Source organism: Artibeus jamaicensis, unplaced genomic scaffold, assembly GCF_021234435.1.
Source record: "Artibeus jamaicensis isolate MK-2021 breed Jamaican fruit bat unplaced genomic scaffold, CSHL_Jam_final contig_3174, whole genome shotgun sequence".
Lineage (NCBI taxonomy): Eukaryota > Metazoa > Chordata > Mammalia > Chiroptera > Phyllostomidae > Artibeus > Artibeus jamaicensis.
Window position 1 is genome coordinate 5,350,927 of NW_026521738.1, and position 144,179 is coordinate 5,495,105.

Here is a 144,179-nt window from a genome sequence, read left to right on the forward strand (position 1 = left end):
TTGGCTCAATCCTTTTATTTAAAGTTTCTGTTTAACTTTTAACTTAAATTCCTGTTCACCATTTTCTTTTTAAATGTTTTTTTTTGTCCATAGTAATTTTAAAAATTCTTTCTTTTTTCAGCGCGCAAGCTGTAATGGCGGGCAGGCAGGAGCTAAGGGTGTAGAAGTCACACAGCTGTGGGGAGGGCCCCACCACAAACGGGGACGTGAGACACTTTTTCTCTAATTATCTCTGTGCTCACCACTGTGGCTCTGCTTCGCAGATCATTTGTCAGTGTTTTCCACTAAAAACAAATTAACTGGGTTATACCAGAGACTCAGAGGTGACAACTCCTTTGCATGGCTCTCAGCTTCCTATTTGTGTAGGTTACATATTTGAAACTCTGGAGAGAATGCCTTTTGTGAGGAGTTACACAAATCCACACAGCTATAATCTCTGGCATGTGTCACTAGTCTACGGGAGGGTTGGAGAGTTAGGCAGAAAGTACCTCTTCTTCCTCCATTCACTAGACCATGTATCCATCTGCTCAAACTAAAACCCCATGAAACATCCATCAGAGAGAGTTCTGTGTTTTTTGCCTCCCTACATACCACATTAGACCCCTTCTCTCCAACTTCTTTGCCCACCTGGGCTACTGCCATATCACCCTAATCTTCTCATCTTCACCCCCTCTATACTTTTTCTGCAAAGCAGAAATGACTTTTAAAAATATCAAATTGTATCACTTCCTACAAAAAAACCTGTCGATATCTTTTTAGTGCGCCTCAAATAAATCTGAACTCTTCAGCAGAGCCCCCACTTCATAACCTGCTCCCTGCACAGCTCTTCCTCCTCCTCCTCGCCTGTTTCCGGAGCTCCCTCCCTGCACTGACCCTTACCTGACCTTGCCAAGCTCCCTCCCACCTCGAAGCCTTTTCCCCTGCAGTCTGCTCTTCCTTGGGTGCTTGCTCATTCCTCTGCTCTTTGCAAAGCTGGTTCTTTCTCATCCTTCAACTAGGGCTCTAACCATGCTGGTTTGCCCAGGACTGAAGGGATTCCAAGGCTGCACGCAGAACTTTCAGTTTTAAAACAGGAAAGTCCTGAGCAAAGTGGGTCAAACTGAACACCTACTTTTAAGTCTTGACTGAAGTTTCTGTCCTCAGTAAAGCTTTCCTTGCCTGCAATATCCACAGCAGGCTCCCCGCTGAACTGTCCGTTATTCTTCATTTCGACATCTGTTTCCTTCATAGGCAGTACTTACTGCACTATGCAATTATTTTATTTTATCTATTTCTCTACTTGGTTTTTTTTTGTCTCTTGGTCTCCTTCCCTAATGCCTATGCATCGTGGAAGCTGTCATGCCTGTCTTATTCCCTGTTCCATCCCCAGTGCCTAGCCCTGAGACTGGCACAGAGACTGAGAGATGGAGCAGAGGGGAAGCTGGAAAGTACGTGAGACACTTTAAGGAGGCAGAAGAGATCAGTAGCATCAAGTGCCATTAGTAGATTAAAGGATAGGACTAAGGAGACCACTGATTTTAACAATGTGGAGGCTATTTATGCATCTAATAAATTGACAGGTGCAACTTATTGCATTTATAACTCAAACTGGAAATACTGTTGCTCAGGAGTTGAGAAAATGCTGAGAACTTTTAGGATACATTGCATGGAAATGTTGACTTATTTATGGCATCTCCTTAAATAATCCTACATGACCGGGACTCCACTCCTGGCTTGGTCTTAGCTTCAGGTCCCTTCTCTCCCCTGCGTCCCACTCACCCTTAGCTTTTATCATACTGGCATCCACAGTGCTGCTCAGGCACACCCCCACCCAGGCTTCTGCACTTGCCGCTTTCTCTCTCCGGGTGCTTTCCCCCCAGATGTCAACATGGCTCACTCTCTTCCTTGAGGTGTTGCTTCGCGGCCACCTCATTGGAGATGACTTCCCTGACCGCCTTCGCTGAGGGTCAACGAAGAGTCATTTATCTGACTTGAAAATAAGGGTGCATATATTCTTCTCAGTTAGTGTCTCAGGGTTTTTTTCAGGTAAATTCCCAAAAGTGGAATCACTGGGTCATAAGACAGTTCCATTTTTTAATTCTTTGAATAAACTATATACTGTGTTCCACAGTGGCTGCACCAATCCACATTCCCACCGAGAGTGCCTAAGTTAACTCGTTAATAAGCTATATTTACCACATTGTGACACTTCACTTTTTAATTGACCCTTTTATTGATTTTAGAAATTTCAGCTTTAAAAAAAAACACAGGCTCTGTAAGAGTAAGTATACAAAGCATCCAACCAATTAGCATTTGTAGCTAACATCCGGGTGTCCAGATGGAGCAGGAGAGATGAAGAGACGCCTTCCCATGTGGGCACCATATGTGCACAGACACCATGGGCTTTGGAACAGCATCCCTGGCCACTTTGTTTCAGTGTGACATTGAAACACATGAGACAAGTCAAATAAGGGAACAGTTACATTTTTTGCTTACTCATTTGACAAAGATAAGAAATGTACAGGCAAATGAAAACAGTGAGAATGTGGGGGGAATTGACTGTGAAGGCTTTTCCGGTTTCTGATGCCCTGAGGAGGCAGCCATAAGGAGAGAGAACACGTAGAAGAGATGCGTGCTTGCATGTGGCAGCCACACGAATGTGTGTGAGATGCATAGTGCTCACTATTCGAATGTGCCTTTTCTTTTGCTTTCCTGAGAGTAAGCACCTGACCTTGTCAACTGTCTGCACAGGAATGGGGTAGAATTGGAATTGCCGAATGGTTGTAATGGAGGCCATTAGGGGCTTACTTTTTTATTTTCTCAGCCTGCCTGCAAGTAGTCAATCAATAAATAGCTGTTGGAAGAGTGAATGAGTGAAACAAGGGGAAATACTTTTCACTTTAAGGGAGCAGGGGAAAGGCCTTTCTAGAGGTAATTGCAGATTCCCCCAAAACAACAAGAAGAAAGAGAAACTGCAACACAGGCAGCATCTCCAATATGACTGGGAGGTGAGTGATTGAAACACAGCGTGAAAACAGAAAGGGGATGCAGGTGTGAGAAAGGATTTAGCAGAGGAAGAGGAAGGTTGATTACAATGTACGCAGGGAGAGATGCCCAAAAGAATCAAAGTGAAGTGCATTGCGGCCACCCCAAATGGCCAGGAATTGGAGGAGCAGTACCTTAAAGAAGACAAATACAGAATTCCAGGTAAAAACCAATTTTTTCCCAGAGTTTTGAAGGTATTGCTCTATTCTCATTTCAACACTGCTATCGAGGAGTCCGGTTCCTTTCCCATTTCCAGTTCCTTGTGTGTGCCCCGCTTTTGTTTCTCTTTTTTCTCTGATATTCTTAAGTTTCATTATGGCATGGCTGGAAAAATCAATATTACATTCTCTGCTTAAAAGCTTCCATTTTTTTCAGAAGCTCTTTCACTTTTAATTTTTTAATTTAAATGTTTAAAATTTATTGATGAGAGAGTGAAAGAGAGAGAATGGTTTGCTGTTCCACTTATGCATTCATTGGTTGATTCTCTGCGCCCTGACCAGGGATCAAGCACTCAATCCTGGCACATCGGGACGACTCTCTAGCCAACTGAGCTACCCAGCGAGGGCAAGCTCTTTTTCTTTTTAAAGTGAAGTTTAAGTCAAATGCAAGCTTGGCATTTTTCCCACTACCCGATTTGTGATAAATTCCATGTTGCTGTTCTAGCTATGCGTTGCACAGGATTACAAATCTACCAGGTAGTTCAGTACTCCATCAACTCCAGTGTCGTCATGGTTTCACCAATGCAACGTGAGACAGCCTACAGAGCAATTAAGAGAAGGAGGACTTACCAGTTAACCTCGTTTCAAATTAAAAGCAGTCTGAACCACCCTAATCGTGTGCCTTGTCCTACCCAGAAAACATTCACAAGTAAAGTCTAAAAGTTTGGCATATTCCCTATGTACACTGGATCATTAACAGTTTATCATACGTGCTGACTGTCTCACCAGGGGAACAGCATGCAGGCCAAGCAAACAACTGCCAGCGGTCCACAGAGCCAGCCTTCTGGGTGGGTAAAGTAGGCCACCACAGAGGTGGCAAATCTTTGTTGCTTCTGGAGAGGTCCTTCTGCAACAAAGGAAAAAATTTTTTTACAGTGAGGGGTGAGTTGCCCTTGGTGTTTCTTGGTGCCCTTGGTGTAACTTCCATCAAAGTTACAACCAAGCTATTTTTTCTCTCTTGATATGCATTTTGCATCCCTCCCCCAGACACTTTTTATAGTTGAATGTTCTATTATATTTCAGGGAATGGTCAGGAGGTTGAGACATCATGGGGCATGCCATAAACACATAAGCACTAGAGTAAGCAGATCCAGGAATAATCAGTACTAGGAAAAAGCCCATTGTGGTAGATACCACTTGAAAAGTGCATCATTTAGAATGGAAGGGCAGGTAAAGTGCTTCTCAGATAAGGTCAGGTTAAAGGAGTTCATCATCACCAAGTCCTTATTATATGAAATGTTAAAAGGATTTATCTAAGAAAAAAGGTCAAAAGTATGAACAGTAAAATGACAACAAACTCACAGTTATTAACAACCACACTTAAAACAAAAACAAAAGCAAACTATAAGCAAACAACTAGAACAGGAACAGAACCAAAGAATGGAGGTCACATGGAGGGTCAGCAACAGGGGAGTGGGAGGAGGAGAGGGGGGGAGAAGGTACAGAGAATAAGTAGCATAGATGGTAGGTAGAAAATAGATAGAGGGAGGTTAAGAATAGTATAGGAAAGGTAGAAGCCAAAGACTTTATATGTATGACCCATGGACATGAACTAAATAAAGGGGGGGAATGGGGGTGGGAAGAGGCGTGCAGGGTGGAGGGGAATAAAGGGAAGAAAATGAGATGACCATAATAGCATAATCAATAAAATATATTAAAAACATAAAAGTCAACTAGACACTAGGGAAATGTAAAGGTAGGATCTGTAAGAATGTTTTCTGAAATACAGGAAAGGCTGTGTTAACAAAATCTGTACAAAACAAATACCTCTCCCCAGCTGATATGATGTTACATAAATACCACACTTTCCTCCCACAATCAGATATCACCTTAGGGAGAAGGCAGAGCAGCCCTACATTTGAACCTCAAATACTCAGAACAGATGAAAAGAGAAGCCAGAGTTGATTCCTTTGGAATTCTTGCAATTTTTTTCATTCTATCACCAGATGTTTTTACCAGCCAGCATTGTGGCTCACCAACAACCCACTCATGTGATGTGAGACCATAGACACTGGCATTAAGTTGGAGGAATGTTTCAGAGGGGCATGATTTCATAAACAGTCTACTCATTAGTAAAATGTTGGTGTTATTTATATTAGTTTCATTTCCTATACAACCTTCTGGATTTAGGGTTTGAAATAACCAGGGTTTGACTAATGGGGACATCCTATAGTTCACTAGTGTTCATCACAGTGTAAGCAAGGGAATAATTAGAGATGAGGTTGAGATTCAGGAGATAGGCAGGATTATATCTTTAAGAGTCTTTCACCTCATGTGGACGAACTTGGAGTTAAAGTAACTGACTTTGTAGATGCAGAAAATAGGTCGAAGGGGACCAATAATGAGGCAGAAAAAAAAAACAGTTAGGAGGCCCTGAAAGATTGTTATGAAGCAAACCAAGGACAGAATTCTGAAGGTAGAGAAAGGAAAATGGCTTCAACATACGTGAAAAGGCTTGGCAGCGAATTGGACTAGGGATAGGCTCAAGAAAGAGAAAAGGGATTGGAGGATGTGTCGGTTACCAATTTGTTCCCTCCCAGATCCAGACTCACTCTTCATTGACTGCTCTGTAGAAATGGAGTGGTCCCTTTAAATAATTTCCTTTGCCAGCTGGTGTGATGTTAAACTTTGGCAGTAGGAGGCCCTGGAGATTTATGGTCCCACAGTGTGTGTGTGTGTGTGTGTGTGTGTGTGCGCGCACACGCATGCACATGATCTCTCTCTCTCTCTCTCTCTCTGCAGGTTCCTGCAGCATGTTCCTTGTATCTGGCCCCAGGCTCCTGAAGGACAAGTCAACCAGCAGTTCCACGCAGCCAGCATCGTCCTCTAAGACCACGCTCCAGCCTTTTCCTAGCAGAATGCTCTCTCTGAGACACGCCCCAGCCCTTCCAGGAGCCATCCCCAGCACCCTGGAGGGTGGATTCCAGCAAGTTCCACGAGTGGGGCACCTGAGTGACTCCTGTCATCCAGTGAAGCACAGCTGTGGCTCCCCAAACAAGGCCTGGATCTTAGCCCTGAGGGAGTCTCTCCCGTGGCCTCTAGCTCAGCCTTAGGTGTCATGGCTGTTCCTCGTATGTGCTATATCTGTATACCTGTTCGCCGTGCTCCCCACTAGCCAGTATTGTACTACTCCAATCCCCTGTTATAGTTCATAGTTTTTTATATTAAACTGTCATTGTTCAAGTTAGTGTACAGTTGCTTTCTCATGATTAGACCCTGACCGGTGCAGGCAATTTGAGAGAAAAAGCTGGACTAGGAACAGATTCGGGAGCGAACCAAATAACTGCAACTTTCTCTACCTGCTAGTGCGACAGACCAGATTTAGTCTCAGAGGCAACAGTACTTTTCTTCTAGAAACCTCAGTCCCTTGTTTTCGAGAAGGAAAGCTTCTGACTAACCTAGATGAGACCGTTTGAAACCTGGCAGGGCAGCAGCAACGTGGAAGTTGTTCCTTGTGACTAGAGAAGTTGGGTTGAAACTGGGAATCAGAGGAGCTGAGAGGAGTTGAGTTACGCGTAGCCGGCCCGAGCAGACTGCTAGCAACCTGGGCACAAGGAGAACCTTATCTGGGGTGGGGGTTGGGGGCCAAACACATCCTCTCATCAGAAAGAGCCAAGAGATTTTTTCAATGTTTTAAATATCGAATTAACTTATCTTTTTACTTATGCTGTGGTGTAGGTCCCCTCCATTAACCATCAAACTTTGGTAGAAGTCCATCACATAGGACAATGTGTCTGCAAAGGGGGTGTGCATTCAGGTCTCCCTTCAAGAGGAAACTTCCCATTCATAGGCTGAAGTTAGCTAACAGCCTAGAATGGTTAATTAGCACTTTCATATCCACCTCAGCTTTTGAGCCAAAGGCACCCTGTTCTTAAGTAATAAATCGTGGTGGGGTACTAGGGCTTGGCCATTTCTCCTCAGTGTAGGACTCCATTAACAGGCGTCTTTGCTCTGGAGCGTCCCATTCTGTGCACAGAGCTATTGTTCTGTCTGCACCGTAATGGTAGGTGCTCCCTGCCCAATCCTCCCACTTTTTTCTTTCATAGGAATTGCCTCCAATAAGTCCCTTGCCTGCCTAATTCTGTTTCAAGTTACTGACTCCACTTCTTGACTGCTGGTCCCAAGACACAAGAAATTCAAATGCCCAGGTGACAGCCGCAATGTATAGTTTAATGGGAACTTTGCTATGTCCTCTTGCAAGAATGTGCTCCCTGAGGACAAAGACCTCTAACTTAGCAGACTCCAGAAATGCAAGGACCGGTAGCCCAAAGTCATCCAATGGGCCGTTGGGCAGGGTGCTAAGGGAGGCTACCCCCGATTTGACCCCTGGTTCTCAGACACAGTGCCATGTAGAGATCTGACTCAGCTGATATGCTGCGTCCCGGATGATAGTCTCTGTCTTTGCAGAGTATTGCCTCTGAACTGTCACTTCAGCTACTCTTCCAGCAGGTCCAACACTTGACCACTGCAGCAGCTTCCAGGAATGACAGTATGTCATATGAATAATGGATCCCACAGTCACGGGCTCATTTCCTTACAACCGCTGTTGCGAAGTGGGTCTGCTGGTTGAATGCTATTTGAGGGCCCTATGCCTCAAATCAGGCACCGTGTGAACTTGTGGATAATGATGCTGGCTGTGGGCTCTGTGGACAGGAAAGGGAAATCCAGACTCCAAATTGATGTCTATTTTTATGAGACTAAATCATTGGTCCTTTCAAGACGAAAGATGTCCATTGCAGTCAACTTGACCCGTGCCTGGTTGGTCCCCTGAAGAATAGCGCCATACTGCAGGCTCACCACTGATCTCCGTCTCTCACAGGTTTGCCCATTCAGAGGTGGCAGGAGCTACAGCAGGTCTTGGAAAGCGGAAGCGAATGCTGTTGGTGCTATGCATAACCTCTATCCCTGCCACTGCGACCTGTCGTTCTGTGGTGCCTATGGTTCTTCAGAGCCTGTAGACAGGACTGGATAACTAATTTGAGGGTGGATGCCTTTGGAGAATATGAACATATGATACATCTTTACACTTCAGATCCACTTCTGTATGTTCATATGCCACTGTCTCAGACCTTGTCTTCGATCTTTCAGTCTTTTTCCTTACAGGACCCTGACTGTCTGCACATTGGCCACTGTTCTTGAGTCCAAATATATTATCACCTTGAGTCACTTATTCTTCCACACGAACCTCAAAGCTGTGCCCATTGGGAAGATAACCCTTTGCTACTGCCTTTCTGGGCCACCCCTCGATTGGCGCTGCAGTCTGAAAGCTTTTCTGTATTCAACTTGACTTCCTTCTGTCTTTCATGGACTTACCCCTACTCTTCCAATAAACCTCTTTCATTTCTAACTCTGTCTCAGTACCTGCTTTCCAGATAACCTAGTGGGCACGTTCTACCTTCAGAGGGGTGGTGTAGGGCAGGGGAAAGGGGGAGCTGTGTGAGTGTGTAGGAGGAGGCTGCGTATGGAGAGCGAGCTGCAACTGTTTTACGTTTAGGGGAACAGGTGACAAGAGGTAAGAGAGGAGGAAGAAGTCAGAATGAGAAGGGATGAAAGAAAGTCTTGCCCTCTGCGCTTTAGAAGTTGTGGGAAAATCAGTGAGGTTTCTAGATTTCTCACAGAAAAGTATACAGCGCTGAAATCATTTTTAATAGATCCTGAAAAAAAGGCCAACCCTTGAAAGCTGGAGAATTTCCACTACAATAGATGCTAAGTATAGCAATGGATTTAAATGACACACCCAGGAAGCATATCAGGAGCAAAAAGCAAAACCATAGCATTGATTAAACGTACAAAACCTAGGTTTCTGTCTCATCTCTGCTATTTTAGTCATATACTCTTGGCCAATTTACTTCGGCCTTCTGAGCCTCAGTGTCCTCATCTGTAAAATGGCGATAAAAAGGAGCTACCTCAGAAACAGGTCAGGTGAGGTTGAAATAAACAATGCTCACTGGTCCAAGCCACATATTCTGCAATTGGCTGTTATTTTGTTAAATCCTAGGAAAGTCTAATATCACATGTGTTACTCCTCAAGCAATAAATGATAATGTGTACTTTCCCCACAGGAATTGCAAGTATGTGGTTAAAACTGTGCCCACCTAAATTGTTCCATCTTTGCACTTGCAAACCAATCTACCAGTCCACGAAAATAACTGCTGTCCCCCACTCATCCCCCCAGGGAAGACAAAGGCTGTGAAAGAAGCCAGACCAGGGGTCTTCATTATTCTCTCATGCATAGATAGAGTATTGCTACGGCTCAAGCAGAACCTTTAGTTTACAGGCATTTTCTAAATACTTACTAAGCCTATTAGAAGGTACGTGCTCTTTCTAGTGTACATGTGCCACATGGCACATTAGACATTGCCTCTAACCTTACACATCATTCTGCTGAACACTTATCATCAGGTTTCATCAGCGCTCATTTAGATCTGCAGACAAGCAGCAAGGAGAAAAGGGGGATTTCTGTATTGCCTGACCTCCGGTCAGGGCCACTGGAGGGCAGCTCACACATGTATTTCCTGGTTTCCATGGTTTCAGTTTGCCGCTCTTACTGCCATTGCAGTTGCATTGCTACTGTGGACTTTTGTGATGAAGGGAAGAGGTACAACACCAAAAGCGGGAGAAGAGAATCTTCTTCTCCTCCCCAGGACCTGGACTTGGGCTGTGTGTCTTCTAACTCCCCACACTAAATTCTCCACACCTTAGTCCCCTTTTCCTGGACCTTGGCTTCCATTCCCTGACCAGCTCCTTCAGATCAAGGGTGTATCTTGCTTCCTCAGTTCTCCAGGGTTCTCCCTCTGAAATTTCCTGGCTGGTGAGTACCTTCTAGACAATAGTCTATACCGGAAGTAGTTCAGAGACCTCCAAGCAGGAGCTGCCATGCATTCTGTTAAAGTTTGCTTTGCTTAATGACTTTTCTCCCTGGTAGAGTCCTAATATATAATAAAAACATTTTTGAGCTTTTATCATGTGCTGGCAGCTGTCTTAAAGCATTCACATGAATTTTTAATGTAATCCTTAGCCCTATGTACTATTATTCGCATACCCACAGGGGCTAGGCCAAAGAACGGGCCTAGAAGGGCACCTAACCAGAAGTGCCACATTTTGCCCTGTATCATGAGCACTTTTCCACCCAAAATTTTGAGGGGAAAATAAGGATATGCATTCTACACAGGTAGTACTAATTCTATATCTATATAACTGCTTTTAATTCTCTTATTTATGCTTATGTATTACGAGTATAACTCTAGGAAGCAATAATGTTATCCATAAGCCAAATAATACCCTGGAATATGATGTGGTTTTGTTTCTAAATATAAATAAACAAACAAACAAATAAATAAAGGAATTAAAAATTAAAATGAAAGACTTTTTCCTGAAAGTTTGGGCCTAAAACATGGGTGCACATTAAACACTGCAAAACAGGGCCGCTGCCTCCCTGCATACCTCCCCGTGAGAAACTGAACTTCTGGGAGACACTCAGTCCCTCTGCCCCTTCTAGTGTGAGAAGACCCAAAAATGTGGTCGAACACCGTTTTTTTTCTCATACATGCCTGTATTTTCCTCTTCCAAGACAAGTGGACATTCTTTTTTTAAATCATAAAAACATAAAGACATACTGAAAATTAAAATAAATGAATTTATAAGAAATATCCTCAGGTCTTCAGCAGAAACACATGGTTTTTATTTTTTTTAAGTTTTAACCTTTGAAAGCCTCATTTCCCAGAGTAGCTCTTTACAAATTTTAATATGCAAAACTCTTTGACACCTACGGCCACAGGATGGTGATTACCAGAGGGAAGTGGGCTGGGCAGGAGAAGGTAGAAAAAGGTATGGAGGGATAAACGGTGATCGAATGAGACTTGGGGGGTGAACAGTATGCAGATGACGTATTATAGAATTATACACCTAAAGTCTGTATGATTTTATTAACCAATGTCACCCCAATAAATTCAATAAAAAATTTTAATATGTATGGGACATCACCCAGGGGTTTAATTAAAATGCAAGCTCCTACTCAGAGATTTGGCCTAAAACTCCAGCTTCTGTATTTTAACAGACTCCTGGGGACACTGCAGCTGCTGGGCTGTCAACCACATTTTAGCAGCACATCTCTGTTCTGCAGCAAACACACTCAGCATTTTGCCTACACCAGGACCCCGGCCCGTCCTCCCCACTCAAAACACAGGCCCATCCACGTACAACACATGCCCTTAACCTAGTCTAACGACACACGCCCAACCTACTGCCAGAGTCTCCACTCAACCTGTGTGCCCAACTCATCCCCACTGGGTTTCTCATTCTTGCCCTAGGATCAGTAAGGACTTCTGAGGACAAGGACTTTTCTTACTCCTTGCATCACAGGGAGATTAGTGTTCACTTCTCGTAACCAACTCTCTAAACTGTCTATCCCTGACCTCTCTCTTCCAGCTCCTAACAATTCCTCTCCCTCAAACCGCCCTCAGCAGGTGACTTCATCTCTCATTTAGACAGATGACAGAGGTCATTCAGCATAACCTCTACCCTCTTTCTTCCTCTCAGCCTCTTAAGAATTCTATTTCTACATCTGTCTTTATTTCCGTTTTTGCATCAGCGGTGTCCCTTCTGCTTTTCATGGCAACCCTCTGTCTAGGCCAGGGGTCCAGCCCTTCTTCACTTCCTTCAAACCCTCCTTCCTCATTTTCCTTCTTTCTTCTCCTCAACAGCACATTTCAACCCTCAGTCTATAACTTACAAATACTCTGTTGTCCGTTAAGAGAAAAATCTTCAACTTGGTTCTGACCAGTCCTCTGAACCCCACTTCTACTTGGATGACTCAAAACATGTCACACATGAGCAAAACAAACCCCCTCCACCCTACATCCTTCCACACCCCCCATCGGTACCTCCCCTGGTCTTTCTGCAGCAGCAAATGGTTCTGCTGTTTATCCAGTCACTCAGATCAAAAACCCAAGAGTCATCCTTTACATTTCTTTCCCCCTTTTCCCAATATTTAGCAGATCCTAACTGATTATTCCACCACCAAAACATATCCCAAATCTGGCTCCTGCTCTCTGTTTTCAGTGCTACCAGGTTGGTCTAAGCCACCCTTCTCCCTTGCCTCAATTATTCATGGGTCTAAACTTCACCTCTTGCCCTCCACAGTCCATTCCTCATGAAGCAGCCAAAGGGAACTCAAAACTTCAAACTCATATCCCAAACCCACTCTCGCTCTATGGCTTTCTTTTTTCTGTTAAAGAACTATTCTTCTCAGAAGATCAAGATACCATAGTCCTCTCTGAGTACCACTTACTTGTCACCATCTTATTCAGTCACTACCATCTGTGGATTCTTCCTTTGACATAGTTGTGTTCATTCTTATTTCTACTACCTACACTCCATTACCTCCCGTGCAGATAAACTACAATAGTCCACTAACTGATTTCTCCATCCTTTAAGTCACTTCCTTTCAAGCTACCCAAACACAGGCCCCCTCTAACAAATGACTTTCCATTGCCTACTAGAAGAAGGGGAAACTCAAATCATTTAGTTATTGCAGCACAAACAGAGCTCAAGCCAGTTCTAGATTTTCCTCAATATTTTCACTTTCTTACTTTGGGGGGTATTTTCAAGAATAGAAGTGTAATTTCATCACAGTGATGATCTATACAGCTCGCTGGCATTAATCTTTATAAACAGATGCTATGCCCCAGAGGGTGTGATTAGGTCTTGACTTTTCTGCACCTGCATAACACCTAGCTCAGGAGGTGGCCAGTTAAGGTTTGTCTAAACAATTTATTTTGAAGCATAAAGTCTCCTAAGTCCATTATTTGCAGAGAAGAAGAGTCAGATAATGATAAGGAGAAGCATTAGCAGATATGATTGAAACCTCTGAAAATTTTTACAATAGTAATAGCTATGCCAACAACCAACTAAAGTTTTTAAGTTATATTTCTCTCATTGACAAAAGATTTCTTTCAAGTGTAGGTGCAATTCAACTAAATTTTCAACTCCAGAAAGCCTATTCCATCCTTATAAAGTGTATTCTTGGTCTTCTATCCCATCTAGTTGTCAGCTATTTATCTCTTGACTTGCACAGTCAAGTTTCTTGAAGGAGGAGTCTACACACCCATTTGCCTTTGGAGTATACACTGATCCGTGTTGATCTCGCTTTTCTTCAATTAATGCATCAGGAGCTCTCAGTAAATACTGAGTGCCTGAGTAAATGATGCATGGACTTTTATTCTCTTTGGGCATTCTCATCTGTTATGACAGCTCCCAGTACTCACAGACCAGCACATGACTCCAAAATATAAAACTCCACTTGGACCTTTCTTCTTTGCTTCAGCCCTAGATCCTTGTCTGCCTCTGGACTGTCCCTTCTAGATTCCCAACTAGAACCCTATATTTAGTATTTTTCTGTCTGAATGCATCATCTTTCCCACTAATGAGGCTGTTCTTTTTCTATTTCTTACAGTCGCCAATGAAACAGCCATTTATTTCCAAGGTCACTAAGTGCTAAACTGGAAATCATTCCTATCCCATTTTCCCTATTGTTGATTTTCCTCCTAAGCACCTTTCATATGTGTCTCCTACCCTCTTTTCACAGTAAGTCTTATCTATCCTTCAAGGCTTTACTCAGTTATCACCACCTCTAGGAAGCCTTCACTGAACAGCCCAGTTCTCTTTCTTTATCTGCTCATCACAGCACTCAGCAGTCACATGGTGCTGAAATAGCAGTGAAGGGGCTCCTTGAGGGCAAAGAATAAAGCTTAGCAACTTCTCATTCTGGCACAGTTCCTGACATATGATGGACCTTCTATAAATATTTGTTCAACTCTTGACTCAAATGTACTTTCACCTACTTCACCTTCGCTGCTGTGACCCTGTCATCTGTCACCTCAATCAAGACAACCCACTGTTGTCTCTCTCCAAATGCTCTCCATCTATGGTCAAAGTTTGCTTGGAAAACACTGATGTGAACATTTCATAGAGAGGCCCCGAGAGCAAGGGAAACAGGAAGGGAGGTGTAGCAGAAAGGATGCGCTGCTATTCTAACTGAGTCACTCACTATAACAGCAAAAAAAAAAAAACCAATCAACAAACTAGGACAGTGAGACTTCCAGCCTTATGTTGACATCATTTACTAACCCACAGATAAGACAGCGTAAAAGTTATCTTCCTTTCGCATCAAGACACGGACAGAAAATGAAAAGTCCTCACAGCGATACTGGATTGCCATCCATCTCCTGAATTACTACTAGACCCGAGTCCACTCACAAAGACAAATTGTTCAAGATTCTGACGTGTCTGGCTGTAGCTCATGGGGATGAAAAATCTAAAGAAGGAAAGTTGACACTGATGGAGATTCAGAGGGCAGGATAGTAGGAAGTCACCTCTGCTGCCTTTCCTCTTCCGTGTCGACCCCGTCAGGATAGCGAGGGTATCCATGCCACAATAACAAACAACCCCAAACCCCAAGGGCTTAAAACAGCAAACATTTATTTCTTGCTCACATTGCATACTGTAGGTTTGATGTAGGATCTGCTCCATATTTTTGACATCCTCACCTTAGACACCATCCAGACAGAGAGGTGAAATTACTTTTAATAATATCTTTTATTCAATCCACTACATTCACAATCGTGCCTTTTAATGTGCTTATTTGCCATCTATATATCTTTTTCAGTAACATGCCTCTCTGTTATGATGTTGTTGCTTACTTATTATTGACAAATCATAACTATTGAGCACACAGCAATTTTATTCCTGTTCCATGCATACAGTGAAATCAATAGAGTTAGGAGATACACACACACACGCGCACACACACACACACACACACACACACTAATCAGGTCAGGAAAATGCTTTGGAACATACAATGTTAGACAATAAAATCCTCAAAAGCCTCAAAACCAATATCAGCAGGGCAGAGCTATTTGCATAACTGTATCTGACCCTAGAGGTTTCCCTTTAAACAAAGAAAAACCTAGAGCCTTGCGTTGTAGCTGGCTGTGGCCTCACAGGAAGTGTTGCTGCCACTGATAGTGCATGAATAGTGTGTGCAGTAAGCAGGGCATTCTCTTGGCAACAAGATACGTAGCCCAGTGGTGGTAAGAGCCACACGCATTCAGGACAGAGCTGAGCACTTGAACACACAGATTTAGAAGCCAGACAGACCTGGATTTGAATTTCCTTAGGCTACCAGCTCAGGGCTCTTGAGTAATCTTATTAACTTCATTTTCTTCATTTGCAAAATGGGGATGAAGCTACCTCACATGATTGTTGCAAACATTAAGCAAAAGTCTGTGTGGTATATAACAAAGTTCCTGGCATCTACAGTCAGCATATTAAACTACTCTTATTATGAAGGGGAAGTTTAAAGTGGATGTGAAGAGCATGTACTCTGGGACTCTGGGGCCAGCCAGACTGGGTTAGAACCCCAACACTGGCAATTCCTAGCTGTGTGACCTTGGACAAATCACTCCACCTCTCTGTCCACAATTTCCTCATCCAAAAAAATGGGAATAACATGATATACATGTCCTTATATGGTGTTAAGTCCTTAGAATGGTGTCCACCATTCTAGACAGGAAGGTTGTTACGACAGCTGCCATGTTCTCCCCAAGCTCGAGTCAGTGTATGAGGAGCCGCCTGCTTATGACTAGTAATTCCTTCGTTCACATTCCTCAACCTACAGCTATTTATAGAGCACCTGCAGGCACCGGTACTGAACTAGGTGTTAGGAGGGATTTGGAAAACATTCTAAAACACAGACACTTTTCTGACCCTAACAAACACAAACCCTAAAACAGGAAGCATGGTTAATAACTTCAAAAAACAGAGTAGGTGACCATTGCTAAATTCCCAGTACAAATAGATGATACAGAAATTCAGAGGCATTAAGTCTGCCATGGAAATAGAGAGAATTACAGGGGGTGAGGGAGCTAAGGCATTAGGCTGGACCTTGAAGGAGGAATAAGACTGAGAGAGGCAGAGACAGGAAGCAGACAGTGTTCTAGGCCCTGGGGGTGCATGACCACCCAAGAGGAGGTTGCAGAAGCGTGATGGTCCTCCCAGTGACAGGTGAGGTGGGTGGGAGATGGGTGAGATGGGTCTGGAGTGGATGGTGGAAAAACACTTTTCCCTGGAAACGTAACTGAGTAGCAAATATTGTGTCATAATCTCCTCCCATTCTTGTTCCCCGCCCCCAGTGAAATCTAAATTCTACCTCCCTTCTGCCCTGAAACTGAGCCAAAATCACTGAGAACTATCATTTCAAGTTTCTGTAAGCAAGCTACTCCTTTCTTTCTTTTTCTCCCTCTCTTTCTTCTCTGACATCTAATCCACGCTACTCAGTTTTGAAACTCCTTGTTAAGAAAAGACAAAATGGAGCCTCAAATATTCATTCCTTTTGCAATTTTCTTTTGACCTGAGGGCTGATGTGGGGTGGCAGCACAAAGGGTTTTGTTTATAGTAGGCTTACCCCAAACCCAAAGGAAATGATGTAGGTGCTCCGTTTAGGGAAATGGTTTGTTATTTTAACCTGGACAGGTTCCTCATTCTGCTTTTGAAAGTCATCCTCTGCTGGTAGAATTTTAGTTACTATACGAGGTCTGTCTGGGAAAAGCCAAACCATTTTTAATACAATGAGAACAGTTTGCATGGCATCGATGTAACCTGGCAGCCAAGGAGAGTGGACTGGAGTGCACACGCATGAACAATGATGACTTCACTGTGCTAGTCAGTGGGGGTGATAGACACACTTGAGTGAGCATGTGCACTGTGTGGCCATCGTATTCAAAATGACTGAGCAAGTAGAGCAACAAATCTGCATCAAATTTTGCAGTAAGCTTAGATATTTCTCCATGGAAACTATTTGGATGATTCAGAAGGCTGCAGTTATGGGCAACTGGTGATTGGCAGCTTCATTATGACCACGTGCCTGCTCATGCATCACATCTCACGCAGAGATTTATGGTGAAACATCAGATCACCCAGGTGACTCAGCCAACCCCCCCTACAGCCCAGATTTGGTGCCCTGCGACTTCTGGCTTTTTCCAAAACTAAAATTACTTTTGAAAGGGAAGAGATTTCAGACCATTGATTCAGGAAAATATAATGGGGCAGCTGATGGTGATTGGGAGAACAGTGTGAGGTCCCAAGTGCCTACTTTGAAGGGGACTGAGACATCATTGTCCTATGTGTAATGTTTCTTGTATTTCGTATTTTCTTAAGTAAATATCTCTATTTTTCATAGTACATGGCTGGATACTTTCTGGACAGACCTAACGTATTTGTGTGTGTGAGTGCGCACGCGTGTGCTCGAGGGACACATACCACCCTTCCTTAAATCACTACTGCGTTTTCTATCCGTCTGTAAGACTCTCACCTTACAATGCCTCTGTCTATTCCTTTTCCCAAAAACGTGGTAGATTTTTCAGATCGAATGCTTTATTTTCCCAGTTTGCTGTTAACTGCATGATGTAAAAACATGTTTTTCTTTTTTATAGATACATTCTTAATTCTTCCACAAGTAATTATATGACTATTTATTTTTCCTCCTATCTAAATTGGAGGCCCCAGTAAAATGCCAAGCAGCCTTTCTTTTTGGTTTGGGATGATCTTCAAGTGAAACGGACTGTTTGCGTACCCCTTCATCCACGTTGCGGAAGGAAGTGCCTGTCCCTCCGGGGCTCAGACCCCTGTGGGTTTACCTGTTTCTAGGCCTGAGAGGGCCTGAGCCAGATAGAACATCTGCACGTGCACTCCGAACACCCACTTTGAGAAGCGATCCCTTCATTCCACCAGGAGTCATGAGTCGCTTGTGTTAGGAAGTTATAACAGCACTGTGAATTCTCTGCACACCGCTGTGTACAAATATGCAGAGTGTGCAATGAAAATCCTAAGGAGTGACAGTCGCCCAGACTACAATGCGAACAGCGCCTCCTGGAGTTGAGCAGTGTGCATCCCACTCAACCATACAGAGCGGCCCCCCAGTAGGAAGCTTATTTGTCCCTAACCTGAATAGTTTTCTGTCACCTTAATAGTTAGTGGTCATTTATGGACTCTTTCGCTTGCCTGAACATTAGAATCAAGGTCTCATAAATTTAAAATTAGTGATACAGGCTTATGGTTTATCTGTATTTTCCCCATGTTTTTGTTATTCTCTGGAACAGACTGACTTTGTTGAAAGCATCATAGAATCATTGGGACGACCTGAGAGACTAGAAATGGCATTATCTGCAGTCAATGCAAGTGGGTCGCAGTAAAGGATCATTGTTAATGAGATACAAAACATTCGAGTCGCCACACCAAAAAGACACTGAACATAGTCATGTTTATTTCAAAACATAAAGTGGACTCCATATTAATAAATACATTTAACACCGAGTAGAAAAACTACTGTGAATGCTCTAAGAAAACATTTTACTACAGAATCAGGAAAAGGCAGTCTTTTCCCAGTAGGCCATTGATAAAACAATCGGGAAGTAGGAAGAACCTTGTGAATATCGTGTGAAATTGAGGGAGGAAAGAGAGCCGATAAAACCAGGAAGAATTTTCCACTCTCCTTTCCTCACTGGGGCCGTAAAATTAAAAATTTGAAATTGGGAAACACACCTTCTCACAAGTGTCCGGTTTATTTCTCAGTTTTGGCTAAGAATCACTAGTTCGTAGACAGGAACAAAAACTGGACACCGGTACCCAACTTGAATCTAGGTCAGATTACTTTGGTTGAAAATGGGTTCATGAGGCCCCTCGTGGCCAAGCAGGAGCTGCGACAGCTTAAAGCTCAGGTGCAACCACAGCATCCTTAACTGAGAACTGAAAGCACTGGTCAGCGTTGACGGCCACCTCCACTAGCTCGGTCTGGACTTAGGACCGTCCCTTCAGTGCTGTCTTTGTATAAACCCATCAGCCCAACTGCCTGTCGGTGGTCCGGCCCTTGCAGCCTCTGGAGCTGGGGTTGCGGGCACACTAGCCAGGCAGCTGCCCAGGCCCCTTACCCATGGAACGAACCCATTAAAGGAACTCATATGGCCACTTTTTTTTTTCTGCAAACACTCAAATGGAACAGTCTCAAAGATTTGGAGTTTCCTATCCTAATTACGATAAATGATAGAGAAATGCTCCTGAAAGGGACAAAGATGGACCCTTCTCAAAAAGCCAGAAGTGGGAGGTGAATCCTGCTCTGAGTGGCTTACAGGCATGGACAAGAGCTCGGCTACTCCTGGCTTCCTCGGGTCCCTTTCTCAGAAGACACCATAAGGACATAATAACTTTCCAGGCTGTATGTAGTAAGTGAAAGAAGGCTCCAACCTAAAAGCCACCATTGCACTGCTGGCTCTCAGGAAGTTTCTGGGTAGAGGGAGGAAGGAAGACAAGAGGTCTCCTTCGTTTTGATACATAATCTTGTGGCCAAGAGCAAGGGGATGAGGTGGAAAAGAGTAAAAGGAATTTATGTCTCTTTTTGGGGGGAACAATTTTAAAGGAAGGTGTTGTCTCCGGTTCTGAAGGCCAAGATTTAGCCAAGAAGGGACACCAGCTGGATGACCATGGGTATCAGAATCACAGGGCTGTTGGGTTGTAAGCTAGGAGGAACTTCTCCTTCATTTCCCGGAAGAGGAACCTGGGGTCTGGAGAGATTAAGCAGTGTACCCACGCCACATAGCCTGCTATCTTGCTATATCTGCTTGGGGGATACGGAGAGTGGCAGAGAGACTTCGGTGAGCCATGTGGGGGGTGCAGGTGAACATTGCGGGGCATGTGGTTAGTTACATTTAGAACCCCCGCGGATGAAAAGTTCCCATCCCTGGGCCCTCTCTTGTTGAGGTGTCATCGGAAGTGAACATATCCTGGACTGAGCTTATCCGTGGGGTTTCTGCAGGAGGTTGACGAGGAGCTGAAGGTGCATCCTCACTTCCCAGTCCGGGAGGCCACCTGGATGGCTTTGATCCACTCGGTGCGCTCCTTGGGGGTGGCCGCTTGCAAGAAATAATGAACTTCGCCAGCCGTGATGATCTCGAAGAGGTTCTCTTCTTCGCTCTTCTTGCCTGGTGAGAGAGAATGTGAATGGCAGTGCACGTGGCACCGGAAAGGCTGCCTAGTTCACTCCTTCTGCAAGGAATGGAATCCCAGTGTTTTGAGTGTTCTAAGAAAATCAATGATGTAATATTCAAACTTATCATCATTTAATGATCATATATATTTGTTGTATAATATAATTGTAGTACAATTTATATAGACAGGTACATAGTATGATTGTGTGTATGTGTTTAAGTAATAAGTGAAACACTCAAGGAGAAACATTTTCTTAGAGTTTACAAACAAACTAAATGTCTCACTTTTGCATACCAATAGTTTCCAATGAGTAGCCTCTGATAGTGTCTAATGAGTAATTCCTTTACTCATAATACAAATGAAAGGCTGACCCTAACATAGTTTTTTAAATTTATAAGTAAATAAATAGCCAGGCGCACCACCAGTACCAGCAGTAGAGCCTGAACTTGTCTTATCAAAGGCTAAATTACAGTCTCTGCTAAAACGGTGAAGGCAGTAACCTGGCCAATACTATGACAAGACTTAAAATATCCACCTCGAATCAAAAAGCAAGATGCTCCCTACCCCCACACTAAAACGGGGCTTAATGGGGAGAGGGGAGTGAGCAGATTCACGGGCAGTAAAAAAAAAATCTAGGCTTTTGCAGCTGCAGTGGTTTCGCATGAGTGTCTACAACATCATAAACCCAAGATACCAAGGCAAAACCAGGGTTTGGACATCTAAACCACATCTGCGCAGTGATACCACCATGCCCGCACCTGAGGAGTAGATCTACACCACCGGGCTTATCGCACACACCCAGTGATAGGCTTGTGGTCGGGGACCCAGAGGTCATCTGGGTCCCTCATTCTCAGAGGAGGAACTAAGACCCAGGTCACTTAGGTGATTCACCCAAGGTGGTGCCACTAACTGACCAGCACAGACCTGACTATAACCCAGGTACACCCTCCACTCACTGCACAATTGTTTCTTTTTTTTGTGAGAAATTTTCCAGTCGTAAAAGCCTCCCATTAAGGAATGTCATGGGCCAGTTACAGGCAACGGGAGATAACAAATTTCTCCGTTTGAGCCAGTTCTGATGTGAAAGATTTTTCTCAGCATTGCTCAAGATTTACTCAAGGCAGGCACAAAACTCCCCAACTCCTCAAGACCCAAAGAGCTAGCACAGCAGTAGGGGAACAGTAGGTTTTCAGACAGCAATTCATTCGGGTTTATGCCTGATCGATGGAATGATTGACAGCTGTTGGCTCAGGATGCCCATGTGTGGGAAGGGAGCCTAAGTAGACACACCTGTCTCAGAGAAAACTTCATTCTTACCATCTGGGTTGCTCTCCACTGAGGTCACCACACAGCCTCGCAAATGAATTGCTCCCAGGGGATCTTCCCCCTAAAGGAGAGAGGAGAGAGGAGAGAGGAGTCCTTCCTTATGTTTCCAAGGAACAATGTATGATACACCTTATCTTGTTGGTACAAAAGCCACACAGACTTGCTCTGGTATGGATCAGGGCCCCCCAAATAGATAAAAGCAGAAGGAGCTTAAAAGAAACCCCAACCAGATTCTCCACCCCGTCACCCAAGGAGGCAGAATGAAGAAACACAAGTCAAGCTGAGCTTCATATCTAGAGGAAAGTGGGAGGGAAGGTGGAAGGGCTGACTCATCACATCCCATGGGAGACGAGGTGCATGTTTCCACAGCTCTTCGGCCCCATGCAACTATTCATCACGGGAGGGAATCAAAGAGCCCTTCACTGCAAGCAGAGGCTGAGGACCCAGCCCAGACGGTGTTGTCTTTATGCTTTAGAGGTGCCTCAGTTTACTGAAGAAAAGCCCCCTTCTGAATACTCAACAGTCTAAATGCCTACATTTAAACACTGCTTTCATGCAAGTGGCTCCCACTTTTTTGCATATTAAACCAGGAGCAAAATGTTGAACTAATTGGGTCCCTCTGAAAATGTTACATAGGGGCAAACAAAAACAATTTATGTTGAGTTGACTAATAAGTGACAATTTAATGATATTTACTTCCACCCCTGAGCTTATGCTGACCTCAAGCCTAGAATTTCAAATCTTTGCAATAAGAGGAGGCAGGAAAAGGTAGGGGAGGGAGAAATAAAAGTGGGAGGGAGAAATAAAAGTGGGAGGGAGAAGAAAAAAGGGTACATCCACAGGGCAGAAAGGGGGATGGAAAGCCCTATGAATAGATGCAGTGGAGGCTTCTAGAAGAATGGATTTGTTGACCAGAGGCTCTCACCCCAGCAGGGTCATAGTAGTGCAGATAGGCAGGGTCTTCTCTCAGAACAAACTTCCTCACTTTCCAGTTTTTCCTCCGATGCCCCTATATCCAAGAGCAATGTAAGAAAAGAATGAAGAGTTCTTAGCATCATTCCGTACACATAGTACCAACAAATAAATCTGAATTGGAAAAAAAAAAAGGAAAATAGTTGAAATACTAAATTCAGGAAAACCAGGCCCAAGCCCAGATCCTTGTCAGAGAAATAGCACCGTGTCCCATGAACAATTTAGATATTATTAAACTACAGATTAAATTATTTCTAAGAGGTCGTCCAACTTGGTATTACACAAGAAAGTACTATGTATATACAATGTACTTTGTTAGGTAATGTGCTGACTATAACAAGATTTAAGACATGGCCTTATTCTTCATAGAGCTTATAGCCTAGATGTAAAACTTCAAGAGCAAATATCCAAATCAAATAACTGGTATAGAAGACAATGGATTTCAAAAAAACTAAAAGAGAGATATGTGATTCTGGGTTTGGACGTCAAAGCAAGTCTCATAAAGACCTACCCTTATCCATGCGAGTGAGACAGGCACATTCAGATGTTGCCTAGTAAGAGCAATCTGACTCGGAGGCAGGGGTCATAAGGAGTAGTCGAGTCAAGGTTGGAGAAGCAGAAAGAGACTCCGTAAAAACAAAAGGTGGGGCTGTCGCTGAGTTGGAAGTGAAGTGATTAATGTGGTGATAACAAACAGAATGCACCTTCTTGCTAGATTGAAGATAAACCGAGGGCAAGATAACAAGGTAAAAAGAGGTCATTAGGAAATGCTTCAGGCACCACGTTATCAGGGACTAACGTCAGGCAGCGTCCGAGGCAGCGTGGAAGGAAATGAGAAGGGGTGCTTGTTGTGCCAGACATGATGGGGAAGAAAGGGCTCAGCCTTTTCTAATGGCATTGAACACTGACACTGTTTAGACTGTGGGTTCTGAGGGCAGAATTTGTCCTCTAACGCCCAGCACTGTGCTTGGCACATGGAAGCTGCTTCGTATCTCTTTGTAATTGCCTTGAATTCACCCAGTCCTTCCAACTAGCTTTTAGCAGTTTTTTAAAATGTCACAGTCAACCTGAGTGTATGACTTCCGACAGAAATCCAAGTGACTTATAACTCAGAAGCCAAACAAATTATTAGATGAAAAGATATATAATTTCTATCTTGCCAATACAAAGAATTTTGTTCTTTAACATGCCACATATGGGCAGGCTCATAAATAAATTTTCCAACATTTTTCATTGTGCTTGTGTAGAAAGCAATAAAACACTTATAATTCTAGCAAACAGCCTCTCCTTTATGATTCCGGTCAGAGGAGTTTGAAGGGAGTCCTCCGGAATGGGTCTGAGTTACTTGGCCAGTGGTTTTATCAAGGAGCTCATCTCAAGTCTTTCACTTGCCTGAAGGTTGAATCTAGGAACCCTGTGGAGTCCCAAGGGGGAACCCAGAATATTTCTACCTGCTATCTTGTGTCCAGAATGGTTTCTGCAAAGCACTCGCTTCTGAAATTGTCCTTAAGAATGTCTGCTCTTTGCCTTGGTCAGTGCTGCCTATGAAATGTGGACCCTCAAGTTTCTGCCCATATGGTTGCATCCTGACCTGCAGACACAGGTAGCATGTCCTCCTGTGGGACTACTGGGTGAGTACCGAGTTGTCATGAGTCCAAGGAAGAGCGAGGTAATGCAAGATGTGAGATCTGCCAACCCCGGCCAACCACCACATTCCCTTACAGCCCTCACTAGCATGACAGCGTGACATGCTGAAGAGTCTGATGTTAGTAAGTGGGCATCTGGCTGGCCGTCTCTCATCCAATGAGTATTTTCTGAGGGATTTTAGGGACTGCATGTATGCCTGCAGGTGCCAAGGATTGTCGCTGGTCTGTCAAAGTCCTCTGCTTATATTTGATTGAATTCATTCTACAAATGTTTACTGCCTATTATAGACCAAGAAGGATGCTGAACTTTGTAACAGATATGAGGGGGAAAAAAAGTATAACACGTTGTCCTTCCTCATCAAAGAATTTATATTGGTTGAGAAACCAAATATTTTATGTATTGTGACAACAGAATAAACTATATTGAAAAGAATTATATTGAATATAATCCAATGGCATTCATCCTCAGATTGGTTACATTCCTCAAATAGAATCATTTCCCCTGGGATGGGAGAAGTGGGGAGGCCAGGTGGGACGGGGAGGGGCCTGACCTCCAGCTGGGCACAGCCACTCCCCCATCTAAGGTGTGGCACACAGGTGCCGTTTTCATTATAAGCATTCCGTGCACGTTAACTTTGGCTAACGCCCAGCAGTAGACCCAGGGTGGCTTAGTTTTTAGGGCACTTAAAAAGTGTATTTTTAAAACTTCCTTTAGATGACTCTGATATAAACCAGGGTTATAAACCACTGGACTAAGTGATTGGAAACATTAAAGAGGGCTGTCAATTCAAATAAAAGAGCTTTTTGTTCCTTCCCAAGCCCCCCCTAAAAAAGAGGGGAAAATATTGTAAAAGAACAAAATTCCTGAATGCACATAGATTGCTGTTTTCTTCATGTTTAAAGGAAGTTTATATGGAAGACTATTTGTACAGTAGCATTTGATAATAGGATAAATTAGCTGTTAAGAAAAAAAGCCAGCTCTGTGGTTCTCAGCCCTGGCCGCACACCCGTGGGGAGCTTATAAAATCCAGAGACTCAATTGTATCAGCCTGGTGTGCTGACAGGTCCCCAGAGGATTACGATGTGTGCCAGCTGGGCTAGCTAAGGCTAAACTGTAGCTGTCCAAGGCCAAGTGAAGGGAGGTGAGGGAAGACACAGAAGCAGGCCTACTTCTGGTCCCCACTGTCCTTAACACCCACGCAGGCGCCCTCTATCCTCAGCCAGTTTTTGACCACCCAGGGTCTCCACTGGGGTGCTCTGCACCAACGACACCCATCCAGCTCAGTCTTTGTTCACCCCTTTTCAACTTTCGTGTTCAGTTTTCTCAGCGCTCCTCTTTAGACTAGGGCTTGTCAGATCAACTACTTCAAGAACAGGTATTAATAGAATTACAGGAGGAATAATCAACATAAGAAAATAATGAGCCCTGGCTGGCATAGCTCAGTAGATTGAGCGTGGGCTGTGAACCAAAGGATCACCCATTCAATTCTTAGTCAGGACACATGCCAGGGCTGTGGGCCAGGTCCCCAGTATGTGGCGCTTGAGAGGGAACCACACAGTGATGTTTCTCTCCCTCTCTTTTTCCTTCTCTTACCCTCTAAAAATGAATAGATAAAATCCTTAAAAAAAAGAAAATAATGAAATTCCCTCCCAAGTGACATGTGTCTTAATGGCCACCTCTGAGCACCTGTAATCAGAGAGCCAGGGAGGCAGGAGTGTCTGGCAGAACCAGAGAGGAAGCGGCAGTGGGCAAACTCCGTCCGTCTTCCCAGCGTAAGGCTGGCCTCGCTCCTGTGACTCTCCTTTAATCTAGCCACTGGTCACCCTGTCGTGTAAGTTATGAGAATTGTCTGTGAATTCTTCCCAAACCCTCGCCCTACTGTTTCTTAGGACCCTGATATGCGGTAAGTTTACCACGCTAATTCCCCACTTGCTCTGATGAAACTCAAAATCAATATCTGTACCTAATCTCAATTAGCTCAAGTTCCCTTTTTTAATGTAAATATATGTCCAACACTGGTTCTCCTCTCTTTGCCCTGAAGGTTCAGGGCCCCTTTATGAGATCAGTCAAATCTCAGTCCCATGGGGTCTATAGACAGTGCACAAAAATCTCTTTACAGCAACAAGATTCTCCCTGTTCTATACTGAGCAGTGCCTTTAAGACAGCTCACAGCACAACCAGAAAGGCAAAGCCTTGCTTCATACCGCAGCAGATGTGCCAGTATCAGATTTTCATCCTGAATACTCCCCTGCCTTCCTGTTGCGTCTGCCTCTACTAGGTGCTGGCCCTGGCTCCCTCCCTCAGCCCCAGCCCTCGCACCCTCTGTCTTACCCCTTGGTATCTCATGCCTCGGCACCTGGTAACTAACTATAGCTCTTCCACTCACCCAACCCTTGCCTCCCAGACTAACAGTAACCTATACCTGTGGACACTTGGTAACCGCACACGACTTCCCCCCAGGACTCATTCCGTGCTCCCCAACAAGATTTGACCTTTGTCTGCTGCTGCTCTTGCGGAATTGACCTCAGGCATGCCCTAGATTTGGTCTCATTATGTCCTACCCACAGGCTGGACTGGTCCTTTTCTTGTTCTCACAATATATGATGTTCCTCTTCCGGGCATGGCTTATAACTGTTTCCCAGTTACTTCGTAGGGAAGAGGATAAGCAAATGAAAGCACTTTTATTATGAAACATGTCTGTCTTTTGGATGGCATCTCTTAGCCAATTGATTTCCTCCAGCTAATTAAAAAGTCAATATTTTTCTTGAAACATCTCTTTTTCCTACGATATTGATAAAAGAAGAGTTTCCTTTTTTCAAAGTGCATCTTCTGCCCTGCCTCACTCCTCCTGGCCAACGCCACTTTGATTATCTCCGTAGCTATTTGTCTACCTTTCACTCTGTGGGTTTCAGGTACTAGTTGACTATGGGCCCAATAAATACAACTTGGTGGTTTAGAAAGAAAAACAACCGGGTGAAGAGGGAAAGGCTAGAATAGGATAGTGATGGTCTCTCACCTGCTTCAGTAAACATCCCTGCTTGATAATGACCCCTCTGAATTCTTCTTTCAGGATTACGTCGTCATCACTGGAATTCTCTTCACAGAAGAACCCACTGTCTGGCTATTGGGAAACAAAATAGCAAGTTTAGTAGACCGGTCTTAGGTATATTGCTACTTGTACCCTCTTCACCAGCGCAACCCCTCCTCCTCCCTGACTGCCTGGCACTGGGGTAGGCTCCTTCTCCTCCTCCTGTGGTTTATGTCCCAATTTGAACGTTAAAGGCTGTCCTTGGTTATCTCATTTTTCCTCCCACCTTGTTTTGCTTCTAGATGGCTTGTCCTTTCTAGTTTGCATGCCTGTGATGTTGTTGATGTTGTTTCATTTTCTTGGGTTGCCCAAGCCACACAAGGTGGAGTGCACGAAACAGTTTGTTCTTATTTTAATTGAATTCATTCAGGTGACCTTGGTTAGTAAAAGTATATAGATTTCAAGTGTACAATTTGTAATACATCATCTCTATATTATATTGTGTGTTCACCAGAGTTTTTTCTTATATTATCATTATTTATTGGTTATTGTATTATTTTCCACAGGAACGACTGTAAACCTACTTTTGCCCCACCCTGTATTTTAAGACTAGCTCAGCACATTTCTTTCTTCAAAGCCTTCCTTCTTTTGGGACCCCATGGCTGCATCCTTGAAAGGAGAGTTGGCTAACTTATAAATCACTGAGTAACAATACTTCCAGTATGATCTCTGCCACTCAGCCCCTTCACTGTGAGGAGGCCAAGAGCTGGCGCTCAGCTTCACCCTCCGAGGTCAGCAGGGAGCTAAGCCTTGCTCAGCTATAAGCAAGCAGTGAATCCCACAGAGGAAGAGGAGCCACTATGATGGGTATTTTTAGAATCCCACATTTAAGTGGCTATAAACAACCAAATTAAAGGTCTGAAAAATATGCATACTGACAGTGGAAGTTCCCCCAAAGTGAAATGAAACTCTCTCTGGGACATTCACATAATTTTTATAAAGGGCTCTTAAGTAACTTCCAGAAATAAACTACCAAAATCCCCCTAGAAATCCACTGTTGCGGGATTTGCCACGTGGCCCAAGGTTAGGTCCTTACTGTGTAATACAGTGTTTCCCAATCTGTGGTAAGCCTCCCACGAGTAGTGACAAGATGATGGGGGGAGGGAACGCAGGCACACGCATTTTGTATTAAGTCGCGTATTTCAATGCACATTAGGAAAAATGCAGTTAGCATATTGTGATTGTATGGATCTCCCTCAGGGAAGGAAGCTCTGTGAAGACTGCGATTTTTGTTTTTTTAAACTGCTGTTATCTCCTTTGTCTCGGAGAGTGCTCAGCATGCACTGGGGCCTAGTCAGTTTTTATAAAGGAATTATTGCTTAGAATAAGAGTAGATGTAGTAAAGTTTTAAAAGTCCTTTTAAAGAAAACTATTCAAATAAACAATATTTTCCTTTAAACTGAACTACTTGGATGTGGCACGCATTGAGTTTGGAGGCAGCTCTCAAGTTGAGAACATCTAATAACTCTCAGTGGAGGGCTGGGCCTCTCCTTCACGGATGTGGGTATAAATTGAAATCAACCCAGAATCCGCCCAGAGCAATCTCCGTTGCAGGGAGCGTAGCTAGGTAGCTGCCTCGCTTACAAAGTAGTAGAAGGCATCAGGGTTGTCCAGGAAAGGCTGTTCCGCAGTCCCATCCACCGCGCTCTTGGACAGGTCTCCAGCAGGCTGCAGGTACCCTTCATTGAGCAGGGAGGAGGCGACCATGAGGCCTTCCTGGCGGTTCCGCATAGACTGATTGGAAAGCAGCCAGTCGATGACACAGTTACCTGGATGGGACCGTCAGAGGGAAGGTCAACTCTCCTAACCAAAGAATGAACACTGGCGGTCACCTCTGGAAAGCGCCAGAGCATATCCGTGTGTGTGATTTGTCTGATTCCAAGAAGGAAAAAACAAAATCAGTGTGATGGACACCTGGAAACTAAGGAACCAAATAAAGGGGTTTTTTTCTCTTTAAATCTACATGTTCTTTAAGAAGCAATGCATCATCAAAGAAATAGTTTTATGAACCCACTCATTTATTCTATTAACACACAAACATTTACTGTGCATCTCGTAGGTGCTAAGTACTGTGATGGGTTTGGGGGAGACACACCTGAGGAATCCAGAGTGGAGAGCTGGGTGATAAGCAATTGTAACAGCTGCTGTGCTGTGGGTCAATTCAGTGGAGCTACTGGGCCAAATCTGCAGGAAGGTTCAGACTGGGTGGGTGGGGGAGAGCGGTTGTGCATGCACTGTTGGCGAAAACTTAATAGAGGAAGTGACATTGGGCCCAGGCTGTGAAAATAATAGATGTTGGCCAAGCTTAAAAGGCAGGGGCGGAGAGGAGCCAGCACAGGCTGAGGGAGCAGCAGGGTGAACAGACTCACGCAGGCACGAAGCAGCCTTGCTGGGGATATAAGAGAAGGAGTGGATGGGGAAAAGGCAACAGGAGACAATGGAAAGAGGAAGGCACAGCATCAGGGGAGAGCTTTGATGGCACATCAAATAATTGGGCAATGAGGAGCCACTGCAAGTTTTGAAGCAGGAAATAACTTGGTCAGATGCGTATGTCCTAAATTAAAACCTGACCATGACACTTGCACTGAATGTCACACCAGTTTTGCAGGGTAGCAAGGACCTTGAAGAGTCCTTTCATCAACCTTCTACTTCGGAGAGCATTGCAAAGAGAATAAAATGAAATTAATCCATGAATTGGGTTGCTTATTAGCAGACTACAGTGAAGCTTTGCATTAAAAATGACATGTTCTTTACAAATGTAGCCAACCAGAGAGCCCACAGCACAGGCGGCGAGTCCCGGTTATCTGACAGGGTGGTAGAGTACGCCATCCCCGGAACAGGCCTGAGAGCAGTCGGTTGTGAGCCTTCCATGGATTTTGTATATGAAAGGCTTTTGTCTCCTTTTCTTTCTCTAGAGGGATAAACTAGTGAACACTGAATTTCTGTTTTTAGTCCTCACAGAGACCCTTTAAAGAGGTAAGGTGATCATTGCAGACCACATTTTACGGATGAGAATATTAAGGCTGAGAAAGTTTGAGTGACCTTAGCCCTGAGTTACACGTGTAACAGGCCTTCACGTAAGTGTCCTAACCCCCGGATCCCACCCTTGTTCAGCTGGGTATGCAGAGGCCTGGAAGACAGGTTCAGTCTACCCGCTCCCGTCACCTGACATTCAAAGTCTTCCATCACATGTCCGAAGTGCCTGGGTCCCAGTCTCTGCCACAGACTTGGGTCGCTGCTGAGAACACCTGAGTCCTACATAAAGGCTTGACTCCCCCAGCCCTTGAATTTCTAGAATCCACCCTGATATTCAATGGGGGAGACTTAGGAAGTTCTAGCCCCGCACTATGGGACGCAGAAACATGTCACACAAGAGAGAAGTCTGGCCCAGACCTTGCACCTCCTAGATCTATATCCATAACCCCTCCCCTGCTTTCCACCTTGCTCCCTTTGTCCAAGGCTTTGTCTTAGTGACTTCAGTCCTGCCAGAGTCAGGGCCCCGCTCCTGTCAGTTCCCTCACCACAACCCAGGCTTGGTACCTGGACCCAAATCTTACCTGGCTTTTCTGATGTTAATGTTAATCTGATGTTAATTTTGGCCAGCTTTTCAGCCTTCACCCCAGGAGGCTGAATTCCCACGGGATACTACCCTGTCACATCATCTAACTCTCCAACTTCCTGATCTTGACTTGGGCCATTTGCATGAATTATCTGTCCGCTGGATTCTACAGCTGTTGTCTCTTCTCAGAGTTTTCTTCCCTTGATGGCTCCATCTTAGGCAAGCCATGCCTGCCATCAAACCTAAGCCCAACTAACTGTACATCCTATTTTGTCCCATAATGAACCATCGGCACTACCAAGATGGTCATTTTCTTTTACAAATGCATGTTCTTCATATTTTTTTCTTCACAACTTTGAACTCACCATCCTCTGCTTAACCATCTCATCAGAATTTCCCCCCGCAAATACTTATTGAAATTTTATCCACCTTTTAAGGTCAAACTTAGGCACCATCTTCTATTCATCTCAACAACCCTCTGAACTATTTCCTTTTCCTGAACTCGCAGAATTGATTGCCTTTGCAGACTTGTGAGCTCTTTTGTCTAAACCACATTGAGAGCTGGCCCAGAGTGGTGCTTAGTGTGTGTCAGCCACTGTCTTAAGCACATTACAGCAAATCAGTAAAGCAGATGTTTATTCCCATTTTATAAACAAGGAAAGCGAAGCACAAAGAGGCTAAATTATTGATTGGCCTGTGGTTTTGCAGCAAGCTGCAGAGCCAGGATTTGAGCAAAGGCAGTCTAGCTCCAAGGAACACGTTTGTAACCACTGCAGCGTCTACCTGAACACATAACATGTAACGCCTGACTCCATGCAACCTCAGACATCCCTCATATTGTCACTTAAATCTTATCTTATATCGCTTATCTCCTGTTTATAATTTTATTCAACTCTGTGTCTATTTTAACATAACACTATTTATTGGGAGTAAAAAATGACCCTTTGATTGATAGAGCTGGACTTTCCAAAACAATATCTTGGACAGCAAAGTTCTTTTGTACCCTTCTTTGTGCGTCCACACTGGGTAAGTTCAATTCTCAGGCTCACCAGTCTTTGTCCCATGACCCCATCCCCCCAGCATGCTGCACACACCCCACCCCACGTGCAAGGCAGAGCAGGAACTCCATACTGCCTTCCCCAGCTGCCCCTTTCAGACGTGCAAGGCCTTTTACCTGTGAAGCAGTGGTTAAAAATCTTCTTGTCCTTCTCCAGGTTCAGTTCTTTTATTCCCTTTTCTGGGTCTTTCATGGACAAATACATAGCACTGCACAAAGATGAGAACAGACAGATGAGTAGGAGCGTTTCAGAACGGCAGGTCCTCTCGGGGCGTCCACCTTGGAGGGGCTGGCCCTGAACACAAGCTTCTCCCCTCCCCTGGGGCCCCTGCTCTAATCTCCCCACTGGATCACAAGTAGTTCGAGGGCAGAGCTGGTACTTACATAACGCTGTGGCCTGCCCAGCATTCAACAAAACGTACTAGGAACGTAATAATTATTTCTTAAATTCATTAAGCTCTTTGTTGATTTAACACCTAATGCCTGAGATAGAGAGTTGCCCCCAAACAGGTGGCAAAGATGAAAAGTTCTCAGGTCCAATTTTCCATACACACTCAGGTTTTTAACGTCCCCCAATTCCCATGTTCCAGTTCTTTAAGTGTCCTTCAAAAGACCATCTAGAGTACACATTCGCCTCCAGGAAAGTGAATGTTTTAATTAAGCCTATCTCTTATTCTAACAATTATGAGACAAGGCACAATAGTGAGAAGTTCCCATTTTTGTCCTTGAAGTAGTAAACTGAAGATAGCCTGATCAGAGAAACTGCAACTACACAGAAGGGCACTTCCATGTATCATGTGGTTCCACGTAGCATGAACACCATTCCCACTCAGCTCTGATAGCCATGGCCAGAAGTGTGGTCACTGGACGACCCCAGCCAGTGGCTGCAGCTAGACCAGGCACCTCCTCCTGGGTCTTTACCAAAAAGCTTTCCTGGTGGGAGAAGGTGCTCAGTCTCACCAAGCTCAGTGTGCAAACTTTGTCACACTCCTGTGACGTGCAATTCTTGTGTTAGGTTGTAGAAAGGATTTATCTTCAGTCCCTCTCAGGGTCTCATTGTGTAAACAGAACACTTATTGAAAACTTTTAGCAGCCAGTGGAATTCTTTCCACCTGGGCTCCTATTTCAAGTTATACTCGACATAAATGAAAAAGTATCAGGAAACAACAAGAATCCCAGAAAAAAAAGGGGGGAACTCATGTGATTGAAGATATGAAATGTGCAGCAAGAAAGGAAGGAACCCTGTTCCCAACCCCTGGCAGGGGCTGAGTTTACCTGTGAACCTCTAATAACCTTTAGACAACAACCATCACCTTCAGTTCCAAGCCAGTCACTGTCAGAGGTCATTAAACCAGGTCATGGCACAAATGGCTTCTGTCTAAGATGGGTGTTCAGCTTGGCTGGTCCTTGCTGACAGTGTGAATGTGTGCACTTGAACTTGAAACCTCTCACACTTGGATGCGTAGCCCCTGTCTTTTCCTCTCTTCCTAGAGATCTTGAAGCTTTCTATCAACACTAGCTTATTATGGCTACTTCATAAATGCAATAAATTTTCTCTCTCTCTCTCTCTCTCTCTCTTCTCTCTCTCTCTCTGGCTCTTTCTCTTTCTCTGCCAACATTATCCAAAATGAGGAATGTACACTCCACCAGCTTTCTCTCCTCAGTTGCTAGGCCTTGGAGAAGCCATAATCACTCCTTCAGTCCACCTGGAAGAGTGAATACAGCCTTCAGAGGTGACCAAAGCAAGCCTTAGAACAGTACCTGTCGTGAGAGTTCCTCAAAGGGGAAAAAGGAAGGGATGGAAGGAACCAAACACAGAAAATCACCCTAAGTCGATGGTTTCTGGCAGTCGAATAGATCTCCTGGTGGATTTCCTTGCAAACTTCTGGCCTCCTTCAAGGCACTTAATGACCTTTTTGATGTCCCGAACCCAGCCATCTCTCTCTTCCAGGAAGGCTGCCTGGAAGAAGTGGTCCTGCTGCTTGGTCGTAGTGATCTTAAACACAAACTAAAAATCAAAACATACCCATTAGGAATAATTATTTTCAAGGGCCTGAGGCCCCTATGAAACACAGCAGGGTGCAATGTGGGTGGTGGGAGGGGGACTAGCCACCACCATACTGTAGGCTATGTACAGGCCCAAGGTCAGTGTCTGACAAAACATTGACTGTGGCGAGTAATGACGGCTCACCATCCTTTTGCCGAAGTCCTGACAAGGGCTGGTCAGAGTGCTTCCTTTCAGGGGAATCATTCCTTTGGGGCTGCTGTCACTTTTCTTCTTATAGAATTCGATTCCATCTTCTAACAGTATAACCCACATGGGTTTCCAGGTGTTGAACACACTCCCCTGTAATGAGGGGGAAAAAAAGCCATGAAACAATATTTTCTAAAACTATCCTATAGATGGCGCAGGACTCTGTAAATAGCTTTGTTGTTGACCAGTGTGGACACAGGTGACCCACATTTGTGTGACCAGGGTGCTGGGAAAGCAGCCTTTAAGGGAGGAGGGGACTGCCATTCTTCACTGTATGCATCTCTATAATCAGCCCATAAGCCCCTCATGGGTCATTACTAAGGGAATAAGGTATGGACCTCTGCTCTTCCTGGCCTTCTGGGCCTATTTTCTGCTCCCAACCCTGCCCATCATGTGCAGTGCCAACTCCACTGAACATTAGCGATGCCTGACAGGACTCACTGGAAAAGTGGCGCATCCCAGTGGCTGTGTTTACCACAGGTGTGGAGGCCAGAAATGGGGGCGTGCTCGCTGCAGTCACGTCCATCCTCTGGTCTCATCAGCTTTTATCTGAATGTGAATGTCAAGAAGAAACTCAGACAGCAGCTTGCATGTGGGGTGGCTGATCTGTATGAAAATCCCTTGCAAAACAGTCTGTAAAGCCAGAGAGCACTAGTGTTCATGTCTGTAGCTCTTAGGAAAATCCTGACTGAAAAGTGGTCAATTTGGGTTAATGTCCACTGCTGCTGTAGCAATAAAGAGCCGTTCTGGCTGGCCCAAGGAAGTCGCTCTTTCTTGTCTACATTTTGTGAGAGTTTTGGAAAAGGAAGAAAATAGGGCACTTTGCCTCTTGGGACCCACGAGCTCACCCTGTCATGACGGCTGCAAAAACAGAATTATCATCCAGTTCGCAGCAGGTCCAGCTGCTTATCTGAACATACAAAGAGCTCTATATAAAGGTCCAGTTGCCCAAAAAGGAAGTCTAGTTATGCAAAAAGGGTAAATACTCGTGGGGCTATCATTTCACTTGTCCAAGTGTTTCCTTTATTTTAGTTACTGAAAAAAATTAAAAATAAAACACTATCTCTTTTCTGCACAGGCAGAATGACTCTCCATACTAACACTAGACTGTATTCCTTTCTTTAAAATAGGCGAGGTTGGACACTGTCCAAACACATGAAATAAGTTCAGTTAAATGCCTTTCTGTTTTACACTTATCTGGGAGAAACTCAGATCCAGAATATAAAGAGTTCCCACAAACCAATGAGAAAAATGCAATCAATCTACTTTTCAAATGGGCAAAGACCAAAAGAGGCGTTTCACTAAAGAGGTTATCCAAAATGCCTTTTCAATTACTTGAAAAGGTGTTCAAATAATTGTTCATCAGGCAAACGCAAGTTAAAAGCACAGGAAGGTACTTCTGCACACCCACTGAAGTATCTAACATTTTAAGGGACTGAGAAGAGCAAGCAAGAGTTGGCAAGGGTGGTAACTGGAACTCTCAAACGTGGCAGGCAGAGTGCAAAACAGCACGTCAAACCGGAAAGTTGTGGGGAATGTCCTAATTTGTAGAATATATATGCTGGTTGAAGTATTTAAGGGTGAGGTAGTCAGATGTCTGCAACTTATTATCATAAAATCTGTGTGTGTTTATATAGAATGTGGAGACATGGAGAGAGAAAGCGAACTTGGCCAGGTGTGAACGGTTGGTAAACCCAGGTGAAGAGTATACAGGTAGCTGCACCATTTTTCTGATTTCTCTGTGGGTTTGAAATTTTTCAAATATAATTGGGGAATATTAATACATGGACAACACACGACACTACAATATATTAAAATTAGGGATACACTTTAAAGGTAAACAAACACAAGTCTATTTAATAAGATAATTAAAATAACTGATAATAATAAGAACTATTTTCACAGACCTAGGAGCAAAAAGCTGGAATAAGTGACTGCTAAATGCCTTTCAAGTCTAAAATGTTATATTCTACCTCAGGCCTATCAAAAATTAATAACTGCCACAGTCTCTCAGGGCTCTTGACCTTGGAATTGGGATAAATTGGGAGAGGTTAGCCAGCACTGTATTACTTCTGTAGACAAAGTAAATCTCCTAATTCAAACATAGCCTTAGGGGTCTGTCGAAGGAGGATGTGCCACTTGGGACTCAGCGTCATTAGGAACATTGAGAAGCCGGATCCTCTGTAAAAGGAGAGAACCGAGAGCTTCTCCATAAAATGCAAACTCTCTTCCAGACTTGGTCGGGGTTAGTTAGGCTAGGATGATGGGCTACGGGTGATCTTTCTCCTCCCAGGCTTGAGACAGCAGCCAGATTCTCACCGCAGCAACCTGACAGCACCTCCTCTCTGCTCCCTTGTATTTGACCTTCCTGTCACCAGCCCTTGTGGAGCTCACCCCAAACCAAAGCTGGAAGTGTGACCCTGCAATGTCTGGGGCTCACCACACCTGTGAATGTGTGGTGACCTGTAAATGTGGAACTGAAACTAGGGTCCAGGTTTTTTGAGTCCCAATTGTATGCTCTTTCCACTTCCCCTCAGGTGCCATCTTTATTTTGGTTCTCATGTAGCTCTGAGTAACTAGAATCTAAATCATTTTTTTCAGGCCACCTAACTAGCTATACATATAACCTCATAAAATCATGTGACTATAATTTTACATAATCATAAAATGTTTTAATAATATATGTAGCACACATCTGTTTTTTCCCATTGTAGATAAAACCTTGTACAATTACTTGTCGCAGTGGGTGGGTTTAAATGCTGAGTCAGATTTATTGAAATTTCCCAGTAAATAACTGTTAGTCATCATGGGACTAGTATAGTTTAGTGCATAAGAGTCCAACACTGGAAGAAGAAATCTTAAAGGACAACATATTTGACCATAAAAAGTTGAACTTCTGTACAATAATAAAACCCTGTGAAATAAAATATGGATATTTGTAATACATTATCATATAATTAAGTTAATATCTTTAATATGTTTTAAAAAACTCTTTAGAATCAGTAAAAAATATACAAACAGTCCCAACTTTTTAAATGGGCAAACAATCTAAGCAAGCCATTTTCAAAAGAAAAATATTCAGGCTCAATAGACATAAAAATGTACTCTCAATAGTCTTCAGAGAAACAAAATTTAAATAAGATATAACTCTTTGATAAAATTTTTTAAAGATTTATAAAGCATATTGGTGAAATTTGGAAAAATAGGCATGAAAAAAGGAGCTTTATGACTCAGCAGTTTGGTGTGGGCTGTCCAAAAACCCCCAAAGTCATTGTAGGCTACATAGGAGCATAAGATCTACAGTGAGAGAAGTAATACTCTGAACTGAAACAGAGTATAATCAGTAGGTGACTGCAGGCTGTGGGGCTGCATGGCCCAGGCTCAAACCCCAGCTCTGCCGCATTCCAGCAATGTGCCCCTGAACAAGTTCTTGTACCTCATTCTCTACATCTGGCAAATGGGAACAATGCTACACTATCTACTTTTCAGAGTTATTGGGAGATTAAGTAAAATAATCCATGTAAATTACTTATGACAGTATTTAGAACATAGTGAGCACTTAATAAGCACTACCTAGTTCCTGTAATTCTGTGCCTCTTAGGTGCGCCTAGAAAATGACCTTGAGCTCAGGAAACCTCAAAGCCACAGATAAACCAGAGCCTGTTCAAAAGAGAGTGACACGATGGCATCTCTTTTGGGAAATTGTTGAAGAAATGGCTGGGTTTTAGCCCCAAAAAGAACAGGCAAAGCAGGTGAGGACTGTCTTCACAGTGTCAAACATTGTCACAGATTGTGAAGGTTTCAGAAAAAAACAGTTTGCTGTACGACTTAAGAGAGAAAGTTAAATTAGTGAGTTCCCTGACACAAGAGGCATTCAAGTATGCTTGTTGTGAAATAGCAAAAGAAATTCAGGCCTTGGGTGGAAAATTTAATTACAAGTCATTTCAATACTTAATATTCCTTTACCCCTCAGGTTCTAACGTCTATTCCAAAGATGCTATTGTCCCATTGATCCCGATGATTCCCTATGACATATCCCTGCCAACCTTTGGGTCTCACCTACAAGCCAAAGGTAAATAAATTTTTAAAATATATTTAACATGATCATCTAAAAATGAATACCCATTGGAAAATTTTTTATCCTCAACCAAGAACATGCTTATTGATTTTAGAAAGAGGGGAAGGGAAGGAGAAAGAGAGGGGGAGAAACATAGAGGTGAGAAAGAAACATCAGTTGGTTGCCCTTCTTATGCACCCCGATCCAAACTGAACCAGCAACCTCTGCTTGCACCCTGGCTGGGAATGAAAACCGCAAATTTCAGGTTTGGTTTGTGGCATGGTGCCTAACCAACTGAGCCATACCCACCAGGGCCTCATTAGGAATTTTTAACACATTAAAATTAACTACAGTATGGACCCCTGATTGCTTGGTTTCTATGATTTAGACAAGTTCCTTCCTGGAGACAGGTTCATTCAACAAATAATGATAGAGAAACTCCTGTGCTTCAGACACCAGCCCGGTGTTGGGGCAAGACTCCAGTTCAACTGGAGGAAAGCACAAACTGGGGCATGCCCTCCTCCGTGTGAGCAGCTTCACTGTGAGAAGCCCCCACCCACTGCTGAGCGTTGGAACAACTTTATTCCGGCGTTTAGAACTCCTCCCAAGTCACTTCCCACAGAGCAAGGACACCTCCTTCAACTTCTCCTTTCCCTTAAACTTCTCGTTTCAGGTATAGACTGAGAGCTGGGACTCAGTGGAAAATTACGTTATGGTCTAAACCTACGTATTTAACTAAAGCAGAACTGTGAGTTAGTATAATCATTTATCCCACACGCATGGGACATGTTATTTTAAGTTGGTGTGGCATTAAATTATATCTTTATCTCTGCCGCATTGTAAATTTTACCTTCTGGTTTTCCAGCCTGATCCATGAAATCACTTGTATAACATCCCAGAGAAGTGGTTATTATGGGCCTATTCCAATTCTTTGAAGGCAAGGAAACTAATCTATTCGGTAATATGTTTTTCTACATTAATAAAATCCTTCAGGTTGCACAATTTCTCAGTAAAGTCATACTAGGTAAGCATAAAGAAATGGTGCTGAGTACTTACCAGCATGGCTCCTGCTGCCTTAGGAATTTGGGTTCAAATCTTGACTTTGCCACTTTCAAGCTATCTGGCTATGGGCAAGTTACTTAATTGTTCTAAACATTAGTCTCCTCACTTGTACAGCAAAAATAATATTGTACTACTTTCCACTGTCGAAAGGATTAAATGAAATAATACTCTATGGCTGGCTTGTAGTAGGTCCTCTAAAGTGATTGCCATATAGACAGATAATAGTACATAGTTTTTTAGGAAATTCTGGGAAATCATTCTGGCATACAGTTTACCTGGGTATCACCCATCACAACCACAATGCTTTGTAAAAGAGAAATCAGCCCAATAAAAGCCCAAGAGGGCCGCATGAACCAGGACTAGGCACAGCTCTGGGTGACCTTGGGCAAGGCTCTGCTTCTCTGTACCTTAGTTTCCTCATCCGTCCAGTAAGGCTAACAGTGGTAACTACTTCGTAGGGTTCTTATAAGTATTCAGTGCATCAGCTTGTTAAGTACTTAGATCTGTCCCTGCTGCAAGGCAAATACCACGTCTGTTAGCTATTATGAGAATGGGAATCAATGGGTGCAAATCACAGGAGGTTCTTTAACAGTATTGTGTCCAGAAGACAAGGTAGCTGTATGAAAGAAGTCTAGCCCGGACTCCTGTTCTCTTTTCGACCCCAGGCTTTCCTCCCTCTACCAGCCTCTCTGTAGACCCTTTTCTTTCCTGCCCAGCCCACTTGTCCTTGGGCACCCCAATTCCTGTGCTTTCTCTCAGCATAACAGGCCACCCCAAATCCTAAGCTGCTTTCTGGGTCCTTCCTGCTGCTGCATGAAGTGCCTGCTGGACTGGTTGTCAAACGTTCGACAACAGTTTGCTCCATAAACCTCTAGGAATATGGTTGGTTTGGGACGTGACGTGGAAGAGTCCAGCTTATGAACTGCATAACCTGCTCCTCTCTCTTTTTTAAAGCTATGCTTATAAACATATATAAATTAGTAGTTTCTTTTCAATGACCTCCAAAAGACATTTATGTTTATTAATGGAAGTAAGTCCTAATCAGAGAGAAAGGGAGGCTGAGGTCACAAAACCCAGGCTTGCCCATAATACAGTTTGTCCAGGCCCCACTCTCGCTCTGTCTGGCAAGTTCACCTGACCTTCCTTTTGCTGGCTTGGGTGGTCCTGCCTTTCAGCATGCTGCACGGGGTCGACAAGACCACGGGCTTTGCTGTTAGATAAGCTTGGGTTTGAATCCCAGGTGTTCCTGTTACTGGTTGTTTGACTGTGGACATGTCACTTACTGTCTCTGAGCCTCAGTTTTCTCATCTGTAGATGGGAGTAAGGACACTATTGTATAGGATGGTTAGGACTGAATGAGATCATACTCAGAGTAACAGGCTGCTACATGGTAGTGAAAGGAACCAAAGTTTTCCACCCTGAAACTGCCTTTTGGGATATCAATTTTGAGCTGGTTATTGAGAAATAAGCCTCAGAGTCCTGGTCAGGTGGCTCAGTTGGTTGGAATGCCATTCCGTACACCATGAGATCAGAGGTTCAATCCTGATCAGGGCACACACCTAGGCTGCGGGTTTAATCCCTGGTCAGGGTGCATACAGCAAGCAACAGATCGATGTTTCTCTCTCACATGTATGCTTCTCTCTCACATTTATGCTTCTCTCTCTCTCTATCTACCCCCTCCCCCTCCTCCCTCCCTCTCTCTCTAAAACCAATAAGCATATCCTAAGGTGAGGATTTTTTTTAAAAAAAGAACTCAGAAAGAAACTTTGGTCTTTCCCACTTTCCTGCCCAAGAGGTTCAGATGTGAGTTCACTCATATCTGGAATCTAACAAACAAACTGAAATAACCTGCACAATAGAGACAGACTCATAGATGGAGAGCAGGCTGACAGCTCCGGCGGGGGCAGGGCGTGGACTGTGAGTGGAGGCTGGGGCAGGGGGCACAAGAAAGAAAAAAGAGCTCGTGGACAAGGACAGTAGTGTTGAGGAGGAGTGGGTAGAGGTGGAAGAGGTTATGAGGGGATAAACAGTAATAAGAAAGATACAATAAAAATGAACTATTAAAAAAGAAAAGAGAAAAGTAAAACCTACTCCAGTGAGGAAATCTTAGAATATTGCTTTAACCTAATTTGAATCAAATGTGGTAAGTGGGGGGCTTCAGGAAGGGACCTTTAGCTTTGATACCCTGTGTTCCATTGTTCCTGAGTCACCTAGCAAGGGCTTACCTGCCCTGTACATTCTGCTCTTTCTCAACTGCGTGTAAATCACCCATTCTCACTTCTGAAATCTGAGATCCCCTCTCCCGCCCCTTTTCCTATTTGTCAAAAATGTTGTATAGAGAGAAGAGAACACAGGCAGGAAAATCTCAGATATTCTATGTAGTAATATTTTTACTGATGTGTTCCCTAGAGTCAGGGTCATAAAGGAAAGCATGAACAAATGGGTTTTCATCAAAATAAAATGCTTTGTACGGCTAAAGAAAATCTCAGCAAAATGAAAAGGAAACAAACTGGATGGGAAAATACATTTGCCGATGATACCTCAGACAAGGTTTGAGCTCCAAAATATATAAAGACTTCACATGACTCCACTCCAGGAAGACAAACAACCCACTTTAAAAATGGGCAAAGGACCTGAACAGACACTTCTCCAAAGAGGACATACAGATAGCCCAGAGACATATGAAAGGATGCTCAGCATCACTAGCCATCAGAGAGATGCAAATTAAAACCACAATGAGATATCACTTCACATCAATCATCATATAAGCAAATCAACAAACAATAAGTGGTAGCAAGATTATAGAGAAAAGCGAACCCTAGTACACTGTTGGTGGGAATGCAGACTAGTGCAGCCACTGTGGAAAACAGTATGGCGTTTCCTCAAAAAATGAAAAATGGAACTGTGTTTTGACTTGTGAATTCCACTGTTGGGATTATACTGTAAGGATCCAAAAACACCAGTTCAGAAGAACCTATGCCCCTTAGTGTTCATAGCTGAGTTATTTACAATAGCCAAGTGTTAGAAGTAAACCTAAGTGCTGCTCATCGGTAAATGAGTGGATAAAAAAACTGTGGCACATTTACACCATGGAATACTATGCAACAGAAAGAAGAAGGAGCTCCTGCCCTTCATGACAGCATGGATGGAACTGGAGAGCATTATGCTAAGTGAAATAAGCCAGGCAGTGAAAGACAAATACCATTTGATCTCACCTCTAAGTGGAACCTAATCAACAAAAGAAACAAGCAAGCAAAATAGAACCAGAGACACTGAAGTAAAGAACAAACTGACAGTGACCAGAGGGGAGGGGTGAGGAAGATAACAAGGGAAAGAAGGGGAAGGGTTATCAAGAAACAGGTATAAAGAGCCATGAATAAAGCCAAAAATGGGTAGGATTGAGGGTCGGGCAAACGGGTGGGTGGGGTGGGGGAAGAGGTGGAGGGAAAATGGAAACAATTGTCCCTGAACAACAATAAAAAGAAGAAGAAAAAGCCAATGTTGCCTCACTACCTTTGGAATTTTCATGCTTACGTAAATTTTTCATCAGCATGTACTAAAATTTTATTTCCTCCCATTACTCGTTCTCTGTTAGTTTGATTACTAGCCCAGCTAGAACTTAGAAAGTGAAAGAAAAAGTATTCATCATTTTTAGTCCCTATAGTAACCTCTATGTGGTTTTTTTTTTAAGTGGCAAGATTCTGAGGCAAGGAAATCTGGCTCTTATTAAAAATGAGAAAAATTGCAAAATGACAGAATTATGTATTTCCTCTTCTTCCCTTAGCCATCATCTCTATTTAAAGATCTTAGGCAGGAGGCAAAGGAAGAAATCTGCATCATAAAACGTGGACAGTTACCTCACACAGAAGAAAAGCAGAAACGTTTTATAGTAAATATCATTGACTACTGACCCCAGGATTTCTGACTTGACAAAAATCCTTTCACCAGAGTTTTCTTAATGTTGAATTTTTTCCACCCCAAACATCTTTATTGCCAATAAAATTATTTCATAAGACAAGAATAAGGAGAAAGGTGTTTTCATTACCACCCAGATATCTGAAACTGCATAAGAAAAAAATGAACAGGGAGGGAGATTGATACATGACAGCCTGCCGTCATCAAACACTATCAAAACATCAAAAACTATCGTCAAGGTTTGTCAGAGAGCAGTTTTCCTGGTCCTTTCTTCGCTATTAATTTGGCAACCAACCCAGGAACCAGTATAGATCCCCACGTGAATCCGGAAGAGGGCTCCTATGTATTGCAGTGTATGTATATCAACACTGGTACTGATAACCCTTATCACTTATGTACCACCTACTACATAATATGCATACGTTCCTGGCATATTTATATACAATAAATAATGCATATGTGTGTAATACACATACCATATCACACATATGTGATATGTATGTGTATATAATATATACAATATACACACATATATCACACCTATATGTGTGTGTGCATATAATATTATGTGTGTAGGTAATATATATTTTTTAACCCTATATATGAGGTATCTGAAAAAAAAGTTAACATGTAAAGAAGTTAAGAACTTCAGCACCTTCCCAGGAAATTCTGGCCTCAAATGTAGTTCTGCAGCCAACAAAGGGAATATTATTGAACCCAGCATTTCTTTAAAATGACAAATTAGCACCCTGACTGATATGGTTCAGTGGGTTGGGCATCGTCCCACAAACTGAAAGGTCACTGGTTGAATTCCTGGTCAGGGCACATTCCTGGGTTGGGGGCCAGGTGCTCAACTGGGGGAGTGCCCAAGGCAGCCCATTGAGGTTTCTCTCTCTCTTTTTCTCTCCCTTCCCCTCATTCTAAAAATGTATAAATAAAATCATTTTAAAAGGCAGTTATAGATTTTAAAAATAAGTAAATAAGTAAAAGTAAAACATTAAACATGAGAAATTAGGGAACTTAATACATTACAACAAAGAGTGTTCAAAATGTCCTGGAGAAAATGAAAAAATTACCAAACCTGTAATTGTGGAAATAGCAATATAAAATTTCACTATTTTTCTTTCTAGTTACATGTTTCTAAATTGGCTTTCACAGGCCATGCTCTGAAAGGAGTAAAAACTGTTCATTTAAGTTCATGTGCTTGAGAACCCCACCCTGTTATCCCCATTTTCTAATGGAGCAACGTCACTTATTAGATATTAGTCTTGTACTTGTTTGTAATTTATAGAGTTTAATATATGAAAATACACACTTAATAGCAGCAATTTTCATTACAAGATTTCGAAATTGTTTTTAACATGCCCCCACCAAAAAAAAACCTTGCAGAAAATATTTCCACACACTCACTCTTCTCAGGATACTAACCCAAGCAATCGGGAAAGAAATAAGCCTATTGCAAAGAGTCTGCATACACCTTTGTGTGTATGTGTGTGTGTATGTGTGTGTGTGTTTTCCAAAGGAATGTTTCAAAATACAGCCAGCTGAAGAGAATAACAGCTGAGGGCTCACTTATTCTAGTTCTGCATCCACTCGCACCTCTCACTACCATGGATGCATTGCAAATTCTAACTCAGATTAAGTGTATTCTGAGAAAATCCTGGTATACTGGACAGAGCTCAGGGCCACAAGACAGAAACTCAGGTGTCAGAAAAGTGGGTTCCTGGTCTGTCATAGCCATGTGACCTTAGGCAGTCACCCAGCTTCTGGGTCTCAATTTCCTCTTCTGCTAATGAGTGAATGAGGCCAGATGATCTAAGGTTCTTTCCAGCTTTAAAAGGGAATCAGGCGGCGACGTGTGCTGTTTAATGTCCTTATAAGTAGAACATTTTGGCGAAAATATCAAATCAACAAACAACCGAAAAGAGTCACAGTGTGCAGTCATTTAGTTAAAAAGCTGGGCATCTGAAAGAATAGACTGAATTCAGTTCATTTCTGACCTGCATAGTTCACTTGGACCAGTGTGAGTGTGCTTGTTTATATAGGTGTTGGCCGCAGGATGGTAACAGGCCCTGTGTGTGAACTTCACACCCTGGGGAGTTTCACAGTGACATGTCACACGCTCACCAGCAGAAGAAAAACCATGGTACTAATAAAATTTAATTTCCTGATGCCACACCAGTGAGACTAAGCATTTCTGAGTGCATTTGTGTTCTTATTTTCCAGCCCTAAGAATGGCACACTATCTACTGCCTAATGGCATGGTACATAAATTCACTAAGAAATGTGAATGAAGAGATTTCAGCCTAATAAAAAAGGTAGTCTTTAATGCACCAATTCTAAGGAAAAAGCCCAAGAAATAAGCTACAATTATAGCATTATACTATCAGCTCATCTTTGATCATATTTTTCTTTGTCTCCTCCAAAAAAAAACAAGGCAATTAGAATTTAAATAACAAAGAGTCTCTCCAAGTGACCTCTATAGCAGAAGAGGTTGAGTCTTTTAGCATGACAGGCATATGTGGCTCCTGAGAAGGACACTGTAAGTCATGGGGAATTCTGCTTAGACCTTCACCTTTCAGACCCTGCAGCCTGGAGTTCTCAGTCCCACAAGATCCAGCTGTGCTGACACCTGAGCTAGATTAGTTCACCTTTACGAACCAGAATGAAGAGGGACCTGTGCTGGCTTCCTCCTGAACATTGTACATGCTGCGATGTTCTCCTAGTCCAGCCCAATACGTCTGGCACTAAACATTCCTAAAATGAGTGCATACAGAGGGCAAAGCTGGACTCCGGTCCTCCCCAACCCCGTCTCCAGTGACACCCTGGTAGGTGGCATTTCTGCTTACCCTTTTCACAAGGTAGCCCTCCCTGATCCGCTTTGGTTCCATGCTGGCTGGGCAAACAGACGGCTGGGTCCGCTCTGCAAATCCTCTCAGAAGCTCAGCCTCCTCGGAGAGCTGAGGCAGTTGTGGGCTGCTTTTCTATGGTGAGGTCCCTTTCACAATTTCCCGTTGGCTGGCGTTCGCATGATCACATCCTCTTCCCCTCACTGAGGTGGAAGGTCAGAATAAGGAAATGCAGAGAGAAACAGCCCATTCTGTGCTAATGCTGGAGACTTATGGAAAGTACAGGTGTACATTTTTATTACCACAAAGAAACTCACTCTCTTAAAGAGAAGGAAACTGGCCTAAGGAAGAGGAAAATGAACAAGAAATTCTTATTGGTAGAAACAGCCTTGGCTTAGAAATCATTCTTGAGAGCCTGAACATGCTTAATAAAAATGCCAAGAAGTTGAAAACCAACAGTTAGCATAACAAAGGTAGTGACTATTAAATGAATGCCTACTTCTTTGCCAGGTACTCTTCCAGGTGTTCTTGGGCCAGCCTCATTTATTGCAGTCCTTACAAGAAACCCGTGGGGGAAAGTTTATTATTGTCTCTGTCTTAGACATAAATCACTTCATGCTCAGAAGAGAAAGCAGTTGTCTCTAGGTGACACGGCAGGTAAGAGATAGAACCGGAAAAGTAGGGAGAGACCTCCCAGGATACTGAGAACCGCGGGTAACACAAAATGCTAATCCTACAGTAGCTTGTAAAAATAAATAAATTATATATATATATATACAGTTTATATATATACATATATATACAGTTTTATATATACAGTATATATATACAGTGTGTGTGTGTATATATATATATATATATATATATATATATATATAGTTTGAGAAACTATACTTTACAGTCCTGGCTTGGTGACTCCCATTTAGATGAACAAATTCAAGTGCTACAGCAGAGAATCCTATTGTAGTGCTGTTTAATCTTGTGTTTCCCAAATTTATTTAACTGCAGAATTCTGTTTTGAATAATTTCTAACGTTCCTATTATAGTTTGAACTGTACCCCCCCCACAAAGAAGTCCTACTCTCCAGTACCTTAGAACGTGATCTTACTTGGAAATAGGGGGATGTAATTGGTTTAGTTAAAATGAAGTCATACTAGAGTAGGTGGGCCTTTAACCCAGTAGGACTAGTGATCTTACTAGAAGATCTGGGTAAAACCATAGAGCTGACAGGCATGCGACAATAGAGGCCGAGACTGGAGTGGTACATCTGCAAGCCAAGGACTGCCTGCAAGCACCAGAGCCAAAAGGAGCAGCAAGAGTCTCTCCTGGAAGAGTCGCAGGGAACAGGGCCCTGCCAACACCTGGATTGCAGGTTTCTAACCTCCAGAACTGTAAGGCAGTAAACTTCTGTGGGTTCAAGCTACCCAGCCTGTGGTGCTTTGTTACAGCAGCTCTAGGAAAGTAACTCAGTTGTGAAAAACTAGCCTTCTACACAACAAACTTTGAGAAGGCCTATCTGGCCATGTGAAAATGGTCAGGTTATGTAATCACTCCGCGCCTCAGCTTTCTCATTTGTGAGATGAGGGTAACAACACGTATTCTGACCCCTCTCAGTGATGAATTCAACAGAGAGTGCAGAAGCAAACACAGGACTGGATTTCTGACTAGTTCCCATTCCTCATTACACCAGTCAGCATGTTTTAGCTGCAGTCAGTAGAAACCAACTCTGACTAGCATGGGCAAAAAGGAATTTACTAGAAGCTCACAGAGTCAAAGAAAAAAAATGAAGGCTCAGGTCTTTGAAAGGATAGAGATCGGGAAGCAAGAACTAATGGGCAGTTTCTTTGAGACACCAAGCTGAAAGAATTTCGGTGGTTTCCAAGCTCTGCGATAGTTTCCAGGGACCGGGCCTTTGATGGGAACTAGCCTGGCTCAGTGCTTACCTCTCAGCCAGCTGACTGACGGGAGGGCATTGAACTGACAGGCCCTTCAGGACAGCGCCTGGTTGGGGGGGCGGTGGTTCATCCCCGGAGTAAAAGCAGGGCACTTTGGACAACAGAAGAGTGAAAGGTCCCTACGTGTAAAAACTCAGAAAGTTCAGCAACAGGAAGATCTGTTCTCGGGGTTTTCTAACAGCCTCCTGATCCACTCTCCTCCTTCCTTCCAATTCCATATCTAGCCAGTAGTCATTGTCCCTCTGTTTTCACTTTTCATTTTATGTTCATGTAGATTACATAAAATTATAGATGGCTTGCTATCATTTTCTTATGGCACGAGATTAGTTGAAAATTGCTAGAAAGTTTGGGGGAGTAGGAGTAGAAAAAATAACATTCAATGGCACCTGAGCAAAACAGAAACCAAACTAAGGGATGATTTGCCCTGTCTGCATATAAACAAGTGTTTTGCGATGTCTGTATTTTTTTAGGCAACGGAAACAGTTCATAGATTCACCAAGTCTGATTTTGTAGCTAACCTTACCTTGTTGTGTTTAATTAACAAAGTGACTTCCAAACACTAATGTTTTCTCCCTTTGTCCAAATATGATCAAAAGTCTTAAAGAATCCTTACTCTCAAATATCATATTTTTAGATGCATACAGTATAAAAGCAGCCCCCTGTGTTCTGAATAATTTACTTAAAGAGTTACGTTTTGAATGCTTCTCTATACCCTGAACTAGATAAAATGACTTGCCACCAGGTAGCTTCTTAAATGTGTTAATCAGCAGAAAGTTACCAGGAATGGATCCTGCTTTCCCTGCCACACGTCATCATGCCTGCTTAGCAACACCTAGTGGTCAGTAGAGGGAACTGTCTGAATCAGTGACATATTTAGGACTTCCACTCCTGTAGGTACAAAACTGAAACTCAGGGACACAGACAACTGTATGGTGGTTACCAGAGGGAAGGGAGTGGGGAAGAGAGGGGAGTAAAGAATGAAATATTTGGTGATGGAAGATAATTTGACTTTGGGTGGTGGACACGCAATAAAATATACAGATCATGTACCACAGAAATGTACACTTGAAACCTCTATGAATCTATTAATGTCACCCCAATAAATTTAATAAAAATTAAAAAATAGTTGAATCAAATGCTCTTCTGCTCTGTCTGATCCCATCTCCAGATCAGATCATTAGAACCTCTTTCAATATCTATTTTATTCATGTGTGTCTAGGCTTGCATTTAAAAGTCACTTTCCGTCCTTCTTTTAATTCTCCCACATTGGTTCAATCCCTTGAAAACATTGGTGTAGTGCATTTTATTGCCATAAGGAAAATTTAAGACTTTGGAATAGGCAAGAAAGAGCACTGCAGGTCTGCCCTGGAGAACTATGCTTCATTTACACACACATTTCCAGGGTGTGTGGAGATTCTGTGGAGCTTGTGTTTTTCCTTGTCCTGGAGTTACTTTACAGCTCTGTAAATTGTGGGTAACTCAGCAATGCAAATCATTCTTGTCCACAGACATGCAAATAAATTCTATCTGCTAAAGCTTCAACCGACTCTACTCCACTCCACTACCCAACCCAATTCCACCTCCCTAGGAAAAACCAGTTTTTGTCCATTTGTAAATAGATTTTAACATTCTTTTACTTTACATAAATTTGTCTTTGACTTCTTTTTTGAGCCAGTTGTGACTGGCTCCCTCCTGCTGGTTCCCTCTTTAATTTATGAACTAAATACAATTTTCATTGTATTATATGTGAATCACGGTTTTATTTCTAAGCACTTTTCATTGATTTTTAAATTAAAAATAATGTATTCTTTAGTATTGGTAATTTAAAAAAAAGACCTTATATTTGTCTGAGAAATAGCAGGATACTGCTGGTGCCAAACCTAAATTAAGGGAAAGACAGCAAAACTTGTGAGGTGTCTGAGGGTTACCCTTCTTGCAAGCTAACAAGTTAGTCTGCCACAGTGCCATGACAGCTGACAGAAGACCCCAGATCTCTGGTCATGACAATGGGACAAAGGAGGTTGTTACTCACAACACTGTAAGGACCATGGACTTCATGCATATGTTGTTTCTCTTGCCCCCAAATGTTGGGAGGCAGAGTGGAGGAGCCTGGAGAGATGCTGCACAGGCAGGAGGCTTTCAGCACAGTGGAGGAACCCTGCGCTTAGAGGACCCAACTCTTTTAACATGGGCCACCAGCACACCCGCCTGAATTTTGCCTCAGAGGGAGACATTGTCCTTTATGCACTGGACGGTAAATACTGCCCTTGCTCTGGAAGGAGACACTATATTCGACAAGGCTGTTGTTTACTAAACAAACATCCATGAAAAGATAGTAACTCTACTTGCATTTATAGGGAGATCCTTGAAAAATTATCTCCCACCTAAAGGAAAGCCTTCAGTGTGGAATTCATGTAAACACATTAGAGAACATTTAGTTGGTGCCCAATGGGCCTCAGGCTCAAAATGGGAAAACCAGCCCACATAATCCTTCCCAACAGGGACACAGACACAAAATTCTTGTGGAAGTGATAAAAGAAATATAAAAGTATGAATATACATATACCCATTTGCTTCAGAAAGCATTTCCACACAGGTATTTCCTTCTTTGTCAGCTGACAGGGCCTAGAAGCAACAGCACCCTGGCAGCAGCAGCACAATGCTATGGGCCGAAGGTCTATGCTCCCCACCCCGCCCCAGCTTCCTTTGTTGAAATCCTAGTCCCCAGAAGTGGTGGGATTAGGAGGCGGGGCCTTTGGGAGGTGATTAGGTCAAGAGGATGGAGCCCTTGTGAATGAGCTTACAAAAAGACCCAAGACAGCTTCCTTCCTTCCTTCCTTCCTTCCTTCCTTCCTTCCTTCCTTCCTTCCTTCCTTCCTTCCTTCCTTCCTTCCTTCCTTCCTTCCTTCCTTCTTTCCTTTCTCTCTTTCTCATTGCTCTTTTTGTCCTGTGGGGTTACAATGACAAGACAGCAGCTTGCGATTCAGAAGAAGGGCCTCACCGGAACCCAACTATGCTGGTACCCTGGTCTTGGACCTCTCACCTCCAGAACTGTGATGAATAAATTTCTGTTGTTTATAAGCAACTTAGTTTGTGGTAGCTTGCTACTGCAGCCTGCATGAATTAAGACACAAAACAGGCATCCAGATCTTGATAGACTATCCTCCAACAAAAGGAAGTAGGGCTCTTTAGCAAAATAAATTATTCCAAAGGCAGAAAAAATATATACAAGATGGGCCTGGAGCATCTGAGAGTAGCAGAAAGTAAGCAAATGCTAAACATAGTTTTAATTAAACAAATAATAAACCACAGTGATGAGTTACATCACAGGGACACAGGAGCCAACTGAAAGAGCCCAACTACCTAAGCTGGAACAACTTGAGCAACAAAATAAATAAAGTAGTATTAGATTAATAGATTAGTCAATGCCTGAATAAAAATTAGGGAGAATAAACAAATCCGTTCAAAGACTTCGAGGATTCTAACAAATTTATGTAAATACTCCACCCTCAAGAAGACGTAGCATAGATGCCCACTCCTTAATTGTGGGCTTCTCATTGTGGCTTTCTTTTGAACAGTACAGTACAGAAAGAGGAGAAAAAATTAATTTTATGGCCCAGAAACCGGACAAACACTACTTCAGTCAGGTGATCAAAATCAACATCAGCAGTGATAAGCCAGGTTGAGAGTATGTATGCAGCCTTGATATGTAATCATGAGAAAAATACCAGAGCAGCCTCAATGGGGGAGAGATTCTGTAAAATACTGGACCAGTAATCCTCACAACTGTCAAGTTCATCAAAAGTAAAGGGGTTCTGAGAAACTCACAGCTAAAAGGAGCCTAAGGAGACATAACAAATTAATGTTATATGAGATCCTAGATGGGATCACAGAAAACGGAAAGGACATTTGGGGAAAACCAAGTAAGTCTAAAGGATGTATGGACTTCAGTTAAAATAATGTAGCAATATCAGTTAGTCAATAGCAACAAATATGCCATAAAAACGTCAGTGTTAATAATGGGGGAAGCCAGGTGTAAGGTAAATGGGAATTTTTTTGTACTATCCACATTTTTCTATAAATAAAACAATTCTAAAATAACATGAATAGTGTAATGAAAATGCATTTCCAATTCATCTTCATCCTAATTTTCATCGTGTGCAAGTGGAGATTCTGATGCAACCATTTCCATATTGTTAGGCTCACCTTCTATTTATTCAGAAAGGCCTTAAATTCAGTAAGAACAGTTTTGCAATGAAAACTTGTTTTGTCAGGTCTTCCTGTCCCTCTGGGGATTATGAAAGGATAGAAGACTGCTTTTTTAAAAAGGTTTACTATGTTAAGTTCAAGATTTTAGTGCAGCGTATAACTCTTTAGTTGTCCCAAGATGGAAAGCACTCAACTTTCAGATTTTTAGAGTTCATTAAATAAAGGTATACACTACCAACAACCACCAAAAACTAAGAGACTGGTTTCCCAGACAAATCCCAGTCATGTGGGAAAGCTGAGAGCACCGGCTATTGCAGGAGGTGTATGCTGAAAGTTGACAGAGATCAAGTACGAGTCCTGCTGCAACATTCGAAGGGTGGCAAACTGAGCCTGCAGCACTGCTGGGCACCTTACTGTCAGTCCACTCCTTGTGGAGAGTGACCACCCAAAGGAGACAGGGGGAATACTGCTGCTGCTTGCAGACAACGGCGGTGTTCCAATGAAGAGGTGAGTTAGGGGACCTGAGGTTTACAGACCACATGGGCAGTCTGTTTAGAGCACAGTGGGGGGCCAGACATGGGAGCAGTTGTAGGCCAAGGTCCAAGCTGTGTCTGGCAAGCCCCTACACCCTGCACTCCAGTGCAAGTTGAAGCTGCCTTGGGGAAGGGGTGCTTTTTTCATTTGTGCAATAGTATGTTCCTCCAGTTAAGCACTAGAGGATGCAACTCCTGCTTTTTGCAGATTAGATAAGTGGGCTATGGTATAAGCCTTTGTTCTCAACTCTAGATAGCAACAGAAAAATCCTCAACTAAATTGCTAACAGTTTTGTCAGTGCTTTGTAATATGCAGACATTATAATGAATATAACAAGTTTCCTTTTTACGGTTTTGGGGACTAGGTGACATCCCTTAGAGGTTAGTTACCCCAGTTCTAACATACTTATAAATACAGTGGTGAACAGTTTTGGATTATCAAAATAATAGGAATTTGCAACCATTTTAAAGTACAGAAAGGAATGGAATAAATATGAAAATAAATGTCAAAACTAGTGATTTTATATAAACATGGAAATAAATATTAAAACCCATGATTTTATGTATTTCAGTAGGGTTATTTTCATCACATCAGTGCAGGTAGATGCCAAAGTCTCAGCAGCGCCCCCTTCCATGGGCCCCCACCCAGAAGAAGGTCCGGAAGGAGGCACACAAAACTGATCACGTGACATCAAGTATTTCAGGAAGTGGGAAAGAGTCAGGAGAAGTAGGGCTTTCCACCGCCTGCTGAGGCTCAGTTGGTTGGAGCATCATCCTTTAAACGAAAAGGCTGCATGATTGATCCCAAGTCAGAGCATTTATGGAAGCAGCCGATCGATGTTTCTCTCTCACATTGATGTTTCTCTCTCTCTCTTCTCTCCCCCCCTTCCTCTCTCTAAAAACATTTAAAAAATGTCCTTGGGTGATGATAAAGAAAAAAAAGGAAGTAAGGCTTTCACTTTATACTTTGACCACTTCTATATTGTTTGAACTTGTTATGGTGTGTTGCATTACCGCAAAAATTTTTTTTAAAAATCCCATGAGAATTCATTGTAATGATTTATCCAGAATTGTCAAGAGCATGGGAAGAGTGGACATCAGCTCCACCATTTGAGAAGGCAACTAAAGAGTGTGCATTAAAAGCCTCAAAAAAAAAATAGAACCCCTTTGACTCAGTAATCAGGATTTCTCCCTAAGAAAATAATTATAGTTGTGGGGGAAATAGCCATGTGACTGTTCTTTGTAGCATGGTTTATAATAATGAGATGCCTGGGAGTGAAATCTAAATGATTTTATTCAAAAATGATTCCATTTTTTGCAAGAGCAAAAAGCTTGGTTAACTGAATTATGAAACATGTATAGACTAAAATAAAAAACATTCAGTAGAAATAAGTGCAAACAGCAGGCTACAAACCAGCTGGAGACTTAATGTGCTAATTTTTAAACAGCAAACATAGACCTTTTATTAGGTTGAAAGGTGTTGAGTTCTGAAGATGATCTAGGTATTGAGAAATATTTTAATTTTTAATGAGCATATTTAATAATGGTCCATAAGTATTTCAATAATAACAGATACAGAGTGCTGGGACATTTTGTGGTATGGCTTTGGTGTCTAATTAACAGAAAAATGGCATTAATGAATGCTACAGTCCCCACCCCCTGCCCTGCTTTGGTGTAGCTTTAGCACATGGAAGGCTCCAGAAGAGTAAGCACAGCTTTTCTAGGGCTCTGTCCCATCAGCACTTCTGCTGGGAGCAGCACCCTCTCCTGGGCTGTGCAACAAGGCACGTACCCTCAGTGCAGACATCAGCACTCTTGGTTCCAGGCACCACAGCCTGGATGCAGCAGACCTCAGCAAGCATCACCTGCTACGGTGGCTACATGGGCTGCAGGAGAGAACCATATGGAGGGTCAACAGGAGAAATCCCTGGTAACCCATAGGGCATGAGTCCACAGGAGTCACTGCCTGCAGAATCTCCAAAACACATAAGGAACCAGAGAAGGGGGCCAAAGCTCCCACCACAGAAGGTATGTGCATAGCTCAAGAAATACCATGTGCAACTCTTATTGGGAGGCTAGATTTTTCCCCATACTTTCAGGGCTGAGACACACAGGTTTTATGTCTGCTTCAGGGTCACTGGATACCTAGGGCATCTTCAATCTGCAACATGTTCAGACAAGGCCTTTCTCAAAATGGACTTCTGAAGATATGGCTGCTAGGACTTCCAGTTGTCACCCATCCTTTTTACCTTTCCTGCCAACATCTAGATTAGCTGAGTAGCATTAAATGTAGCTGAGGTCACTGAAGAGATTTTTGAATAAGCTATTTTAAAAGTTACTGACATCATCAGCTCAGAGCTGTTATTCCTGAGTCAGCAAAACATCTTCTCCACTGCAGCCACAGCCCTTGCTGCTTCCTGCCTTCCTTCCTTGCTGCCCAGGACACAGTCAGGCACCAGAGCTGGGGGGCAGGACCAAAGCAGTTACTGGGGGCTTCATTACCTGTAGTAGTTACTGGGGGCCTACCACAAGTAGGCGTTCGAGGTGCTCTGAGGGGCATGCCACACCAAAAACAAATAAATAAATACGCCCTAAATGGGAGCAGAAGCTGGGAGTGGTATAGTAGATATTAAGCAACACAGCATCTTACGGACCCCATCAAGATAGAGGTTAAAAATAATATAGCCTACACTGCTTATTTCACTCCTCTCAGACGTCACAGTCCTATATTGCCTGCCTTCCACTGTCTGAAAATTGTTGTTACATATGTTTTGTTAAATGTTCTGTTTATTACAGAATGGATTCTTGTTGACATTAAAACTTCATGCAAGGAAAAAGTACAAGTCAATAATTTGGTTCTTCATAATTTATCAGAGAGTTATAGACTGTCTCCAAGGTCAATTTCAATGGTAGTGGGATCATTTGAAATACACACAAACACCACCACCAATTGTTACCTTTCAGAAGTTTTATTAAAATCTGTATGGACTAAGTATTATAATTTCTGGGATTTAGGTACATGTAAATATATACATGGTACTTGAAAAATAAATAAAATTAATTTAAAAAAAGAATTAAAAAAACTATGGTACTTTGAATTTTTATGGAGGCTTCATTAAACAGGCACAACTGATTAAAAAAAATAAAAATAAATAAATATATACATGGAAATATATACATTGACCATGAATTGGTAATTTTTGAAGTTGGGTAATGAGCACTGTCTACTTGTTGTTTTAAAATTTTTATAGTAAAGTTTTCTGAAATTAGTTATAAGACTCTCTATTTTAATGCCCCCTCCCACTGTGTCAACTCAGGACAAATGACCTGAGAGCGGGTGTTTGATGGTGGGAAGGGGCGGGGCATGAAGACATGCAGCACAGAAAAGAAACTGAAGGGAAAGGGAACTGAAAAAGCCACAGCAACCTTCAACTGCCGCATCTTACCGGTTGAGATGACCGCTGTCCCTCTTAACCCCAAACCCAGGACGCGGCGCCGCTCCAGGCTGAGGGCAACGGTGGATTCTGCACTCCCCGCGTGGCTGAGAGGTGGCAGAAACTGCTCAGCACACGTTGTCACTGCTGCCATGCGCTGGTCCTTATTTTAGAGAGTGAGATTTCACAAATCGCAAAAACAATCTGTCTTATCAAACTCCTGCTAAATAGAACCTGAATCACCATGGTAACAGCAAAGGCAGGCGTGGGGGAGGGATGCACACTTTGTCAGGTGAAAAGCAAAAGTCAGAGAAAGCATCCTATCCATCCCAGACTTCCGTCTCCTCTCAATCCTCATGGCCTCCTCTATACAGCTAGGTTACAAAACACTCAATCTATGCATCCAAGGCAGGAATCAATACCTCCATTTTGTAGGAGGAAAAATGGAGGGTCAGCAAGACTAAGAAATTCTCTGAAGTCTAATAAGTGCCAAAGCTAAGTGTGAAACCCAAGTTCACCTAGTCAAGGCCCACATTCTCCCATGTCTGATTCTGCAGCATCCAGTGTGTGTGAGCGCTCATTCAGACATTGTCTGCACAAACCTGTATATCACGGCTCATAAAAATGAACAAAGCAGACAACATCAAAAGGCAAAGGTAAACATTAAAATAATTTCAAGCATCTAAAGGTCCAGAGTGGGTTTTTTTCCCAGAGTGTTTTTTAAGATCTTATTTATTTATCTTTAGAGAGTGGGAAAGGGAGGGAAAGAGAAGGGAAAAACATTGACGTGTGAAAGAAGTAGGGATTGGTTGCCTCCCTCACGCCCCCGCCAACCCGGGCTGCACCGTGACAGGGAATCAACCTTCAGCCTTTCCGTGTGTGGGTCGTCCCCCGCCCCACCAAGCCCCACGAGTCAGTGCAGGTCCAGAGTGTTCTGAGAACCCGTATTTTGTCCTTCTCTCCCAAATTTAAACTAAATAAGAACACAATATTAGGATATAGTAATATGGGAGAGACTTCTTTCTATTATGGAAACCTGAGAAGAGGCACACAAAAAAGAGCTACTTGGGGGATGGGCCAAACAAGCAATATTCTAAGATATCAATCAATATATCTAAATATAAATATGTATCTAAATATAATTAAGATAAATAAAAATGAAAGAGTTCAGGTGTGTTCATATAGCTCCTCAAAGAAGCAGTGCAATGTGAATCAGCTTTATTCTTGCTCAGTGGCTACAATAAATCCTGTATTTAAACATTTCGACATGTGGTCGAGAAAAGGATACTTATCATCTCAAACTGGCTTCTAAGTAAGGTGTTTTTATTTGTTGTTAATGTTATTTGGGGATATTGTTTATTTAGGAATTTTTTATGTTTTGTTCAACATACATACAAATTGTATCTTCAGTGCAGCTGCCTGGTTGTACTTGAAGACAGAAATCAAGGGGGTGCTCTGGGAGGAGTACTGACTGTGGTCAGCAGGCTGCTGTTGGGATAGAACACCCGTCACTCACCCCTGCTACCGCTGAGGAATTCGAACTATGTTTTGGTCTTTGTGTCACTGCTTATTGAAGATGCGACGTTCTAAAAGGACCCATGCCTCACACCTTATACAAAAAATTGATGCGGTAGCTCTAAATGTAAACCCTGAAACTAGAAAAACTTGCAGAACAAAATATCATTGAGACCCTGGGCTAGGCAAATATTTCTTAGATACAACAGCAAATTCATAATGCATAAGAAAATCAAATTGATGAGTTGGAATTCTTCAAAATTAACAACTCCTGGTCCTCAACAGACACCACTAAGAAAATGAAAAGACAAGGCACCGACTGGGAGAAAATACACGCAGATTATATTTCTGTCCTGTATCTGGAGTAGATGAGGAACTCACAAAACTCAATTATAAAAACACAAACAATCCAATACAAAAATTGTCAAAAAGAAAAAAGAACAACTTAGTAGTCGGTTGAACAAGGGCCGCCCAAGGATGCCCACATCTTATCCCAGAACTTGTGAATATGTTACTATTACCTTACATGGCAGAAAAAGGCCTGTAAATGTGATGAAATTAAAGATTTTGAGCTGGGGGGGTTATCCCGAATTATTCAGTTGGGCCCAATGCAATCACAAGGGCCTTCCATAGAAGGCCCGCATCAGGAAACAGCAGCATGGAGACAGAGCAGAGGGAGGAGGAGAGGCGCTGGGCTGCAGATTTGAAGACAGAGGCTTCAAAAGGCTCTAGAGTCAGAACGCAAGTGCCTCTGCAAACCAGAAAAGACAAGGAAACGTTTTGCCCAGACTCGTCAGAAGAAACTGTCCTTCCAACACCTTATTTTAGGACTTTTCACCTCTGAACTGTAAGATAATAAATTTGTGCTATTTCAGGCTAATTTTGTTGCCATTTGTTATAGCAGCAATAAGAAACAACTGCATGTTCATACATATATGTATGCATATACATATATACACACATATTCCCTTCATAATTTTTCTTTAAACTTTTTGTACTTTATGTACTATTCAGTGTGTGTATATATAAAGAAAACAGTTTAACTGTTATATATATGCATAAAACATAAGCAGTTTCAAGAAACATTATGAAGGGAGTATGTGTAAATACCATCCATGTCAAGAAACAGAATGCTTCCAGCAGCCTGCAAGGCCCGTGTACCCCACCCCATCATACAGCTCTCCCTCCTCTCACAGACCACCACTCTCTGGACTGCAAGGTAATCATTTTCCATTTTCCTTTATAATTTAAGTGCATACATAAAAGTGTATCTCTAGCCAGCATAGTAATTTTGCTTGCTTTTCAAATTTTTAAATTGTGGTAAAAGACATAACATACAAATTTTCATCTTAATGATTTTTAAGTGTACAGCTTAGTAGGATTAAGTCCATTCATGCTGTCGTGCAACAGAGCTCCAGAACTTTTCATCTTGCCAACTGAAACTTTATACACATTAAACAACTCCCACTTGCCCTTCTACCTACCCCTTGGTAACCGCCCTCCTTTCTGTTGCTATGAGTTTGACTACTTGAAATAGCTCATATAAGTGAAATCATATAATATGTGTCTTTTTGTGACTAGCTTATTTCCCACATACTATGATATCCTCAAGGTTCATCTATGCTGTCAAATGTATGAGAATGTTCTTCCTTTTTAAAGGCCAAATAATATTCCTTTGTATGTATATATCACATTTTGTTTATCTATTTGTCAAAGGACATTCAGTAGCTCCCACCGTTTGGCTCTTGTAAATAAAAGTGCTGTGTACAATATTGTACAATTACCTCTTTAAGATCCTGCTTTCAATTCTCTTACATGCTCATAAGTAATATAACTGGGACATATACTAATTATATTTTTTATATTCTTGAGGCAACACCACACTCTTTTTCATTGTGGGTACACCATTGTCCATTCCCATCAACAGTTCACAAAAGTTCCAATTTTTCCACATCCTCATCAACACTTGCTATTTTCTGAGTACTTGATACTGGCCATCCTGTTGGATGTGCGATGATAGCTCATTACGGTTCTGATGTGCAGTTCTCCAGGGATGAGTGATGTCAAGCATCTTTTCATGTTCGTGCTGCTCATTTGGGTGTGTTCTCTGGAAAAATGTCTATTTGAGCTGTTTGTCAGTTTTTGAACAATAATTACGGTTTTTTGTTGTCAAGTTGTAGAAGTTTGTTTATATATTCTAGATATTAAACTCTTACCAGATAGATGATTTACAAATAATTTCTCCCATTCCATAGGTTGCCTTTTTACACTATTGACTGTGCCCTTTGATTCAGAGAAGTTTCTAATTTTGAGATAGTCCAATGTATCTATTTTTGCTTTTATTGCCTGTGCTCTTGGTATTATATCTAAGAAATCATTGCCAAACCCAATGTCATTAAGTTTTTCTCCTATGTTTTTTCTAAAAGCTTTATATATTTTTTTTTTGCGTGTGAATGCCAGTATTTCCAACACGCTTTACTGGAAAGACTGTTTTTCCCCACCCCGCAAAGGGTCTTCACACTCTTGTTGAAAATCATTTGACCATCTACACAAGGATTTATTTCTGGGTTCTCTATTGTACTCCATTGATCTACGTCTGCCTTCGTGCCAACACCAAACTGTTTTGATTACTGTAGCTTAATTTTGTTTGTTTGGGACCTTTATGGATCCTATTATCCACATTCCTGAGGATCTTATTTCTTTTGTTTAGCCTTGAGAGATGTATTGATATTATTACATACAGCTCTGAATGGTTCATTTGCACTGAAATAGTATTTTATTGCTCAAAATGTATCCATTCACTCACGCAGTAGTTCCAACAGGTTCTCTCTCCCATCTTCCAAGCTACCGCCCTCCCTCATGCTGAGCTACTAGGAAGCCCCTGTCTATGAGCTGGTAGGAGCTTGACCATCGTCACCCCTCTGACTCTCGCCAAGGGGAACAATGGTTGAAACTGATCTGCCAGGAAACCTCTTTATTGCCGGTGTCAACGCAGAAACAAATGAGAAAGCCCTTGAAGTAGTATTTGGCAAATATGCACGAGTAGTGGAAGCGCTCTTGATGAAAGACTATGAAACCAACAAACCAAGATTTGCTTTTGTCACCTTTGGAAGCCTAACACTAAGGATGCAGCCAGAGACATGAATGGTGTCCTTTTCCTTGGATGGATGGAAAAGCCATTGAAGTAGAACAAGCCACTAAATAAACCATCATTTGAAAGTGGTAGACTGGACCACCACCTCCACCTCCAAGAAACGGAGAAGAGGAAAAGTGGAGGACTGGTTGGCAGCAGCAGTAAAATGGAAAGACTCCTGTATCTCGAGGAAGAGATATGGAAATCCACCTTGAAGGGACCCCTGCCTTCTGGCAGAGATGTTTATGTGTCCACAAGAGATGAAGGATATTCTACTAAAGATAGCTGTTCAAATAGAGACTACCCAAATTCTCATGATCCAAGAGATCATTTGCCACCACCAAGAGATAATACTTAATGTAATTATGGTTTCTCCAGTTCACATGGTGACTACCCATCAAGAGGCTGTAGTGATAGAGCTATCTTGGCTTTGGTCGTGACCACGACTATTCAGATCATCCAAGTGGCAGGTCCTACAGGGATTCATATGACAGTTATGATAACTCACATAGTGCTCCTCCCACACGAAGTCCCATCACTATATGGTGGAAGCAGTCACTATGATAATTACAGCAGCTCACCTGTACATGGTGGCCATGGAGACAGATATTCAAGCAGCCTAAGTGGTCTCTACTCAAGCGGTTGTGATCGGGTTGGCAGACAAGAAGGAGAGCTTCCTCTTCTAGGGAAAGGCAGTACCCTCTACCACGTGATTCCTACTGCAGTTCAAGCCACGGAGCTCGGAGGGGTGGTGCCCCTGGAGAAAGCCAATCTGAGGGGGTGGGGTGGGCCAAAGCAGAAATTACAAACAAAACTTTGGACCAAAATCCCTGCTGAATGAAACAAACAAAAAGCAGAACCTATTCTCTCATAACTACTCAAGGACTACTAAAAGAAAACAATGTGTTACCTTTTTTAAATTTCCTAAGTTCCCCTTCCATAATTTTTATGTTCTTGTAAGGAAAAAAGTAAAAATGTTTAATTTTATGACACTGTTTTCAGCAAGCAAATGTTAAATGTGTTAAGGCTTGGCTTGTGTACCAGTGTTATAATTTTCCAAGTGTCCTTAAAGGCTACTTTCTAAGTCCTTATCCAGTAAATGAGACAAGCAATTCTAAAATCTTCTACAGACATCTAGTCATCTAAAATGGAGAGATGAATCCCAACGCCCAAACAAGCTAGCTATTAAGACGGAGGTGGGGGTATGGTACTCTTAGAATATCATACTGTTTTCAAAGGGAAATCTCAAATGTTCTCAGTATGAAAAACCTGAGATCAGATGCTTATGTAAAGAAAGGGCTGTTCTGCCCTGGCTGGTGCGGCTCAGTGGGTTGAGGGCCATCCTGTGAACCAGAAAGGTCAAAGGTTTATTCCCAGTCAGGGCTCATGCCTGGGTTGCGGGCCAGTCCTCATTGGGGGAGTATAAGAGGAACTGATCTATGTTTCTCTCTCTCTCTCTTTCTCCCTCCCTTCCCCTTTCTCTGAAAAAAAAACAAAAAACAAAAAACAGTTAATTAAAAAAGAAAGTGCTTTTCACCAGGTAAACCCAAAAGCAAATGGGTAATGCCGGCCACATTTTGCTTTTCTGCCATTTCCTTGGGAATCTACGAGAACCTCCTCTTCCCCCGTCCTCCCCATTTAAGTGTGTGTTAAGCAACTACAGAACGCTTAATAAAGAGTTTGGCCAATACCAAACAGTAATAATAAATAAAATATATCCATTTTAGTATTGGCAGGTATTTGATTCTTTCCCCGTATCTGTAATACTTTTTTGGAAATGGATTGTTGCTATTTGGTCTCCTTGGGCTTTAAATTCTTTTTCATAGCCACCGGAGTATATTTTATAGTCTCCCTTGACATTCTTCATCATTGTGATTTCATCTTTTGTCACCAGAAACATTTTACCCATAGCTATTTTGTATTTCCTATCTGCTATTCTAATATCTGAAGTTCTTGGTAGTCTAACTTTGCTGTTTATCAACTGTGTGGAATCTCATTCTCTTTTTATCCACATGGTTTTAGACCGTGACTTCATTTGCCTCCTGTTCAACTCTCTTCTCAGTGGCACTCAAGATTCTTTGGAAAGGACACATGGACAAAACCAAGGCGGAGGGTGGAAGCAAGGGAGGGAGGTGGGTTTGCAGGGGCTGGGGAGGAGGGGTAGGGAGAAAATACAGACAACTATAATTGAACAACAATAAAATAATTCAAATTTAAAAATCTAAAAAAAATTATTTGGGGCCATTTTTGTTTTTTTCCTTTGGAAGTTTCTTTACTTGCTGTGATAAAAGCAATATAATAAAAATTGTGCTGTATGTAGTTTCCAGTTGTTTTGTAAGAGGAGACTCTCTGGTCTACCTACCATCACGTCAAAAGCAGAAGTCCTTCAGATGTCATTTTGGGGGTGGTAAGGCCACAGGGCCTTGCTTGAGAACAATAAATGGAAATGACTCCACTAAGCAAACAAGCTGTTTTGTTGTTGTTGTTGATTGTTTGCTTGTTTTTTGAATGAGGTAGACAAGAGCCGGTTAATCCCCATTGAAGACAAAAGCTAAACCTGGACGGAAGAGAGAATTTGTAGCAATTTGGGGAAGAGAAATAGGTAACTGGAAAGAGGAACAAACTCTACAAGATTAGTTTGATTACGTGTCTGCTGTTGGGTGAGGAATGGGAATAACAAGCTAACCACAAATATGTCTGTCCATTGTTAAAAACAAATTGTGAGTTTTGACCTGCTTGGGAAGAAGCAATGAAATTCTGAATTTGGCTCTAAAGCAGGAGAGAGTGAGAGCTATGATCTATTATGTATATTAGATGATACTGTTACAGAACACACCCCCTGGGGTCTTTTGTTACTCCTGGTTCTTTATGCCCACGGCCATATTAAGAACTGTAGCTCTCAATGCCAGATTTTGGTAAAAAAAGAAAAGGAATTATTTAATTAAAAGTTATACAGGTTTAGAATAATGGTGAAATTCTCTGTTAAACCTCGCTCCCTTTAAAAACATACACCCACAAACACACAGTCTTGCCCTCCCCCTCTGCCCAGGCAGGCCAATGCTAGTCAGAAGTACCACCTTCCAGAAGGAAAAAAAACAGAAGTCTGCAGCTCACTTCTTCCGGTTCCTCCTAGTAATTTGTGCTCAGCTGGGCAGGTCTCTCATGGTTCCCAGAACCGAGAGCGGTGTCACCAAGATCTCCAGTTTTTAATCCAAAACCACATGGCACCTCCTCACGACCAGCCAGCAAGAGTCCTTTCACCCCCTATCGACCCACACAGTCCTGCATTGTCCCATGTTGTCCTCCTTGCAGATGGTGGCCCACCTATTTGTTTAAATCCCAGCCTGGGTCCTCTCCCATAACCCAATTTCCAACTCCTCCCACAATTGGCTATACCCTTCTTGGCTGCTATAGTTAGTCCAGGCAGGCATGGTCCCGTGGTGTGGAGTGAAGCGTCTCCAAGTTCCCCTGCAGGTGCTATTACCAGGGAGCTGCCTCCTAGTTACATCATGGGTCAAAGTCACACCCATCTCCCTGGCCCAGGCAGACTATTCAGTATTTCTGAGGCTAGCCTGCTGTTATTGACATGCAAATAATTCTCAACCCCTGCCTGCTGCTTTTCCCAGCCCCCAAGCTAGGCTTATAGAAGGTTTTGGGACTTTTTAGCCTACACCCTGTTCTGAACCTTGTTACACACCCATTATGATATCTGGAGAATGGAACTTAACCTTGATCTTATTGTTTTAGTCTCTTGCAGAAGTCTTCACTTTGTTAAGATATAATGTAAACATTGTGGACAAAAGGGGGCCATATACTAAACCTGACAAGCTAAGGAGGTACCTGCATGGCAGCCTTACAAACACAGAGACTAAAGTAACCACACAGGATGGTCTGAAATGAAAACTTTCTCACTAAAAGTGGTTCATGGCAGGTGGTCATATCCTAGGCTAGACTCTTCCCTGACAAAAGTTAGTCTGTACCTTAACTGAGCCTGCCTATTGTCTTTTTGCATCTATGATAATAAAACAGTGTGCGGCCAAGAGGGGGGCCCTAAATACAGATTTGGAATGGGGTCCAGAACTCAAGGTGTCCAGGAAATATTAGAAAGATATATGGTATGTGCTCACCACTTCCCCCGCACAGGTGTGAGTTGGGGGAAGGGACACATGGAGCAGAGCCATTGAGAGCTGTTTTGTACAGCAAAGACTTTACATCTAACCTCTGGCATGGTCATTTAACATATCTATAACCTTTAACTGGTTGCATTAAAGCTGTGGCCATGCTCCAAGCCAGGGGAGTGGAGTGACTTCTACCCAAGGTACAACTGGGTGTAGGTCCCCCAGGTTATGCGCCTGCGTGAGAGCTTGGAGATGATTGGCTTCATGCCATGGGGCCACACCTGCCCAAACCTACTATGGCAGCCCAGTAAAGCTGGAAGGATATGAGAGTGCTGGCAAGTATAGCCAATTATAGGAGGAGTCAGAAATGAGGCCGCAGAGGAAGATTGGTGTAGGGATTTAAAGCCAGATGCAGCAGCCATGTAAGAGAGAGAGCCACGAGCTTCTGGCAGAGTGGGGATCTCGCAGCCATGGGGGAAGAGAGAGCCACCCGGCTATAGCAGAGAACTGCCACTCAGCTTTGGCAGAGTGGCAACCCCCCCCCCGCCTCCACAGCTTTGCGACAAGAGGACCATGCGGTTTTGGCCAGAGTAGGGACCCCTGCAGCTTTGGTAGAAGAGGACCATGCAGCTTTGGGGTGCCCCCTTTGGCCAAGGGGCCTGGAAAGCAAGAGAGACTTTGCCTGGAAGAAGGGTGAGAGAACTCTTGCCAGTAGGCCATGAGAAGGTGCCACACGGCTTGGGATTAATTAGAGATCCTGCCCAGACGGCGACACAGCTGATGGTGTCAGGAGCCTGAATCACAGACATTTGCTTCTTTTCCTGAGTTACAATACCCCATATTAGGGCAGGGGGAGAAGGAAGCACTGTGGGCATCTGTGGGTATCCAAAAGGACTTTGATATCTTAATGAAGACATTAGATCACTACTTTAAGTCTGTACAGCTTTAAATAAACATTTTCTTTCCTTTTCATAAATCTCTGGCATTGAGAGATGTCTTTCCTAAGGCAGCGGACAATGGAACCTAGTAAGAGGTCCTTTCGGTAATAGTATATCGTACCCCCTTGGCCCTGTGTGGGTGTGTTCTGTAACAGTTTTCGGCATCCCTGGGTGGGCCAATAATTGCCCCCCTCAGTCTGTTCTGTAACAATAAAATACTTTTGGAATGTCAAGGCAAAGAGCCCCTATTTCCAAACTCCTGGGACATAACCCCGGTACCAGCACAGACCACTCCCCTCATTATCACTGTTATCCTGTTGATTGTTGACTGTTAAGTACCTTGTATACCCACCCGAGTAAAAGAAGTATGTGTGTATTGTTTTACTTTTTATCCAGTCCGAGAGGCTCCCCTTGCCACCTGCTCTGCTTTCTCCCGCCTCCCTAATCTATCACCACAGAATTTCATGTAACCCCATTCCACCTTCTCTTTTGATTGTGATGTATAAAATAAGGTGCAAAGTTGCCATTTTTCTGGAGCATTCCTTCAGTCTGTTGAGTTTTTGCTTCCCAGCAATTGTCATCAGTTTGGCTCAAATAAACTCATAAAAATTCTTACAGGTTTGGATATTTCTTACGTTGACAGTCTCTTAGTTTTCACAACGTACTAATATAAAAACTCATTTGCAGAACATTCTGTCTTCTGCAAAACCACATTTTAAGATATTATTAAATTACTCAGTGTACTTTAAACAAGAACCCACACACGTACAAAATTTCTCCTTAAATTCAGTGCCAGGAAGAAAACCTTGTCTCTTTAGAAAAACATGTTTGCTTATTTTTACCAGGCTAAATAACCCATATACTTCCTGTCTCAACTTTTTTTATAGTGTACCCAAAAGTCAGATCTGAGAAAGTTCAGTTGTGGTAACCAGTGAGCGGTCCCATCCCCACCTTGGATCCTGTTTGTAAAAATAACTTGAGTGTCCTTTCATTTTGTAGCACAAACATAATACATATTTGTTATTCATGCTAGAAAATTTAAACAAGAAAAATGAAGGGAAAAAAGGCAATCGTTACTTTTAAAACTTTCTTTTACATTCTCTGATTATACCATCCTCACTCCCACACCAACTTTATTAATATGATTTAGTTGCCAAAGGAAACTGACTCTGACTTAAGGGAAGAGATTTTTCCTTTTCCTATACCCATTTTGGGTTCATCAGCTGGGGCCCTGCAAATTAGGCTGACAAAAGACATATTAACAAGGGAAAGCCAAACAGGTTGATTAACACATGAGTCATACTTACCACCTGGGAGCACCCAAGGATGTGGTTGAGTGCCCCAAGAGGTGGTTAGAACATTGGCTTATACAGCATTTTAGGAAAAAACAATAATTTTGTAGAGAAGTGGCAAGGCAAAGGAAAGGGACTTTGTGCTTCTAGGAATGGCAGATTGCGGGAAGGCAAATTTGTGGGGGAAACTAATGGTAGATAAGGGCTAGTTTTAGCAAGGTTTGTAACATAGATTTCTCTGGTGCCATGTCTATCAGACATGATAGGGTCTAGAACAGTCTCAGTGATTAACTTCTGGCTTTCCTTGTAGAGAGGGGTGGGGAAAACACCTGTACGACTTTTGGTCCTGCTTTTAGGCAAATAGGAGGGCAAAGAGCTTTCCTGTATCTGCTCTTCTCAGTTGCCTTCAGCTTAAACTAACCCTTATTCCAAAGCGTTATGACTCTCGTACCCTTCACTTACATAATAAAAAGTAGTTGTTACAAGGATACTGGTGAGCTCCCATAATTTAAACAAAACACCCCGTTCTCAGAATGCACAGGAACCTTGGTGGCCCTCAGCAACAGGACTCAGTCCCCCGAGGACTGGGTCATTGGCTGACTCATCTCCAGGCTGCTTTTTGTCCTGACGTGTGGCCAGCACAGACCACTGTGCTTGGCACTCCCACTAAGACTGCATGTGCAGTGAGCACAGGGTGGTTCTGTTACCATAGAAGCAGGGTGGATAAAAAGGAGTGTTTTCAAATGTTGAGCCATCTATTTTTTCTCCCTTCTGTGTGGTCACAGCCAAGTGTTCATGAATTTATGTCGCTTCACACTTATCATCACTGCTGTGAGAAAGAAACCCTGGTCTGGCCCTCATTCTCCTGGTAGAATGAAGATTCCCATTCTCCTGGGATTCCCGAGCAAGTAACAGTTGCTAAAGCTCGTGGCTTCCTGCTGCCTCCATGTTCTTCCTGCCCCTTGTCCCACTGAGGACAAGACTCCACACTGGACATAGTCCCCCTAAGTATACTACGCATAATTAGAGAAAAATAAAGTTTGATTATGTTCATTTTATAAATAAATAGTAGGTGGTGTAAATCTGTTCTGTACCCTCAACAAGTGAGACACAGGCAGTATCTTCACAAGTGTATCTAATACAGAGTTTCCCAATAGTTATGGGAACACTCATTTATGGAATGCTAGTGTACTTGGCAATATTAATATTAGTTTTGAGGAAATAGTTTTAAGTATATTTTATTGATTATGCTATGACAGTTGTCCCACTTTTTTCTCCCATTTATCCCCCTCTGCCCAGTACCCCCATTCCCTTCATCATTCCCCCTTAGTTTATGTCCATGGTTTGTACATATAAGTTCTTTGGCTGCTCCATTGCCTATACTATTCTTAACCTCCCCCCTGTTTATTTTGTACCTACCATTTATGCTTTTTATTCTCTGTACCTTTCCCCCCATTCTCTACCTCCTCCTCCCTGCTGATAATCTTCCATGTAATCTTCATTTCTGTGATTCTGTTCCTGTTCTAGTTGTTGGCTTAGTTTTTGGTGTTTTTAAGTTCAGTTGTTACTTGTGAGTTTGTTGTCATTTAACTGTTCATAGTTTTGATCTTCTTCTTTTTCTTAGATAAGTCCCTTTCACATTTCATATAATAAGGGCTTGGTAATGATGAACTCCATTAATTTTACCTTGTCTGGGAAGCACTTTATCTGCCCTTCCATTCTAAATGATAGCTTTGCTGGATAGAGTAATCTCAGTTGTAGGTCCTTGTTTTTCATCACTTTGAATACTTCTTTCTAGCCCCTTCTTGCCTATAAGGTTTCTTTTGAGAAAAGAGTCGATAGTCTTGTAGAAACTCCTTTGTAGGTAACTGTCTCCTTTTCTCTTGCTGTTTTTAAGATTCTCTCTTTATATTTAATCTTGGCACTTTAATTATCATGTGTCTTGGTGTGGCCCTCTTAGGTCCAACTTCTTTGGGACTCTCTGAACTTCCTGGAGTTGTACATCAATTTCCTTTGCCAGGTTGGGGAAGTTTTCTTTCTTTATTTTTTCAAATAAGTTTTCAATTTCTTGCTCTTCCTCTTCTCCTTCTGGCACCCGTATGATTCAGATGTTGGCAAATTTAAAGTTGCCCCAGATGTTCCTAAGCCTCTCTTCATTTTTTTGAATTCTTGTTTCTTCATTCTATTCCAGTTGAATGTTTATTTCTTTCTTCTGTTCCAAATCATTGATTTAAGTCCCAGTTTCCTCCCCTTCATTGTTGGTTCTATGTATATTTTTCTTTATTTCACTTTGTATAGCCTTCACTTCTTCCTTTTTTGTTTTGCAGCCATACTCAATCGTTTCTCTGAGCATTATGATTACCAGTGTTTTAAACTCTTCATCTGATAGGTTAGCCATAACCTCTTCACTTACATCTTTTTCTGGAGTTTTGATATGTTCTCATTTGAGCCATATATATATATATATATATATTTTGTCTCAGAGCACCCATTACATTATAATGGGTGGAGCCTTAGGTATTCACCAGGGCAGAACAACCCACTTTGCTACATTCTGGCACCCTATGTAGGGGAGAGGTCAGAGCTGGTACAGTGCCACTTGCTCAGCTTTCACCCCATTTTTAGTCACTTCTCCCGCTTCCTGCAAGTGAATGGTGCCCTTCCAGGTGTTGCCCTGGTGCAGATACTTGGGTGGGTGGGCTTATATATGTTCTAGAACCCCATGGGCTCCTCAAATGAACTCTTCTGAGAGAATGGCAGGATTTTTTTTGAGGCTACAACCTCCACAGATTTTTACAACCAGAGGCTTTAATTTCCCATAGCTGGAACTCTGGTTTGCGCAGTCTGTCCTGGGCTGGGATTGCTTGCTCTCCAGTTGTTTTTACCAATTTTTATCCACACGTGAACATGGACCCTCTGGTCTGCCAACTGAAGTCTCAACTTGCATCCTCTCTGCCCTGGCTGCCTGACTCTGCCCCTCCTACCCACCTGGGTGAATGTTTCTTCTTTAAGTCCTTGGTTGTTAGACTCCATAAAGTTTGATTCTATGGAAGTTTGGTTATTTTTTGTTTTTAAATTGACTGTTACCCTTTTTTGGTTGTGTGAGGAACCAAACTGTATCTACGTACGCCACCATCCTGGCCAAAAGTCAAGAAAATAGTTTTGACAGTCAAAATATGTTTGGGAAACATGACATAAATACTGTATTGTATTTTTGAATATACAAAATACAGTGTACCAAACTAAAGGCTCTAGAAAGTTCTATAGTTTCTCTATAAATATAGATAGATCTAGAGAGATAAACAGGTGAATAGATACACACATAAACACACAAACTAAAATAACAGTATAAAATATACATTAAATATACAGTGATTATATTCTATGGGGTAGGTAGAACTGTAGATAGGTTTTTTTCTTTATTTTGCTTGTCATTATATTCTGACTTTTCTGTAGCACATAATAGAAAAGTTAATTGATACAAATACTCAATAATTTAAAGATTAAATATCTGTTCAATAACAAATGAAGAGAATTTCCTCTCGTCAAATACCAAAAGTGTTTGATAATGTCTCCAACTGTCTATTAAGGTAAGCACATTGTTCATTAAATATCTGAAGTAGATATATACTGAATGAATGTAGCAATATCAGAGTGCCCATAAGATTTATTACTTCATGATACAAATATTAATTTACATTTACACAAATATTAATCCCTGTGGCATACTTTGTTATCAGTAAAAAGTTCTTCATATTTTTTGTCATTTATAAGTAACAAGGATAGTATTTTAAACTTATTTAAAATATTGTGTTAGGTCAGGAGTTGACAATTTTTTTAAGTAAAGAGCCAAATAGAAAATACTTTAGACTTTGTGGGCCCTACAGTCTCTGTTGCAATTACTCAGCTTGGCTGTTCTACTACAAGAGCAGCCATTGGCAATACCTGAACAAGTGAGTACAGCTCTGTTCCGATAAAACCTTATTTATGGACACTAAATTTGAATTACATAACTTTCACCTGTCACTAAATATAATAGTTATTTTTTTCCAACCATTTAAAAATTAAAACCATTCTCAGTTCATGGAACATACAAAAATAGGCAGAATCAAACTTGGCCCAAAGGCTATATTTTGCTGACCCAGTTTTAAATTTGCATGGTGAAGTAACCACTAAAAAAATAAAAAATTATTTGTTTAAACAAAGATATGCCTATGCTCTTGGGATCCCTTAACCTGGCTAGAGAGAGAATGATCGTATTAAAAACTCTCTCATTTTGTAGAGAGAATGATCATATTAAAAACTGCTTTCAGCCCTGTGGTACCTGGCCTCCAAGTTGGCCCCCAGTGATATCCAGCTTCTGGTAGTCACCCCTCGTGAAGTCCCCTCCCTCCCTTATCACAACAGTATATGGTAGTGGTGATGGTATGTCACTTCCAAGATAAGGTTATAAAGACTGCAATTTCTGTCTTGGATCTCTGCCATTATGCGGTGAGGCCCGCAGGGCAAGGAACTGAAGCTTATGGCCAACAGTCAGAAAGGAACTGCAGCCTCCTGACAACACGCGTGTGAGTGAGCTTGGAAGCAGACCCTCCACCCACAGTTAAACCTCAGGACGTGGCATCCTTGGCTAACAGCTTGAATCCTTGAGACTTTGCACCAAAATGACCCAGCTAAATTCTCCTGGGCTCCTGACTCCCCCAGAAACTGTTAAGATAATAAATCCATATTGTTCTCAGCTGCTAAGTTTTAGGGTCATTTTCTTCCACATCCATAGGTAAGTAATACAGCTCTTGTGTTAGACCAAGATCCACTGGGTTTCTGACACCAACCCCTCTGCTCTGACTCAAAATCTAATCAATCCTTTGTCTGGGTGCTTACTCCATGAACCCTGCTGTACTCAGATACTCCTTGAAACTGACTTAACTTCACCCTTTGAAATGTCTATGTGTCATATATGGAAGTAGTCAAAAAAAAGAAAGAGAGGGAAAATACCCTGCACATTATTTTCCATAAACATTAGTCAGATTTTCAGAATCTAGTGCTTTACCAACATCATTTGGTCTCAAGAAAAAAAAAAAGGAGTTATTTGCTGCTCCTAACCTGTTATGTAACTCCCCACCTGCCCTCATTCACACTTTTCAGCATCTTTTTGGAGACAGTATATTGGGCTCTCAGGGACAGTTTTGTCATTGAGAATTGTGCTTTGATTTTCAGTCACTTGATTTTCCTTTATAATGTGCAATCTATTCCACTGTTTATGGCTTCTTGCTCATCCGTTTTATAGGTCCTGTGATGATTTAAGATGACATTTGGTAAAGCATAAGGCAGGAAAAGAAAAAAATACTGGAGCCCATCACATGATCCTGATGAGCTTGGAGCCAGGCAAGTCATCGTTAGCAGGAAATCGTCTCATCATAGTACTTAGTGATTTCAGAACATGAAAATTTCATGGTGTCCACAAATGCCTTATACACATTTAAAAAAGAACTGGGGTTGTGCATTCTGCTTCAGTTTGGGGACAGCTGAGGCCCCTGAGCACATAGGCACATGTGCGCATGATGGAAAGAGAGGCGGGGTCAGGACGTGGGAAAAATCCAGATGCTCTATCTTCCTTTATTCAATTTCTTTCTCAATTAATTGAAAAACTACATGTAAAATAAACTTCAAGAGAGATCATTAAAAATTCCTATCCAAAAAAGGGAAAAAGTAGAATAAAAGATAAAAAGGTAAAAAACAATTATCTGCTCTTTGAATTCTGTAGCCATGACTTCCCTATGAGATTAGACAGGGTCAAGGCTATTACATGCAGGGAGCTGAAGCTGACTGTCTTGACAAGGCTTATCAGTGGTGATAGGCTTGCCAGGCACTGGGCTAGCATCATCTCAGTTCAAATTCCTCTCCATTTGTTTGTTTCTCTAGTTATTTGCCTGCCAACACCTTCAATGGCCCTTCTTTGGGAAAAATCACCCTATTATTTGGGGAAATTATTATTTCTCTCCAAACATTTGGTTCTAAAGTATCTAGTTATTCCTGAGACCCAGCTGAACCTTCCGTCTCCTGTGTAGAGCTTCACTGATGCTTTCTTTTGTTACATAACAGAACCAGACAATCCCTCCACGCTGGTTACAACTGAGTTTCTTTAGCAAATGAATCCTGACTCAATCAAGTGTGAAAGGTGTTGCGGTGTAAATAAAAGAATAGGAAATTATGGTCTGCTTGCAACAGAAAACATGAAAAAGAAAAATCCGGTAATTATATGAGAACATATAAATATACCAATAATCAATTACCAATTATTTGGTGGTATATGAAGTGGTTTTCAGCTACAGTGCATTTAAAAAGCAATGTTACATGTGTGAAACAAAATTATTAGAATTGCCACAACACCTGCATGTTAAAAGGCATTTAGTAGTTATGACCATGTGCTAAGCACCAAACCCCTCAGCAGTCAGACACGAGCTATAAGTGTGTCAGCCTGACAGTCTGTCACTGGTCTGTGAAAATCTGAGCCATGCTCTATTGTTGAATATCTGAAAATTTAAGTATTATTAAAAACCTTAGTAATCAAAATGCCAGCATCTTCACATGGCAGAAAATTTTGAAGTATTTGAACAAATAGAAATATGGGAAGGGGGGAATACTAAGAAATCAGCATCCTTGTCACATGCATTTAAAAGAGTCAAAAAAAAAAAGAGGAAAGGCTGTAGGACAGGAAAAGGTGGTGATGGTTTGGATCAATCACGGGAGACTCGGTGACTGTCCCTGGCTGGTTTGATCTGCACTGAAATAAAAATGTTTGCAGCCTGAGAACAGAAGGTAGCTTTAATGTGTCTTTCTGGTGAGTTTTTCATAGAGCATGTTGAAGAAAATGGCAATGGCTAATGGCCTGAGTATAGCACATAAGAGCCCTGTCTGTAAACACTGAGAAATGACAGCTTTGTGAGGTTGCTCAGTGTGAAGATGGAGAACGGTGGGTGAGGGGAGCAGAGAGCAAAAGTAAAACCTTGATCATTATCTCAGACTGCATGTGGAAAATACGGGACTCTACAGGGACAGGTTGTTCAGTGAAAAGCTCATATTTTACAGGCTTCATTGTGTTATTGGAGAACAAAGAGGACCTTTGGGCCATTTTGCAGTCAGGCAATGTGTGTGACATCCTGTGTCCCTAAAAGTAGTTATATCACCTTACCTTTTGGAGAGGAAAGGAGTTTCTAGAATAATGGGTATGTAATAAATATTATATTAATTTTGTACTAGACTTTGAAGGACTCTGTATTTGTTATGAATTTTGGTTATCCACGTTCATCTTCTCTTCTAGTCCACCTTTGCTCACAATATTCCAATTAGTTATAATTTGACTACCCCAGGATTACTGAAGGACTTCAAAGGGAGTGTTGGTGAGGGCTGAGCTAGTCAGTAACAGCTTAAGGAGAAGGCAAGACTTGACTTGGAACTTCATGGATGGAGTAAATACAAACAATTCTGAAGAATTAATGCATTGATTGATTCATTCGATAACTATTGAGCACATACTATTTACTAGGCTCAGTTCTAGGTACTGGGAATAAAGTTGCAAATAGGACAGAATCTCTGCCCTAAAGGTATCCCTGTGCTGATTGGGGGAAACAAAGTACAAGTAGACAAGATGGTGATAAGTGCTCTAAAAAAAGCTAAGTAGGTAACCCGGGCTGGTGTGGTTCAGTGGATTGAGTGCCAGCCTGTGAACCAGAGGGTCACCTGTTCAATTCCCAGTCAGGGCACGTATCTGGGTTGCAGGCCAGGTCCTCAGTACAGGCCTTAGGAGAGACAACCACACAGTGATGTCTTTCTCCCGCTCTTTCTCCTTCCCTTCTCCTCTCTATAAAAATAAGTAAACCCTTTTTTTTAAAAGGTTGAACACAGGGTGGAAAACTTACACCTCTCTACTGAGCATTTGATCATGGGCCAGAATGGAGAGAAAGAACAAGAAATGAAAGAACAAAACGCAGAGGTATAGCATTCCAGGAGTTCATGGGAGGGGATAATGGGAAGTTAGTGTTTCATGGGTGCAGAGCTTGAGTTGAGGGTGATTCTAGGGTTGGTGGTTGGTGGTGACTGAAAAACAGTGATCGTACTTAATGCCATAGAACTACACATTTTAAATGGCTAATTTTATGTTATGAATATTTTACCACAATTTTTTGAAAAGTTTGATATCAATATCAGAAAGAGTAGAAAACCAACTCTATGTAATCTAGTTTTAATTGAATATCTGTTTATATTTGTGGAGAAAAGGTGAGTTCTGCAGAACTGGTTATTCACAGATAGCATCTGTGTCAGGAAACAGTAAGTTTTACTTGGATGCAAATTCCGATGCTACATTGGTCCAGAACAAATGCAGTCTTGAAATGATACTAGAATCACTATCACTGAGCCAAAGTCTGTACCGTGACTGTTCAAGATTATGAATTCACCCTGAAAAGACGAGCAGAAAAACAGGAGGCCTATTGCTTATCACCATGGCTATGAAATCCTTTGGGCCTAGGGTAGGATTTGGATTCTTCAGAATTGGTCCAGTGGGATGGCTTTGTCTTCAAGTCTAGCAAATCAAAAGGGGAAAGGAAGTCCTAATATGAATATACAGTGAGCTAGTTGAGATCTCTGGCGCTAAGAGAATGGAGCCTGGCACATCATAAGTCATTGACACTAATTTAAAAATGAAAATAAGAAATAATGCCTGTACCTGAATGTAGATTGACTGAAGAGGGAAGTAAAGCGTGCTGGATTTGGATTCCATGCATACAGGGGTGGGCAAAAATAAACTTATAGTTGTGAGTAAGCAAAAGAGCTTATTCTTGTATTAGTATTTATTTATCAAACATTATGTTATTTATTTGTATGATTATTACTATTATTATTTTGTATCCTTACTTATGATTTACCTTTTAGGTAATGAAGGCTGGTAATTTCATCTAATTTGCCCACCCCTGTCCATACACACACACACACACACAGACACACAGTGTCCTGTTTCATAACCTGATTACTTTTTGATGTCTGTAATATGAATTTACCATAAAGACCGGGACAGTGAACATGGAATATTGTTAACCCGAATCTCCTGCCAAGCCCACCATTCATTTTGGGCTTAATTTACCAATTTCTGAAGAAATGATGATAATGGTTGCCCCATTGACAATGTTTAAGGTCGTGGATTTGTGGTAGTAACACTAGACTCCTTAAAAACATATCAAGTATATTTTTAAATGAACAAAAATAGCTATAATTTATTGAGCTTATATGTCACTAATACTGTTGTGTATTTTATGTCATCTCATTTGGTTCCATGAGCATTGTTTATGCTCCCACCATCATTGTACAGATGAAAACACTGAGGCCCAGACAGGCTAAGTAGCTTGGCTTGCTCAAGGTCACCCAGCCTGCACTCAGCAGAACTGGGATACAAATACAGATCCATTAGACTCCATACCCAGGTTTGTTACAGATTTGTATCAGTGACGAGAAATTGTCCAGTGACTTTTGCATTTATTAATTCCATTTTAAGAAGCTGCATTTCATTTCTGAAAATGTTATTCCTGACACATGTTGCTTAGCATTAGTAACACCTCATGTTTGACAAGCAATTTTTTAAAACACTTTTCGTTTCTTTGTTTAATTATCACAATGTTGGAAAGGAAGTATTTTAATTCCCATTTTACAATAATTAAAACTGAAGTGCAAAGATTTTAAGTGCTTTGCATAAAGAAACAATTAGTGGCTGATGCAGAATTCAAACCGAAATCATCTTACTCTTCAATACACAGGTGGAATCTAGTTTGGGACAGAGAAAAAGTTGAAAAAAAGTAAAATTCCCAAAAACACTTTAAAATAATTTCAAAAGAATATCACCCTCTTTCCAGTCCCCATCCACCAGAATAACCATTGTCTACTGTGTACCTCTGATGCTTTTCAAAATCATTAATAAAATACATACAAATTTATATGGTTTTAAATTTGTGTTTTTAAATATTATCATGCTATAAATATTACTTGTGATTAGATTATTTACTCTTTGCATTATTCCAGATAGATCTAATTACTTTTCAAGATATGGAAGATTTTCCATATTAACATATTTAAAACAAGGACAGGAATTCAATTTAACAAATATTTATGGAGCACTACTATATACCAGCCTAAGGATATGGCAGTGAACAAAAACCAGACAAAAATGCCTTGCCCTTGGACTTCCACAGTTTACCACCCCAATCTTATCATTAACAGTTTTAGCTATGTGTTTGCCAATACAACATATAACTTATTATTTTAACAAATGCATACATTTTCCAGTATGGGCACATACAAATTTATTTAGCCATTTATTTATTTTTGATATTCAGTTTATGCTTTGTCTTGATTTTTAAAATTCATATTGCAATAAACACCCATATTACACATATCCAATGTAAGAATGTCTTTATTTCCTCTGAAGGATAGGTCTTTTAAAAGTGGGATCATTTACAAAGGGGCTAGGTATGTATATTTTTGAACTTTTAATAAATTCCTCAGATTACTTCTAATAAACAGTTGTAGCAGTTATATTTTTCTACCAGCTTATAATAGTACTGAATTCCCTACATCTTAATTTTAAGTCTTTAAAAGTCTGCCAACTCTGTGTCTCCTCCAAGACCTCACCATGTGTGTCTTCATTTGCTAGTCTTCCTAACTTAAATCCTTTATAATGAAACTAATTATAAATACAGTAAAAAAAACTTTGCCAAGCTGATAGGGCAAAATAGTTTTGATATTACTGATTTAGTTTGCATCCCTCTAGCTCTTATACTAGAGACAGTTGAGCATTTTTACACATGTCTACTGGCATGTGCATTTCAAATTAATAATAACTGCTAATATTAGAGCCAGGCATTGAAATGTGCAACTCTCCTTTATGCTTTACCACAACTCTGTCAGAGAGATAGCATTTGCTTCCGCCACCCATTTTACAGATGAGAAAACTGTATCTAAGAAGTCATGAATCCCAAGGTCACAAAACAGGTGAAGTGGTAGAGTGTGGACTTTGAACAAGTGCGATTGTAGAGCTTCCAGGCTGAACAACTACGCAAACTGCCTCTGCTGCCAGGACCACTTTCAAGCCATTCCCTCCCATCTGACTCCCTCCCTTGGAGTGGGACCAACTTGGTTAAATTAGCAAACACTTGAAGGGCCCCTTTGCAGAAGACGCTATGATAGATGTTATTCAGTGATCTGAAAAAGCAAAGCTTCTGCCCCAAAGTCTTACTGAGGAACCAAAATACATTATATGTAAGGGATATATATGTGTACACATGTATCACTTTTTAAAAAAATATTTTATTTATTTATCTTTAGAGGGGAAGGGAAGGAAAGAGGGAGAGAAACATCAATGTATGGTTGCCCTTCGTGGGTCCCCTGCTGGGAACTGGCCTTCAGGGAACTGGTCTGCAACCCAGGCATGTGCCCTGACTGGGAATTGAACCGCGATTGTTTGGTTCGCAGGCCTGCGCTCAATCCACTGAGCTACACCAGCCAGGGCTGTATCACTTTTTAAAGATAAATACCTTTCACTGTCAGCAACTTGGGTGTGATCAACTAATCCAACCAATCACATAAAATTCTGCTGCTCCACGGAATTTAAAATACTATGCAGAATAGTGTAGGGAATAATGTCAACAGCTCTGGAATGAGAGTTAAAGCTGATTTATTTTTGTACAGTAATGTAGGAAATAAATTACTGTCAATGTCCTCACTAACCCTCTTCTTTATCCTCCAGGTGTGCTCACCCTCCCTGGTACTATCCACCGAGGTAGTGCTGAAGCAGAAGCTCGCTCACTCTCAGCTACCTACAGCCATCCGCAACAGAGCCCTCATACCGCTGGTCTTTCCTTGCTTCTGTCCATTGACTTCTTCCTCGAAGGCTCTCTAATCACACTTAATACGCCAATCTAAACTCTGCGGTGTCCGACCAAGTGCTCTGCCAGTAGTCTTTTACTGAGGATGCCACCTGGCCATTGTCCATCAGCTATGCCTTAAGAGAAGTGCCAGTTGCCTTTTACAGGGTTAATAGTTAATCCATCAAGATCTGTTAAAATGTGTGTCATTCATCACATTGAGACAGGGATATGCATAATGAAAAGACACTCACAAAAAGGTGTAGGTCCTTGAATATTTCTTGTTTTCTTTTTCTTTCCCTTTTTCTTGCTTACATCCCTAATCCAGTGTAGTTTACAGTCCACATTAGAGGGAACTGCGCCTTCACTCAGCCATTTCCCCTATGCGTTGGAAAGACTCCTATTTCCTGAAATTTAAATCACTGGCTAGCGGTTTCCTGCCCCGTGTCTTCCCGTCTCCCCCTCGCCTCTCAGCCTCCTCCTTCCTGCCAGTAGCCCAAGCCACGAACGATGTTGTCCACATCTCTCTGCCGACCGAGATGGCATCCAGATTCCGAGGTCTCGCTTCTTGGTGTAGTGCCGCTGAACCCCAGCACTTACACCCTTCCTCCCAATCCTCCCCGTGGACCGAATCGCGCCGCTCTAGGAGGAGCCTAAATATTCTCTTCTCCTCTGGTTGCAGGGGATTGTGGTGCGTAAACAGGATTAACTCTCTCGCCCCCAGCAGCACCGATCTACGCGCGGCCTGCGGCCGGAGGGAGCCCACTGGTGCTCGGAGGACGCAGCGTTGGGAGCGGGGGATGGGGAGGCTCGGGGCCTCGCAGCCGTCCCTGCTGTGCGCCTCCTCGCCGAGTGGGGCGGGAGGTCACAGCCTCGGGAGCTGCTCCTCAAAAGCCCGTGAGGACTGCCGCGACGGTGCGGGCTACTAACGGCAGCCTCCGCCCGCCTCCTCCTCTCTCTCCCGCGCTCCCCCTCCGCCCATCCTGCTCCAGCCACTGGGTCGCGGCCCGCGCTCTCCTCCGCCCCCCGGAGTCACCGCGCCCGCCCTGAGCCCAGCCATGGGGGACCTGCCCGGCCTGGTGCGCCTCTCCATCGCTTTGCGCATCCAGCCCAACGATGGCCCGGTCTTCTTCAAGGTGGACGGGCAGCGCTTCGGCCAGAACCGCACCATCAAGCTGCTCACCGGCTCCTCCTACAAGGTGGAGGTCAAGATTAAGCCCAGCACGCTGCAGGTCGAGTGAGTGCGGGAGCGCGCTGCGGATGCGTGGTCCCCCTTGGGGTCAGCGCAGAGGATCGAGGCCCCCGGGACGCCCGAGCCTCCCGGCACCCTCTCGGCTCGCGCCGCACCCAGCGGGACCCAGACGTGGGGGGCAAAAGTCAGCTCCTTTTCCCCGGGGTCTCCTCCTCTGTCTTACATTTGTCTTTCCTTTATTCTGGCTTCCTTCCACCCATCGCGGGATGAAATGTTTGAAACAGCCACAGGAAGCCAGGGGTTCAACGTCGTTTTTGTTTGTTTGTTTGTAACTAGTAAATTTTTTCATCCCTTCTGTCCAGCCGTCATTGCGGATGCCCCAGGCGCCCGGGGTGGTGCAGTTTCGGGCAGCTCGCCGGGGTTCGCCCTCCGCAATCCCGGACCTCGGCTCTCTCTCAGGTCCTTGTTTCCCGCCCCGATCTGCCCACGAGGCTGAAGAAGGGAGAAAAGCTGAGGAATGAAGTGTAAAGGCGGGGGCGGGGCGATTACTGGGGCTCCCTGAGGGTGCTTCCCACTCCTCCATTTGCCCTTTCGTGGCTGCGGACCACGGGGGCTGGGAGCGCAGCCACAAGTTAGAGCTCAGCCTTCTCTGCTTAGCCTCGTTTGATGATGGTTTTCCGTGTCTGGTGTTTTTCTCTTTCTCCTGAGTTATCTGTTCAGCCTGGTGATGGTGCCTGGAATTAGCAACATACTTACAACAAAAAGATGCTGGTTTTTTTTTTTTTTAGTTCATTCGTGTCAGGGATTATTCCTCCCCTACCCCACAGTTGATGCACCTAGCAGTGGGGTGGGAGGGTGCAGTAGCTTATGAGGAAGTACCAGGAGGGAAGTGCTTTACCTCTCAGCCTCCACCTAAGCACGATGTGAAGTCCGGCCTGGAAGGAGGAAATAATCAGCATTTATATCATCCACCATACACTGAGCTGGGAGGTGGGCAGGGTGTGCTTTGAATCCACCAGGCACCTTTTACAGCTTAACTGTCCATCTGTCATTGTAAGGCAGTAAACTTGACCTGGCCTCCTAGGCGGCAGGCCATCATGCAAGGACATAGGACCAAACCTGGGATGTGTGGTGCTCCTGGTCCATTCATTTGTCAGGATCCCATACAGCTTTATGAACCCCTTTACCTTCACATTTCCCAGTGTTCTGTGTGTCTCCATGTGATCCAGACGTTTTCTTTCCTTTCTTTCCACGTAACCTCTTCTCTCAAATTACCTATACTTTATGCCATTTTTCTTCAGGGTAGTTCTCTATTTTTCAAGCTAATCTAAGAATAAATTTGTATTAATGACAAAACAATTTTTTTCTAGTTACACTTTCATTTAACCAGTCACATGACTGGTTCCTAAATGTTCAGAACCTTCTATCATGCATAGTGTCTCCTTTAGTCATACCCTGTAGGGTTCTTGCCTAGGGTTGTGGTCAAGACCAGGACCACAAGCTAATTCCTACCAAATGTGCTCAACTCACATCCATTGCAGGAATATTTCCATTGGTGGCGTGGTTGTCCCACTGGAACTGAAGTCAAAAGAGCCTGATGGGGACAGAGTTGTTTATATGGGCACATATGATACAGAAGGTGTGGCCCCAACCAAGAGTGGAGAACGACAGCCCATCCAGATCACCATGCCGGTAAGGCCTGCTCAGGGGCCCAGGGTGTGGTACACGGGCAAATGGGAACCGCAGGAAAGAATCACTCCTTCCCCTTAAGAAAAGTCTAAAATGAAATATTAGGAAGCTATGAAATATTATTTAAATTCATGGTTTCATTCTATTTGTTTATAATATCCCAATGTAACTAAATAATCCATACTTCTCCAAAGGTCAGTTTCATACTAATTTTTATATAAGAACAATTTTAAGGCTCTTTTTACACTTTCTGATGTATTCCATTGATCTGTCTATTCTTATGCCAGTATTGCATTATTTTAAATACATTACTTTTTAATATGTGTTCATATATTTTGGAACTGGCCACCTTACTCAACGTGCTTACTAAAATTTTTCAGTTAGTAATCTTGTGTTTTTCAGACAGAAAGTCATAATCTATATATAACTGTCATTTTCTGATTTTTTTTCCTGGCCTAATTGCACTGGCTAATGTTTCTAGAATACTTTTGAATGCCAGAGGTGATAAAGGATATCCTTGTCTCCACAGTTACACTGTTAGGTACAATGTTAGTTTGAAATATTTATTATGGTAAAACATCTGTTTTTCTAGTTCACTAGAAGATATTTTTTGTAGACTTTTTTTTTAGATTTTTATTTATTTATTTTTAGACAGAAAGGAAGAGAGGGAAAGAAACATCAGTGTGTGTGGTTGCCTCTCACGTAGCCCCCACTGGGGACCTGGCCTACAGCCCAAGCCATGTGCCCTGACTGGGAATCAAACTGACGACCCTTAAGTTTGCAGCCCGTACTCAATCCACTGAGCTACACCAGCTAGGGCAAAGGATATTTTTATAAATTGGATGTATAAAATTTCTTCTAATTCTTTTTCCCTTCTATGGACAATTTATATCCTTTGATATATTAATATAACAATTATATAATACACTTTCAAATGCTAAAATATCTTTATTTTCTAAAATAAGCCCTCCTTAAACATCATGTATTATTTATAATATATTCCTAAATTTAATATGCTCATATTTTATTTAATTTTTTTTAATTTTTATTTTATAAGATTTTAATTTTCTTGGCTTATCAGCAAATATATGATGATTTCCTATATATTAGTTACTGGGGGGAAAAGTGGTAAACAAGGTAGATATCCCTAGCTTTATGGAGTTGATAATCTAGAGGAGCAAAACATAATTTGTACATGGTTATCAATAATGAAGCAAATTATTATTATGTAAAGTGTAGTGGAAAATAATGGTGTTTGTGAAGCACATACGAGGGATCTTATCCTAGTTTAGGATCGTCCTAGTTTGAGGATGGCTTTCTCAAGGAAGAACTAAAGGATGAATAAGGGTTTGGGGAAGAAGGAGCATGTGAGGAAAGAAATGCTACTAAGGTCAAGAGGGTAATGTGTTCTAATGAGTGACAGAAGCCCAACATGGCTGCAGTAGAGAATGAGGCAGAGACTGGCCTATGATAAAACTGGAGAGGTAAGTAGGGGACATGTTACAGGACCTTTGCTTTTAGATTTATCCTAATGCCTATGGGAATTCATTGAAGGTTTTAAAATGGACTTTGATGTAGATTTACACGTAATAAAATGCATCCATTTTAAGTGTATACTTTCACAGGTTTTGAGAAATGGATACTACTGTACAGTCACTGCCCCGGTAAAAATATAGAACATTTCTGTCACCTGAAAAAGCCCTTCATGCTCATTTGTAATCAGTCTCCCAATTCTAGCCCACCCTTAGCTCTTTGTCTTAATAACTTCATCTTAACTTTTTTAGAATTTCATTTAAATAGAATCATATTGTTGTGTCTGACTTCTTTCACTTAGCAATCATTTAAATGGACATCCAGGTTATTTTCACCATTTGGCATTATGAATAAAACTTCTATGAACACTTGAGTGTAAATCATAGTGTGAACACCTTTTCATTTCTTTTGAGTAAATACCTAAGAGGAGAGTTCATGAGTCACATGGTAAGGATACGATTAACTTTATGAGAAATATCCAAACCGTTACCATTTCATAGTTCTACCAGCAATGTATGAGAATTTTCATTGCTTTATATATTTATTATGTATCAGTCTTTTAAATTTTGACATGCAAAAGACCTAGAAGAGCCAAAGAATTTTCTTTCATGATCTATACTGTAGTCTTTAAATCGGGTTGCATACATCTTCCGGCTTTGTTTATTCCAAGTTTTTCTGGCTACTGTAGGCCCTTTGCATTTTTATATAGATTTTAGAATTGTCAGTTTCTCCAAAAATTGGGATATTCATTGGTTTTGCATTATATATGTAGGTTAATTTGAAGACATTTGACACTTTAATATTGAGCTTTCCAACACATAAATATGAAATCTCTATTTACATCTTTTAAATTTATCTATAATATAGTACAGTGTTCCTGTACATATTTTCATATTTTGTTAAATTTATTAGCATTCAGTTTTTTAATACTAAGAATGAATTTAGATGTAGGGTTGTTTTTGTTTGTTTTTTTGTTGTAAACTCCTTTTATCGGGTTAAGGGATTTCCCTTCTATTCTTAGTTTACTAGGAGTTTTTATAGTGAATTTTTTTGTCAAATGTTTTCACGTATGTTTTTATTTGTATTTTGAGGTGATCATATGTTTTTTTCTTTTTTATTCTGTTCTATGGCAAAGTATAGTGTTTTTTTCAGTGTTAAAACAACACTGATGCCAAAATTTAATATCATTAAGTCATGGTGTATTCTCTCTCTATATGACTGGATTTGATTCATAAATATTTTGTTGAAATTTTTTACATCTATGTTTCTTAAGGATATTGATTTGTAGTGTTATTTTCTTGTAATGTCTTTATCTAGTATTGATATCAGGTAATACTGGCTGTATAAAATTGTGTAGAATTGATACTATTCTCCAATATTGGGTAGAATTCACCAATAAAGGGAGGTTTTACTTTGTTTGAAGGTTTTTAGTTATAAATTCAATTTCCTTTGTTGATATTGGGCTACTCAGATTTTATTTCTTGAGTTAATATTTGTAATTTATACTAGATGCCATTCATTTATATCAATTCTGTTGTCAAATTTATTGGCTACAGTTGTTGATAGTAATTCCCCACTGTGCTTTAATGTCTTAGGATCTCCAATGATGTCCACTATTTCATTCTCAATTTTCGTAATTTGCCTTTTAAAATCTGATTAACCTAACTAGATGCTAATTAAATAAGTCCATCTAATCAATAAAATTAGCCATCAATTTTGTTGGACTTATAAAAACCCATCTTTGATTTTGTACATTTCACTACTTCATTGATTTCTGGCGTTATCTTTCTTTCTTTCTTTTTTTACATTGAGAACTTTGAATTATAAGACATATATATGTATAATGTTTATGTATATTTTATGTATATATAAAAATGATCCCTTTGCATATTGTACCATTTTGGTTTTCAGGAGTTTGACTATGAGGCACCTACCTGTGGTTTCTTTGTACCTCTTTTGCTTGGGCTACATTGAGTTCTTTGAATCTGTAAGGTATAGGTTTTTATTTTTTATGAAATTTGGATTAGTTTTAACCATTATTTTGTTTAAAAATTATTCAACTTTATTCTCTTTTCTTCTTGGCATGTAGCACTCCAACCGTACATATGTTTGACAGCTTGGTGTTGCCCCACGAGTTTTGTAGGTCCTGTTTAATTCTCTTCAACTTTCCTTCCTGGTTCTTCAAATTAGGTCATTTCTAGTGGTGTGTCCTCAAGTATGCTAATTATTTTCTTTTGTTATTTCAAGTCTGCTGTTGTGCTTATCTCCTTATTTTTTTCTATCACTTTTTTCAGGTCTAGAATTTTTATTTGTAACTTTTATAGTTTCCATGTCTTGAGATTTACTGAAACCATGTTCCCCTTTACTTCCTTGAGCATATTTATAATTTCTGGTTGTAGTATTGGTCTGGTAAACCCAACACTTGGCTCCATTTAGAGTAACTTACTATGTAATACTTTATTTTTCTTGAATATGGGTCATACTTTCCTGTTTTCTTACAAGCTTGTTAATATTTGATTAGAAACCAAACATTGTAGGTAATATATTACAGACTGTCATTTCTGCTTTATTCATCTGAGGATCATTATCTTTACATATTCGAGCATGCAAAAAACATTCCGGGACTCAAACAACATCTGTCTTGCCAACAGCGTGTAGCAGCTGATGTGTCTATTTAGTTTTTTCAACTTCTAGTTACTAATTTTCTAGCCTAATCCCTTGTGCTGGTGGAGTTTAGCAAGCAGCCAAAGAATTACCATATTTTGCCATGTATTATGCACACCCACATTTTTGGCCCAAACTTCTAGGAAAACAATTTTTTTATTTTAATTTTTTAATTCAATTTTTTATTTATTTATATTTAGAAGTGAAACCCATTATCTTATCCCAGGGTATTACTTTGCATACAGATTTCACTAGTGCTTTCTAAAGTTACACTTTTAACACATAAGCATAAATAAAATATTTAAAAGGGGTTATGTAGATACAGAACTAACACTACCCTTGTATAATGTGCATCCTTATTTTTCCCTCAAAAAGCTGGGCAAAATATTGTGCATTATACACAGCAAAATACAGTAGATGATTTATGCTAAGATTTTTGGATTCATCCACCCTGAAATCCCCCTAAATTTTCATCTTCTCTGCCAGTCCTGAGACCTTTGCCTAGACATTTAAACAAGGAAGGCTCTCACTTAAGTTTGGGGATGCAATCAAAAAAGAGAAAAAAAAGACATTGAATTTACAACACTTATTCAGCATAATGTTCTCTTTCAAGGGTTGACTCTTTACTGGTCTGTCTGCTTCTTCAGTAGGTCCCTCGGCTGCCCCCTTCCCACCAGCCCACACATGAAGTTAGCCAGCAGCTGTGCCAGGGTTGTAGTCAGATTTTGGGTCTCACCACTTCTGCAGCCCTCCTGCTTCCAAGGGTTTTCCTGGAATATTTCCACTGCCCCGCCATTCCCGAACTCTGTCTTCTGCTGCTTCTAGCAGATAAAGCTGTCATTTTCTTCTGCCAGACCTGCAGGGGATTGAGGAGTGCCCTCAGGCCAAAAATCAGAAAAGCAGTCCTTACCTGTGGTGGTTGAGGTCTTTCAAGGTGACTCTCTTCTGGTTTCTGTCCTGCTTTTAGTTACTTTTTTAAAGTTTCAGTTTTTGTTGATATTTTATCAGACTTCACAATTATATGCATAAGGTTCACCCAGCAATTCCACTCCACCACGTCTCCCCAAAAACCTCTCAGTGTTGGAGTTCTTGTTCTGGATACTGCGATAAGATTTGCGTGTTGTTAAAAATCAGTCCAGTGGCAATGCGTAAAATGGGGAAGAGACAGAGAGGTGAGGAAACATTAGGAGGCTTCCACAGACTAAGTTTTGTTGTCAGGTTTGACAGCTTTATAAAACGAATTGGGAGCATTTTCATAGTTTGTGTTCTGAATCCATTTTAATAGTGTTAAGACTTAGCTGTTACTTGAAAGTCTGACGGAATTTCCCCGTAGGAGTCATATCCAAAATAAAGCTGTTTGGAAGAAAAATCTTCAACTTTCAATTTACTCTAGAACTTTTGCTATTAGGGGGCTTTGTTCAGTCCATTTTAGTTGTTTTTCTGACCAAACCATCTATTTCTAGAGTTTTAAAATGCATGTTTGGACCTCTAGGAAACTATTATCAAATCACAGAGCTAATAAAAAGTGGTTGGATAAAAATAAATCTTTTACAGAAAAGAAGCATTCTTCTACTCTTAGTATGTCGAGAATAGCATACGTAAGTAGAGTTGAAAAGAAATATTAACTCGAAGCGGAACTGCAAATACCAAAGTTATCAGAACTTTAATGAAATCCAGAGGGCAGGTGAGCTAACTGAGATGTTCATTCTTTCACTAAACTTGTTCTGAGCACTCAGTCAAGTGCAGAAGAGGCCACCATAAATGAGACTGTACCCTCTCTTCCAAGTGCTTGACTTCCCCTCCTTCTCTCCATCACTGGTATGAACTGGGGACCAGAGTTTAACTTCCTCCATCTACTTCCTGAGGCTGCTACTTCCCTCTCAGTCTCTGGTCTCAGAAGGACCAGGAGGGAACTACTTTTGCTATAGGTATAAACAGAACACAGTGGAAGAAGATTAACTCAAGCATTTGGAAAGGACTTGATTAAAAACTTTTTAATTGGATCTGTAAAGTGAGAATTTGTGCATCATTCTGAATGGCTGAAGTACAAGTTTTTTTTTTAAATGTGAAAATGATTCAGACTTAGTCATGAAAAGAAAGCTTTTGTGACTTACGGGAAGTCTGGATTGCCTGTACAGATATATGCTAAAAGGTTTAAGTTACCCAGATGCTTTGGGGGTATGTTGTGGGGAAAGTCTCTCAGACTCTCTCACGACGGGGTCACAGCAGTGAAGCCTAGGTTCTTACACAGAAGCTCCACGTCTAGGAGAAGCAAGTGATTGACAATTGATTGTTCCAACAGCTTTTAGGATGAGCACCAGCCGTGCATTTGTACCCTATCTGTGATAGAGTTAGTCTATGGAAAACAACTGAAATTAGAGATTCCTTTATCAAGTCAGCAACTCTAAAGTTAAATTCCAATTTCATCCTAGTAGTTAAAGCCTTCCATAGCCTTTTACCTTACTTTAATTTTACTATACTTTACCTTACTATAATTTTTAGCACCAATGTTTCAAAGTTTCACTATTATAATTTACAGGCACAACCACATTTTCATAGGTAACAAGGAAGTCTTGGGATGTCCAAGTAAATCCAATCAAGTTGGTGAATCAAGGGAAGCTGAATTAACTACATCGGAGAAATTTCTTATGAATCTAAAGTTTATGATACATAATACTTTAACATACATATTTTTTAAAAATTTAAATCATCGGATAAATGATGCTGAGATAATTGGCTCTTTGGGAGAAACGTCACCGTTGTTCTTTCCTGACATTATACTCCAAAATTTCCAGATGGATCAAGGGATGATCTGTAAAAAGCCAGCTTAAAAAAATTGAAATAAAAATAATCTAAACCTAAAAGAAATGGAAGAAATCCAAAGGTCAAAATTAAAAGCTTTGATTATATACAAGGTAAATTTTTTCTGTCAAACATCATAAACAAAGGAAAATTACATTTTCATTAAAAAGTGGTTTAAATTAAACGGCAAATAACAATTGGAGAAAAGAATTGTTTGTCACGTGGATGGTCTCCTAAACTACCTTGCCTTGATTTGGTACCGCCCATGCAGACGCTGCTGTTGCCCTTGGTAACTCTCCTCTCCGCAGCCCTTTGCTGCCACTGAAGCTCAAGTCAGGAAGTAGTTAAATGCCACCTGACTCAGGCCTGTGACAGTGATCTCTGTTCAAATAATTCCGCAGCCTCTGGTACTAGGAGTAAATAAAGTGATACCTCAGCTCTAAAAGCTCTGAACTCCCACATCAAAAAGCGATGTTGACTTGTGTTTTAACATGACTAATTCCCCACTTCTCCCAAGGAGAGAGTCCAAGTGGAGATTCTGTCTGCACAGATCATCATAATCGTCCCCTTCAGTTGGCCGTCTTCAGTGGGAGACTGGTGAGAGGGGAGGGGAGTACGGCAGGGAGGCGTCTGAGCTTGTCTTGAGGCTGTGTGTGCGGAAGGGGGCAATCTTGCCTGTGTACACACAAATAATAAAAGTCGTTCCCCATGTCAGCCCTGTCTTGTCATTTGGCAAGATCTCTAACTTAATATCCAAAGAATTATTAGAAACCCATAAAAAATGTAGCCATAGAATGTGGGAAATAGAGAAATAATTTTTTAAGTAAATGGAAAAATAATTTAAAAACTAAATGGACAATTTACAAAAGAAGTACAAATGTGGAAAATGGCTTAATTTAACTGTGATTTAAAAATACAAAAAAAATGTAATTGAAAAGTAACCAAATAAAAAAAAATAAAAATAAAAATACACATAACTGAGTTTAATGTCAAGTGCAATGTCAAGTTTTACCTACAAAATAGATGAAATATTTAAAATACCAATTTTTTTAGTGCTGGTATTTTCTTTATGAAATACAGCGATTTTTACAAATCAATATTGTACTCTGCAAGCATTCTAAATTCACATATGAATTCTAGCAGCTTTTTGTTAGATTGCTTACTATTTTCTCCAAGCATAGTTGTATATATCGAATAGAGGAGATACCTTGGCTTCCCTTGTTTCCCCTCTTGCTTTAGGTTGGAGGTTGGGGTCTCCAATACAGTGCTGAACAGGAGTAGAAGGAGCTGATAACCTTGCCTTTTTCTTTAATTTTACAAGGAAAGGACAGTCTCTTACCATTAAGGATGATGTTAACTATAGGGTTGTATTTTTTTAATCAATGCTCTTTAATCAGATTGAAAAAATTTCCTTCTATTCCTAGTTTGCTAAAAGTTTCCATCATGAATGAATGTTGAATTGCCAGATACTCTTTCTGCATGTATTGATATGATTATATGGGTTTTCTCCTTTATTTTGTTAATTTGATGAATTACATGGATTTTCAAATATTGAACCATCCTTGAGTTCCAAGGATAACTCTCTCTTGATGGGATGTACTGTCTTTATTATATATTGCTGGATTTGATTTACCAACATCTCAAACAAATGAAAACGATAAGCAAATTTTATGCATAAGTCCATGAGGAATTTCCATCTATAATTTCCCTTTACTTGTGACATCTTAGTCAGGTTTTGGTACTAGGCTAACGTTGCCTTCATAAAATAAATTGAAAATGGTTCTTTACTCTGTTGTCTGAAAGAATTTGTGTATATTTTTCTTTTCAACCTCTGAATTTATCAATGAAGCCAATTGGGCCTGAAGTTTTTTTTCTGGGAAGATTTTTAATGACAAATTCAATTTCTTCAGTAGATAAAGAAATCTACTAAATCTAAGATCTATTGATAGTTTGTATTTTTCAATTTGTCTTTTTCACTAAATATATGGGTGTAAGGTTGTTCCTAATTCAAGGTCTATGGGATCTACAGTGATGGTGCCCCTTATTTCTGACCTTGGCAATTTGTTTTATTTTTTCTCAGTTTTGTTACAAAATTATCCATTTTGAAGGCATTTTCAAAAAACAGATTTTAGTTTTGCTGACTTTTCTTTATAATTTTCCCTATAGTTTTTCTTTGTAGTTTCCCCTTTTCTATTGTATTGACATGCTCCTTATTGCCTTCCTTCTTCTTACCACTGGAGTGGCTGCACTTAGAAGGTCAACAGCATGGCCACCTGCTGCAGGGGATGTAGAGCAACGGAAACTCGAATTGCCGGCAGGGATGTAAAATGGCACAGTTACCTAGGAAAAGTTGGACGGTTTCTTACAAAGTCAGAGATGCTTTATAAGACCCAGAACTTGTAGCCCTGTGTATTCAGCTAAGAGAAATAAAACATGTATTTCATAACAACACTTGAAGTATTACAGTAGTAGAGGGCTGTGGAATCTAGTGGGACTTAACGGGTCATGCCACACTAAAGTCACAGATGCTTATTTATACTGAATTTGTATAGCAATGAAGTAACACCGCATTTTTTAATACAATAAGCTTGTTCTGTGCTCCCAAGCCAATGGATTTCTGAATGACTTTAGTATTGGTGAATACCACATATCTCCAGTGGAGGTGGGTGGCATGGTGAATACAGGGAAGTACTCCGGGGTTCTAGGCCAACAGGTAGTAAGACACAGAAACTGTTTAAAACAAGCTCTTCAGATTACTATTTATTACCAGGGTCAACAACTGTGTCTTCTACCCTTGGCATCTGATGGCTTCTCTTTCACATTAGTTGTGAAATAAAAATGTACCAGGGCTTGCAGCTCGTAAGGACACTGTAGCAGCTGTCCAGGTGTGTAGTAGAGTGTTATTTTCAGAACAAAATAGACTGAGTGGTTTAAACAACAAACACTTATTTATCATAGTTCTGAAGGCTGGAAGTCTAAGGTCAAGGTGCCAGCAGATCTGGTGTGTGGTGAGAACATGCTTCCCCATTCACAGACGGCTGCTTTCTTGCTGTGTCCTCACATGAAGGAGAGCAGAGAGAGAGAGAGAGAGAGAGGGATTAATTCTGTTCATGAGGGCTCCACTCTTGTGACCTCTGAAAGGCCCCACCTCCAAATACCACACATTGAGGATTGAGGGTTGAATATTGGAAGAATTCAAACATTCAGTCCATAGCAGAGTCGCAAAGCATCCAACAGGCGACAATCCATGTGTGTTCTCACTCAAGGAGAAAAGAGAAAACACCAATTATCAACTCTTAGTCTTTTGCTTATGTAAACAGTTTGGAACAGTGATGACAGTTCCTAGATAGGAACTAGGAAACCCAGGTTCTTGACCTGCCCCTGTCCTTAGCTGGCTTCCTACTCTGAACCAAGGGCAAGTCACTTGGCCTCTCTGAATCTTAGTAAAATGGAGATGTTAAAATCGGTCACAAGACCAATGTGGAATGACATATGAGAAAGTGTTATATAAAACAGATAGTACTATACAAATGCACAAAATTATACCTGCATAAACTGCATCACCCATGCAGCCTGCCTGAGTAAACTCTCCTTGGAAAGCACAGATGGGCTGGGAGTGAGTAAAGAGCCTATGTAATTGCTTCTGTTCTTCAAGAATATCGGCTTTTAAGATTCCATCTGTTCTTAGCCAGAGGAGAAGAAATTCTGAGCTAGGTAGTGAGATGCACAGAAAAGAGAACTCCAGGAGAAAGAATAGGAAGAAATGAGGCTACTGGGAAGTGAAAACAACCGAGGCATGGTAAGGAGGAAAATACATGCATAGTTAGTCCAGTTAAGTTTACTACACCATGCCCTTGGACTCAGCATTCGTAAAGGGGAAATAAAACCAAAACACGAGGTACTTCGTATGCCATTTGTTAAGCTGTGAGTATTGCTGTCAGCAGGTTCCTATTTTGGTCTCTTGCGTTACTGAGAATTCTTAGGCTGAGACTTTCTTAGTTTTAAGGTTATTCAGACATAAGTTTTTTCTTACCTATGTTCATAATTACCCTAGTTTGTTTCTGTTTTTTTTTTTTTATTATAACCAACTTTAGTCTGTTTCCACCAAAGTCCTCAGCATTGTTTCTCCTACTTACCTAGCACGATTTCAGGTTCCTTCCCTCAAAAGATTAGCTAGTGTTTGTAAAATATTTTTACAACTCAATTTAATCAGATTACGCTTAAAATGTGTAATGCCCCATGCTGGTCAATAATAATAAGTAATACTAAACCCTCTTTAAAGATCTTGGTGATTTCTAAAATGAGACTTAATTCTACTCTTACTAATTATACTCTGTTGTACACAAACTTAAAATTTTCATTAGCATATATGTGAAAATCCATAGGATTTGAGGAATATATATGTTAAATTTTCAGAGATGAAATCCATTTCACCATTTAAAATGTTCTTTCTGATTATAAAAGTACATATTGATTGTAAAAAATATCTGAGTAAAACAGATAGAAGATGACTCAGTTTCTTTACTTAGAAACTCTATTATTATTTTTTCATTTTTCCTATTGCCTTATTTTATGAATTTGAGCTCATACTATATATAAACTCTTCTTATCCATCTTTTTCTTGTTAGCATTATTCTCATCACTTTCTCTCATCATTAAAAACCCTAAATGCTCATTTAATGGATATATGGAGGAGGTGGCAAAAATAGGTTTACAGTTGTTCACATGGAAAATAATATATAATTAATAAATAATAAGACAAAAATAAACTCTGTGTTTCACATACTCCCAACTGTAAACCTACTTTTGCCTCACCCTGTATAAATCCATCCTATGAATATTTCACATTCTCATAATGTTTTCTTATAGTTGGTTGCTTAGCTTCTGGTATTTAGAAATTTTTTCCAAGTCAATAGGTAAATAAGATCTCAGTGAAAGTATATTGCGTTAATGAATAATAATAGTACTTTTGAATATCTTCATATATTAGCCATTTTTTCTTTTTAATGATCTGTGTTCTAGTTTTATCCAAATGAGCTTAGTAATTCTTATTAATTAATTCATATAATCTTTTATATTAAGGATATTAACAATTTGGTAGTATGTGTAAATACTCACAGTTTGGCTTAACATGTTTTTTCTGATTATTAAAGTAAAAATCACTTATTAAATTTTGAAAATACAAATGGGTACATAGAAGAAAATAAAACTTAATCCATCAGTATTTCCAGCATTAACGTTTATAATTTTAATTGAATTAATACTATATATTTTTATTGGTACTCTGCTTGGTTCAGATAACAATATAAAACATTAGAAAAAGTTTATTAAATATTTACATTTTAAAATGCTACATAGTATTTTATTTTATAGATTTGCCATAATTAATGTCTTTTTTAATTAATTTTATTTAGTTATTTTTCTTAATGTCTTAAATATGGACATTTGGTGTTCAATTTTTTACTACTCTAAATTCTGTGATATTCTTAAGAAAAAGTGTAGGTGGAATTGCTGAACCCAAGTATAGTCACACCTTTCACTTGGTATAAATTACTAAAAGACTATAATTAAGTTCCCATTGGCAATATTTGTGATAACTGTTTCCTTGTAGCTTATTAAAGAGCAATATTTTTATTTTTAATCAACTTCGAGGTACAGTTTACATATAATAAAAATAAGCATTTTAAGCCCACTGATTAGTGAGTTTTGACAAACATACACATACTCCTAAAACCACCCAAACATTTTCCTCATCTTAAAAAGTTTCTTATTGTGCATTTTCATCAGTCACCGTCCTTTCCTCCCACCTGAGGTCCTGGGTAACCACAGATGTTCCCTGTCAGCATAGATTATATTCTGTCACTACAGATTATGTATTCTTTGGGGTCTGGATTCTTTTGCTCAGCATGTCTTTGCAATCCAGAGCCAGCCTTGTTGCTGCCTGAATCAGTATGCTCCTTTTTACTGTTGAGTAAAATGCCATTTTATACACATACCAAATCCTGTCTATCATCAGGTGAATGCTGAAACATTTGGGCTGATCCCAAGCTGAGGCTGTGAGGTGTGAAAAGCTGCTATAAAATTGTACAGGTCTTTAAGCCACGACTCTCTAAACAGAGATACTTCACTTCCATATCTGGGGGTAGATCTGTGGACTGTAGGCACATCATCCACTCCTTCAAGTCAAGCAAATTTCCCAAAGGAAAGCCAAATCTTGTTTTCGGAATTAAATTAGCAGGATGAGGCAATGGAGCAGGATATAATGTTGAGAGCATCTTGGAAGGCTGTCTGGGAGCACCTGACCACCCTCCTCCCGTAGCAGCCACAGGCAGAAGGCGCTTACTTCTCACTGCCCTTCCTGTTTATGTCTTCTGGCTCCTGACAAGTCTAAGAATCCTGCCAAGTCAGTCCCCGTCCCCTCCCATGACAGGGAAGGATCTGAGGAGAAAATAACGACAAGCATCACGCTGTTTAATGCCAGCTCCCCTAAATAGCTCCAGGAGGTGGTAGCCGGGTCAGGCTACCCCACAGCCACTTGAGCACTTGCCCAGTGGCCTCGAGGGTATTCTGTGCCCTCTTCTCAGCTCCATGGGAATTGCTCGCTTGTAGTTCAGAAGACCTCTGTGCACCTATTTGCAGGGCCTACCTTCTGGAAGTAGCGTGCAGACTTCTTGAGAGTAAGACTCACGCCTTATACAAATTTTTTTATGTGCAAGACACCTACAAGGCACTCAGATGTGGTTCTGGGTGTGGAGTGATCAAAGCCTGAGGTATGGGTATGGATTTTGAGTTATAAACACTCGGTAATATTCAAAAGTAAAAGTAGGGTCTTTAACAATCAAATGTTTCCAATAAAATTTTCCCTGGAATTGAAATTGATGATGGAGGGGGAAATTGTAGCTTATCTTGTACTTAAGTTATTTTGTACAGCTGGCTTTTGAAACAGAAACCAAAAGACAGCTATTAAACAGTATTCCCTCTCCCTTCCCAGTCCCCATTTCTGTGGTAAATTCTAAAATTCTGAGATTCTGCCCTGATTAGTGTGGTTCAGTGGGTTGGGTGTCCTTCGGAAAATCAAAAGGTCACTGGTTCAATTCCCAGTAAGGGTGTAGGCCTGTGTTGCAGGCCAGGTCCCTGGTCGGGGGAGTGTGAAGGGCAACTGATAGATGTTTCTGTCCTTGTCTTTCTCTCTCATTTCCCCTTCTCTCTAAAAATAAATAAATAAAATCTTTGAAAAGAATAAAAAATAAATAAATAAATAAAATTCTGAGATTCTAAGGTGGTTCCCAGAAATTAAATTTGGAAAACAGATACATCTGGGGAGTTCTTGTTATTAAAGACAATACGATAGCAAATGCCACTCATACAGTGGGAATAAGATTTCATAAAGACATTTTCAGGGAAATGACTCCCATAATAAAGGAAGATAGTTCATTAAAGTAAAGATCTAAGCTCCGCCGACCCAAAGAGCCTTGACTGATTATCCCAGTGATGTCGGACCTCACCGATGTTAACTCTTGTCTATTGCTCTGGGCAGAATGAAGTTCTCACCGGGTGCGTTTCTCTTCCCTCAGTTCACTGACATCGGGACCTTCGAGACAGTGTGGCAAGTCAAGTTCTACAATTACCATAAGCGAGACCATTGCCAGTGGGGAAGCCCCTTCTCTGTCATTGAGTATGAATGCAAGCCCAACGAGACACGCAGTCTCATGTGGGTGAACAAGGAGTCCTTCCTCTGAAGATGGCTCCTTCGGATGTTGCTGGACAATCTCTCCAGAAATCTACTTTTAGGTAAACCCAGCAGGAGCCTTCACCAAGGCTCACCACACCATTGCTGTTTTCCGTTGGGTGCCAATGACCTACCAGCCCCGGTTATCTTGAAAGTGTAATTCCCCTCTGATGCAATGTCCCCAACAAAAGAATATGGTGTTCCGTGCCCGAGAAGCTCCCTTTCTGTACTCTGTGTTGGTGTTACTGCATCCAGCTGTTCTCGGTCACGCCATTGGCCGCTTGTGAGGACCTCCGTGGAATTGACAGGCGTACCCCACCCTTAACTGTTTCACTGAATGACCGTGGTGTTTTGTTTCTAAATTGAGTGATTTCCCTTTTTTTTGTTAAGTGTTAAATAAAAAATAACAATGTGTGTGGGTTCTCTCCCAAGGGTAATATGGTAACATGCAACCTGCAATGTTTTGCAGCTCTGGAAGCAGGCTTTGTGAAAATGTAATACAAACAGCAGTGAATGTGATCAGATGTGCTTCCTTTAAGCAGCCCAGCTTTTCCAGGGAAGGATGACGACAAAACAAAAGGAGAAATAGTTAACGAGTATTTATAATGTATTAAAACTCTTTCAAGTAAGTCAAGGTATTGTGCTGTGACCTGGTGGAAATGGGGGAAAGCGTGGGTGTGGACCACACTGCCAGACAGGGTGACAGGAGTTACAGGGTGGTCTCTTCCACTCTGCTGTGCAAGCTCACACATTGATGGCATCCCCGTACCCCCCTTCACTTGAACTTTGTAAAACCGTGTATGGAACTGTAATCAACTTTTGATATTTCGTAATAAAGGTATTGAAAATCATACTCTGACTTGACTTCTTAATTTGGGCCATACCTATTCAGCAGGTGGACCTCTGATCCCAGCCAGCTCCTCTCGGATCCTCATCTGCACTGCAAAGTCAGGGGTGGACCTGGACCGGAGTTAGCACTTGCTCATAGACCAGCACTGACAATCGCCAGGAGTGCTCCAGCCTGCTCAGACCCGGCTGGAATGGGCGCAGGCACTTAATGGATAATCAAAAAGCACTTGTCCCTGTCCTCTCTCCATTCTTCCGTGATGCCCACCTCCTCACCAGCAGGCTATTTTGCCGAGCGGATTGAGGCCATGGTGCTGTAATAGTATGTGTACACCAGGGTGGACACCTCCTCACCTGCTACCGGGGCATTGCCAGGCACCTGGTACAAAGCCCACCCTCCGTGAAGCTTGAGGATGAATTCCTAAGAACACAAGAAATGTCCTTGTGAAAAGTAACAAACATCCTATTGTGTTGGGAAAAGTTAGTTGGGGATTTATTTTTTGCTACCTGCAAATAAACACTTCATGTAAGAATATTCAAGGCTAATAGGAGTAATACAAAGAGTCCGTTTACTGCAGACCTGAGTTTGGAAGGCTGGCACTGAAGCCCTTTCCACCTTTGCTGCCTACCTGCAGTGAGGCGGCGCTGCCAGCAGGGCACAGCACTGCCCTGGGTTTGGGCTAGTCAGGAGCGAGGTTAGGAGAGCAGCGTAAACTCGGTGCTCTTGGTTTTCCAAAAAAATAGTGCCTATTACATCTGCTGATAAATGTAAGCATTAACCCATTTCTACTTATGATTATTTTAAAAACCAACCCTCAATTATTTAAGCAGACACTGAGGTATTTAAAACAATGTATTTACTACAAATGGCCGCTTAAGTTTTCTCCCCGCACATCCAATAGAAAGGCAGTGATTAGAAGGTAGGGAAATATGAAAGCTGTGTATTTTAATTTAGTGAAATATTTGATTAGCCAATATTTTCCTTTGTGATACAAGGGGTCTCAAACTGGTGATTCATCAGACTTTGGTATTTGTTTGGGGGAGGTGGAAGTAATAGCATGGCTTTTGCAATATTTCCATGTTCGGGTTTTGTTTTTTTTTTTTCAGGAGAAGCCTGGATTTGGGGTTTTGGAATGATGTGAGGCAGAGCTGGGGGATGCGGCCTGTTAGTGCACACACCGTCCCACCGAGGAGCCGGAAGTTGAGCCCTGGGCAGGGGCTGCAGCCACTGAGTCTGAGGGAGCACAGTGCTCATTTCACCTTTCTGAGTCTCAGTTTGCTTGTCTCCAGAACAAGGAGGTAGGCTAAGAGAATTCTAAAGCCCTCTAAGATTTATAGCTTTTACCTCTACTTTATACTCCTTTAAAAAAAGTGCGTGTGTCTTCCCTTGGGGCTAAGAGGTAAGGCTGAATCAGGGAGGTGGGGAGGTGATAGAGATGAAGTAAACAGGAAATCTTAACAGCTAATCTGCCACGTTACGTGATCTCTCCTGGCATATACTGTTCCACTTATGATTGGACTTCAGCCCAGTGTCTCTGGCTCCTTCTCGCGTAGCTCTCCTCCTACTCCAAAACTTGAGTGCTCAGCTATATCAAGCTGCTGAGTTGTAACTTTGCCCCTCAGCCATCCGGAAGGGTTATTTTTATACAAGTTGTAGCCACGTCTCCCTACTTCGAAGCATCAGATGGCTACCCAGAAGCTTGAGGAACAAGGCCATCCGTCTAATTATGTTGATGACTAAACCACTTTGAACAGGTGGAAGAGTGGAAATGCCTTGAATTTATACTTTGTGACTCCATGATTATTGAGAAGTCACCTATCTAGCCATCTAAACTATCTGGATCACAGCTGAGAACAGAAAAGATGCCAAAAAATAAAGATCCCTGTCACAGATGTTACAAAGTCCATTCATGAAAGGCTGGAGTCCTCTCAAAACCTCATGACTCCCGTTTCAAGACATATAGGGTGATCTGGTTTCTTGCATTCAGGAAATTGGAAACAGAATAACTAGGAGAAAGAAGGCAGTTTGTGGAGGTAGGTCTACTGAAAACAATTTTTTTCACAGACAGAGAACAAAGAAAAGTGTAAAAAGTATGTAAGTAAGTCAGAAAGTATAATAGAGCCCTGGCAAGTGTGGCTCAGTGGGTTGAGTGCCCACCTGCGAATCAAAGGGCGGCCGAATGGATTCCCAGTCAGGGCACATGCCTGAGTTGCAGGCCAGGTCCCCAGTAGGGGGCGTGTAAGAGGCAACCACACACTGATGTTTCTCTCCCACTCTTTCTTCCTCCCTTTCCCTCTCTAAAATAAGTAAATAAAATCTTTTTTTTTAAAGTGTAATAGGGATTCTAGAGACACAATTCTGTACTACATCACAGTGGTTTTTGTGGATACGAAATAAAAACTGATACATACAATCATGGCCCTGATTCATTTAGGAAGGTGATCCATTATCTTTAGAAATGTAACATCATGACTCAATGTTTAGGAGTTCAGATTCTGGAGCCAAGATTCCTCAAGTCCTACCTGAGCCTCTTACTAACTGTGTGACCTTAGGCAAATCACTTAGTATCTCTGTGCTTCATTTTATCATTTGGAAAATGGAGAAAATAATAATATTTACCTTGTAGAATGGTTGTGAGAATTAAATAAATGAATGTATGTAAAGCCTTTAAAGTAGTGTCTGCACATAGTATTATTCAGTATGTTTTTTCAAGAGAGGTCAAATTACATTTTCAAACAAAATTATTAAAAATGCCAAGAGAAAAATTGAAGGCACTTAAAGGAATAAAGCTTATTTTCCTAGGATAATCCATGCATGGATTTGAAACAATGACCAAAGTTTGTGCTCTTGTTTAATACTAAAAATAAAAGGTTGCATACAGAGATAACATTTTAATTATTTAAAAATAGTTTGAAATAGTATGTCTTCACAATCAGGCTTCATCAAGTCTCTTTTGTAAAGACCCAGTTTTGAATAATAGGCAAACATCAGGACAGAACCAGAGAACTCAAAAATCTGGGAAAGGTCAGGAATGATGTCAAAAATCCCCTGCTTTACTACTTTTAACCCTCCTGACACTTCGGTGAGGTGAGCAGCACCCGTCACGGCTTCATTGTACAGACAAGCGAAATGTCTCAGAAGTTTAAAAATAAGGCTCAAGTTTAAACAGCTGCTCTTAAAAACCACTGTATTTGATTTTCAGTTTTCTCATTTATGGAATGATGATAAATTATAGCACGTGAGAAGCACCTGCTTCCTCTTTGCCCCATCACCTTCCTCCTGAAAACATTTCATTTAAAATGACTTCATCATGTGCCCATCTTCCCGCAGTGTTTATTTTTTTCTAACCTGGTAGTTTTGCTTTAATTTGTTTGTAGCCTAGTAGATTAGTGGTTTCTCCCAAAGAAAATTACCATGGATAGATTAAAAACTCATATACAATGAATTATTGTCAATGAATAGACGCATTCAATTTCCAGAAACTCGGTATTCACTCTGGAAACTGATAGTGCCCTACCCAGCAAGTTACTCAAAAATGATCTTTTTCTCTCTGAAGTCATACTAACTGCTGTTACAGCACTAGGTAAGATTAATTAAATTTTGCCTTAATAAACATAGTATTCCATCTCTCCTGTACTAACCAATGAAAGTGACAACAATATTTTTAGTTCCACCCTAGTGCTCTAAGAGTAATCCCGACAGGCACTCTAGACTCTGGCCACGGCAGAGCTGTGATTCTCCTTCAGACAGAGCGAGCCAGAATGCTTTCCCCGCCACGCACAGTGTGTTCCGTCTGCTTGGAAGGCCCTGCTCCATTTTCTACCTAGCAAATGCCTCCAAGTGGCAGCTTAAATGTCACCTCAGCTATGAAGGCTTTCCTGACTCCTCTAAAAATGTCAGGTCAAGAGTAATTGTGAAATACTGTTTACTCAAATATTTTATTTTATTACCCCATTTCTGAAAAGCGTCATCAGCCTCCATTTGACTCCTGCTTTTCTTAAGTTGTCTGGACGACATCCACGAATTCTTACTGATTGTGAAAATGAGCTGACTCAATAGAAAGGTAATGAGATTCTAGAAAGAGCTGGCTGGCTGGCTGGCTGGCTGACTAGCTGGCTGACTGAAAAACCAGCCATCGAGAGTTTGGAATATATTAGCCTTTAGTGGGTTAGTTCTGCTCCATTTAAAGGAGACCAATGAAGGCCAGTGGAAGAGAAAGAAAAAGCTTCTGAATTCTCGTACTGACATTGCTTGAAGTGACTGTGCCTTTTCAAGTTAGTTAATAATGATGGCCCTGAGGTCTATCGTTCTTTGGAGAAGTTTATTTCTGCCAGCGTAAGTATTTGTGCTGCCCAGCAGTGTTTTCAGTCCTCCCCTTTCTGTGCACTTGGTAGGATTGCACTTCCATGGCCTGGGGTAAGTTCCCTGGCCCATGAGTTGTGAGCAGAAGTGATGCATGTCCCTCCGGGCTGAAATATCCAACTCTCTGTGCAATACCCGGCAGACCTTTCTTTTCTCTTGCCATGACAAGCAGTCACTTGCAAGATGACCCATCACGAGGGTCCTGGAGTGAGAGGCTATGGAGCAGGGCCCTAGCCGACCTTTGTCAGACCTGTAGCATAAGCTTGCGAAGCATTTTATTGTGAAAAATGTTGACATCCACAGAGAAGTTGAAAGAACTGTACAGAGAACATTCACATACTCATCACCAGGATTTCACAATTAGCATTTGGCTGATTCGCTTTGTCACTTATCTGTCCATCCATCCCTCCTTCTATTCCGTATCAGTCCACCTTTTTTATTTTTTCTTGGAGGAATGAGAAACTATTGTGAAACACTACTGCTATGATTTGGGCTTGTTTGTAGGGTTGTTCTGTATCACAGCATAACTTAGATGTTCCTGATCTACAACATCTGGGGAGCCCTGACCAGCTACTCTCCTTTCCTGCTGAGGGTCTGAATGTGGAACTACCCCAAAAAGAAAAAAGTGTTTTTCCAAGGCATTATTACCTACCAGGAAAAATTTAAAGTCATTGGATGAATTAGGAGACAGATTAAACCATCTTTTTTTTTCTTATGCACTTAAAAAGTAGCATCAACTCTGACTGAACTAGTTTGAGCGGCGCTCTGTGTAGAAGCAGCGGGATGGATTAAATGGGGGACAGAGAGGCAAAAATCACATTCACTGAGTGTCCATTGTGTGGCAGACATGGTATCTACACCGTAGCATTAAGCCCTCCAAATCTCCTTACAAATTATGTGATTCCCATGGTTAAAATGAGTGTATTCAGCTCAAAGAGGTTAGGCTATCTACCCTAGGTCACGTTGTGTGAGTGGAAAAGGCAGAATAAGAACCCAGATGTCTCCAACACATTCACTCTCCTCTAGAATTCTGCAAAGACTGATCTCTGACAGCCCCAAAGCTGATGTCGCCTGCACCTGAGAACACTATTCTTCGTGGCCCCCAAGGCAGCCAGGGTGGCAACCTCCCGCGTTGTTTGAAGCAAAATTTGAAATGTCAACATCGTTTGACAAGAATATTTTTGAATGCTCAGAAAGGTTCAACAAACCCATTAAACATAGGAGCACTGTGATTTTCTCAAAGCTGAATCTGGTTTTTCCTCTGCCTGTATCAGTCACTTTCTCTGACCAATACACACACACACACACACACACACACACACACACACACACACACTGTATTTCTTGGACTATAAGATGCACCTTTACCACCCCCTCAAAGTTTGGGAGGAATAATGATTTAATGGTCGTTAATGCTGCTGTTGAGTTGTTTACATTTACATTGGTGAAATATTATGTTATTTATGTTATTAAATATTTTACCACATTTTTTGCTTCAAAATTTTTTTCCCTATTTTCCTCCTCTAAAACCTAGGTGCGTCTTATGGTCTGAAAAAATATGGTATAGATATTCTAAAATACTAATTTTTTCCAAGTCAAAACCCAGCTGAAATCTTGATCTTTTTACAGTTTATTGTTTAGGCTTGTATTTTGTCGTGGAATAGGTACATGTGCATGCAGTTAGTACTTATTTCCCCCAATTTAGATGATTATATATTAGGATTTAATGAATGTGACCACACTGAGAATTAGTTTCAGAAATTCCATGGTTACAACTTAATTATTTCAAATTAGTATTAGCTAAACTCAGATGAATGGGCATCATGAATGCAAGTTTAAATCAGCAGGTTCCCATCAGGACGAGGAGCTCTTCTCTGAGCTAGGTGGCTCTAGCTCGCCTGGGTAGGCGGGGCTAGCTCAGCCAACTCACCTGGGAAGACAACCAGGGGCCCGTTGAAGACTCGAGGGCCTGGGAATGTATTCTTACCCTGTAGATGTAATCCAACCCTAAATGACAAGTTCCTTCAAATACTGAACACAGACCATCTTTCTTAACTTTTTTGTAGAGGTTAACCTTTCCCTGCTGGTTTTTATGAGGGTAAGCTTTAAAATAAAGCTTAGATATACTTAAAGGGGCAGTATGAGGGAGTTCCTGGGATGATAGAACTATGTCATGTACTGATTATGATGGTGGTCACACAAATCTTTATATGTATTAAAATTCATAGAACTGTAAACACCACACACATACACACACTCACAGGGTTTGTTTTGTTTTTTTTTTTACTGCATATTTACTTTTTAAAAGACCTGAAGACACAAATGCAAAGTGGCTCACGAGTCAGGAAATCAGGCTGCCAGGCCTGGCCCATCTGCACAAAACATCAGGGAATAATTTCATTGGGGGTGGGGGGCGCACCACTGCACAGACTTCTCCAGGGCGGCTGGCGGTGTGGCTGTCTCCTCTTTCCTTCACATAGATGCATCCTCTGGAAAACTGATAGGAGACAAATGTTCCTCCTAAGCCGTCAGAGAAGAGCTCACTGCCTTCCTCCCATGACCTGCTCTGAGCACATGTGTGTCTTGGTTTGGCCCTAAAGTGGTGTCTTCGTTCAGTCTAGAGTCACGAAGCTGAAGAGGGGCATGCTACCGGGGCCATGCATGAGGAGGAAGAACCTAGAAAGTGTGGAGTCAGAGAAGTACTTAAATCAGGAACTGGGTTACTTCAACTGGGTTAACCTCTTTAGATCTGAGGAGATCAGAGTCTGTAGAGCTGAGAAGGGGCTTCACCAGAAGGAAAGCAACAGGAATAAGGAGTCAGGACAAGTCCTGGCAGATCCATGTGTGGAAGGTCAGAGCCCCTGGACCTTTTGGGAGAACTGGTACTTTGAACCTGGTGGACATCTGCTGCCTAAAGATTCCGACTTCTGAACCATAGCCTAACCCATGCTTTCCACTGTCTCTGCAAGATCTGGTAGGTTAGTTGCACGGTCTTCACTTTGCCAATGTGAACCTTGGCAGTCCTGCATTGTCTAGAACCTGTGTGCCTTTTCAAAGTTTATCTATCTTGGGAGGAAAATTGTGTGAGCAGATTTGAAGGCAGGGTGGGAGCCACCTGCTGAAGACACCAGTGAGCATTTGGCAGGGTGGGTGGGGAAAATGAGACAGCACCGAGGGGGGGGGGGGGCTGGGAGTGATCCCACTCTCCCCCTCCTGCTTGCATCTGGTGCCCTGGAGCTGTTCTTGAATAATGCCTCTCTAACGAGTTGAGTTGGCGTGAACCTGTGCTTTTTCCTCCCTCAGGGAATGAGAGAAGACAGGCTTAAAGTTGCTAACATGCTTGGTAAACGTCCAAGGAGAAGCTTGACACAAATGCAACATATTAATGAAAACAGCTTGGGCCTGGCTAAATAATGACTATTCTAAAAAACAAACATATGGGAGTTGAGGACGATTGTTCTGAAAAAGAAACAATCCAGCCTTTGTATTTAGAGCTTGATGCTTCTTTAGTCTTCACAGCATCCACTTCACGGTGGCCTTCTCAAACGTGGGCTGGCATCTATTTATTCTCAAGGCTGCCAAGAACAACCACCTCATGGATCTTTTATGGGCAAAGGCTCATTCTTCGATGTACGCTAGCTCAAAGAACAAATGCGTTCTTTGCTTTTTTTTTTTTTTTTTCAGATTATTTGCTTTTCATTCTAGGGGAGGATTTCTCACCAGCCATCAGAACTACCTGGGATGCTTGTTAAAATGCAGGTTTCTGCACCCCACCTTTTCACACCTGCCAAATTAGATGAATGCAGAGCAAATCCAAAGCATCTGCATTTTAATAAGCACCTTAGATGATGCTTATCAGAGTAAAGTTTGGAAATTACTGCCCTCAGGGCTATTCGTTGCAAGTGTTCTTTTTAACATTCATTTACTCATTCCAAACACATTCATGTGCCAGATACTCTGTGTGGCAGGAATTGGTGAGGGTACCACCATAAGTATTCAGATTGCTCGTTGTCAGATAATTATAATACAATGTGGTAAATGCTACAATAGAAAGAGATATAAAATACATGAAAAGCTAGGGGAGGAGCGTGCTGGAGTTGGAGGCAGCTTCATAGACTACACTTGGGCTGCATCTTGACAAATGAGTGCAACCTAATCAGGGGACCAGAAGACAAAGCACATTTCGGGCTCAGAGAAGGTTGTTGCAGTGTTGGCACAGGAGTCCATACGGCCCACTCTGCAAAAAGGGGTTCTGTGCTGCTGGAGTGGAGGGAATGTGGGAGAGGAGAGAGCCACAGACCACACGGGGAGGAGCTTCGCACACCTGCTGAGCGGTTTGGGCTTTGCTCTGCAGAAAATGGGAGCTGGAGGGATTTTTTAAGCATAAAATGGCAGAACAATCTGTATGTTGTAGAGTGATCTCTCTGGTGGAAGTTTGGAGGCAGGGAGAGGGGTAGAGAAGCAGTCTGCTGAGGTGAGGCATGAGAATGCTAAAGCCAGACAATGGCCGTGGTGGCAGAGGGTCTGCACGGAAGCAAGAGAGCTTGCCCGAGGTGGAGCTAACAGACTGTGAGAAGACAGGAGAGATGGACCCTGGGACCCAGATGGCCCATCGCCAGCTTAGGCCACAGGATGGAGAGGTAGAGGACCTGCCTGTGGCTTAGGGCAGGGAACACGATAGAGACCAAACAGGCAAGGGAAGTGGTAATGGCTATGACTAGCCTGAGGCAAGACCCTCATCCAAGGGAGGGCATTCCAGGCAGATTTTGGCAGCTGACCTGACATTTGAACTTGTGAGCAGGTTGTAGTGTCTGGGCCCACTGGTGGTAGCTTCTGCTGTGATAAGGAATAGATTTAAAGATATGTCAAGCAAAAAAATATATATATATATATCACCCCATCATATGTAGTATGTTTTTAAAAGCTAAAAGCATGGAGAGAGATTGAGAGAAACAGAGGTAGAGGCAGAGACAGAATGAAGAGAGAAAGAGATTGGGATTTGAGGAAATGCACAGTAGTGGCAGATCGCTCTACATAAGGACAAGGACTGGGATTGGGAGAGGAAACGAAAGACCTTTAATAATCTGCTCTGAATTCTTAAGTGTATTTTTAAGTGTTTTAACAATGAGCTTTACTAATGCATGCTTCTATAGCATTTTAAACCGATTTTTAAAAAGACGCTTACACATCTTCCTGGCTGCCACTAGGTGGTACTAGTGACAGGAGAGACTGGATGGCCTTTAAGCCTCCCGTGTTCATCCGCAGCACCTGCACAGGGGTCTGACTCTGAAGGGTGAAATAAATTAATTCACCCCTCATTGTCAGCATGTGTTCTTGCAACTTAGAGCTCAAGGCCCTCAGACTTTCCTTTTATTCCCCTTCAGATATGAGATACTGGATTTTTTCTATTTAATTTGTATCCAAACATTTTCAAGTAAAAAAATGTTTTTTCTGGCCCTGGCCAGTGTGGCTCTGTTGGTTGGAGGGTCATCCCATAACCAACAGGTTGTGGGTTTGATCCCCAGTTGGGGCACATACGTAGACTGTGGGTTCCACCGCTGGTCCAGGCACAGCTGCATGTGAACCGGGGGTCCAGACATGTGCAATCCCTGTTCTGGGCACCAGTTCAGGTCTGGGCATGTATGGGAGGCAACCAATCGATGCTTCTCTTTTGCATCAACATGCAATTAATAATTCTCTCTTTCTCTTCCTCTTTCTCTCTTGAAGCAATGAAAAAATGTCTTCAGGTGAGGATAAAAATAAATAAATAAAACATAAGGAATGTTCTTTCTGTATCCATCCAAGATGTAATAGTTTGGTTCACATATATTCAGATTCATCTCAAGATCTCCACTCTACAGTTATACTCCCAAGTCAAACCTTAATCCGATACATACAAATAACTTATCATTTCTCTGTGATGGTACCCTTTATCTGAGGTTCCTTGATTCCAAGACCAGGCCTTTTTTACCATCTACTTATCCTTAATTTTCCTCGGTAGCCACATCTTCCATCACCACAAATGATGTGAGCAGGAGACAGAAATGTTACCATGGATTATCTACCTCCCATGGTAAGGTAGCATTTGTGATTTCACCTTTAGGGGCTCTTTCCTTTTTTAGGGGGGATTCTCTCCTCTTCTGTCATGAAGTGGTCTGAACTTGCTAAGATGTTGTCCTTTGTTCTAAAGCAATATTTCATTCTAACACTAGCTGCCAACATTCCTAATCCTAGAATCATCAAAATCTCACAGGACTCAGTGAAAACACTCATGGACTCTCTTTGGGGTGCCAGTGAGGCCAGCCTGGCACACACAGAGCTCCTCAGTCCCACAGGGTCAAAGCCAAGAGGTGGCTGCACTGGCTCCTGGTCTTGATTCTTACTGGACCTGACATGATTCATCACCTTCTTGCTTCCCACCCCCACCGCACACCACAGCAGGGGCCGCCGTTTGCTGGGTGAGCCTTTGGAACAAACCCACGAAGAAAGTGACAGATGTGATAGAGCTGTACTTGACACTCCCGGAGTGGCCAGGTGAGTCACCCGTAAATGCCAAAGGGGAAAGTTAGAAACACTCCAAGCAAAGGACACTTGACATTAAATGGACATTAGCCACTGCCTATCCTTAACAATAACACAGACTTGTTTATTGAGCTCTTGGTCTTTGCCCAAACCTGTGCTAAGGACTTTATGTGTTACATCTTACTTGATTTCCTCAGCCACCCTGTGAAGTAGCAGTATTGCTCCCATACCCTTAATAGATGAAAACACGGAGACTGGGAAAGGTTCAAGAGACAGGAGCAGGTTTATTTATTTCCAAGTTCGTCTTGTGAATTCCTGTCCTATTCTGAAGACTGTTAAGGACTCTGATCTTCCGAGATCTGCTTACTGAGGACCTTGACCTTTCTTCATTCTTACCCCTTAGTTCACTCCAATTTTCAAAGTCAAGAAAAAAGGCCAAGGCAAGAAATGAATGTAAATTTATCCATGTGCTTTGTACACATGTTTAATCTTGGAGATATATATATATATATATTTAAAAGTAAAGTAAGAACTACACTTTTTTGTCACTTTTTGCCTGTTCCTCAGCCCCTCCCATCAGGTTTCACCCACAGTGGTTTCTGAACACTGTGTTGCTTCAGTGACTGGCTGGCCCCTTGTTCACATCTGAGGTCAGGAAGGTTAGTGATAGGATATAACTCAAAGTCTGTGCGATTTTGTAGGTCATGGTTATTTTTACCACTTGTTTCTCCTTACCATGAATCCTTAAAAATTAAAGGTAAAGTGGTTTCCCTATTGAAATATGTAATGTAATTTTACATGGGTTTAATTCTATTATTTTAAGAAAAATGAATCAAGCATGGTTGATTGAAAGTAGTCAACAAAAATAAACCCACCACAACCTTCTCTTTCTTAGGACCTTGGAGTAGGAGCTAGTTTTCATGATATAATTAGATAGGGACTTCTGTGACTTAATTTAAAAGCCTGAGTTATAATCACCTTTCTTCTTTTCAAAACAGTTTTCTTCTCGGCTACCCCTGGATGAACCTGGCTCTGCTTTTTCAAATTCAATGATGTCAGGTCCTCAGGGAGCAAATTCGAGACTGCACAATTCCCATCACCTGTTAGCTGGGGAGATCTCTTATCCCCAAGGTCTAAGTTCAGTTCCAAAGGGCATGTTTTCTTTTCAACACACGTGGTTGCCCCTTATTAACAGGAATGGGTGTTGTGTGTGAACATGCACAAGACTCTCTATACCCCCCTGATCTTCCCGAGCATGAATTGTATGAGGCTAAAGTACACACATTATTGCTTTTGGGTTCCATTCTCCTCTGCGTGCAGATAGAAGTTGACACCTGAGTAAGAAGACAGTAGGCGATGAAATGCCAACACGCACAGCTTCTGCATATGTCATCTGAAGGACGTGGTTTTTAAAATGGGTTCCTTTCTTCTCTGTTTAATTCTTGGCCTGGCAAGCCATTGTACCTCTGTGAGGGAGGCGAGAAGGCGTTTCTGAACAGGTTCTTTCCCTGCCCAGGTGTCATACAACGTGTGGCTGAGTGAGATATACCCAGTACTGCATTAATGTCCTTTTCTGATATGCTTGCATCCTCGTCTGCCTTCGGCTGATTTGATCAGTATCAGATACTCTGGTATCATCAAGTGAAAAACAGGCATGAAAAAAAAAGCGTCTGGAACATGAATAACAAACTGTTCAAGATGAGACAGTCCTAGAGGGCTGGCTCCACTCACCTAAGAGGCATGTACCGATGCCAAATAAGCTAAACAGGCACTCCTGTTGGTCTAGTACTTAATAGGCCCCAGAGGGAAAAGGGGCAGCTCAGCGCAATCGTCTCTCCTAATTTCCACGTAACTCATGATTTAGACAGTCTCCTAAAGTGTGATGGTTTTGAGAACCCCAATCTGCCAAGGCACTTAAAACGTATGTAGTTATCAACAGCAGCAGGGGCATCCAGCATATACTTGAACTCAGGAATTTCTGCACAGGAAGGCTTTTCCCGATGTTTACAAATTCTTTGCCAGAAAAAAAAGAGTGGAAATAATATGATTAAGAGTAATATTAAGACTCTTTCTTTTTTTTTCTGAAACGATGTTCAAGGCCACGAACAACTCACCCCTCATTGTAGGTATTGACCTACAAAACACAAACAGTCAACATGTGGTTAACTTTTCATGGCCGTTGGCCTGGATTCCTGGCTCAGGAGATGATACAAAGCAGCTCAACTGGTTTCATCTTGTTTGAGAGACCAAAATTAAAATTTCAGGACTTTTTTTTTTTTACCACAGACACAGGAAGGAACACAGTCTATCAGAAAAAGTCATAAAGACAGTTTTCCAGATAGGTGGACCTTTTTAACATAGTGCCAATCTCATAAAAAGTAAGCTTTTAAAAGGATTTTTTAAATGTGTGGGCTTTTTTTTATGTCTTTCTGTAGTTGCAACTTGACACTTCAGGTTTTATTCTCATCTTTCAGCTACTGGCATATTATAATCTAGGGAGCGATGGCCTAAATTACTATATCCATAAATATTCTAGTGGAAAACATTTGCAAAGCTCATTTTCAGAAATACATTGCAGTACCTTGAAGCTGAAACCTATCTCATAAGACTAAATTCAATGCTATTTTTCTATATTACAGTCAACAATTTCAAGTTGTTATTTTAAATGTTACAACTTCAAAAGTATGACAGAAAAGAGTTATACGGGTGCTATATAAACCAATATTGCAGTTTATTATGGAAAAAAACTACCCAGTGATGGTGAATTCTATTTTTCATTCTACCTTACACTGTTAGCCGAGTAGTCTCCAGCATTTCTTCGTGGCTAGGATAAGTGATTTTCTGGAAAATTAAATTTGGACAAATGTATGTTATGCTGGTTCTTGACATATTCAATCTCTTTCTGTTTTATAAAAATCATAAATCAGACCCTAGTTGTCTAATTTTTAGCTTTTGAAGGAGAAATAGTGCTACATGTTTATTTACCAAATGTAACTACATTGAAGTCATTGCAGATATCTTTGGCTCATTCCTAGGATTCTTGTAATCACAAATTACTTGCTTAAATGAGTAAATGCGCTATATTAGCTGAATGTTTGAAAGAGTAAAGTTGTTTTTACATTGTGTTGCCCACTACACAATATTCTATACTAGTTACTGGTCAACGTATGACTTGGCTAATAGGAGTTCCTTATGCACAAAATGGGTGTGATAGAGGAAGAGATTACACAATAATTGCAGGATTACCTTACAAATTACAGTTATTGAGACAAAAAAATCTAAAAATAAAACCACAATAAACAAGTAAATCACTTATTCGAAAAAGGAAAGATCTTTTTTTTTCTTGTTGCTCCCAGTCTTCATGGTTCTTCTTAAATTCCATTTTCAATCTATTTAGAGGAAAGATGTGAAGCTCACTAAAGAAATGTAGGTCTCCAAGACTGAAGTGTTAGCATTACCAAAAATCATTTGCAATGGCAGTTCTTGGAAACAAAGGGCTAATGTTTTTGAGAGTCTCCGGAGGACACACAACCACTCCTGCCACACACGCTCTATCAATCTACAGAGAAGCAGAAATGTTTTTATACTGGAGGAAGTGAGGAATGATTCTCTGCCACACTTGTGAACAGTCGCGCTCCAATTCCAACCTCCGGGGCTTTCTTCTCTGGCTAGGCTATGTCTTCCACACATCCCCAGTGTGAGTTGCTTGGGCTGCTGGAATCTTCATCTCTCTGCCTGGTAAAGGGGAGGAGGAATAATAATGCTCTCACCACAGGGGCGTTGGTGAAAATTAATTAGGATTTGTAACGTGCTGCATCAAGGTCCTCAGGTAATTCATAACTTAGAATTTGGCACTTGATCACTGCTCACAGTTTCTAAAACAGTCCTTGGTTTTTTAACTCAGGCAAAAACAAAAATACAACAAATCACTCTACTTTGAGCAGTAGGATTAAGTGTGGGAATATTGCTGTGGCTTTCCTGGGAACAATGACTTTCCTGAGGTGAAAATATCAGCATGTTACAAAAGCTTCTTTACTTTAGAGTATGAAAATAGAGTTGCTTTTCATTTATAGCCAATAAAAGCCAAAGGAAAAAAGGATTTATAAAAACCATTTGAATAGTTTATTCTGCCATCTTTTGTGGTGTTTTCAACTACTCACTGCTGAAGGGGAATCAGTTCATCTGCTGTCTCCGCCTGCAATGATAGAATGGAGTACCTACTCTGCAAAGCAACGTTCTCAGACTGTAGATGAGAAAACTGAGCCTCAGTGAGCTTAAGTAATGGAGCAGGCATTTAAACTCACACCATGGAATACAGTCCACGTTCTCTTCCCACCACCTCCAACAACCGCCTTCACAAAGTTATCCCTAGAGCTGCTTTGCCCTGTGCAGACGGGCATTTCTTCTCTTTGTTCCTATCCTCTCTGAACTTAAATATTAAAGCAAGATGTTCTAATAAAACTTTAGTCCCATCCCCACAGAGCTCAAGAGCACCCCCAAATCATCAGTTAAAGGTTACTTTGAAGGATAAGTAGTTTAAAATCACTTCAAAAAGACACTTTCATAAAATTTGGTGAAGAAAGAAAAGCCACGTATATCCTTTCTTGAGAAGTGACTTAGTTTATTCAGTCTTTGTCATTTCTTGCGCTAAATTGAAGTGCACATTATGTTATCAGAGCCTTTTAAACTTTATATTAAGGTATAATATACATACAAACATGACGTATGCTTAATTTTTCAGATGTCTAAGATTCATCCTATCTTCATCTTGTAATAGGACAAGATGCCATTTCACATCTCGGAGAAATGTATATAAGTAATAATGAGCTCTCATAATGTATAAATTAGCTCACATACTTAAGGGTGCCTTGAAAGGTTAAGCTCATTATTTAAATCAAGGTATTATTGTTAAAGTATTATTACAATTGTGATTACTATCTTAAATAATAATATTTTATATGACTTTGGACAGCAGGCAAGATAATATAAAGATAATAAAGTAGTAGAGGCACCTCTGCACACTATCTTTAAATAGTGATCAATAACCTATACAATATATGAACATGGGTAAAATTTAGTTCATACAATTTACCTCCACATAAATTGTATAAGTCATCTTCATGGCCTATTATTGAAACAGTGTGGCCTTCAAGTCCAGAAGTACTTAAGAATTTGATATGCAATTGAGAAAAATCAGTCATACGTTGATATCCACCTTTGTCCTTTCATTTTGACTCATTCACCCTGTTAACACTCACTGACAATTAAGGGAATGGAGGGCCCTTATCAAACAGATATCACTGTTCTAAACTAGTAAATATCAGACTCCTAATTACGGAGGCTGGATGACGTTCCTGGGCTTGGAACACGTATTTACTGAAACATTACCAGTGAGCATAGGTCTTTCATTGTAGTTGTTGGACTCCTCTTATCTCTAGACAATAGATCATCCCAGCCCTGCCTTAATTCAGGTGCAAGGACATAGCCCACCAACTATCCTTCTCTATGTTAAGACTCAAATTAAATGAAAACATAATAGCCATTCCCCATACACCCTGAAAGACTGACACGGACGTAAGCCCTATTCTCAGTGTCTGAGCAGCCCTCCAGGGACCGCAGCGCAGGTGTGCAGTTCCCTCTGGATACTGGGGCTCTGGCAGCGTTAGCAGAAAACACCCTGAGAAGATTCCTCTGTGGGCCTGAGTTCAGTTTTTGTCCGCCTGGTGAAAAACATAATTCTTCTCCAACAAGTCCCCTAGGATTTTCCCTAGGAGGGCCATATAACACTAAATGGACCCATGTTGAAGAACAAATTAGCTATGGGAGAAAGAAAACAATGTCCCTTAAATTTATTGACTGAAATCTGAGTTTAACTTATTATATGAAGTTGATTAATTATTCCATTATACCACTAAAATCTGGCTATAAGATTTCATGGAAAAAATCATACTTTAGAAAGTATGAAATATAAATGCATGTATTAAAATATCATAAAACTCTAATTTAAGAGCTTCATTGAGAGTAGATGAAGTTATTTATGAACTGTATTATTGTCCAATACAATGATCTATTTTAAATCATTTGGTTTTCTAACTTTTTTCTATAGAGGTGAAATTTTTACACTGTCTATATGTATTTATATAGAAGTATTTTTAAAGCTCTTTATTTTATAGACATTATATGGTCCTAAAACTTAAACAAACAACCAATAAAATAAATGTCATAGGGCAAGGGGTGGGGGCATTAGAACTGATTCATGGACACATAGTACATTCTCCTGCTAAATCAGACAGGAATTCTAGGCCAACAGATAAAAAACTATTCTGGTTTCTCTCATAAATGCATATCCATACTGTAACAACTCTCATGGTGAGGAAGAGTTTTCATGCCAGTGCCATGCTGTTTTGATTACTATGGCCTTGTAGTGTAGTTTGATATTAGGTAGGGTGATTCCTCCAACTTGTCCTTTCTCAAGATTGCTGTGGCTATCCAGGATCTTCTGTGGTTCCACATAAATTTTTAGAATATTTGTTCTAGTTCTGTGAAATAATGGCATTGGAATCTCGATAGGAAATGCGTTGAATCTATAGATTGCTTTGGGTTATGGACATTTTTAATGACAATTCTTCTTATCCATAAACAAGGTGTATGACAGCAGTGAAGATCAAGCCTCCCTCTTTCAAACTTGACTTTAATTGCCAATAGATTTACTAAATTAAGGTTGGATAATCATTGCTCTATGAAAAAGAAAATTGTGATGAGAGGAAGTGTTTTCAGGTATATAAAGTAAATGATAAAGGATTTCCAGGAGCAAAGCTTGCAAATATTGAAGGCTCAGATGCCCTTCGTACAGGCCAAGTCCTGCTCTGGAGGGAGACTGGCCCGGGGCAATGCAGCCCACAGGACAAGGAACATCCAAGACACCTGATCCTGCAGCTTTTCAAACAGCCTTACCCTTTGGGCTGGGTCAGTGGGACTGGAGGAGGAGAGGAATTAACTTGAAGAATGGCGGTGAAATCTACATTGCTCCCTCAGGAGTGCAAAAGGAATGGATTTAGCCTTGAGATGTGCTTGTTTGTGACATCAATGAACAGGACACGAGTGGACCTTCACCATATAAGAATCTAAAAAAAAAAAAGCCAGTGTACTCCTCTTTCAATGAACACTCACTCCCTGAGAGGCGCAGGTGCAGTACCTGCTCTAACACTACTGTCATCGTGGCCGCCCTTCTCTCCACAGCACGGGAGTTTAAAAATACGCATCAAGAGATGATAAAAGGAATAAGATATTGTACCTCAGGAGGGCATTATAGATGTGATGATATGTTGGCTCCTACAGGGAAGGAATACGCAGACTCCTGTGCAATGCTCGTCAGAAGTCACGGTGTCTCTGAGGGAAGGGAGGGAGAAGGCTAAAATCACGCAGAATGTTAAAACTGTATGTTTGATATTGCCATATAAATGAAGAAAGGAGAGCTGGTTCCTACACAGCTTCTGGTTGGAGAAAATGTGTCTGTCTAAGCCAAATATTAATAGAAGTTTATATAGAGACATAACTTATTACTTAAATAAAACAGTTTTACCCTTTTTTCATTGATTGAAAATTTCCACTCTGCCATTAATTTGTCACTAAATACTCCAAACGATCACCCCTAATCTCTCTCTCTCTCCTTTTAAGATTTTATCTATTAATTTTTAGAGAGAGGAAAAGGGAGACAGAAGCAGAGGGAGAAAAACATTGAAAGATGTGAGAGAGAAACATAGTTGGTTGCCTCTCCCACACACAGGTCTGGGGACAGAGGACACCCCCCCACTACCCAGCCCCCAACCCAGGCTCCTGACCTGGCCAGGAATCCAACCCCAGACCTTTTGCTTTGCAGGAGGATGCCCAACCAACTGAGCCATGCTGGTCGGGCCTCAATCTCTTCTGCTGTTGGGTGATATTTGCTTAAATGATTGTAATTTTAAATGACAATGTAGTAGAATAAAAAATGTTATAATGAAATAAAATCAATGTTATAGAATGAGGGGTCATTATCTGCATAGAAACATGGTACTTTTGGTACAATAACTCAAAAACTACATTTATAAAACAATTAAAAATAAATAAACAAATTCTATATGACGCTTTCAGAGATGAAGTCTCTTGACTAATCCAAAAAGTATCCATCTTTCCTCCTCTTCAAACACTCGATTTCCCTAATTTATCTAGTTATGTAACTGCTTCTGTGACTTATAAACAAACAGCCTTATTGCTTGACAATTCTGGATCTGTGGGTTTGTTCTGCTGTTTCCCTGTGTAGGTTGAGAGCTGCATAATGATTTATTCTTTTTCCGCCCCTGCCTTCTTTTCCTAGTTGGCTTCCCTTTTTTTTCTAAGCAGGTTTAAAAAAATCCAAGGAAACTACGTGTGAAAACATATCCTGGTGCTATAGGATGGAGGCCATTAATTTAAATACCATTTAAACACACACACACAAAATCAAAACATGAGGGTCTCTGACTCAGATGAGGTGCTCACAAAGAGAATACTGACATGTATTTCTCAGCATCCCCTGGAATCTTAACCGTATGCTTTTTTGGTATAAGGCAGCTTTGATTCTCTTCATTCCCATGCATGAAACACTCATAGCTTCAAAGAGAGCTCTGCTTGCAAAAGATACACGGGGGTGTAGTTCTGGAGGAGAATGGGGCTAGTAGGCAGAATGTGGGGGAATTAACATGCCAGTCTGTGCTTTAATTTCAGTGCTACCTCTCGCTGGTGTGCCCCAGTTATAACATTCACTGCTGACAAATTGGAGACATTCTATTTTGGTGATTAGACCTAATCAATTACCTGGGATTAAAACACACCTAATTTTACCTTAGAGAAGTTGAAGTCCAGGTTGATTTTTGGTTGTGAATTCTATTTATTTTTGATAGTGCAGTTTATATGGTGGTGTAGTGAGCCATGCACTACTGTCAGTTTGTGTTGCTGCTGGAATCTTCAGGAAACATTTTTATTGCATAATAATTTAATGCAGGTAAAATAAATCTAGAATAAATTATTTTGGATTTTTAAAATCTAGAAAATGATGCAGTCTTCAGTAAAGAAAGACAACAGAGCCTTTAAATACCTTCAAAGATTACCTGAAATTTTAATTCATTTTCCTGTTGTCTATTTAAGAAGACCTTTATTTCTAAATATTTTCAAACATTTTTCTCTCCCATATATTACCTTTTCTTCTACCACTAGGGGCATTGTAAATCATTTTTGTGCCAAAGTATCTTTTAGAACATTAAAGTCTAATCTACTAGTAGCCTTTCTGCTTTTAAAACGCCAGAGTACTTTATTAGCTGCCCCAGGGCAGCAATAGGGATCTTTCGAAATTGCGAAAGGCCTCTTTGAATGCTGTCTTTGGAGGTTTAATCTCACATCCATGAATGTAAGTCATTTGTGATTAGGGAATATTTGCTGATCTCTGTGTAAGAAATCAAAGCTACCCCCTCCCTTAAAAATCATTTTGTCATGGGAACTTTTTTACATATTAGTGCATTTCCCAGGTTAATTTTAAATTCACTTTTATGTGTATGTTGTCCATAAGAATATCCGATGCTCTCTGCCCTTGATCCATGTGGTCCAGGTTGAAATGAAGTGGCAGGCCCCAGTTCTGCAGCCAGCAGACATTGTGAGATTCTGAAGTTGCTGAGCCCAAGAAGTAAGAGAAGCCTTTGTGTTGCTCTCAGAGGCTGCAGCTGGAGCGTGCTGGGGTTTGCTCTGGAAGTTTTCAGAAAGTCTGTGAGAAACAGAGAAGCCCCGGCCTTTAGAGCTGGAAGGGATGATCCCTAGCCTTCATCTCGCCTCAGTCCCTCCTGTTAGAGATGAGAAAATGCATCCTAGACAGGAACTGTGATCTTGAGAAGCATGTTTCCTATTTTTATTCCTTTTTAAAAAGGAATTTTTAATCCAAGTTCGTCTTAATTTTTACACCCTACTAATGGACAGGAAGGCCTGAATGACTCTGTCTACATGGTGGAGGAATTGGAGGGAAACATCATTTTCTCCTCTGAAAGGACTGAGAAAATAAGGAGCAAACCATTGGATAAAACTTAAGCATCTGGATCTGTAATGGAGAGTGGATACACTCTACTTATACAAAGCTGCCCATATTAATCTTAGTAAATATTTAACCCAGCTTGTTACTCTAACCTGATTTTTCTCTCAACACTAGCATCTACCTGTTAAAAGTTTCTTTTCTAAGTGTACTTTAAAAGCATAAAAGGGTTCAGTTCCTTTGTAAACCTAAGAAACCGTGTGACCTGGGAGTCCCACCAACTCAAGGATGCTGACCATAAAGATCCACATCAAGACCTGCAAGAACACTTTCTACACATCCACAAGCCTTCCCGCTGATCTCTTTGTTCTGCTTTGCCTCTTCTCTTTCCTATTAAAAACCTCTGCCTGCACTAAGACGTTAAGTGGTAACCATAATTTAGTATCTCCCAGCTAGTAATGAAAGTAATGTCAACCCTATGCTTTGGTCCTCCTTGCAAATGCAAGATATGCTGGTGCCAGCCAAAATCACAGGTATCCGGGGAAGGGAGGGATATTAATGCAAATAGAGAGAGAACACTTTTCAGTCTCCCCTTCTCTTACTCCCAAGAGAAACAGCATGTTGGTGCTCACCCTAGGGATTTTCCCCCTCCCAAATTCCTACCAACTCCCTATAAGAATCACTGGCATGACCAAAGATGTTAAGATGGGCTTTGAGACATAAGTGCCCCATTTTCCAGGTGGCTGGCATCTGAATAAACCACTTTCCTTTATACCAGCACCTGTCTCTTGCATATTGGCTTTCAAAGATGCAGGCAGCGGGACTTGGATTTGGTTACAGATCTAATTCACCAACTTACATATTAGTAAAACATACCATCAGATGTACTTTATATAATCACAAACTCCAAGTATGAAATATAAGACAGTATTATTGAAACCTAGATATTCTTTGCAATGAAACCATAGTTGTTTTTTTCCAAAAGGTTGTTTAAAAATCCACTTTCTTATTTCACGTATCAGCTTCCTGTGTACTTTGGAATCTCATTTACTTACTGTATAAACAAAATTAAATTATTTTTAAATTTACTGTTACATATTCTTTTCTAGTGGGTAGTAACACCAGTTGAGGAAACAATAGAGAAGATTATATTTTTGCTATTTCTAGACCAAAGCCCAAAACATTCTAAAGGAGAAAAAGTTGGTGAGTCTATGGTTATGAATGTTGCCAAATGTCTCCGTGAGTCTGCATAGTGTTTGGGAAATGTGCACTGCTGGTGTGAGTCCATAGTGGCACAAACTTTTTTGAGAGTAACCTGACTACATATATTTTTAAAACCTCTAAAATTTGTATAGATTTTGGTTCCGTAATTACTCTACTACAAATGTGTCCTTAAAAGAAAAATCAGAGATGTGCACAAAAATTGGCAAAGATGTTTAGTATCCTGTTGTCTGTAATAGGAAAAACTAAACCTAACTAAAATCAGAATTAAGTTGCAGGAGGATTTTAAAATAAATTAAGGCATACATTAACATTGTTGAATATATAAAAATTAAAAATCATATTCTCTAAGAATATTTATAGATATGGGAAACATTTCTCAATTAGTAAGTAAAAAGTATGCCACAAAAGAGCAGGTCCCAATTATATATATAATTTTTTTGTATCTACATGGAAAAAAGATTGGATATATAGTACATCCAAATCTAAACAATAATTATCTCTTGCTGGTATGATTACAGATGATTTTCCTTTCTTTGTAATTTTCTTTATGTCACATATTTTCTATAATAACCATGTTGATTCAATGGTTTTCCTCCAATGGTCCTTTAGAATTTAGCTATATTATTTATGTCACCAAACAATTACACAGTGTCCAGAGTCAGGCAAAAGAGAGGAACAGGCTTACTCAGAAGTGGAAAGTTCTGAGTAGCTCCCACTAGTGGAAACAAAGGAAGTAAAGGATAGGTTACTAATGTCTAATATTTAGCCTCAGTTTCCCCATCTAAAAATGCCATCCTAAGCTCTGCCCCAGTTATGGTTATTAACCACAATTAATAATATTGCAATGCCATTCTATTGCTTCCCTACTTCTAAGAGAAGCCAGTGGGAATTTCTGAGGTTGGCCACCCAAAGTCAGTTAATCTCCAGTACTGGTGGGCTATAACTGGTAAAACTTATTCCCTTTTCTAGAGATCAGCTTGATCCTAATGCGTATACTTTTTCAAATGTCAGATGAGTTAAAATTATGGATAGTCTATGCCAAACTAACCTTCCTATGCTAATTTATTTATTTCTCCTCCTTTAGAAGCCAAGGTCTACCAGAAAATTCCCTGAGAAAAACCCTGACAATGGAAAGCACTGGGCTCAGAATGTTTCATGCCCTGACTCAGCACTAAGGAATGTTAGTTTTAGATGGAATATAAAACCGAAACACTGACCTTCTGTTTATTAAAAATCTCTTAAGAATCTTTGTGGGCTGACAGGGTTAATACTTTATCCTCTATACATCCTCGTTACATTCTAAAAGTTCTCTATAGTGTCTTGGTTGCTACTTGAAATCTATGAGTATATTAACACTGTGGATAAAATGGAAAACTCAAATTATAGTAAAAGATAAAAATCATTAGTGAAAATAAATGAAATCAATTATTATTTCTGTGAAGTTGCTAAAATATATTTATGAATTTAAAATTTTCTTGTTTGTTATATTATTTGACATTGAAAACACTACATTAAACATTTTAATGTAGACTATATGTATTTTGTCAGTAAAGACACTGACAATATTTTTATATTTATTTCTCTCTAATATACACAAACACACATTTTTCTTCTGATATTGGCATATTTCATTTGTTCGAATATATTTTTCTGATTTTTTTGAGTGTCTATTATATGTTTGTTTAAACGCTGAGGGCACTGAGGGTAGGTTCAATTAACTTGTTACATTTGGCCCTGGCTGGTGTAGCTCAGTGGACTGAGCGTGGGCCTGCAAAGCAAAGGATCATGGTTCGATTCCCAGTCAGGGCACATGCCTAGGTTGCAGGCCACTTCCCAGCAGGGGACACAGGAGAGGCAACCATACATTGGTATTTCTCTCTCTCTCTCTCCTTCCCTTCCCCTGTAAAGAAAAATAAATAAAGTAAAATAAAATAAACTTGTTTCATTTGAAATTTGCATACCCAATAATAAAGAAACATTATATTAGTAGTTGGTGATGAATATTTTTAGGTAAAGGACTTAGGTGAATGCTGTTCAATAGAATTTTCTGTGAGGTCCAATATAATAGCCGCCAAGGTATCAGCTATCAAGCACTTAAAACATACCTCAGGAGACAAAACTGAATTTTAATTTTCTTCATTTTTAATTAATTAATTAATTATTATTATCATTTATCCTTACCCAAGGGCATGCTTATTAATTTTTTGAGAGAGGGGAAAGGACAGAGAGATGGAGGCAAACATCTGTGTGAGAAAGAAACATCGATTGGTTGCCTCTCGCACACTTCCTGACTGGAGACCAAACCTGCAACCCAGGCATTCCCCCTGACTGGGAATTGAACTTACGACCTTCTGATTTACAGGAGGATGCTCCAACCGAGCCACATCGACCAGGGCCAATTTTAATGAATTTAAAGGTAAATATTCACATGTAGCGAGTATCTCCCATATTAAACAGCACAGACATAAGACTTAAATTACTACCCAAATTCACACAGAAATGGATTGGAAGCAGAGGTGGAATCAGAACTAGGGTCTCACCCTAGTCTGACACATTGTCTTGTGTGGAGCACTGTAGATATAATGAGTGTGTAAGTATGTTAGTAAGTTAACAAGTATGACATAATATTAGTATGTCTGTTTTACATTTAAATCATATTTTCTGTTACGTTGAAGTAAATACTGTTTAGGTAAATGCTATATGGTAAATAGTCTTAGTAAACTAGTAAAATGGAAATAGTACCAAAGCCCATATTGTAGTTCTCACTTTTATATGCAAGAGACCAAAGAAATAAGTGATCATTGTAATTCAGATAAACTATTTCCAGACATAATCTAAGACAGCTCAGTGAATATATTCAGATGCGAACCAAGTGCCTGGACTTCTCCGTCTTTTTGGTTCTCCTTGACCACAGTCTTTCCTCTGAATTCCTCCTCTTCTGCAGCTTCCTGGTCATCCTGGCTGCTGAGTCTCCAGCCAAAGTTTGGCCTAGCCCATTATATTTTCTGTCACTTCTCTCTTTCCACTACTTCAATGCATATGTTACCTTTGTTTTTGCCCTTGGTCTAGCCCTATTGCTTCTTTGTTTTCTCATTTCTAGCCTCTACCTCATGGTTTCAACACTCATCTTCATGTAGATAATGACCCAACCAAATATAGTTCGTATATGGGAAAATAATCAACACAGAAATAAAGCCCATCACGTGAAATGTTAACAGCCTTAAAAAAACACTGGATTTGTTCTCCAACATTTGAAATTAGATGTGGATTCAAAAGGTTTAGGAATAAGTTTTAGGAAGCCCTTTTCCCCTTTCTTTTTGGTCCAGTAAGTAGTATAAAAATAATTTACATAACCAATTTGTCACATAGAATTTGAAAACTTTTCCTAATGAAAAAATACTTCTAATTTGTGTTTCATCTGAAAAGTGAATAAGTGTTTATTTTCAACAAGTTCAGTGTTATTAATTCCCTTATCAGAAGGAGAAAATTTGCATACAACCCATTTTAAAAGTAGTTGGGCTTAAAATTGAAAAAAAATTCATCCAGTATGTGGTATACATTTCCCCCAAACTCATTAATTCATAAAGCTACATATTTTTAAGAGCATTGTTTTCTATTATTGTCTTTTTAATAGCAAATATAGAGAGTTTTAGCCTTGTGACAATTTACGTAGACTTTGTAGGAGAGTCATTGCTTATAGAACTCTTTGTATAATGGTTTCTATGGAGAATGAGCTTCCAAGATGAAATTTAGAATCTGTGGTTCACACCTCTGCTGTTTAGAAAGAAGGGAAGTAGCCAGTTCTCTCCCATCTCAGGTGTCAAGACACCTTTTCTCAACCACTCCCTGGAGCCAGGGGCTAGCTGGCACTCCTGCTTTCTCCTCTGTACAGAACAAAAAAAGGAAGGAAGGTAATCTATTTCACGTGCAACCCCAGTGCCCCCTGAAAAAGAAGTCTATGATGTGAAGCTAGCTGGAAAAAGTTACAAAATACTCTTAAATCTGGGATTTTTTCACCTGGTACATATACATTTATCCAGGAGGATTGATAGTTGCTTTCTCTTCAAGTGGTTTTAATTAACTCTCCATTTTAATTGGCATTTTCTTCCATATAGAAGTACAAAATTAAACATGGTTTCCAGTCAATATTATTCAATGTAATCATGAATAAGAGCAGATATTTTGAGGTAATACTGCACTGGAATACCTTAAAAACTCCAGGATTGGTAATTTGTTTCTTCTGTCATCCTTAAATATTATATGTAAATGTATGACAGTGATCAGTCCTTTAAGAATAAGGCAGATTTCTAGTATCACAATGACCTTGAAGGTCTACACACGACCAAATTTCCTGTGACATTTCTAACTTAAAGATAATTGCAGAGACATTGAAGCTTGAGGTTGGCTATAGTCCATTATAACTGTAAACATTACTGTCTTAAAACTTTCTTTTCCTTTAATTTTCTTTATACTTAGCAGCTTTATTACCATCTCTGAGTTTTTTTAATTAACACTAAAAAGAGAAAATTTGCACGTTTCACTTTCAATCTTTTATTTTTTTATATTTATTTTTAAAAAGATTTTATTTTTAGAGAGGGGGGAAGAGAGGGAGAGAAACATCAATGTGTGGTGGCCTCTCACACACTCCCAACTGGGGAACCTGGCCCACAACCCAGGCATGTGCCCTGATTGGGAATAGAACTAGTGGTCCTCTGGCTTGCAGGCAGGCACTCAATCTACTGAGCCACACCAGCCAGGGCTCAATCTTTTTTAAAACTTGATTCCTTTCTAATTCTTCAATTGGAATATTTTCTTAGAAATAGATAATCAAAGAAATTTCATTTCTTTTTAACCTGCACTTCCAGCTTCCACTTGGGTGCTTCTACTGGGATATCTCATCAGTACCTCAAATATAGCATTTTAAAATCCATACTCATCTTTCTTCACTCAGCAACCAAACTTCTCCTGACTTCTCCATTTCTCTAAAAGGTGGCACTATTTTCTGTCATCCAAACTAAAACTTTCCATTTTTGATGTCTCCCTCTCCTGTTCCCTAGATCCACTTAGTTGCATAGTCAGTCCATTTTTGCTTCCTGTCTTTCATATCTACCCCTTTCTTTTCTCTGCCATTGGCACTTCTCATTACCTCATGCCTAGTAACAGCCATTACTGTTTCTTGTAACTGGTATCTCTGTCTTCGGTGTCTTTCCTTCCAACTTATCTGACATCATACTTCTCAACAACCATCTTTCTGGCTGCTAAGTTTTCTGGGTAAAGTAATCCACTTATTAGAATCTTTTCTTTTTCACTCATATATTTTAAAACATCTATGCTTTTAGCAGGACATTTGGTACCTGTTCCCTCTCATATCAAGTTTTACACCAAAACTTAATGGAAAAAGACAAAAAAGAACTATTTAACACATCTCTTTCCCTCTCATTTTTGGCCTTAGGGGGAAAGGAAAACCTCAGTATTAAAGGTGCATTTTAGATTTACTTCTCTCAATGGATTTGGAATAGACTAATTAGATTTCATGTCAAAGATGCAACCTGCTACATGCCTGCATTTTATGCAGTATAAGATAAAGCTGAGAGAATGTAAGTGGTGAACTCTGGGAGATTTACAGTATGTGAAGGAGCAAGTGCACTGACTGACTGTCTTGTTTCTTGCTTTGGTCAGTATCAGAAGATAACCCACCTTTCATAAAGCCTACATTTTGTATTTCTGATTTAGTCACAATAGACATTTTTGAATGATTATAGTCTAAATTAGCTCAAATTATGACAAACTTATGAGTTATTCTAAATCCACTATATTCCATACATCTCAAATTCCTTCTTAGTATTTAATCCTTAGTCAAAATGATTTGATTTTCACTGCACATGTTGGAGGCACACACGGACACACACACACACACACACCCAGTTACAGCGACTATCTCTGAGAATTGGATTTAAGGGAGTTTTTAACTGCAGTACTTTTATTAAAATAAGCATGTCTTAATTTTACAATAAAACTAAGAAAAATAATATAAATAAAACACATTTAGCTTAGGAACCTTTCCCTGTTTTGGAGCATATCAGTATCTAAACACAACGTATCTAAATCAAGAAACTTAAATGGTGGAAGAAACTGTCATTTCCGGACCATTCCCAGATACATTCACTATGTTATTAGTCTGTTACTTTTTCTTACTCATCCTAACACAAAAACAAAATAGTTCTTAAAAAGAAAAAAAGCAGGGGAGGGGGTAGATTAGGGCACACTGAGCCTCTATTAGGAAAAAAAACACACCAAAAAACAGTGCTATAGCTTTTTATAAAATCCTCTAGGATTTGTCAATAAGGCGTTTTTAATCATTCAGAAAATGTTCTTTCCCTCTCTTCCACACTTATGCAAAGATGAGGTTATCAAAATTTGAAGAGGAATTAACTGGTTAAAATTGCTGCGAAATGTTTTCTTCGCTATCCTTATCACACGTCTCCTGCCAGCTCTCTCCTATTTTTCCCTGAACATAACTTTCTTCCCTCCTCCTGTTTTACTGGACTCCATTTCCCATTCTAGTCTAAATTTTCTGGTAATGGTAACCGCCACCAAAGTGGATACAGCCTTACTAAAGGAACAAGTGGGCGTTTTTCGAAAACAAACACTGCTGCACCCTACAAAGATAGGCTGGAAGGTTTAACGAAAATGCTGAGCTGGGTGGGAGAACCTTGCCGCGAGTGGGAAGCAGACCCTTTAACTCGACTGTCCCGTGGCTCCCACGCCTTAAGCTGCTTCTCTTCCCGAAGTTTCCAACCCAGCTCCTGATAGTGCCAACCAACTCAGACTTGAGTGTAGGCCTGCAACTGCTGCAGGGGGCAACAGTGCAGATGCGCTAAACTGCGTCCAAGTCGGCGCACTGATGGAAAGATACCCGTCTTCGGAAGCAAACGGATTCTCTCCAGCTTGGATTTTTCTTTTTGGTGTGATGTCTGGATCGTTCTGACACGCTATGGTAGCTCATCTGCTGCTCCTCCCCCACGAAACTCCCACTCCTGCTCCCAGGCACCCGCCCGCCCCGGGCTCCCTCACCCCTCGCATTTCCTCCCTCCAGGGAACCCTCGCATTTCCTCCTTCCACATACAGCCCTGTCTTCCCCACAGGCCCGCCTCCAGCCACGTGACAGGAAAAGCTTTGCCACGCAACGTCACCGACGTCCGCGACCCCGCCCCTGTCCGCCCACCGCACCGCACGCAGGGGGCGGCCGGCGGAGGGGTGAACGTGTCGGCGCGCTCCGCGCTCCCCAACCAGAGCTCGCCTGTGCGCCACGGCCGCCACCAGCAGCCAGCGCGCGGGTTCCCGGATGTGCGGCGCTCGCGGAAGCCCCGCCCCCGCCGCCGGCTCCGCGCGCCCCCGCCCTCTGCTCCGCAGCGCTCTGCTTTCCCCTCCCTCTCCCGCCCTCCCTTTTTTCGTGCCTGGAGGTTGCGGGTCAGCGCGAACCTCTGCAGTGAGTCCGTCACGGTTCCGGCGGGAGCTTGAGCGCGAAGCTGCAAGACCCCAAGCCTCCTGGCCCCATCTCTTCTCTCTCGATTTCTCTTTGCCTCTCCCGCTTCTCGCCGTCTCCCCTCTTGCTCTCTCAGTCTCTGAATCTCGACTTTAATTTTCCTTCTACTCTGCCCGCTCCCGCGTGCCCAGTCACCCGGACGGCGCGGGCCCCGCGGCGCCGCCTCTCCTCCCATCCCGCACCCCCTCCCTTGCGGGTGTCCCGAGGGCCGCAGCCGCCCCAGCCGAGCACAGCTGGGCCGCCGCCGCTGCTGTTGCCGCTTCCTGCAGGAGCCCGTTGAGCGCCGACCCTTTTCTCCGTCCGAGCGAGCCGCCGACCGCCGAGCAAAAATGGTGAGTCCTTTGCTTCCCTAATGTACCAGCCCTTCTCCACCCGCCGCTTCCAGGGGCGGGGGCGGAGGCGAACCCGGATGCCCTGGGTCGGCTGCCCTCGGTGGAAAATTCGAGAGACCCGGCCCGGGCTGGTGCTGCGGCGCATCCGAAAGCCCTCAGGGGCCTGGGTGTCTTGGCGGACGCAGGGGCGTCGCGTGGTTGCCTGACAGGACAGTGGGGCCCCCGCGCCCGCCTCCGGGCCTTTGCAGCACCCCCTCCCTTCCGGCCGTTGGGATTCCGCCTCTGCCTCGACACCCCCCCCCCGCGCCGGGGCCATCGGCTCGGTGCGGTTCCCTCGCCGCTCCGCATTACTTCGTTCGGACCCTCTCCAATGTGAAGCTCCCTTTCACCTCCCAGACTCTCTAAAGTTCGGAGACATTCCGAAATCCTATGGAAATAATGTGTGACAAATGGCTGTTTATATAAGACCCAGTTTCTCTCCAGGGCTGCTCTTTTCTCCCACTCACACTCCATTTTCAAGCAGTGAGTCTTGGCAGGAATCCTGCCACTTAGTTCCCCCCTCTTCTGTTGGTGTTTATTTCGCTGCTGTATGCAACCTTTCGGGGGTTCTCTCGCTGCTGCTTTTTTCTGCACTGGCGAACCGGAAAGGGCCATGGTGTATATTCATGAAAACATAGCATAACTTGGTTTTTGATAAATGGGGATGCCTTTTTGAAAATGCTTTCTTACTACCAAGGGTTTTCTTTGTTACCTTCGTAAGTCTTTCTCTTGTGGTTGTTTTTGAATCATGGCGATTTAAATTTGTCTTTCCTTACCCACAGTAATCCCTAGGTAGAATTCATTGCTGTAGTGTTTCAAACCGACGCTAGGGGTGTGTCTCCCGCCTCTGTCACTGTAGCCAAGAAATCAACGACGCCCTTTTAGCCAGTTACCGGTTCTCTCTCTCCGGGTGGCCGGTGTAGTTTCCTTTTGTAATCAAGAATTGTGTACAAGGTAGCAAAGGTTCGCAGTGCTTTTCCATCTGTATCAGGGATTCGAATATGTGATTTGGTTGGTTAATGCTTTTTCTGAAAGTCTTTAAACAATTTTCAGGAGATATTTAGATTGACCTTAGGTAATTTTTAAAATTGCATCCTGTATGTAGAATTTGGGTATTTCAAAATAGAGTGATGGATTAGTGAAGAAATTCTAAAGTCAATTTGGTGTTAATGTGCGGGAAGAACGTGAAATTAGAATGTTTAAGTCAGCTTTTATTTAAAATACAGTTAAAATGATTTTAAGTGCACTTATGAATATACTTAGAATCCAAATTAGGATAGACTTAATAAATGACTAATGATTTTGGTATGTGTAAGTTATTCACTGACAGTTTGGAAGGCACGTCAGAGACAACTTTGACTCACAGTCAGAAAATTTAAGCTTTTTCAGGCTTAAAAAACAACTTAGATCAGTGGCGTTCATATACAACTTCATTATACCTGTATTTTACTTGAAGGTCAGGATCTTGAAGATCTTCGTGTATTGCAGCGAATGTTTTCACCTGTGTTTATAAACAGTAAATTTTGCGGAACAATGATTCATTGTTTTGTTGTTTGTATATTAGATAGCAAAATGATCTAGCTTGTAGTGTTTTTTTTAACAGACTGGATTTGGAAAATTCTTTTTTGACTCTTAAATTTATCGTTCAGTTATATTTAAAAAATATACCTGAGTACTAGGCTTCTAGGAATTTTCCCAAATCTTACTCATGGTCAGTTGTCTTTGGTAAACTAAATGAATAGATGTTGCTGAAATAAATAAACATATCTTCACAATTTCTACTCTAGGTAGACATGTATAGTTTTAGAGTACTTCAGTGTCACATGTAAAGGAATGGAAAAAATTAAATAGAAGAATGTTTAGGTTGCTGTGATTGAAAACATTTTCTGAGTAATTTTTGAAGGAGTAAATTTTATAGAGGCATTTTTAGAAACCAACTTAAACTTTAAACAACAATAGTGTTTACTATGTGCTGAGTATAATTTAGAAAGGTGACACTGCTTTTTGCACCTGTTATTGGAATGGGTATATGAATTTAATTTGGATGCATATATGAATATAGTTCATAAGTAATTAGTGCATAGGTAGCTACTTTAAATTTTGTTACTTAGGGCAACCTTAAATTTTATAACTTTATGACTTTGTGTTTTTAAACTTTTTATTAGTTTAGATTTTTTGACAAAGAAAGGCTACTTCCAAAACGAGACCCAGCAATATGTCCTATGGTCAGCAGAAAAATCACATCAGTCGAGAGAAGAAAATTTCTTTACTCATTATGTCGCGTGGTGTGTGAGAAAATTAAAAGGGCTCAGAGTACACGGTAAAGAAGCTGACTAAGGGTAGGTCAGGAGAGAGGGACACAGACCACTGTGGGAGGATTAGGCATCTGTCATACATAGCAAGGCAAGCAGAAGTACAAAGCAGTATAAGGAAGTCAGCTTGGGCCAGAAGGACTTAAGAGTTAGACAGGGCCCAGAGTCTGGGCAAGCAGCAGGGATTCATTCATGTTAACAAATACTTAAAGACTTTGTCTGTTGTTCACTGGTTATTGTGCTTGGTTGTGGAAGATCATAAAATGGCAGTAGGTGTGAAGAAAGGTAGCATGAGTTACCATGTAAATATAATACGTACAAAACTGAATAAAAATTGAGAGAGCAAGATCAGTTTCATCTGGGGTTAGGGAAAGTTTTGTGAAGGAGGTGACAATTGAGCTGAGTCTAAAAGGATTATTAGATTGTGGTAGGCAGAGGTGAGGGCAGCTAGGAAAAGACTCTTTAAAATCCTTGAGATAGGGAGAGGCAACATATATGAAGCACTGCTACGTAAAATGTGGTTCCTGGATCAACAGCATCAGCATTATCTAGGAATTTGTTAGGCTCTGCACTAGGCCAGCTGAACCAACCATCTTGGAATGGTATCTAGCAGTCTAGATTTTATAGATTTTCTAGGTAATTCTAATACACCGTATTTTTTGCGCTATACGACACACCTCCCCACCCCCAATTTGGGAGGAATAATAGTTGTTAATGCTGCTGTTGAGTTCTGTTTACATTTACATTGGTGAAATATTATGTTATTTATGTTATTAAATATTTTATTACCTTTTCTGCTTCAATTTTTTTTCCTATTTTCCTCTAAAATCTATGCATCTTATGGTCCGAAAAATACGGGTATGCTAAATTTTGAGAGTCACTGTTTGGAGAAGAGCAAGAAATATATTTATTTAAATTTTAGTTGAGTATCTCTTAATATACTTAGCACTGACTCAACAAACATAAGACATAATAGTAATTTCCAAGGAACTTAAGTAGGGTAGATAACTAAATATGGGTGCTGAACGAGCATGTGTCAGGGGAGAGACTTAATCTAAACTGGGGTGGGGTGGGGCAGGGAGATCAATGTCACTCAAAGAAAGCTTCTTGAAGAGATGGTGTCTGAGCTAAGTCTTAAAAGGATGAGTATATAGCCAATGGGAAAGTTGCTCTAGATGAAAACATTATGTTTAAAGCCAAGGAGGCATGAGATATTCATGTTAAGTAAGGGTTTAGGGTAGAAGGGAGAGACAGTGTTCAGGTAGACTGAGTTAAGATCATAGTGGGGTTTGCGTGTCCTCTGAAGGAGTTTACATTTTTTTCCCCTAAAGCCAGTGGGAAGTTACTATTTTTAAGCAGGAAAATGATGTTATCACATTTACAATAGTTTCTCCCCTTTTCTGAGGGGGATAACTTTCCAAGACTCTTGGTAGATGCCTGAAACCAGGGATAATACTGAACCCCATATACTATATAGTGTTTTATCCTTTACATACATATAAAATTTAACTTACAGATTAAGCACAGTAAGAGATCAACAACAATAACAAATAATACAAAGTAGGACAAGTGTAACAATATACTATAATGTAAGTTACGGGATGGAGTCCCTGTCATACACAAGCCAGGCAGCTACTGAGCGACTAATGGGCAGGTAGTGTGCACGGAGTAGATCCTCTGGACAAAGGGATGATTCACATCCTAGGCGGGACGGAGTGGGACTGAGTGGGGTGGTGTGAGATTTCATCATGCTTCTTAGCATGGCACCCAATTTATAACTTATTTTATTTCTGAAATTTTACATTTAATACTTTTGGACTTTGTTTCACTACAGGTAACTGAAATGGTGGAGAGTGAAATGTGGATGAGGGAAGACTACTTTTTTAGAGATCAAATTGATGGCCATGTGAATAATAAAATAGGATAGATGAATCTAGACTTGGGGACCAGTTAAGGAATTATGGTAACTCATGCGAGAAGTAAGGACTTGAAAGAATGTAGTAACAGTGCATATGGTGCGAAGGTATGAGACACACATTTAAGAGGTAGAAGATAGGACTTGGTGACTGTTGGGTTATGGGGAGAATCCTTGTGTGGCTTCTGGCTTGGGTGACTGGATAGATGGTAGTGCCATCCATTCAGTGTATATTCATTGAGCACCTACTTGAATAGAATCTGGTTTAGGGATACATGGAAAATGCTAGCCACCCTCAAGAAAGTTCTAGTTTTTTGGTTTCATCTCTAGTCTTCTATTGTCTTTTGGTAGTTAATGTTCAGAATGCTGTGTTGCAGTATTCCGAATTCAGTATGTGACAGGGTGCTTTGAAATATTAACAGTCCCTGTTGCATAGATACGATAATGGCCAAGGAAATAGCAGGAAGAACTTCAGTAAAACAACTATGGGACATTTGTACAATGGAATACTACTTGGCCATAAAAAGAAAAATTTCCCCTTTGCCACAGAATGAATGGACCTGGAAAATATTATGCTAAGTGAAATAAGTCAGTCAGAGAGACAAATACATGATTTCCCTCACATATGGAATCTAATGAACAAACTGAACTAACAAGGAAAATGTGGACAGACTCACAGATGGAGAGCAGGATGACAGCCAGTGGCCCCGGAGGTGAGAGGGTGGAGGGACTGAGTAAAAAGGAAATGGACTCATGGACACGGACAACAGTGTGGTGATTGCTGGGGGGAGGGGGATATAAGGGGACTAAATGGTCATGGGAAGAATACAGTAAAGGTTAAATTTAAAAAGAAAAGAACTTGTTAGTTTGGATGTAGGAAGAGGCAACATGTTTGAGCATTGATTCTCAAAGTGTTGATCCTGAACTCTAGTAATACAGTCATCATCTGGGACTTGTTAGAAATACACATTGTCTGCTTAGAACATGTGGAACAATGAAATTTGGAGGAGCGATGATGATTTCTATAGTGGACATGTTGAATTCAAAGTAGTTATGGGTCATCTGGATAGATATGGCCAACAGGTAATTGGCTCTGTATCTAATCTGTATCTGGAGCTCAGAAGAGAAATTGGGTTAAGGATTTAAGCATTGTCTTTGTATTTCTATTAGGTAGTACTTGAAGCCGTGAAACTTGCTGAACTTCTATAGAGAAAATATAAAATGAGCAGAGTGCAAACCTTAAAGAACATTGCATTAGAGAGGCAGGTAGAGGATGAGCGTGCGAAAGCTTGGAATAAAATAGATATTAGAATGATGTCATATCTGAAGGACTCTTGAAGCCGTGAAACTTGCTGAACTCCCATAGAGAAAATATAAAATGAGCAGAGTGCAAACCTTAAAGAACATTGCATTAGAGAGGCAGGTAGAGGATGAGCGTGCGAAAGCTTGGAATAAAATAGATATTAGAATGATGTCATATCTGAAGGACTCTGCAATGTCCAGATATTGCAGAGATCAGGAAAGAGGAGAACTTAAAAGTGTCTTCAGGAGGGATCAGGTGACTTGGGAACTGTACAAAAAAAAGTACACACCAGTTTGTACTGGTAGCAAGGAAAGCCAGGATGCAGTGAGCTGAGGAATAAATAGATGGTGGCTAGACATTGAGTGTAGACAGTTATTTGAAGCTTTGACTACTGGGAGAGAAAAATCAAAGCTAGAGTATAGGGTCGATAGGAATTTATTTTGAGGTTAAGGGAATATGCCAGGAAATAAGGTGCAGTTGAAGATTCAGAGGGATTAAGATGGAATTATTGATAGTTTGAGCAAGGAGGTAGGAAGGCATATGACTCTCCTTAGACAAGAGAAGAAATTTTTCTCATCTGTCAACATGAGAGGGGGTAGGATAAAAATGAAGGCTAGTGTAGAGGCCGTAATTTTTAAGAGAGGAACTCAGTTAAGTTCTGGGTAATGAAAATAAGATCCCAAGGGAATGTAAACTGAGAATGCAGAGGCGTCTTTGTCTTTTCATTGTTATATTCCAAATATTTGGTATATAATAGGTACCAAGTAGTGATTGAAGAAGGAATATGTAAATGAGTAAGTGGATGAAACGAGTGTTGATGAGACAGTGGAGACAGTGAGTGTGAGTTCCTTTTTTGAGATGTTTATGAAGAAAAGGATAAAGAAAAGTTAAATAGTTTACAGTTGGGGTAAATTCTTTTTAGCATACATAGATGAAGGTATTCTTTAGGAAAAGAAGGAAAGCCAGGAGAGGGAGAGCTGTAGGAAAGAGGATGGTTAATAGAATGAGCCCTGGAAGAGGTAGAAAAGGAGGGATTAAACAGCTGGAGGGACATCAAAAGAGAAACAGTCAGGGTGCGGAGAGTAGGTCATAGCAACAGATAAGTGGGTTTTTAAAAAGTTTTAATTGTATTTTTTCATTACCATTTACTCCCCTTTTTCCTTTTTGTTTGATGCAACAAATATGTTTTCATGACAAGTTCATACCAGAATGCTTAAAAATCATCTGTGTCTTGAGAATAGTTTGAGGTAAGATTAACTGCTGAAATTGAGATTGAGGTTGAGGCAAATGAGGTAAATTAGAGGGTTAAGAGTATAGAGAAGGATTATAATATCAATTCTGGGGGATTTGATAGGCAATTAACAGGGCATTAAGTAAATATTATGTGGACCCTGGAGAGGACAACAGTGGGCCAGTGACCTAGGAAATGAATTTGGAAAACAGGAATTTTAACAAGAAAAGAGTTTGCTGCTTTGTCAGTCTTTGCTTTAGTAACTTCTGATCAAATTTCATGGCCCTAAAAGGAATGGACTGTTTTCCGAGTTTGGGTTTTATATATGGGAAACATATAGTTGTAGATTGATATTGTTAATTTTTTTTAAAGTTCTAAAGACATTATTAATACAGTTGGTTAAAAATTAAAACACACCAAAAGTTATAAAATGGAGAGGAAATCTTTGCTGGGCAGTCCTTCCCCTTGTATTGATTATAATTTTGTTTTTATTAAAGAGATTACCAAGGTCAAACTGGGAGATTTTAATGATGCCATGCTATAGTTTACTCTTTGCAATCAGTTTATTTCAAGATTTTTAATTGTATTTCAGATGTAAACATTGAGTCAATAACAATTGAGCATAATTTTTCTAATGAGGTAGAAATTTCATAATCGAAGTTGGTACTTTAAAAGAGTCTGAACTGTGATAGTATTATTATGAAATTACTCATAGTGACGATAATATATTACTGATACATTGTACTTTTTCCACTTAAACCACCTTATTAAACATTAACTATGTGGATAACAGTTACTACTTAAATTAAAAAGAAAATGACCTTGGAAGTGTATTGGATAAAGTATCTGTTTTATTTCAGTCTTACCAGATTAAAATTCTTCCTCACTTTTACCCTTCCAAATAAGCCTTTTCTTCAACAGCCTATAGCTACTCTCCCTTTCTGAATTTTCTTCTTGGACTCCTCTTTGTGGTCATGAGTTTGACAGTGTAATTAAAGCCAGTGTATAGATGTAGCACAGGAATAAAATTTTGTAGTGGAATGTGACGAAGATACGTTTCTGGGTTTGTCCTTGTTTTTTATTGTCTTGTACTATAAAAATATTTAAAACACTTGAAGATTTCTATAGGAAATCCTTTGAAGTTTAGTACTGATAATCAGAACATAGGTTCTTACAGGTTCCCTCCTCAGAGTTTTGTTAGTTACAGACCTTCCGTAAGAGTATCACAAGGAGGAGGGTCATGTTAATACCACTCTTGTTACCCGTAAAACATATTTGTAAATGAAATAGCAGTTTGATTTGTATCTCTGGAAACATATTAAATTCATATATCCTCTAGCCAGGTCTTTCTTGTCTTTCATAAAATTTAATAGAGTATATATTTTTACTCGTGTGTTAGAATTAGGCATGCATTTTAACACCTGGCCACAAGAGAACGAAGCATAGCAACCTATAAAAAGGATCAAACCTTTACCGTTAGCCTTATTAGAGCTATTAGCATTTTTGTTTATTCTTACAATTTTTTTCTATGAGGTTTTTTTTTTTGCTTAATCCCTTCCCCTTTTCCATCCAGCACTCCCCAACTCTTCTTCCCTCTGACAGCTGTCAGTCTGTTCTCTGTATCCATGACTCTGTTTCTATTTTGTTATTTTGTTCATTATATTCCACATATATGTGGAATCATAGGTATTTGTCTTTCTCTCATTTATTTCACTTAATATAATACTCCGCTATTAGTATTCTTTTTTAAAAAAAGATTTATTTATTTTTAGAGAGAGGGGAAGGGAATAAGAAAGAGAGAAAGATTAATTGTGGTTGCCTCTAGTACCCCCTACTTGGGCACCCAGCCTGCAACCCAAGCATGTGCCCTGACTGGGAATCGAACAGGTGACCCTCTGGTTCATAGATTGGTGCTCAGTCCACTGAGCCATGCCAGTGGCCCATTTTAATTTTTAATCTTCCTAGTTCCAGGAGGATTTTCTTTCATACCTTCCTGAGTGTGATGCCACAAGTAGTGTCCTATTAGAGGCATGCAACAAAGTGGCCTCTTGACATATTTACTCGTAAGGTAATTTTTAATAAAAATTAGAATGTTGGGAAAAACCGGTGCTAATTAATAGATAAGTGAAATCTGTGATTTTGTATGTGCTTATGTTGCAACAATTCCCTAACAAATAGAATTCTGTGACTTGTAAACTAACTCACAATCAAGTAAATAGTGAATTTATATACAGTAAACATCTCTGCTTTTCTGTCTGGTTGTCACTGTCTCTCTCTACCTTTACCATCGTATTTCTTGACTTTTCATCTCCTTTCGCTCTTTTTGTTTCTCCATCTGCAACAGTCTAGATCCTGTGATGTCCAGTTAAGTAGACACTAGCTACCTGTGGCTGTTTTTAGTTAAAATAAATGAAATGGAATTCAAATAAAATTATAATTTAATTACATGAATTAAAATGAAATAAGATTATAAGTTCAGTTCTTCAGTCACAACAACTGTATTACAAGGCTCGGTAGCAACTTGTTGCTAATGGTTATTGCCTTAAGGTAGGTAAAGACCATTTCCATTATTGTAGATGTATCTGCATTTCGCTGAAACTTAGTGTGTTGGCAGTAATCTTATAAACCAGCATGAGATTTGGAGTTGGAATGATTTGAAGTTTTAGATTCTGATTCTGCCATTTATTAGCTGTGTGACTGAATAAATACCATAAACTCTCTAGGCTTTATTTAGTACATTGTAAATCAGAATAACAGTATCTCAAATTGTGACAGTAGTGTCTGGAAATCCAGTAGGTACTCATTAAATTTATTTGGTTTCATTCTTCTTCCATGACTTCTTCGTAATATTGGATGTTGTTGGAAATTCTTAATTCTCTCCTGTTTTGGCTTCTGAGACCCTTAAATATGATTGTATCATTTTCCCATTTAAAATTTCATATTATAAAACTAAAATATTTAACATAGCCTAATAGACTCCATAGGTTCTATCTGTTATTTACTTCAGCTTCTTCCACATGTTCCTGCTTTCTCTCTATACTGTAGCCACTATGCTTTTCTGTTTATTCTACCATCAGAGCCTTTTGTGTGGGCTGTGTTGGAATGCCTCACAGTTTCCTCAAGGAATGGCACCCTCAAGGGGAGCCTTGTCCCCTACACCGTGTTAGGCTATATTCCTGTGTGCATTTTTATGTCGTCTTGGTAGCACATGATTAATTAGTTCTGTAAGTGATGGCTTGCTTTCTGTCTTCCCATGATTCAGTGTGAGCTCCCTCAAGAGTGGGCATTGTGGCTGTATTGTCCTTCACTCTTATATACCCCTGATGCCATAATAGTCCCCTGCATCCTGTAGGAATTCAATAAATATTTGTTAAGTGAATTCTTTATTTCCAAAGTTTCATCATATTTTACGTAATGATTTATATTTAAAGCCACATCATTTCCCAGTCCATGAATCAGATTGCTTACTGGGTGGATATTTGTTTAAATAAGGATATCTGTAAGACACTAAACACTTCAACATAACAAAAACTACATTATTATCTTACTCATGCTTCTTCATTATTCCCTATTTTTTCTTTTCTTCCTAATTTTTCTTAATGGAAACCCTATCTGTCCATTCACTGCTGTCTGGAAACCTGGTATTCCTTTCTCTCCCCTTTACTACTACCCATGTCTTAAGCAGTCACCAGTTGCCGTCTGTACTAAGAGGGACTTCTGAACCATTCCAGTCTGGCTCCCATACTATTGATAAAGAGGAAAATGGATAGATATATAATGTTCCCAGCATATTAGTACTTCATGCCATGAAGCAGTGGCAGCGAAGTCCAAAATACACTAACACAGTTGAAAGCAGTGAATTGAAGAATGCACTACTGTATACTCTCCATATAGTCCACATTCTTTCTCTTGACTCAGGTTGGCCATGGAGCAGTGTTGGAAGAATTTATTTCACAATTTTTCCAGATGTTTGTGCATTTTCTCTTTGTTTTTATAACTTAGCTGGAAACAGACCTTATACTTTTTTCCTATTACTTTCATCTGTACCTTTATAAAGTCCTATACTTAATTAGTACATCTTATGCTTATTAGTATCATTGCGCCCTGACTAGGGACTGAACCTGCCACCCAGGCATGTGCCCTTGACTGGGAATCAAACTGGTGATCTTCGCTTTACGGAATGATGCCCAACCAACTAGGCCACACCAGTCAGGGCTCCTTACATGATTTTTAAAACTATATTAGAATATGAACCACAATAGAATCAAAGTAATATGTATGTTCCATTATGAGAAAATATTATAGTGCACTATAGATCATGATAAAGCTATAATAAAATACTAAATTGTTAGACTAGAACCATATCCTGCTGATTCTCTTTCTGTATTTAATCATTCACTTTGTTTTTGATGAATTTCTCTTGTATTAGTTTTCTAATATTTTATTTTCCATGTTTTATGAACTTTTTCTTGAGTGGTGAAGACTTCTCATCTGTATGCTGACCATTTCAAGTTGTATCTTTAGTATGATCTTTCCCTTGAGTCCAGGTTCTGTGCTTGCTGATATGTCTACCTGGATGCCATAGACCCCTGCAATTTAAAAATTATATTTTTGAAGAACCTGAGAACCTGGAATATTTATTACTTGATTTATGCCTAACATATTGCAATGCACAAAGCATTTGAATCCCTGCTCCCTCTCACTAATGGTTCTGTAAAAAGGTATCAATAGCAGGCTCTTGCCTTTTTTACATGCAGAAAATTGCTTCAGAGTATTAATAACCAATATAAAGATACAAAATCATATAGTAAAACTTACATTTAGACAGCCCAGTAAAATAATTGGATGTGCTTAGAATTAATCATAGTTTAAAATGATTAAAATGAATTTAAAATGAGATGTTTAAATTAGGCTACATTAAAATTAAGGGCCTTTCTTCAAGTGACACCATTCTGGACTAAAAGGACCCCGGCTCCTTGGAGAAATAGCTGATTTCAGGACTGGGACAGAGAAAGGACAATGTTTGCTTGGAACATCCTGTGCCCAGGACATATTATAATAAGTGCCCAGAGGATGATGGGGACATGTTAAAAGGACACAGGAACCAGACTGAAGGGGAAGGACTCCCACTGGCCAAATGTGAGACAGACAATTTAAGCATCAGATTTAATAATGATAATAAAAGATTATAACTCATTAAAATAACATCCCTGCTTTTGCACCAAAATACATATAGAAATGGAGGAGAAAAGAAAGCCTTCCCCTACAGGAGATAGGCAAATAATAAATGTTGAAGGAACGACATAATTTAGAAAACTACCATATGGCAATTATATGAGTTAACCTATTGCTCCATAATAAAGTATAGCCACCTCAAAATGTAGTGGCTTAGAATAACACACATTATTTCACAGTTTCTGTGGGCTTAGCTGAATTCTCTGCTTTGTGTTCTTATCAGAAGGCTGAAATCAAGTTATCAGCCTGGATATGAGGTATCATATGAAGGTTTGATTGGGGAAGGATTCACTTTCACACTCACTCATTGGTTGTTGGTGGCATTCAGTTCCTTGTCAGTTGTTGGCTGCAGGCCACCCTCAGTTTCCTGCTGTGTTAGCTTCATTAAAGCATGCAAGCTGAAAAAGCTGTAGAAAATGACTCTTGGCAAGACAGAAATCAGTCTTTTGAGACCTAATCACAGAAGTGATAGCCCCTTAATGTTGCCATATTCAGTTGGTTAAAAGCGAGTTGCATAAGAGACGGGGATCAATTATACAAGGCTGTGAATACCAGGAGATGGGGATCATTGTTAGAGGCTGGCTGTCCCTAGCAGTCATAATGTAATGAACTCACACAGAATTATCAATGGATGTTAAAAACGAGTGGGTGAACGTTTGCGGAGTAACTTGATTATTTAAGTAGTCTCTAACTTCCCATGAGATGCTTATTAAATATGAAGGAGAAATAATAACTTTGCAATGGAGAAACCTGGCAGACTTTAACTAAGAAAACGTTACCAGTAATGAGAAAAATCTGCCTCCTGGTATCTGGGAAGAACGTTTATCACTAACTTGGTGGTTATTTCACCAGGACGGTATAATCTGAATCTAATAATGATGAAGCATCAGGCAAATCTATTGAGGGGGACAGTCTACAAAATAACTGGACAGTAATCTTTAAAAATGTTCAAGTCATGAAAGACATAAACAGATTGAAGAATTAATTGTTCCAGTTTAAAGCATGCCAAAGAGAGACGTGACAATTGAATACAATACATAATCCAAGATTTTTTTTCTTTTTGCTATAAAGAATGCTATTGGGGAAAAAGATTAACAAAAGAATGCTGTTGGGACATATTTATGTATATAGGATAATATGGAGTATTATTATGGAACCATAATAGAATATTAGGACTTGTAGAATATATCCATAGTGTACTGGTTCTGTTGCTGTATTGGTGGGGTGTTTTCTTTTTCATTGGTGAATCTCATTTCAAATTCTTTAAATATTGTTATTCCCTATTGGCAAAATTTAAGACAGATTTTAAACTGTATCAACAGTTTTCACAGTGGTCCATGGATACCTGGAAATCCCCATATCATTTCAGGGGGTCCACAAGGTCAAAACTGTTTTCATAATAACACTAAACATTATTTGTTTTTATTCAGTGTGTTTACATTTGCACTGGTGATGCAAAACCAGTGGTTGGTGTAACTGCTGATATCTTACATCAGGGGTGTCAACTCATTTTCACCAGGGGCCACATCAGCCTCTCAGTTGCCTTCAAAGGGCCAAATATAATTTCAACTCCCTAACAGTTACAGAGTAGTTACATTTATACAGTCCTAAAATTATTTCGACCCTTTGAAGGCAATAGTGAGGCTGATGTGGTCTTTGGTGAAAATTGAGTTTCACACCCCGGTCTTACTTACATGAATCAAAACAGTGATAACAGTGATATCCTACTTTTAGTTCTTTTAATTCTTCACTGCCATGCATTTTCAGTTTGAAAAAAACACCAGCTTTGCTTAGGAATATCCTTGGTAAAGCAGTAAAGACTATTTTGTTAAATCTGATCAGAGTGTACATATATCTTAATATTCTGTATTGTAAAATGATGTAGGTGCAAAGTACCACTTCTGAAATGAAGATGGTGGTTTTGAGGGAAAAAAAAAACACGTATTTATGTGGTTTGCACGCTGAAGGAGCTGTCTTTTTCATAGAACACCAAACAACTTGAGAACAACGGACAAAATCTGGTTACTCACACTTGAATATTTGGCATACCTAGTCTCCAAAATGAGCAGTGAGCCTGCCACTTCAAGGAAAACAGCTGATACATGGGAAACATGAAAAAATAGAAAACCATGAAATAAATAGAAGATATAACTGTTAGAAGATAAAGAAGGTTTAGCTTCTAAAGAAGATATAGAAGATAATAGAAGATAAAGAAGGACAAATACAACCGAAAAATATAATAACTGATAAAGTGGCTCAGTTAGTGAGTAGATAGAACAAAGGAAAGAATTAGTAAACTGGCAGGTAGAATACAGGAAAGTGCCCAATCTGAACAATGGAAAGAAAATACCATATTTTGGCATATTTATTGCACACTTTTTTTGCCCAAATTTTTGAGGGAAAAATAAGGATGGGCATCATACATGAGTATAATGATTATATACTATGGGTATGACTAATGGGATAATAACCCCATATATAATGTGCACAAAAACATGGGTGCACATTGTCCATGGGAGCACATTATACACAGCAAAATATGGTAGACTGAAAAAAATTACCTACAGAGCCTCAGGGAACTGTAGGGCTATAAAAAAGATTTAACACTGTGTCACTGCATTCCCAGGAGAGGAAGAAAGAGGGCAAGGTTGAAAAAGTACTTCAAGCAAATAGTGGCTGAAAATTTCCCAGATTTGTCAAAAGATGTTTAACCTACAGATTCATGAAGCTGAGTGGACATTAGATAAGATAAACCCATTGAAATTTATAAGAAGATACCTTAAAGTTAGACTTCCAAAAACTAAAGAAAAGTTAATGTTGAAATCAGCTCAAGAGAAATGATACTTTATAAAGATGGGAGAAACAGTTCAAATGACAGATGTGTCATCAGAAACCATGGAAGCCAGAAGGAAATGACACATTTTTCAAGTGCTGAAAGAAAAGAAGTATTAGTGCAAAACCCTATATCCAGAGAAAATAACCTGTTGGAATAAAAGGGAAGTGAAGATATCTCAGATGAAAGAATTAATGAGAATATGTCTCCACCAGAATATACCCTAAAAAAATTGCTAAAGGGAGTTTTAGAAAAGAAGAGAAATGATAGTAGAAGGAATACTTGGAACATTAGGAAGGAGAACAGAACAGTTTGAAGTATTATAAAAGTTTGGGTTAAGTACCATAAGCCTTTCAGTTTTCTAAATTATGTTTGACAGTTAAGCAAAAATTGTAGCATTGTGTAATGTGATTGTAAAGCTATGTAAAGGGAATATTTAGGACAGCTGTAAGTTATATATAATGTAATACAAAGAGCAATCACTAAGAAAGTTGTATAAAGAGATATACTTGAAAATACTAGATAAATCAAAATGGGATTTTCAGAAATGTTCATGTAACCCACAGGAAAGTGGAATAAAGAAAACAAAGAACAAAAGGAAAAAATGGTACATTAAATCCTAACATGTATATCATGACCATTAAATATCAATGGTCTAAATACACCAATTAAAATACATATATTGGCCAAGTAGATTAAAAACATGACCTATCTCTGTGATGTCTATAAGAAACTCACTTCAAATGTATTTTGTAAACTCACTTCAAATGCCTTCAAATACAGGCATATTTAAAGTAAAAGGAAGAAAGAAAGTATATCATGCAAACATTAATCCTGAGGAGGCAGGAATGACTATATTGATATGAGAAAAAGTAGACCTCATAGCAAAGCAAATTACCAAAAACAGTGAATGGCCATTATATAATGATGAAAAGATAAATCCATCAAGAAGACATAGCAATTTTAAATGTGTTTGCATCAAACAATAAAGCTGCAAAGTATAGTATATGATGGAAATACTGATAGAACTGAATGGAGAAAAAAGACAATCCAAAATTATAGTTGGAGACTTCAACAGCTGTTTCTCAGCAAATGAGAGAACAACTAAGCAGAAAATCAGCAAGAATAGTTAACCATTAGTATGTAATTGATACTTACAGGGCACTACTAGATAACAGTGTATACCACCTTTTCAAGAGCCTCCAGAACTACACTAGTAAGTTGAGTACTGGGCCATAAAAACAGACCTCAACAAACATAAAAGAATTGAAATCATTTTAAATGTGTTCTCTGATAACAGCAGAATCAAACTTGAAGTCACTGACAGAAAGATGCCTGGAAAAATCTTTGAGCACTTGAAAACTAAACAGCATAACTCTAAATAATCCATGTTCAAAGATGAAGTCCCAGTGGTAGTTAAAAATATTTTGAACTGAATAAAAATAAGTGCAACCAATTGAAGTTGGTGGGACATCACTAAAGCCACACTGAGAGGGAAACATAAAGCACTAAATGCACATTTTAGGAAAGAGAAAAATATCTCTGAGTATTTAAGCTCCCACCTCAAGAACCTTAAAAAAAATTCTGCAAAAAATTTTACCCGAAGCAAAGAGGAGGAAGGGAATAAAGATTGAAAGCAGAAATAATTTGACATTGAAAACAGAAAAACAGAAAATCAGCGAAAAAACAACTGGTTTTTCAAAAATATTACTGAATTGAAAAACCTCTAGCA

The 144,179-nt window shown here is 40.7% G+C and overlaps 3 protein-coding genes and 2 pseudogenes across 5 annotated transcripts in view; 4 read left to right on the forward strand and 1 right to left on the reverse strand.

Moving 5' to 3' along the window:
• Positions 1–18,542: 18,542 nt before the first annotated feature.
• PLEK (pleckstrin) lies at positions 18,543–46,240 on the reverse strand. Its single transcript, XM_037126296.2, has 9 exons — positions 46,069–46,240; positions 34,123–34,278; positions 33,758–33,939; positions 32,049–32,140; positions 28,900–29,084; positions 27,244–27,348; positions 22,534–22,617; positions 21,600–21,669; positions 18,543–20,275 (listed from the first exon to the last, which is right to left on the reverse strand). The coding sequence occupies exons 1-9, from the start codon at positions 46,108–46,110 to the stop codon at positions 20,139–20,141; spliced, it is 1,053 nt and encodes a 350-aa protein (XP_036982191.1). The 5' UTR covers positions 46,111–46,240; the 3' UTR covers positions 18,543–20,138.
• A 14,417-nt stretch (positions 46,241–60,657) lies between these two features.
• Positions 60,658–80,033, forward strand: LOC119035063 (uncharacterized; annotated as a pseudogene).
• CNRIP1 (cannabinoid receptor interacting protein 1) lies at positions 79,573–97,564 on the forward strand. Of its 2 annotated transcripts, XM_053663397.1 has the most exons (4): positions 79,573–79,662; positions 79,787–80,341; positions 81,838–81,988; positions 96,559–97,564. In XM_053663397.1, exons 2-4 carry the CDS (start codon positions 80,163–80,165, stop codon positions 96,721–96,723), a joined length of 495 nt encoding a protein of 164 aa, XP_053519372.1. In that variant the 5' UTR covers positions 79,573–79,662; positions 79,787–80,162; the 3' UTR covers positions 96,724–97,564. The 2 variants fall into 2 exon arrangements, with proteins under 2 accessions (XP_053519372.1, XP_036982217.1); XM_037126322.2 differs by having other exon boundaries at positions 79,592–80,341.
• Positions 97,565–106,409: 8,845 nt separating this feature from the next.
• On the forward strand, positions 106,410–115,964 carry LOC119035062 (methylthioribulose-1-phosphate dehydratase-like; annotated as a pseudogene).
• A 10,994-nt stretch (positions 115,965–126,958) lies between these two features.
• Positions 126,959–144,179, forward strand: part of PPP3R1 (protein phosphatase 3 regulatory subunit B, alpha) — a 53,752-nt gene continuing 36,531 nt past the window's right edge. The window contains exon 1 of one of the 2 annotated variants that reach the window (XM_037126246.2): positions 126,959–127,579. In XM_037126246.2, coding sequence (XP_036982141.1) covers positions 127,577–127,579 — 3 coding nt within the window. In that variant the 5' untranslated portion in view covers positions 126,959–127,576. The remainder of the gene's footprint in view (positions 127,580–144,179) is intronic. The other variant, XM_037126245.2, reaches the window with a different exon arrangement.

Bases quoted from the DNA above. Each gene is read 5' to 3' on its own strand.
- PLEK (XM_037126296.2), bottom strand. From the start codon at position 46,110: ATGGAACCAAAGCGGATCAGGGAGGGCTACCTTGTGAAAAGG. The intron at 27,349-28,899 runs GTAAGCGAGGCA...GTTTCCCAATAG, and splicing joins CTGATGCCTTCTACTACTTT to CCAGACAGTGGGTTCTTCTG. The intron at 22,618-27,243 runs GTGAGAGACCAT...TCTTGGATATAG, and splicing joins AGGGATGTTTACTGAAGCAG to GGGCATCGGAGGAAAAACTG.
- CNRIP1 (XM_053663397.1), top strand. From the start codon at position 80,163: ATGGGGGACCTGCCCGGCCTGGTGCGCCTCTCCATCGCTTTGCGCATC. The intron at 80,342-81,837 runs GTGAGTGCGGGA...CATCCATTGCAG, and splicing joins CCCAGCACGCTGCAGGTCGA to GAATATTTCCATTGGTGGCG. The intron at 81,989-96,558 runs GTAAGGCCTGCT...CTCTTCCCTCAG, and splicing joins CCATCCAGATCACCATGCCG to TTCACTGACATCGGGACCTT.